At 32.3% G+C, this 122,207-nt stretch overlaps 6 protein-coding genes and 1 long non-coding RNA gene across 7 annotated transcripts; 3 read left to right on the forward strand and 4 right to left on the reverse strand.

Moving 5' to 3' along the window:
• Nucleotides 1-1,789: 1,789 nt before the first annotated feature.
• On the reverse strand, nucleotides 1,790-70,233 carry LOC140044420 (uncharacterized). Its single transcript, XM_072088917.1, has 6 exons — nucleotides 70,097-70,233; nucleotides 66,156-69,740; nucleotides 25,352-25,498; nucleotides 20,444-20,493; nucleotides 16,871-16,959; nucleotides 1,790-2,984 (listed from the first exon to the last, which is right to left on the reverse strand). The coding sequence occupies exons 2-6, from the start codon at nucleotides 69,550-69,552 to the stop codon at nucleotides 2,972-2,974; spliced, it is 3,696 nt and encodes a 1,231-aa protein (XP_071945018.1). The 5' UTR covers nucleotides 69,553-69,740; nucleotides 70,097-70,233; the 3' UTR covers nucleotides 1,790-2,971.
• Nucleotides 70,234-73,244: 3,011 nt separating this feature from the next.
• On the reverse strand, nucleotides 73,245-93,270 carry LOC140043433 (uncharacterized). The gene is made up of 21 exons (XM_072087945.1): nucleotides 93,239-93,270; nucleotides 92,760-92,884; nucleotides 92,115-92,253; nucleotides 91,559-91,752; nucleotides 90,452-90,625; nucleotides 89,977-90,207; nucleotides 89,157-89,829; nucleotides 88,865-89,032; nucleotides 88,609-88,778; nucleotides 88,033-88,150; nucleotides 85,133-85,236; nucleotides 84,719-84,766; nucleotides 81,967-82,012; nucleotides 80,802-81,016; nucleotides 79,744-79,923; nucleotides 78,949-79,188; nucleotides 77,617-78,286; nucleotides 77,232-77,399; nucleotides 74,590-74,759; nucleotides 74,103-74,226; nucleotides 73,245-73,583 (listed from the first exon to the last, which is right to left on the reverse strand). The coding sequence occupies exons 1-21, from the start codon at nucleotides 93,268-93,270 to the stop codon at nucleotides 73,439-73,441; spliced, it is 4,134 nt and encodes a 1,377-aa protein (XP_071944046.1). The 3' UTR covers nucleotides 73,245-73,438.
• A 1,844-nt stretch (nucleotides 93,271-95,114) lies between these two features.
• Nucleotides 95,115-98,623, reverse strand: LOC140043439 (peroxidasin homolog pxn-1-like; the record flags this gene model as incomplete). Its single annotated transcript, XM_072087952.1, has 6 exons — nucleotides 95,115-95,215; nucleotides 95,464-95,560; nucleotides 95,686-95,855; nucleotides 96,322-96,489; nucleotides 97,489-98,155; nucleotides 98,497-98,623. Coding segments are annotated over 6 exons (1,302 nt in total), but the record flags the coding sequence as incomplete, so codon positions are not given.
• A 2-nt stretch (nucleotides 98,624-98,625) lies between these two features.
• On the reverse strand, nucleotides 98,626-99,707 carry LOC140043310 (uncharacterized). Its single transcript, XR_011844295.1, has 3 exons — nucleotides 99,697-99,707; nucleotides 98,992-99,171; nucleotides 98,626-98,730 (listed from the first exon to the last, which is right to left on the reverse strand). It is a non-coding gene; the product is annotated as an uncharacterized lncRNA (long non-coding RNA).
• A 3,271-nt stretch (nucleotides 99,708-102,978) lies between these two features.
• On the forward strand, nucleotides 102,979-105,100 carry LOC140043444 (cytochrome P450 2U1-like). Its single transcript, XM_072087957.1, has 4 exons — nucleotides 102,979-103,327; nucleotides 103,531-104,304; nucleotides 104,604-104,801; nucleotides 104,919-105,100. Exons 1-4 carry the CDS (start codon nucleotides 102,979-102,981, stop codon nucleotides 105,098-105,100), a joined length of 1,503 nt encoding a protein of 500 aa, XP_071944058.1.
• A 5,969-nt stretch (nucleotides 105,101-111,069) lies between these two features.
• On the forward strand, nucleotides 111,070-116,329 carry LOC140043446 (cytochrome P450 2U1-like). Its single transcript, XM_072087958.1, has 6 exons — nucleotides 111,070-111,265; nucleotides 112,525-112,722; nucleotides 113,069-113,437; nucleotides 114,698-115,048; nucleotides 115,289-115,486; nucleotides 116,151-116,329. The coding sequence occupies exons 1-6, from the start codon at nucleotides 111,070-111,072 to the stop codon at nucleotides 116,300-116,302; spliced, it is 1,464 nt and encodes a 487-aa protein (XP_071944059.1). The 3' UTR covers nucleotides 116,303-116,329.
• A 2,081-nt stretch (nucleotides 116,330-118,410) lies between these two features.
• Nucleotides 118,411-121,590, forward strand: LOC140043311 (cytochrome P450 2U1-like). Its single transcript, XM_072087811.1, has 4 exons — nucleotides 118,411-118,490; nucleotides 118,699-119,472; nucleotides 119,772-119,969; nucleotides 120,088-121,590. Exons 1-4 carry the CDS (start codon nucleotides 118,412-118,414, stop codon nucleotides 120,267-120,269), a joined length of 1,233 nt encoding a protein of 410 aa, XP_071943912.1. The 5' UTR covers nucleotide 118,411; the 3' UTR covers nucleotides 120,270-121,590.
• The last annotated feature ends 617 nt before the right edge of the window (nucleotides 121,591-122,207 follow it).

Below are 122,207 nucleotides of genomic sequence, written 5' to 3' on the forward strand. Positions count from 1 at the left end.
AATAATAAAATAAACTACATTTTAAACTATGTTAAATTCATGCTTATGAAATGTTAGAGCAAAATTAGAAACAATATTTTATACGCTAGTCGTCGTGTAAGAAATCGCGCCTCTTGTGTAGGTTTATATTAAGAAAATCGTTAACAGATTCTAAGTAGTCTAGTCTGTAGTTTGGAGAAACTTTGTATTTTCGCATCCAAGATAAGCATTTGAAATAAAAACTCAGTAGCGCCCTCTATAAAACAGAAACGCGTTCCACTTTAAAACTCATTAACTTAATACTATATTGATTTGGGAAATTAAAAGCACCTAATAAATAATTGTTGATTCAAGTCGTGTAATGGGGTAGGCATAAAGCGGATGACATTAATTATTAAACTAGAACTTTAAAAAAAAATATTAATGAAAATCATTCATATTTTTTGACAAACTATTCTTGGAAATAAAGTACAATCGTTCACTTAAGAATAAATATATATTCCATTCAATGATTTTCATGTTGGCATGAAACCAATATAAGAGTCAGCAAAATTTTATATAAAAGACTGGAATACTGTTTGCAAGAAATGAACTATCTAGAATGTACTGATGAAACTGAACTATTAGTATCATTTCTGATGAATTGAAAACCTGAATAAAAAAAAAAAAAAAAAAATTGATCTAACAACCATGAAAAGAAGAATATAATTGCAGACAAGTTTACAATTTTGTGTAAAGTAGTTTCTTTTAGTGAAAGAATACATAGTTTTACTGCAAAGTCATGAATATAAACCTTTGTAATAGTCTCCAGATTTCAGTGAAGTTCTGAACAATCTAGTGCAACTTGTTTAACTACTAATACTTGCCTAACGTGTGATAGCACCATCCCGGGGGATTCACCCCTATCATGACTGGGAGGAACAAATGCACATGCTCTTTTTGTATTTACAAAACAAAATGAGTCTACAATTTAATTGGCAGCTGCTACTTGTTTAGACTATATAAATAGGACAAAAAATTAACTAATTTTAATTCAATTTTATGAGGAAAAGGAAACAAATATAATGGTGGAATAGACTGTGATTTTGATCTACAGGTCTCTGTCAAACTAAGCTGACTAATTTACGATTAGAGTAGGAATAGAGCAGAAAGTAGTATTTCCAATACAATATTGAAAATAAGCATTCTAGAATAGATAATGTGAAATAAAAGAAGTACTATTTTATATGGTGTTAGATCACTAATTTTCTACAGTACTCTGGCAAATGTAATCATTGTAAAAAAGAGAACTGGAACTCTCATAAAATAAAATCTAAAAGTAATTTACATTTTATGACACTTGAAACAAGTTTCACCATTACACATTTGTTATCGAAAAATGTTCTGGGTATGGGTACGGTACTGTAAAAAAAAGAAGCAGAAAACACCAAAGCTTGGTGCAATAATATTTTGGTTGTTCACACAATTGTGTCATGTTTGTGCCAAGAATTTACCAACAAGAAAAAAGGCAAATCAGGGAGCCACACATAGTCACGGAAGAGTCCACTTCCCAAGATAATGAAATCAGTTTGAAGTCAAAAGATTGATGAAATTCGTTACAGGTGTGGAACCTCATGACCTTTAGGCGGAAGAGTTTTTCCAGCTAGGCTGCGAAAAATGGAAAGAGATTATCATTAAAAAATTGCCCATTATCTTAGATGCAATTAAAGTGTTGATTTGAGTAAAAGAAATTTTAAAATATGGTAATAAAAAATCAAAAAAAAAAAATCAAACAAAATAAACATTTAAAGTTATAATAGAGGCACTCCTCTAAAGGTTACTGTTACTGTAGACCAAAATAAATTAAAGCAAATATTTTATTAAAAAAATACAATGTAGTTTGATGATTAATTTCAAATTAAAGTTCAAATGTAACTATTACTACACTTTGGCTAATTTAATATGATTTGTTAGGCGAGATAGTCTGATCCTGTATCCTTTAAACCACCTGTTTTTTTGGATCAATATGCCATTTTTGGTCATGTGATTTCTGGTCATCCATAATCTTAATGGTACTCATCCTATTGGCAGACACTCTAGGATATGTTAAATGTCAGGGTTTAGATCATTGTGATAAACGGTGCTTTAATCCTTATGACATATGCCTATTCCAGGATAATCAGTGATGATTCTAACAAATTTAGCCTATTTTCCCATTCTTGATGTCTAGGCCTATGTGGTGATGGTCACCCTAGACAACCAGCCATTCTTGATGTTAGCAGGTCTGTGTGGTGATGGTCTCCCTATATGTGTTCTCCAGATTGTTGCACAATTGGCCATTCTTGATGTCTAGGCCTGTGTGGTGATGGTCTCCCTATGTATTGTCCAGTCTCCCTATGTATTCTCCAGATTGTTGCACAATTGGCCATTCTTGATGTCCATGCCTGTGTGGTGATGGTCTCCCTATGTATTCTCCAGATTGTTGCACAATTGGCCATTCTTGATGTCCATGCCTGTGTGTTGATGGTCTCCCTAAGTATTTTCCAGATTGTTGCCCAATCAGCCATTCTTGATGATAGCAGGTCTGTGTGGTGATGGTCTCCCTATGTATTCTCCAGATTGTTGCACAATTAGCTATTCTTGATGTCTAGGCCTGTGTGATGATGCTTTCCTCTTAGAAATTCTCCAGATTGTACAATCTTGCATTCTTGATGTTAGCCATGTGTGTTGATGGTCTCTTCCTAGGGATTATCTAGATTGTACAATCTGGCATTCTTGATGATAGGCCTGATGGTCTCCCTAGGTATTCTCCAGAATGCACAATTGGCCACTCTTGATTTCTAGGCCTGTCTGGTGATGCAAAATTGGCCATTCAATCTTTCAAACCATTCATCTTGATGCTTAGGTCTTTCTGGGTGTAATGTCCTATTTGTCATTCTTACTGTAGGTCTGTGGCAATGGTCTCAGAATCCTCTACAGATTGCATTTTCTGTCACATCTCATATTCAATCTATCAATCCATGTTACTGTGGGGATAAAATTAAATTGAATGATGTCACTGGGTGTGGTCACTTTTTTCCGTATGGGGTTAATTTAAAAAGACGCACAATTCATTCACTTCATTTCCTTCTTTTTATACTATGAATAAGATATATAATATTATACAAGAAGTAGTATGACATGTGTTATGATAAAAACTGAATAATGATGAAAATATGTGTTTTTACAAATAAGTTTTACATTACAAAAAATACAATTACATCAAGGAAAATAATTTGATGAAAAAAAGAGTAAAAATATCAAATTTATAATTAATATATATGAAACAAAAAGATATGGAATTAACAGCAGTAAAAATATGTATTAAAAAACGACGAAAAAAATGCACAAATTCTTTAGAAACATTTATTAAATGTCACATCAATGAGATACTATCATTTTACAGTTTGTTAATTTAGAAGTGAAACAAAATAAAGGAAAATCTTTATGTTTCTGCAAGAAATACATAGTAGCGTAGTTAATGAATATCAAGGGAAGGTAAGGACCGAAATAAACGGTATACATCGCAGTGAGTCACTAGATAACGATATTCCCTATGACATATCAACCAACATCACAAACACTCTACTCAATTCTGTGCCTTGATAAAGATGGTATGCGTACATCGGACTAAATAATTGCATCATTGGTGTGAGTTGAAATAATACTGTGGATTAGGACAAAATTGCAAGATTTCTGTTGAAAATGAGGGAAATATTGAATATGAATAAAAAAACACATAAAAGGAAATGTAATTGCTAACATAATTGTGTGGTTGAGAATGTCTCAACGTCTCAGTAGTTGTTATGCTACATTCACTTTTAGGTTCCTGCCTACTCCCTTAGTTTCTGTGTTTTTGTTTGTTTGTATCTGGTTTTTGGCAATAAATAATAATAATAATTATAATTCATCTTTTGTCTTCAAGGTGTACCGCAAACTTAACTTTGCAAACCTGTAAACAATATTGTACCAGAATCTTGCAAACAACATGGGCAAGAAAAAGGAAACGAAACAATGAGATATAACAAGAAAAAAACTAAACAAAAACCTCAGCTGATGGAAATTAATCACACAGAGACATATTAATTAATATTCGGTATCTTCATTCATATATAAAAAACAATTTACATAAATACTTTTGCAGCATAAAACGATGAAATTGTAGTATTGTACAGTTTAGTTCATTTCATTGACTCTCACTGTATGTTACAGTATTGCCATTGACTCTCACTGTACGTTACAGTATTGTCATTGACTCTCACTGTACGTTACAGTATTGTCATTGACTCTCACTGTACGTTACAGTATTGTCATTGACTCACTGTATGTTACAGTATTGTCATTGACTCTCACTGTACGTTACAGTATTGTCATTGACTCTCACTGTACGTTACAGTATTGTCATTGACTCACTGTATGTTACAGTATTGTCATTGACTCTCACTGTATGTTACAGTATTGTCATTGACTCTCACTGTATGTTACAGTATTGTCATTGACTCTCACTGTATGTTACAGTATTGTCATTGACTCACTGTATGTTACAGTATTGTCATTGACTCTCACTGTATGTTACAGTATTGTCATTGACTCTCACTGTACGTTACAGTATTGTCATTGACTCTCACTGTATGTTACAGTATTGTCATTGACTCTCACTGTATGTTACAGTATTGTCATTGACTCTCACTGTATGTTACAGTATTGACTCTCACTGTATGTTACAGTATTGTCATATAACACATAGAACACTAATAAAACACAGAACAAAAACAAAATAAAAATATGTTAAAAAATAAAGTTAAAAGGATGAATAAATGTGGAAAATATGTGAAAGTGGGAAAAAAATAAATAAATTGTAAATGAAAAGAGTGAATGTACAATAAAAGGCTGTAGATTCTTGTCTGAGGAAAAGCAACTAAATATTGTTGGTTACCCTGGGGATGTGTTACAATGGGGATGTGTTACCATGGGGATGTGTCTCCCTCACAAATAAACATAAGTTACCTTACTCTGGAGAAAAGAAATATGAGAAAAAGACATTCCAATGTCATATGTGAGCAGTCGGGATCATAAATAACTGGAGTAAATTTATATAAATATCATTTCATGTTTTGATTTCCATGGCAGAAAAAGCACAAACATATTCAATTATGGTAAAAAACATAGGTGTGCTAGGATTTTTCAGGAGAATAAAAAAAACCAAATACATTTTTCGGTTGCACAAGCACAACAAGCACAATGCTAAAATATACCATTAATACTGTAAAGCTCTGTCTACACTATCAAACTAGTTTGACAAAAAAGTGTGATGTGCCCAAATATGGTTATGATGGTTAAATATGGTAGTGATATGACATCACCATGTCCATATATGAGCACATCACATTTTTTTGTCACATAAAGTTTGATAGTGTAGACAGAGCTTTAGTATGAAATTAGGTTGTGAAAGATACCAACTTACAACTTAATTAGTAATTAATTATTTCAAAATAACGGTTGATTGTGTCAAACTCTTTAGTAGCAGTCAACAAGTTTCGTTTGTAGGTTCCACGATGGAGAAGCTGTGCCAGGACCCAGTTACAGGAAATGTCTAATCTACTTTTGATATTCTTAAGTAAACAGTTCTGTAAATGACACACGTACCGACAAGCAACAAACTGCTAATTTCACCAGGATTATTTCCCGATGGGGTGGCGTGATGTCATTAGCATGGCGGCTCAGATTGTACTTATGTGTGTATGTGTTCTTAGTCATGTCAGCAGTGAAACTGGGTTCCTATCAATGTAAAATGTGTGTTGCTATCAAAGAGAGAGAAAATAGTGTCGAATTAAACCTTTAATTTAAATAGTCTAAACAAAGATTTAATAAAATTGGTGGGAATAATACACATCCTTCTGATTGGAACGAATCAGTTCAGCCTGTCCAGCTTTGTGTAATACATTTTCACACCTTATTTTATGAGGAATCATTTCTGCAAACATTAGAAACTTTAGTTCAATAAAAATGGTTCATACATTAAAATTGAACATTTTTTTAAAATAAAAAAAAGAGTTCATGACATCATGCCATTTAAAAACAATAGTATTGATTAATAAGATTTAATTTAAAAGAAAGAATTAAGCAGCAGTACCTACTTAGAATGTTGCTAAAGTTCTTTCTGAACTTTGCAACAGTTTCCCCCTGAACCCTACAAAAGCATCTTCTGAACCTTACAATGTGGTTATGTTGTCGGCTTCTTGTCTCTATCCCACGTAGGTCTAAAATATCTAAGCTATACAACTTTTTTTTAAAGAATGTTAGCAGTAAAATATATAGTGCAATCTATTCCCTAAGAGATCAGCAGTAAGGTAGAGGTGTAAAAAGTAGGTTGGTAAAAGAAATGTAAAACATTTAGCACCAAGTCGGCCCCTGGATCTTCAGGTAAATTTTGCAAAGACTAAAGAGATGAAGAGTGCAGCAACTGATTCAATAATTAATTAATTCATTTGAATGATTGCAAAATTTTACAAGAAGAGTAAGTTAGATGACTTGGTTAGACTATTTAAATAACAATGGAATAATGCTAATGTTTCTAAGCGCTTTACAGCAGAAAAGAGGGAAGTTATGAAATAATCAAAGAAATGAAGATGATTACAAACATGAAACAACTTTCACCGCTTTAGTTTTCAAATAGACATATTATGGTTCCAGCAGTTTGAAGCTTCCCTAAGAGAGCTAATTACTGGAATAGGGTGAAATGTTTAGGTGGAAATGTTTCCTAAAATTAATTTAACAATAACAATTTAAAAATATATAGAGCTGTACATGCAGAAGAAAAAACATTGCAAAAAAAAAAAATAAACACAAAAGTACTGTGTTTCAGATTTTGCAAAACTTTAAATATTTTCTTAAAATCTTTCATAATTCAGATAATTTTGTGAGACTTGTTTCCAAGGAAACAAATTTTGTAAGTGAAAGTTGGCAAGACCTTAAAGATAGGAACATGATATATGTAACTTCCCCTTAACGATAATGGAAGAGTCCAGTATAACTGTTAAGGAAAGGTGGGAACGAAGATATACAGAAAACTTGTGTAGGTAAGGAAGCAACTGAATCTAATATAAGGAAATAACCCTCACATGGTATGTTGTGATAGCAACGCAATCAACCCCAATAATACTGACTAAATAGTCCCACTGATGAATCAATAAATTTAAGGCGTAAAAAAACATCGGAAATAAAAATTATCAATTTTAACCGAATGAATAAACTTGTAAAGTACCTGGTAGATACAGAGGATTAGGAGATATTTCTACACTGAGATTCACACTGTTATAGGTTTAACGTTTTTAGTAATTAATAAAACGTTGCTTCTAAACCATAACTGTGTTTTCAATTAAATGACAAAGTTGCTTGAGGAATTAATTACATTATTAGATGAATTAGGACGTCCTTAATAAATTGGATGTGGGTAGAAAAGCACACGAGCAATGCAAAACACTTTTTCATATACCCTTTACCAAATATACTTTATAATTAAATTTGATTTTATTGATCATATAACAGTACTAATTATAAAGACATATTAATCATGCCCAAGATAGGGACATTGACAGCCATTATTTAAACAAGCATACCTTAAACACTTCCTACATTAACACAGTATATACTTTTTGTAATTATTATTACTATTATTATATTCAGGCAAGATACATTTTACAAAATATAATACAAATCAAAAAATTAAACAAACATGACGCAAAAAGATATAAATCGTAATCACTAGCTGCCGAAAGACCATGTATGACAATTAGCATTTACTAATTGTATGCAAAATTTCATACTACTATTAATTAACTACTGATGACCTTTTCATGCAACGATTTTGATGTAAATATATATTTTTTTAAATTAAAATGCAGCTTTGATTTAAAATGCTCTGACATGCACAGATCAAACATTCTAAAAATATATTTCAGTAAGAACTTAAAATTACTGTACAGTACTTAAATTAGAGACTTCCAAACAGGTTATTAAACTAAGTGATTACTAATTTATTTTACACAGTTACAAAGTACCTTCAGTAACTACAAATTACTTTTTTGCAAAAACTAAAAAAATTTAGTTGGTAAAATGTTTTATTTTAATTACATTTAATCACATTAGCGATATCACAAATAAGATAAATATTATTAACGAGAAAAAAATCAAATTTGTCTTCTTTTTTTAAAAAATAAATGTGTGGTTCTACCACCAGCATGCTCACCTTAATAAACTTCCAAAACAAGAGAAACTATTTTGTTTGTCTTTAAAATTTGATGTGTAAAGGAATAAAATACAGATTTATTGGGTAAAAATAGTTCATAAGCTAAAAAAGTATACTTTTAATTTAATTATTTATTGGAAAAAAAATTGAAAGAAATGAAAAAAATAATCAAATTATAATCACAAGTAACATGATATTATTAGATTATTAACTTCTGATGATTCAATTTTGAACAGTTACAGATGTTATATAGAAATCCTGAGGCAAAATAGACCACTCACGTGGCAACGTTTCAGGCCTTAACACATTTTAAATCTTCCCCTGGTACTCATTTTGCCTACTTTACTTTAACTTCATTGGTATGTTACTTAGTTGACATTTGACCCTGACCCAAATCTAGTCACCTTTCCCTGGTCTTAAAAATACTGCTCATCTTCTTACTGCAACAATAACACGTAATATACATAAAATTAATTTCTCTAAAATTATTTTGTTACTAAATGTTTAAGTTTTTCCTGTCATCCTTTGATACTTTTGTTGAGTTGTTAATTTTGCTCATTTTTTGTGGACTGAGCTTAAGCAGACACCTTTATTTGAGGAGACAAATCATGACCCAGCAAACCAAATTATATTGCTCTCTAAACATCTTAGTAACAATAGGTGTTTGAACTAATTTTGACCTATTGAGTCTGAGTTGGCAAAATCGTAAGATCACATATAACTTAACTTAGGAAAAAGCTGAATTAAAAGTCGAATTCTGCATTTTATTGAACATAAATATGTAAGTACTACCATTATGTTTACTGTGGAAGTTGGAGAAAACTTAATTACATTTATTAAAACCAGGATTATACTTTTAAATTCCAAATATTTATATATTTTTGTTGAACAATTCAATAAAAAAAAAGGATTAAACTGCATAGTACTAGAATGTATTTATATAGGTGTAGGCCACTGGATGAATGCGTGGAAAGGACAGGCTACCCTACAACATAATGCAGAGGCTTAGTACAATAAGCTCATTCCACTACGCTCAGAAATGGATATGAGACTTACCAGAATGTATTTCAAAAACATTTGTAAACAACGCTTAAAGAAAATAATATTTATCATTGTGAAAGTGTGCATACAAGTTTGTTATTTGAAGGGTTTGCTGCAAGACAAATTGCTATGATGAATTATTTATAAATGGTTTTATTCAGTTTTAATCTTCATTTAAATAATAATCTTGATTGTTAAATGGATATGTTAATAAAAGTAGATATGTCTTTATTCACATGATAAATTCTTGTCTATACCTTAGCTCTGTCTGGATGATGTCATACCACTACTATATTTGTGGATATCATTACCATATTTGGGCATATCACTACCATATTTGGGCACATCACACTTTTTTTGTCAAACTAATTTGATAGTGTAGAGTTTTATACATAATAATTTATTTCCAGTATTATTATTTAAAATATATTTCATAAACAAACAAAAATAATACAAACAATCTTGCCTATGAAATTAGCCATTAATAATTTTAAGATGTCTGACATGGCATCCGGTAGCAGACAAAATTAAAAAATGTTAGGCCACCCAAGATTCATGCAAAAACACAAGTAAACATCATTGCCGCCGCCGCACGCATCATACAGATGCCATGATAAAAGGCTTGGCTGAATCCTTGTACATTTTTGGCCTATTGGGTCTCCATATGTCACTTACAAATTAATATAATTTAAAAGTTTTTTCAACAACTTTCTATTCAGCAACCTGTTGGGAGGCATACCCACTACAGATAATATAATTTTTCATTCCACGTCTGTGAAATATCCAACAACTTAGTGTACATCCTAAACTTAATCATAAATTCAAAACGATTTCTTCCGCATTATTCTTTACGAATGAACAGTTATGCGCTTTTTACGTTTCTATTTTGAAGTAAAATTTTGTATTATTAATCGAGGGATTAGGTTATGTAAATATCTTATTATCTAAAATAAACATTCTGCCTAATAGCCTGTAGGCTTAATCAAATTGAGAAAAATATATCTAAATTCAAATGAATGGGATATTAAAGGAACACATCTGAAAATAACTAAATTATCATATTCAAAACAAACTTACACTAAAGTGTATTATAAATGAAATTAAAAAAGATATGAACTCCTTTTTTAGGTATTATGTTAAAATTATTCTACTGCAGTTACTGCAGTAACAACATTTTGTTTACTAACCTTTTCACAATTATTTTGTAGCAACCTTAGTACAGTATAATACACACTGTCTTTGCAGTGACTGGCTAGCAAACAAACTAAATCATACATTACTGCAGTAATCAAATATATTTATTGCAGTTGACTATTAGACGAGAGCTTTCTTCTTCATTTTAAACTGTAAATATGAAATACTGTAGGAGATCGAACCAAGAATTTCAAAACCACTACAGTACATTGGAAAATAATTTCCTCACTTTCTGGACACAAAATTCAAACTAATAATCAATCAATAAATTTATTCCATATAACTAAATATTTTATCAAAAAGTTATGGAAAAGGAAACTAAAAAGTTAAGTAATATTGCCCAGAATAAAATACAGTACATTAGTTGTCCAAAACAAAACACAGTAGGCCTATTTTGACTTAATATTATAATATCACTAGGTGAGGTCAGACATTGTATTTAACATTTTCACTTGTTTTCATAATTTCCCAGAGGTTGTTACATTTATAAGAGCTTAATTTTTCCAAAATTATTTAATAATTTCCACATTGCGAAACATGGATGAAATTACATTACCATGGTTTTAATATTATCATGTTCTATTTCTGTTTTAAGTCCCAATGCTGATACTTAGTCATCTCTCTCAACCTATGTTTGGTCTTTGTTGTAAAAACAACAACAAAGTGAAAAATCTCACAATTTACATGTGAATTGTTAAAAACTTGTCAATATAAAAACTATAAAACACAGGAAAGCGTCAACAACAACAGTGAATGAAGATAGACCTTTTTGTTGATCCAATAGATCGAAAGTACTGAAATGGTATTTAGAGTAATGTTTCGGAGTCTATCTATCTTCCATAATAATTAGGATCCAAATGAAATTATTTCAAGAAAAACAGTGATAACGGCTGTAATTATTGTACTACCAAATTTGTATTTAGTGTTCTTTAAACTTAGGGGCTCATTCATTCAAAAATCATATAGTAAAGTTTTACTTAAAATATTAACTACTAAGTACAGTAGTTACAATTATTAATTGGCAATTCAGAAAACGTGTCTACTGCCCTCAGTAAATAAAAAGAAACAAGCCACAAACTATGCTGTAGAACTTGCACCAATTGGAAAAAAAATTGAATAGAAAAAAAATATGATAGTAAATATTCAAGTTAAACTGCACTATTCTCAGTACACCTTTTTTCCTAATGTACATCGCATTTTTAGTTCGCAAAAACAAGAAAACTTTTGTTTCTTATTTTTATCATGTATTAATTGTAAACATTCTTGTTTTTTTTTTTTTGCTAAATGTCTAGTATTAAAGATTTTGAAAAAAAAAGTCTTTTTCAGATCAATATATTTTGTCAAAGTTTCCAGTTTTGGCATGTAAACTGTGGATTTACAAGAACGTAATGGTAATGTTATTACATATTGAGCAGCCTATTACCAACATGAGTAACGTACTAATATCAGTTCTAATTGCCTCACTGTCCTAGATTTAAATAAACTCTCAAACAACCAACGAAAAAGAAACATTTCATCTGCAAATAGCTGTCTCTTGTACAAACTCATCTGAAAAAATAAATGATTTTATTATGCTAGAAATCCTGTCCTATAAAAAGCAGAAAATGAACCCTAGTGACCAACAGGGAATTTGAAAATCTGTTTAGCCGATTTAAATTTCTCTGTGTTATACAGTAATTGATTTTAAGTTGGAAATAAATGACACTGATACTCTGTAAAGGTGACGGTATATGTAGGCCATAGCGGTTGTTGCTTGGGGAAATTGTTGATTTTGAAAAAGGAAGTAGTCTGTGACCATAAACTGACCCATTCTGCAGCTAAATGATTTAATTTACAACCTTTTTCCTGACCCACCATAGTGATCATCTTTAAAGGTCAATGACACAATCTTATTTTACTTTTAAGAGTCGCTGTCTTGCATTTCAAAGGTTTAGTTTACCTGAGAATTGGACATTTTAAAAATTATATTTCTAAATTTATCAATTACACTAGGATCAAAGTAGAACTTAAAGCTATTGTAGGTACAGTACACTATAAAATGATAGTCATAAGTTTCCTAACGTAACAAATGCACTGTATTATCACATTAAATAAGCCGAACAGGAATAAATTAAAAAAAGTGTGATATGCCCAAATATGGCAGTTATATGACATCATCATGTCCATATATATGCATCTTTGTGTCACATAAAGTTTGATAGTGTAGACAAGGCTTAAGCCTTTCATAGTCAGTGCAAGTGCAATATTATATATATTCATTGATTAATCAAACTTGTTAATTCAAATGACCCATGGTGGATAATCAGCATGACAGGTGGCCTGGCATCTAACTATCTAATTATTCAACAAATTAAAAACCATTAAACACATTCAAGAAATCTTTAGCTTCAAGAAATTAATGGAATCTAACAAACAAACAGATCCTCCGGTAATATAATTATACGATTTAGAAAAAGATGATTTCTGGGTTCGCTAGGAAATTAAAAATTTGAAAAGAACCTAAGGCATGCTGTATCGAAGGAAAGTAGTTGAGGAAAGCCTGCTGTAACCTGCTTTAGACTGCCAAGAACTCAGTGCTGAAATGCATACAAGCTACACAACACGGCCTACGGCATTTATGAATAACACTGTTTTCAACTTGCTAATAATGATATAAAAAGTGATCACTTTTTTTTGTTTGCATAAAAGACACTTTTTATTCTGACATTCAATATTAGAATGGGATTTAAAAAAAAGATTATTAGCATAAAGACAATTTTAATCTCAATTAATGGATTACAGTCACATGTTACTGTACATTAGCGTAATCTAAATTAAAACAAATTAAAAACGTTTTTGTATTTATATTACAAATTATTTATTATTAAAAATAAAACCAAATGTAATTTAAATAATTTGTAGGCCTACGCTGCCGAAATTAATTTGGGAAAAACATGACATATTCAACATTAGAATTTATCCACAGTTTTCCCAAATAATAAGTGTTTTTACATTGGACAACCCATTATTTCGATTCAAAGTTAACACCTTGTAATACTGGACAAAGTAGTATTAGTACCTAGACAAATATAACCTATTTATTAATGTTACTAATAATACCCCAAGACCTTTATTCATGTAAATGAAAAGGAAAAGTGAAAATATGTAATAGAAATAAGATAAACTCTTTCCAAATGTAGTATTTGAAATGACTTTTTGAAGATAATTTAATTTTCGTATGTTTTGTTTTTCTAACGTCATTCAAATGATGTTGAAAGATGGCTGAACATTGCCTTTCATCAGAGCACCTGACTAAGGTGTGAATTAGTCAATTAGGTCACAGAAAGTGAAATCATCCCCAAAACCCTATCGATCCTAATAGATTTATAGACGTTATGTCCCTTACCGGTCCCGAAGGACGCTAGTTTATGGCAAGGGGTGACACATGGCCCAAAACTACCCCTTATTCATTATTAATCCCTTTCAGTAAGATGTCTTGAGAAACAGGTGAATACGAGGGGTAATGCCCTACCGATTCTGACCTCTTTACTGGGGTTGTTAAATCAATGAGTGCTCTAATTAATGGCGCATAATGACGCTCGATTTATGAAATTTATTTATAATTCACATTTGGAATGTGTTAAAAATTAGGTTGTTAATGATCAAAACATCACACATACACTTCCGCATGCAAGGAAATGCAAGCAGTGCTTGCAATGAGAACGCTATCGTACTAAGTCGTACGTGGAGAGACCTACATAGATCTGTCAGTACCCAGCACCTGGCATGCAGCAGGCTAAGGATGACAACGACGTCCCCCTTTCCCAAACTAATCCCAGGAGAAGGAGCCAAATCAGGGACACTGTTCCATTATTTGCAGCTAATTTTGCGGATTAGTGTCTATCACTATGGCAACAACTGTAATTTAAGAAACTTGTGCCAGAAACCCATTTTTGAATGAGTGTCATTCTGCTCTACGTAAATATCCTTCAAAATGATGAGTTGACATAACACTACATTCATGTAGCAAAATAGCAAGTAAAATGAGGATACTGTTTTACTATGTAATATTAAACGTTTATTTATAAAATTATATAAGATATTATAAAAAGATAAAATACGTCCTGGTTAATAGATAAATATCATTATATAATCATAACAACCTTGTTTCAATGTAAAAACAATTAACAATACAATTTGATGAGAAAATTAAATTTGCTTTCCAGCTATCTTTACAGTATAATGTTAACTACAATATCACAGTGGCATATTTTGTCCCTTTTTAGGAAAATTCTCACTCTATAAATGTACTTGCGGTTCTTGGTGCTGTAGTGACATTGTAGCTATGGTGTCAGTACAAGACAGTACAAGAACTTTCTTGGCCAAAAAAACTTAATACTTTAGGATTTATTTGTCAATTGCAACAGACACTCTAAAGTTTAAAAAATATACAAAATAGACACAACCTGGTGTGGTACTGTCCTTGTAAAAATGTGGCTGACTCACTGATGATATGATAGATAAAACATCATATTGAACATGCTGATGTTGAAGGTTATGTCATATCATAGTCACCTCCTTCCCAATTTAAATATCATAACTTCAGTTATTAACACGTAATAACAAATATATAAAAACCCCAAAAAAGTAAACAGTGAATAGTAACCATTTGCATGTAGTTACTACTAACAGTGAAATAGTAACAGTGCGCATGTAGCAACAGTGAAATAGTAACAGTGCGCATGTAGTAACAGTGAAATAGTAACAGTGCGCATGTAGCAACAGTGAAATAGTAACAGTGCGCATGTAGTAACAGTGAAATAGTAACAGTGCGCATGTAGTAACAGTGAAATAGTAACAGTGCGCATGTAGTAACAGTGAAATAGTAACAGTGCGCATGTAGTAACAGTGAAATAGTAACAGTGCGCATGTAGCAACAGTGAAATAGTAACAGTGCGCATGTAGTAACAGTGAAATAGTAACAGTGCGCATGTAGCAACAGTGAAATAGTAACAGTGCGCATGTAGTAACAGTGAAATAGTAACAGTGCGCATGTAGTAACAGTGAAATAGTAACAGTGCGCATGTAGCAACAGTGAAATAGTAACAGTGCGCATGTAGTAACAGTGAAATAGTAACAGTGCGCATGTAGTAACAGTGAAATAGTAACAGTGCGCATGTAGTAACAGTGAAATAGTAACAGTGCGCATGTAGTAACAGTGAAATAGTAACAGTGCGCATGTAGTAACAGTGAAATAGTAACAGTGCGCATGTAGTAACAGTGAAATAGTATTGTGCGCATGTAGTAACAGTGAAATAGTAACAGTGCGCATGTAGTAACAGTGAAATAGTAACAGTGCACATGTAGTAACAGTAAAATAGTAACAGTGCGCATGTAGTAACAATGAAATAGTAACAGTGCGCATGTAGTAACAGTGAAATAGTAACAGTGCGCATGTAGTAACAGTGAAATAGTAACAGTGCGCATGTAGTAACAATGAAATAGTAACAGTGCGCATGTAGTAACAGTGAAATAGTAAAAGTGACAGGGCAATAGTAGGCTACAACAAACAGTGCAATAATTTAAAAAATTTAAGTTTATAGGGGAAATTGAAATAGTATCTTTATACACTTTTTTTTTATTTTACCATCATAATTTGGGTTAAGAAATCTACAAGATTTGAAAAATTGAAGTTATCAATCTTAAACCAGAATCTTTTTTGAAGAAAAATAGAAGTAGGAATACTCAAACCTCCTTTTTGTCCTGTAACTAAAATAAAGAGTTAAAATATTTTGTTTGCATTGTATCCTGAGGATCAAGAGAAAGCCTGTAACTAAAATAAAGAGGTAGAAAACTTTTTTTTGCAGCTTAGTAGGGAGACAGAAAGTCTTGTACTTGCGGCAGCTAAGCCACCCCCTTCTTTACTCAATTTAGAAGGAAGGGAGAAGGGTATAACATTATTAATCTGGCAATTTTAAGTCCTTTCTACTGATGAAACAGGTGTTAAGTACGACTCTTGACATCTAAGTCGCTAGTTTGACTCTCAAATGAGTAATACAATGACTGAACCATATCTCCCCTTTCTTGATCAAGTCGCCAACAATGTTGAGCCTCAGTGTTGAACGGTCAAGTATATAAACAACACACAAACCTATTGCATGATACAGTATTTCATTTCAGAATGAAAGCTAAAGCTCTGTCTACACTATCAAACTTCATGTGAGACAAAAAATGTCATGTGACCATATATGAACATGATGTCACATCACTACCATATTTTGGGTATCACTACCACATTTGGGAAAATCACACTTTTTTGTTTGATAGTGTATACAGAGCTCATGAAGATTGATAATGATGTATTGACATTTAATCTTTAATTGATAATGCAAGTGTAAATGTACAACATACCTTAAGATTTCATATTCCTGTTGGATTCTTGTGATGTTTTGTTCTAATTGTCTGTTCTTTGATTTCAGACACTCAAAGTTGTCAGCTTTCTGAAAATAAATGAATTAGGCCTATAAAAAATATTAATAGCCATTCAGCAAATAATTGTAAGATTTAATTAGATAAAACAGATATTTTGACTTGACTTCTTCTTTATTGTATCAAACAATCAATACAAAAGGTAGCCAAGATATAGCTGGAGCTAATCAAGCTTGGTACCTTTTAAAAACATCTTAATAACCTTTTAAAATATCTTAATAAATGCAGTAAGTAAATTCTAAAAAATATTTATTATATATACTGATATGATACATAAAAATAAAATTGTCCAATATCTTATACTATAAATAAATCAATAAAAGGAATGAATGTGTGATGTTCCGATTCAAATATACAATATCATACCAATCTATCTAATTTGTATTTTTGTATTTTTTTTTACATCAGGATGAAACTATAGATATAAATATAAAACACGCATATAAAAATAACAAAACGAAAAGCCTAAAAGTTAATGTAATCTAAAGACTGTACTATTCCATAATAATTTCTTCTTTCTTCAATAACTTCTTTGTTTTGCAATGTTTTTTTGGTCCAATTGTTGCCTAAATCCATTTTACACAATTTTTTTCCAATATTTTAAATTGAAATGATGTAAATTGAATTAATTGAATTGTATGTACTCTATGACACATGATGAAAACCATATCAATATATTTATGTTGTGTTATTTTAATTATTGTTTAAACTTCTGCAAATGGTTAATGTAAGTTTGTCATGACAAGTCAATTAATCGGCAATGCTAACCTTCTTAAAAATAACTCAATTATTAGCCTCCTCTACAATCAACACCCCGCAATACCTTACATCATGTTGTTACACGCCGCTACGGCACGTGCATCCTCTACAACATATGGAACTTGGATTCTGCGTAATATAGATAATAATATTACCGAAAGCCTAAATTGGTCCCAACAGGTACAATGCAACCCACACACACGTATCTTCGGAACGTGTGTCCTGTTTCTGATGACGAAGGCTTTATATAATTCTCTCTTCTTTACTTTGGCTTTACACTAAAGTTTACTAATAATATTAACTATTAACCAATTTCCTATTTCTCCCTGTGACTGTTTCGCATTTTATTCAGTATACAAATAAATTAAAAACATAATCAAATAGACCTGCACTCAAGAATATACTTATTTTAAGAATATACTTTAAATTTTAACTTTCGCTAACGAAAAACCAGATGGGAACAATTTGTTAATTTTTGCACAATAAATTAATTTAAAGCCTTCTAATTAGCCTTCTAATTTACTAAAAGTGAAGGCGCCTACAATGCATGTCAACGAATAGTCTATTGTCTTGTTAGGGAACTTTCAGTATTTTTTGACCTACTTTTATACATATAAATATATACCGATAATTTCAAGAAAAAAAAAAGATTTTTCAGGAATAAACAAGCAAATTTTATCACATTCTTTGTTAATAACAGCAAAAAATGTAAAAATGTCTGTCTATCTGCCTGTACATATTACAGCAAGGATATAATAATAGCACAATACTAACCAAAATTACTGTACCAAATGTAAAAAATATTACCATTACAGAATATTACCAAACCACATGCTATTTGACAAATCTAAAGTATTAATTGTTGAACAAGTTTGCTACACAGACGTACTTTTAATAGTCTATAAAATGTTGAAAGAAAGTTAAGTATTCTCGATAAGGACACCCTAAAAACATCAAATAAACTTGGAAAATAAGAATTTTTACAGCAATCTTATTAGTAGTATTGGCATCTTTTTTATGAGCTTTAGAGATTTTGTTTGGTTTCAATGTTTCAGAGTTTATGACATTGTTAGTACCAGGACATGTTGTAATCTATTTTTACTAGGTGGTCGGAAACGTTCATATCAAATTCAAATTGATGAAGTATTTTTCAATTGCTTCTTGCAATTGGTCGTTTATATCATTTGTACTACCAATAACACAGTAATTCTCTAACAATTATTTCTTCTGAATAATTTTTGAAAACTTGATCCAGATTGTTACAAACCAATCTAATTACTAATTTGAATACTAATTTAAATAATTTTAATTTGAATATTAGGCTAATTTGAATAGTAGTTTGAATATTAATTTAGATAATTTTAATTTTAATAGTAGCCCTAATTTAATAGTAATTTAATATTAATTTTAGTAATTTTAATAGTAGCCCTAATTTGAATAGTAATTTGAATATTATTTTTAATAATTTTAATTTGAATAGTAGGCCTAATTTGAATAGTAGTAATTTGAATATTACCTTGAAGCATGAAAAAAGATTTTTTAATCTTCACAGCTGACTGAGGCACAGATTGAAATTTGAAACTGTTAGAAAATAACTTCTTTATTGCAACAAACTTAAGTAAGTTTACTTCAGGGACTGTAAATGACACAAAAAGTCATGTACTAGAAGTACTAGTGTTTATGGATATATATTTGGCTGTTGACAGGACCTAGGCCCTTAGAGAGTGGTCAGAGAAAATGCTGTTAGCAAACAAATTGGTGATAATCAGTGACTGCTAGGTCACACATGAGCCATCTGGTTGGTTAAGTCCAGTGGGGGTTAGTTAGACTGAATATAGCAAGCAGTTTGCCATCTGCGCTACCATGTCCAGTGGGGGTAAACTGGCTAATACATGATTTGTGCAAAGATATTTGGCAGGCAGTGTGCCATCTGGTGTGGTACAGGTCCAGTGGGGTTTAGGCAGGATAATAGATGAATTTAGGAATATATAACAAAGGTAATTTACCATCTGCTTATTCCAAATGGGGTTAGCAATTACATGAGGGAAGACTTCATATAATAAAATCAACTGTTGGCAACAAGATAGTGGGAGGGGATGTCCACAAGGGGACGGACCTTTCCGTTCATGTGCGTGTCTCCTTATCTGTTTGTCTCCAATCGTTAGGTACTATCTAAGCATGGAACTCAAAGAGTGGTACTGATAGTAGTCTATATAAATTGAAGGAAACAGTTATCAATCAAAAAAGACTAGATTTAGTAACTTAGAAAGTATATTGGATTATTGTAATTTTTAAAAATGTTGATGATCTACAGCTTATTATGCAAAAAGCACATGGTGAGTAAATACTGTACACCATAAACAAATATTTTAAGTTGAGAATGTCTTGATATTTCTAAGTTATATTTAATATTTTTAAGTTACTGTATACTATCTTCTTTACATAACCAAAAAATTAATTCATTGTTAACTACCGGTATTACTTTTTGGAATAACATTGGTAAACCATGACACCTTTAAGTACTATTATGCATCACTATAACTATGACCAATAAATACTTAAGTGTAAAGTAAAGTTGAGAATGTCCCAAAGTATTCTGAAGTTATATAGTTTTCTTTACACAAAAACATGTACTGTAAACCTGACCTTCATAATAGGCCTACTATTATGTATCACTATCACATCAATTTGATTAAATTACTGTTAATAAGAAAATATAAAGACAATATCACTTACCAATTTCTGTCGATGTTGTTTATCAATCATATCAACGATAAAAGTTTGCGCTATATATAAGAAAAGAAGAAAAAAAAATCAAGTTGGAGAAAACTTTATTTACATTCAATAAAAGCTGAAATTAGATTTAATTTTCTACATAATTGTGCTACTAATCATTAATATTTTAATAAATTCATGAAATTTTTTTTTCTAATAATATTATATAAAAATATTCAATATATAAATAGAATTTATATAAAAGCAAAACTGAAAGTAGGCTGTAGCTTTCATTTGGGAAATTGTAAGTAATTTGATATTGACATAATTGAACACGTCATTTTAATTGATTTTATGTCTTAATTTGTAACCAGCTAGATTAAAAAAAACACAAGCCAAGGTTAAAGAAAGTATTGAGCATCCCTATAAATGAATGGTATAGTCCTATGAACCCCAGTGAGGTATTCACTCTCTCCCTGACATTTCTGTTTGGTTCACATGCCAATATGCATCGCCAGGAAAAACATTATAAATCTAACCGTCTACTCTAGTCTACATTATCAAACTTTAAGGGACGAAAAAAATGTGATGTGCTCAAATATGGAGATGATGATGTCATAACTACCATATTTGAGTATATCACTACCATATAAATATAAATCTATCTTCGGAATAGAAACATTTGAATTTATAATTTCAATGTTTCAGAATTTAAATGTTGATGTTGTATTAGGCAATTAATGTTGACATTGCGGACATTGGTTTCAAAATGATAAATAACAAATGGAGAATTCCTTGAACTAAGTTTCAATTTCTTTAATTCTTCATCATACACTTTTAATGCATCCAATTTTAAAGCGAAACAAACAACAATAATGATAACAAATGATAAAATTGCATTACTATAATAGTTACTAACAAGAAAATAAGTAATTCTTTTCAAAGCTTTCACAAACTAAAGCCAGGAATTTAGTCTAGAAATCACATTTCTAAACGACAAATATAAATAAAAATTGTCCAAACGTTATCAATACATTGTCGAATATTTCCTGATTTTCCAATAATCAACGGAAAAAGCGTGTTTTATTTTGCCGATTAAGCTAAAAATTTTGTCAAATTTTTTGTTCATCAGTCTTAATAAGCAAAGAATGGAGACTTATTTGTCTACGAGTCATAATAATTATCACATTGATGGCGTCGATGCAGTATATGTAAAATCTACAAATTCTCTATTCATTCTCCATCATTACGCTATTTAGCCAAATTAAGGACTTTCCAGCGAGTGTTCCACAATTTGTGTCTAAATGTTAAATATCTTTATCTTGCATAACTGCATTTGGAAAGTAGACGCTGATATTTGTAAAAGTGAAATAAGTTTTTATTTAGAAAAAAAAAATATAGGAAGCTATATTAATGCTTAAGTATTAATCTTAAAACACCCAAAATAATAAAAAAATATATGAAGTTGCCCAAAATGGACAAAGATTGACACTAAATAAATACCTCCTGTACTAGGAACAAGGCCTATAGACATGACAGAAAAAGTATATTATTTATGCATATTTTTGAAGGAAAACATATTTCAGATTTTTCTTTTGAGTCATATTTTGTAGTATACGAATTTGAAGATGGCTTAATGTTCACTTAAGTTTCTTTATCCGAGACTTAGTTTAGCTTAATTCATCAGGTAATTGAGAATTAAGAATTAGTGCTTTTTGAAAGGCACGAGATGAATAGCAGCATTTCACTATTACTGAAGAAAGGTCATTAAACTTCTAGGTTTACAAACGAAATTGATGTCAAACTTTAGATTCAGTATTGGTTATTAGTTTGCAGGTTTATGAGTGATACATAATGATTAAGGATAAAAAGCATGGGATGGAGAAAAGGTCACAGGATGAAAAAAAAATGAGGTAGTCCTTGGGAAGGAAGGAAAAGAGAGTAGATTTTGGGAAAGAGAATAGAAGGCATATGTTAGAAAAGAAAGGAGGGCAAATACTTTGTTGTGAGGTAAAATATTATAAATTAGGTTAAGAAAAAGTGACTAATGAACATTACGTTTACTAACGACTACTCTGCAAAATACTACAGTATTTATTTGAGCAACTTGAGAAAGACTGTCGAATAAATGTAAAATTATTTTCTAGTTTTCCTACACAAATTAAAACAGAAATGTTTCTATTTAACAGAAAATGAAAAGTTGTAGTTTAAATCTAGGTATCGATATAAATTGAGGTCAATCATCTGACACAAGGCACACGATAGCTGTCAATATTATGTGAAATCTAAAGCTATTTAAATATTTATGTGAATATTTTACCAAACAAATCATTATGCTTGATAGATTATTTGTGTCTACAGTACTATGCCATCACCACTAATTTACTGTTTGTTTTGGTTTAACACAAGCTTTGTATCTTAATTTAGATCATGACAGAAATATAATGTCAACATATAAGTGTTGTTTATTGTTAAAATGTGGTGAAATGTAGACAATGATAGAAAGATTATGTCATCAAAAAATGTTGTTTGTTGTTCAATGTGTTGAACATGTCAAAAACAGTGTACTGCCCTCACACCAGCATCAATGATTAACAATTATAATTTGTGAATAATGTGACATATAATTCTTTATTCTTTATTTAGTTAAAATTAAGAAGAGATTAAATTAATATCTATTCTGTATATTTTAAAGTTTTATTGATAGATATACTCTAGTTATCAGCAACAAAAGTTGATAATATACTTAGAAAACAAGAAACCAAGATTGCACTGCTGAAACGTTCAATTTAATATATAATTGCTGCAAATTTCATTTAATTTTTAAGAAACATTAAAAACAAGAGATAATCTAATTATTATTTTGCTTTTTTCATTTTATGATAGTTCTGAACAACAAAAGTTACTTTGAAAGAGAAGACATTGTTTTCTTCAAGTGAAGATATTATGAAAGTTTAAAAAACAGAGGAAATCTGAATATTAAGCTTATTTTATTTTAATAATTCTGGACAACAAAAGTTACTTGAAAAGACTTTGTTTTCTTCAAGTGAAGAAAACATCAATATTAAGAATTTCATGACAGTTATAATATAAGCTAGAAAATAGAAAAACAAACAACTCTGCAGCATCCTAGCAGGCTAGGCTGAAACTTTTGGCTGTGAATCAAATTGAGTATAATAACGGAGGCCAGCTGGAATTCCTAAGCAACTTGAGATGGACCTTCCCTAGCAAAAGCGTTGCCTCGAACTTCTCCTGACCCCGAATCTGATTGCCTTTCAGCTTGCTCCAGTTCGGTATCTGAGGCAGCTACGCAGAAGGTCAAAAAACCCATGCTTATAAATGTCACAAGATTGCATGCTAATTTTTATTCTGGGAAATTAAATTGGGCAACATATCCGAATGATTTTAATAGCTTTTTATTATATATTAAATATCTATTACTATTTTGAATATTGTTGATGATTGTTTAAATCTATAAACAAGTACAATCTTCTTAAACTAGGATGCCTAAGATGATGAAGCTATTTATAGACAGACATAAAAATTCTATTTTACCATGAAAAATACAGAACTTTGTTCAAAATCGAAAAGAAAGAAAAAAAGAAGAAAAAAATGACATGTATAGTAATTTTAAGCAAAATGAAACACTAAATTGATTATTTATTTATTTTAGATATTTACAATTTTATATTGATAAAATAATTAATATAATAAAAATGACAAAATAGTATTTGAATTGCAAAATTTTCAAACTAAATTTGACGTAAAAAGGCAGAATAATTACATGCAATGTTAATAGTAAACATGTTGAGATGTTTTATTCAAATAGAGAGAGGTAATTGATAACATACTCTGCAGGGGATAAAAGCTGAGATACGTATTAAAGGTGACAAGGTATGGCGTAAAACAAAGGACAGCAGATACGCAACAAAATATGCATTTCAGTTTTAAATATTCACGTAAAATTGGATAAAGAATGGAAATTTTAAAAATGCTGAAAACGGTCAATGATGAAAATGAAGATTAATATTATTAACATTTCTATCAATTATTCTAATCAATAACTTATTGATGGATCCAGGATTTTGAAATAGGGCCTAAAGCTCTGTCTACACTATCAAACTAGTTTGACAAAAAACGTGTGATGTGCCCAAATATAGTAGTGATATACCCGATATACCCAAATATGGTAGTGATATGACATCATGTCCACATTTTTTTGTCACATAAAGTTTGATAGTGTAGACAGAGTTTAAAAGTGGTGAAATAAAATGCCGAACTTAATTTGATGTCCTATCTTTTGCATTACAATTAAATCTACTTTTGTTACTATTAGGTATAACAATGATTTAAAACTTAACAATGAGGATGTCATTGCAGATGATAAACTGATTATATTGACAATGATGATTGATGTAACAATAATGATTATGAAGATTAATTATTTTGAAGATAAGATTAATGATTGATACTGATAACATAATATGATGATGATTCTGATAGTGAAGGTAGTAAGTAGTCAAGTTCAATCCATAGAAGTGAGCACATAGAATCTCTAAACCAATCGGACTGAAACACAATACCAAAGTCCCAGTGGGACGTCTGCATATGTCAAAAAGAAGATTCCAAGTAAGATTCTTCAGCTAGGATATTTCTTCAATCTCTCAGATTTTGTCAACTTGATCATTTCATATATTAATTGCTGGATGGTTTAGATTTTCCCTCTTTATGTTATTAAATAAAAATAATAAACTTTTGTAAAGCACTATTTACTGATCAACAAGAATTATTGAAAAGGTGAGATTTTAGAAGTGACTTGAATTGCTTAAGATTGAGTGGAAGCTGCTTTCAAACTAGTGGTGCAAAAATTACTATAGCTTCTATTTATCTCTTTTAATCATTTTTGTGAAAGTAATCAAGTAAGTTTACCTTTAAGTAAGACACTTTGTTGGTTTTGATCTGCTAAGTTTTGGCAATCTGGTACAACCTTCTTGAGATTTTCAAAAGAATTCTTGATAGTTTCTCGTCGTTTTTGCTCGGACAATTTATGTTGCGTCCGTCGGTCAACTTGTTCAACTATATTAAGATAAAAACAAAGAATATGTTAAAAAAATATAATGATGTTAACAGAAATAGAACAAATATTTTTAGGAGTGAGTTGTTATGTATAAAATGACATGTCATTGCGAAGGCTCTATCTACACTATCAAACTTTAAAAAAACGTGATTTGCTCATTAATGGACATGATGATGTCACTACTATATTTGGGCATATACCTAATATATTTGGGCATATGACACTTTGTGATATTTTGTGATTGTTTGTGATTACTTTTGTCAAACTAGTTTGATAGTGTAGACAGAGCTCGAAGTAATGTATTACATAATAATATGTGATAAGAGGCATACAGTATGCATTCACAAAGCAAATAGCAATGTTATTATTCTATGATTTCAATAATTAATGTGATCTTATTCCGCTCACATTTACAAAAGCACACGATGCACATATTAATGTAGTAGTATGTCTCAATACTTCTTAATAGAAATTAGAATTAGCATTTAATGTTACAAAAACATGTTAATGTGGTTTAAAACAAGGTTAGCTCTTTTAGATACATTTGATACAGTTTAGCTAACACAACCTTTAGGCTTTGCGGGGAGGGATTAAACACTTTTACGCTTTACTCTTCCAAATGCAGTCTGCCATTTCATTCAATATACAGTATTATATGTGTATTAATTACAGTTTATTTTAGGATTGTGAGGAAGGGGATATTTTAACTTCTTTACTACTGTATTTGTGAGTTGATATGTCAACTGTCTTCTCACAAATTCACACATTCTCATTGTATTCATAATACAGTAGTATGTATAAAAGCTCTATGTTTGGTGGGGATAATTTTAATTCTCTCTTCCTTGTGGGTTGATCTACAACTGCCTCCTAACACCATTTAGTCTGCCATTTCTTTACACAATAGTATGTAACTACTGGAAATGAAGGATTGTAGAAGGATAATATGAACTAAACTAAAACGTTAATCCCACAAAACATAAATTGAAGAAATGTTTTTGAATTTAAACTTAAATTTATTTATAGTACGAATAAACAATTTAAATTATTTTTCTCAGAAAATGAAAAGTATAAAAAGGTATTTTGTAGTGCACACAGGAAGACTGGCTCACAACTACCAATGCACAGACACACATCTCTAGTTGCAGAATTGCTGGAGGGATTCAAGTCTAAATTGGAGTTCTGTTAACATATTTTGGCATTTTTCATGCTTAAATGCAGATCTTTAAAATGACTTAATAGAGTATGATCCAGAACATGAACGCGGACAAAAACATGCAGAATGAGTTTTACAGTTAATTACACAAATTTGTAATCCTAAAGGGTGTTCGCATCCACCTCTAAGGTACTTAAAGGGTGTTCGCACCCATGTCTAAGGTACTTAAATCCTAAAGCGTGTTCACAATTATGTCTAAGGTACCTAATTTTAAAGGCTGTTCGCACTCATGTTTAAGGTACTAAAGGGTGTTCGCACTCATGTTTAAAGTACTTGAATGGGTTCAGCAGTGGTTCAAACTACATTTGTGCAGTTCAAAATATAGTGAAAACATGGAAGAAGGGCTCATGGGTGTTGTAGTATCTTTTTGCATATTTTGATGCCTCAAAGATGACAAGCTTAAATAAATAAATTTCTAGTATTTATAATCGGTTTGGATTTACATTTTTAAATTATTCATTAAACAAAATGATAGAAGTAACATCGTTACTTAACATGACATCCAATAAAATTGAAATATTGAATAATTGTTTTGTCAATTCTAAATTCGTCTTAAATTATTCAGGTAATTTGACTGATTTTGAGAGAATACTAAGAATAGAGACTTAGTGTGTAGTGCAACAGTCATTAAGCATGAGGATTTTCAGCTTAAAGGGAAGAGATCAAAGACCTTGTATTAAAGCCGTTCACTCACAAATTGACTATAAAAAGGGAAGATAAATTTTGCAATCACAAATGAATACAAATCTGACATATTTTATTTATTTCTATTTTTTTAAAAATGAAATAAGACCAAAATGATGAAACATATAGGGCATACATTACAACATATAGGGCATACATTACAACATATAGGGCATACATTACAACATATAGGGCATACATTACAACATATAGGGCATACATTACAACATATAGGGCATACATTACAACATATAGGGCATACATTACAACATATAGGGCATACATTACAACATATAGGGCATACATTACAACATATAGGGCATACATTACAACATATAGGGCATACATTACAACATATAGGGCATACATATAGGGCATACATATAGGGCATACATTACAACTGATAATGCAATAACAATAATAACAAATATAAAATAGGTATGGTCCTGACAATGTTTGACAGTCATACAATTAAATTTGTAATTAAAATTAATTAATTCATTCATTACATAAATTTATTCATGAACAGTTTAAGATAATTTTAACATAAATTGAAACCAAAAACAAACTATCTTCCTTTGCTTCCAAATTATATTAATTATTTAAAATTAAGAATAAATTATTACAAAATAACTGAATTTATTTTCACAAACCTATTGTATTCCTTAAAATAAAGTACTAATATGTTGAAAAGAAACTCTTGACACCAGTGTGTACAGAGAGTGGCATTTCTGGCAAATTGTATGTATATTCTTAAGAAAATGTGTTCATTTTAGCAACCCTTGGCTCGAACGAACACGTACGACATACATTCAAAAGCCCATGAGCTTTACTTAGAATTAATTACAGCATTACGTATTCAATTAATGTTAACGCAGTATTTCCACGTAGATAATAATATCATAAAAATGATTGTGGCAGTGAGAAGTATAAACAGCTGATGTTAAATTGTAAATTTAGAACTGTTTTATGAGTTCGGATTTGGAAGAATGGGAAAATTATTTTATTAAATATTAATTGAAAGCAGATGTAGGGAACATGAACATAGTTTAACATGCCTATATATTTTGCAACTTAAAAAATAATAATAATTTAAACTTGATAAAGTGTTTTATGAAGTCACAATGATCAGAAAAATATATATTTAAGCAAAATGTTTTTGGAAAGAAAATTAAGTTTTGTTCTTAGACATTTGACTGGATGCTTCGCTATACCATGGACCTGTAGTATTATTATATAATTTGTTTATATGTACAGTACACACTAATGTGAAGATAACGGTTGTTTTTGATCTAGCTAACTAACTTGCATCCGCACTAAACAACCAGTATCAGTAATCAACATAAATTTTAATATTTCAATACTAAATTAATGATGTATTTTGATAAAACAATAGATCATTTTATATATATATATATATATAGAATCATCATTATTTCACAATCAAAATCAATATCAAGTTGTACAAAATAATACTAATTATGATAAAATGTTAATTATTTTATAATATGTTTCATTCTACAATAGGATACAATTTCATATTTGGTAATAAACAAACGTGAGATCAATTACTGTGTTCAAAACCTGACAGATCAAGTGTAACTACCAGATAATAGGTTTTGAATTTTGTGCTAATTTGAATTCATCATAGTAAGCTTAATGTTGACTACTTTAGCCAATTACAATTAAGAAAGAAGACAAATGAACCATACATGTAGGTAAATATTTTTCATATAGTAATTTTTCCTATAGTAAGAATGTAATAAATAACTATCTGTAGTATTATTTAAGTAACTCTACAAAAGAATATTTTAGTACACAGGGAATAATTTTGACAGTGCAAAAAGCTACTACTTTTTACACATTTATAAAAAACTGAATAGCAAAAACTGTAATACAAAACTATGTTTTATCTCAAAATGTTTCAGATTGTTTTATTACCAATATTGAAACTTAAGGGAAATGCAAAGTTGTTCAGTAGGTGTTTCTATTAGTTGACAAAAACTGAAAAATTTAGCGTTAAATGTCATTCAAATCATAAATTTCTCATTTTCAAATGTTTTTGATCTGCACCAATAAGTATAGATAATCTACAGTAACGTTGTTTTTTGAAAGAGTATTATTAAGTTAGTTGTAAAAAATAAATGAAGGTTGAAAATTATTTTAAACCAAAATTAATTTGTATATTATCTATCAATCATCGCAAAAAGAAATCGCACAAACATATTCTAAGAATTGTATCATTTGAATATCTATAACATCAAACTCTATGTGTCGTAACCAACTCGGTCAAAATACATAATTTTCAATAATCGTCAAATTATGACTAATCACTGTAAATTTCAATAAAACACATTTTACACCAATTCTGACAGTTTTTGTAGAACATTCTATATCAATTTATTATTTTAAAAGGAAGTTGATGACTTGGGTTTTTATAATTTAAAAAAACTTCTAAAATGAAAAATAATATAGATATTATTTTTACAATATTTTAAATACGAGACATAAATTTAATAAATTCTTTTCTTTATTTAAAAGTTATGTAAAATAAATTTTATTTTGCAGTTTAACATTTGTGCATAAATAGTTGTTTGTATTTTGTTATTTTGGAAAATAATGTTTCATCAAAACAATTGACATGTTCTTGTGCATCGTAAAAAAACAAACACAAATTCTTTATCACTTTATTAAACAATTTCATTTTAGTACAAACATTATGAATAATAATATTTCGACATATGATATCCACTTGAACTTTGACCAATCAAAGTACTTGCCAAAAATGCTGTGGTATCCAAAAGAAATAATGGCACGCATACTGTAGGAAGATAGAAAAGTAGCAGGAGGCCATTGAGAAGCTTTGAACGTTTACTGATGAAACTCATCCAGCTCCTATTCTACTACCTACCACAAGAAATTGTTTGTATCTAAAGTTAATACCAACATCGGACACTCTTGGATTTGCCTATATGCCCAGTTTTCTCAAAAGTCTGATATTCTGAATTTGTTTTTAATGCTTAAAAAAGAATTTGGGAGCTTTTGGACCTGACAAACACTTTATAATTCAGTATAAAGTAAACCAAAAATTGAAATATTTAGCTGGTAGTACCATGCATATGTTGCTTTTGTTCTGTAATCGTTAGACGCAACGGTATAGAAATTAAATACACTAAAATAAAAATTGAACTTTATTAGTTCTCAAAAATATATGTATATATTGTAAATTTAGATCCATTAACATTTAAATATAATTTGGTTCCCATGATAAACATATTTAAGTAATAATTAAGTTCAACATTTATTGTTTAGTTTGAAACTCTCACATTCTACCAATCTGGATCATCTTACAAAGTTCAAGACTATTTGTACAAAATTTACCTCAACTTCAACCCAATGCATGTCCTTAATTGAATTTAAGTATAAACTTAATGCTTGGTGGTAGAACTTCATCAGTGGAATAAAGAAACACATAAAATTAAATTAAGTCAGTCAGATTATCTTTCAAAGTAGATATTTTAGTTAAAGTATTTCAAGTGGAATTCTTTTATTATGGTGTAATGTCGTGGACCTTGTAATAATTTGATTACATTTTCCTAAATCTTTAAGTAAAGTTGCATTGCTTTACAAATTAAACATGGGTCTATGACCACTAGTGCCCTAACACTAAACAAATAAAATGGAAATTGGAAAATCAACCAAATGCATAAAAAGTTCTAAAAGCATCGTAAAAAAAAACAACTACCAGTTTAGTCATCATTTCAAACTGGTCAAACATCTTTTCAATAAATGTTTATTTTTTATTTTATAAATATCATCAAATAAATACTGTCATCTCAAAAACTATAAAAGTAAATTAAAGATTTTGAAATTTTGTAATAACTTATATAAATTGCATTTGTATTGTTTTAAATTTAATAAAAAATAATATTATCTTTAAATAAAATAAAATTGATTGAAGATTTATTAATATTAAACAGAGTAAATATTATATATAAATATATAATATATACAGTATACCGTAATATTAATTTTCCTGTCTTCATAGAGTTAGATAATAATCTGTCCTCGCACTTAGCGAATGATGGTACTTACTTTATGAGTGACTATAGCTTACAAAGAGTTAAATACTTTACCATTTCAATTTACAAATATTAAGAATCTTCCATTACACTAACAAGAATAAAATAGCTTAAAGGGATAAAAACCAAAAAAAATATTTTAATATCAAAATGAGCCCGAGACAGAAAAATTAAACCAAGAAGATAGAAAATAAGCGTTTAAATGATGTCTAAATTATCCATAATTCACACAACATTTACTTCAAAGTTTGCAGTTGGGTAATTGAAAGCAATAGAAATCACATAAATGCACACAAATCATTAGAAATAATAAAGACATCCATTAAAGACAAAGACTGACAGCTACACATGGAAGCGATGACGATCAATGCACGGACCAATCAGAAACAAGCGTACACACAGGTATGTCTGGAAGAATGCCTCGTTGATTAATACCAATGAATGTGATGACAGGAGAACATGAACTCACAACATTCATCATTGACAAACACAGTTGTGAGTTATGATGGAATTGATTGTGAACATTGATAGTGTAGGCCTTATAGGCCAGTTAATGTAGGGCACTAAGAATGGCTTCTAGGTCTAGGGCAGTTTCTTACTGTAAATAACAGGTGCATTTATGATATCAATTTAGTGGATGTTTAACATTCATAAGGCTGCATATCATTTCAGTATAGTCAAGGTCAGACTGGCAATAATATAGTGATGTCATAAATCTGAAGAACAGATCATCATAATTTTATTATTCACATAAACAATAAGCATGTTTTGTATATGTAGCAACATTTATTTTAATAACAACATTTATGTAAAAACATACCTGGAAGACATAACATCATTTATTTTTGAAGAAGGAAGTTTCATATGTTGTTGATACGTTTTCATTTCTACCGCAAGCAATTTTAAAAGTCGATAAACATTATATTCACAAAATGACAAAAGCCTTAAGGTCAAAATATTCATGTTTGAACAAGCATTCTTTTGTATCTTATTCTTTATACATTTTTAATTGATTTGAAATGCTTTAAGAAGGTTATAGTTGTCAACTAGTATGGATGAGCAAATTACATCTGCTATTTTTATTTGTGTATTTCCACTTGTTTGCAATTCTTCTACTATCATATTGTTCTCTCATTGAGGAGTGAAGGGCTAATGTCGGTTTATCCATGTAACCTGGGCACATAATAGGCTTACAAAACAACAATGGTGTTTAGCTTTACCTAGATAAACTGACATTAGCCCTATCCAGAGGGAGAAATACAAAAATAAGGATTTGTGTGAAAAAAGTAAAATAAGTTTCAGATAGATAGATTTGTAAAAAAGTTCACATTGTTAAAAATTCCAACCCTTCTAATCTGCAATATTAATTTTTACAAGATAGTAAAATATAATGATATTGACCCATTTTAAGGCAGCCTAGTTTTCCAGTTAATTGCAAAGAAACAAGATTATATTACCATGTTTCCATCACATATTTTACCGCTATATCAACATAAACTAAAAACTACAGATACGTTTACACCGGTGCGGCTTGCATGTTTACCCACGATGCATTTGCATCAGGCAGCAAAAGACCGCACATGAGGCAGAAGATATGTACATTGTCATGATAAATAGAAAGGTATCCTCTATAAAAACCTACTACTGTTTTAACTGCATGTGTTTAATAAGACGAAGTATTGAATAGGACGAACAATGTTGATAATCTGCCACTCAAGTTGATTGACTGGTAGAATCAATTGGATTGTTTACATTACATAGGTAACCAGTGAGGCTTGAAGTAGGCTTAGATTAACCCTAAATAAACTTAAGCTGATACCATTAACAAAAGCAACCAATGGCTTAAATTGTTCTAAAAAGCCTCAAGGAGGGCTAATAGTTACTACTGATTATCTTGTGTTTTAAGTCCTTCCTATTAGGGTGCAAATAAGCCATAATTTGGCCAATAAATGTCACCTTTCGTTATATTTTTAACCACACAGTCTCAGATGAGCTTGAAGTCTAGCCGAGGATTTGTTCAAATCACCTTTAATTAATACCGCTTAGTCAGCACTATTGGTATATTTTAAAGATTGGGTTGCAAATTAGTTCTATAGTTATACAGTATACTTAAAGAACAATTTTAATAACCAAATAATTTACCAAAACCATATTAGTGCAGTATTTCAAAATTAATCCAATTCATCTATTCAGTGGAAAATTACTTTTTTCCTTTCAAAGTCTATTTCAAAATTAACTTAGTAAAACAAATTTAGCTATCTGTGTATGATATTTAGACAACAACAGAATTTTTATACACATACATTCATTACAATAGTATAGTAGTATCTAATTATTTTATATCGCATTCTAAAATTATAATATCAAATCATTTTAGTATTTTCAAAGATCATCACCATTTTATTAAATGTTCCCAAAACACTTATTTATATAATCACCAAGGATAGTTACCATGACGATGAAATCCTCAAGATTTCCTCCTCCTAAATAAAGACATTACGATATGATGGCGTTACTCTGTGCTTGGGTTTTAAGCACTTTGTGTAAGCACACAAGTGCCAACTAAGTCTGATGGAATTACACTAAATTTGTTCGGAGAAGAGAAGGATCTGTCCTAATTACATAATTTATAATTAGATTCTACAGTAATGCTGTAAATAATGATGAAACTAATAATGAAAATAATGATGAAACTAATGATGAAATTAATGATAAAATTAATGATGAAAACAATGATGAAAAATAAGACTGAAATATAATGAAGAAATATAAGAAATATAATGAAGAAAAATAATGATAACAATAATGATGAAAATAATGAAATTAATGATGAAAATAATGATGACATTTATGATGAAATTAATGATGAAACATTAATTATGAAAAAAATGATGAAAACAATATGATGAAAATGATGAAAAATAATGATGAAAATAAATAATAAACATAATGATGAAAATAATGATAAAAATAATGAATAAAATAAATAAATGATCAAGTTACCATGTAGATAAATAGTTATAGCAATGTGAATGCTGAATTGATAAAACCGAGAAACTAATTAGCACGATGCTTTTACCCTTAATGAAGAAAAGTCGGCCAAAAGGCAATACATCGTTCACTATCTGCCTGACAAGGCGCGCTGGTTATACGGCCATTTACTTGATTGCTCTCGCAAATAGAAATAGGACAAGTTTCCACAAGAAAAATTAAATTCTCTAAAGATAATAATTTCAAAATGATTCATCTGAAAGGCTTATATCCTGAAATTAGTAAGAAACTCACAAGTAAATCTACAGAATTGATTAAAATGAAATAATTTTATTAAGGTTTAGAGAAAATTGTTAGATATCTTAATTAATAAGATATAGCGCATAAGAAAATGAAACAACATTTTGACAGTTCAAGAGACAGAAATACTTAAAATGGAAATGTGATAGAAATGGGATTTAGTTATTTAAAACATTAAATTAAAAATTCAAATTGACAGAGCATTTAGGTCTACAGTACTATAAATGTTGTTGAAGAAAATTACTTTAGTTAATAACATTACCTACAAATTATACAATGAAGAAGTGATTGACATTCTTCCAAAAAGCAACCACTTTTCCAAATCAAGGATTTTAGAAAAAGTGGGCAAAAATCATGGAAAATGTTATCATAGTTGTAAAACCAACTGATAATTGGTATAGTTTATAATTGATTTTTACTCTATTTAATGTTTATCTGGGCTGCTTAAGTCTTGCCTCAGGCAGGGTATGTACATATGACAATTAGGATGAACTAATATTTGATCAAAAACAACTTATTGGCTGCCTTCCTAAGTAAATACAATGCACTGTGTACTTATTACATTGATTTCTACTGTTGGTATGACTTATGTCATGTATGTGTACTCATTTGAAGGGGCTCTAACAGAGCACTTTTAAGAGTAAGACCTATGAAGAAAATGAACTAAGAATTTGAAATAATTAGGAACTAAACTTTTTACTGTTCCTTTGCAAACAAAAGAATATAAAACCAATGTCGCACTAAAACTGGATCCAATGTGTGTGTATCTAATAATTGTCATCATTAGAGTGCATTTCACTTTCTCCCTGCTCGATTTCCTCCCAATATTTTATTGCTGAGACAATTTTCTGTCACAAGTTTTATCATCATTTTCATGATGATGATGATGCCATGATAAACAATTTAAAGGGATTCATTGTAACCTTGTAACCTTGATACGGATTTCATAAACATCAAGATGATCAATGTCAGCTCATTAGAGTCAATAACAACAAACCAAACAATTAATAATTGGAAATATCAAAACAAATTGTTAAGTTCTGTCTACACCATCAAACTAGTTTGATAAAAATGTATGATATACCCAAACATGGTAATAATATGACATCATCATGTCCATATATGGGCACATACAATTTTTTGTCACATAAAGTTTGATAGTGTAGACAGAGTTTAACATTTGTGTAACATGTAAAACAATATGTGTCTCTCCATTCACCCCAACCCCCTCCCCTCTCTTGCTCTCTTTTTATAGATTATTAGTTGCTAAATATATGCAAAACGATGGGTCATAGCTCAAATTGAAATTTCCAATTGAATTCTGACAAAATATATATACCATCAGTTGTCGAATTCAAGTATTATGATTTCGTTATTATTTTGACACAAGTATGGTCACATGACATTAGAAAGTAGGGTCATCTAATTTGTTTTATGTCTTAAGGGTAAATGTGGCCCAATAGCCTCATTTTAAAATCATGAATATTCATTAAAACAAATATGATACTCCCATTAAAACTAAATTTGGTCAAAATATTCATTTAAATTTGAAGAATGTAATTTGATAATCCTCATTCTATTTTAAATAGTTCATCAAAAACAAAATAAAAATAAAAAAGTATCACTCCCAAACTTATTTCTTTAAAAGAAATTAAATATTTACTGTACTTATTCCGAACCTTCAAACAATAAATACCTTTCTATTTTCTTCTTAAAACAGATATTTATTTTGATGTAACAGAATAAGACAACAAACTAAGTAAATATATCACACAAGTGACTACAATCCTTTGTAAACTCTAGTAGATAAAGAGAAAAATCTCAGAATGGGACAAACTCCTTCACTGTGACGTAAACGGCGCCACAATTATTCACCATTAGACAAATATAGTTCAGATACGCTTTTTTTCCCTTCTTCGCTGAATTTTTTAAACACATATTTTCAGAAGAAACTTAGCAATATAAGTAATTACCACTACACAATTGAAATGCCCTTTCTCTAAGACGGAAACAAGTCGCAATCCAAAACAGAATCAACGATGCTTATCACAATTTTACCTAATATTGATCAGTTTTCTTAGATTTGTTTGCCGCTTATTTGTCGCGATAGCAACACGATCTCCATCGTCGTGACATTTGGCACTGTTACCATCGCTAATACTTCGTCTGATTTACTTCGTTCTATACCTTAGATGATTTGCAATCGCCTTAGTATCTTAATTCATCACCAACCCCCATTTAAACGGTAAAACCTGCTTTACGTTCTTGTCAAAAAACTCTTACTAAAATTACTTTTCAGACAGGTAAATGATGGAGCAAGTCTGTGTGACTACTTTATCCTCAAATCAAATTCTAGTTCATGTGTGTTATTTTGCTTATGATGTTTTCAATCTCACTGAGAGAAGTAAAATATAGCGGCTCACACTGATTATGTCCTTATGGAGTAAAAATCAAAATTGTAATTAAATACTGTTCATTATTTAAATGACTATCAATTATGGTTTATTTATCCAAATAATGAGAAAAAAACTTTTATTTGGATGACTGCCTAAACAAAATGAAATCTAAATCATAGATAAAAACAATAATATACTTTTAATTTAAGATATAAACCATATCAACTGTGTAACTGTCTGTTTTGGGGGTTCGTCCCACTTTATTGTTTAAAAATTACAATATTTTTTCTCAGGGCACTGAACCAAATCCTGGCGCGATGTGAACGCAGCTTAAATCAATAATTAATAGTAGAAAGGTATTAGAAGATAAAACAATAATTTTAGGCTAGTAATACCTTATAATGAGTACAGGTTGGTTAATTCATAATTAAATAACACATTCAAATTGCAGGCCACATCTTTCTTGGTTAATCTAAGGCTTTTGTGAACTTAGATGCAAAGTAATCGTATTATGTGCAATAAATTAGTAACATTCTTTTGCTTATTATTACCAGCCATCATTTGATATTTAATTCAAACATTTGTAATGGGAATTTGAGCCTGAAATAAGCCCTCTTAAGTGCACAACGTTAAGATCTTACTTATGTATCATATTTTGTGGTTTGTCACATGATTTTTACTGTGCATCTTTTCCATCAATTAATGAGATCACATTTAGTTGTGTTGTAGTAACTAGTATTCATTAGGATCTGATGAATGATACTAAAGGTTACACGTATTGTTTACAATCAAAGGTATTTAAAAGAAGATAACAAATAAATGAATAAACCAGAAAATGCAAGATGTAAACAGAAAACATGTTTTTTTTTTGTTCTTTAAAATGTGCAGAATTTAAAATCATCTTATCTTATTAATAGTAATAAAAACTATGATTGAATAGAAACAACTTGATTACAGTTTACCATTGAATTATAGCTTTATGACCAAAATAATCTTTCAATCAAATTTGAGAAAATACATGTTTGTTGTTGTGTTTACTAATATTCATTGTCATTATTCTTTTCAGTATCTATTCAATACAAAGGAAATAATTCAACAGATATGAGTTTTAGAATTTAGTTTTTCAGTTGTGATATCCAATCAGATACATCTTTATTTATATTTATTTATCATCAATAAGATGGACATGCCTCACACGGCGAGCCTAAGAGTCGGGCAAATTGTTGGTTTGCAAAAAATACATTTAACAAAAATATTAATTACTATCGCTCTTTAACAGCTTTCAAAGTATCATTGTTTGTCAGCTGTTATGATGGTATCTAAAAGTAATAGATATTTAACATTTACTTACAAGATATTGTAGGTACTCCAATGCAATGGCTTGATATTACACAGATGAAAAAAACATAATTAGTATGGCTACATCATTGCCAGATAGTAGCGTAATTTTGCCCAAGGGTACTATTAATATTTAAAAAAAAATTGCCATAGGCAGTTTTTAAAAGGTATTAATGGCTGTAGGTCAGATTAAATTATCAGTGTGGTGAACTCACAACACAAAAGGTTAACAACAAGTTAATCAAAGCATGTACTTATACCATCCAAGTCCAGTCTGACAAAAACTGGAGGAACATTTAGATTTTTAAAAATAAATTAGTAAATTAACAATCATGTGATTAACTAAAAAGGAAATAATGTTTAATAATTATTGAGAAGCTGCAACTGTATAATGAATAATACAAAATAAAAACGTCTTCTGGATCAGTTACTGTGAAAATGTTACTTAACTACACTACTGCAGTGAAAATTATTAATAATTATTGATAATTAGACATTTTAAAAATTCCGTAAAAGTGTTGGATACAATGATTCATTGAACAGAATCTTTAAACAAGTTTGGTAATTGTGATCTCTAGAGAATAATGCAGATCCTGAAAAACTCTACAACTACCGTAAATCATTTTAATTAATTTGTTCCCCAACTTTTAAATTGTACTTGGCTGCAATGTTCTTTTATCGTTTTTCTGTTATTTTTATATGGGTTGTATTGCTAAAATAAAGTTTTACAAGTATTTGTTTTAATATCCTTAGATATATAGTCAAGCATAAAAGTTTTATTAAACCTGTTTAGTACCATTTCTCCAACCATGCATTCAGAAAACAAGGGACTACTAACAATTACTTGGATGTGGTCCAACATTCACTCATACCCATTATCATCTTAAAGAGTCTTACTCCTAGGTTAAGCATCAACAGGTTAAGTTAATTGTTTTTAAGTATTAAAATTATCAAAGGGTTGGTGGTGGTATACACACATCTTGTCAATACAGTGCTTTAGTAGAAAATCTAGTTATACTTCATGAAAATGTGTGTCTAATTATGATGTTTGTAGGTCTGAAATAAGATTAGCTACTTTAAAAAGTAGATAAAGAGAAACAGCTTTAAGAAATAGGAGCTGGCTTTACCCAACTGTATTCAGGAGTTCCTGTTAGGTTAGGTGATTGTAGGAGCTGGCTTTACCCCACTGTATTCAGGAGTTCGTGTTAGGTTAGGTGATTGTTGTGAACTATTGTAAACATATGAAAGAAAAAAAAGGTAGTAAGGAAAAAAAAATCAGTATGTGTGAACGAGGCTCTAAGCTTCTGTCACCCATTTTACCACCCCACCCCCTTAATTTTCCTCATAATATTTTAGTATTTTTTAAGATACTGTAGTAGGCCTATGGCAGTCTTCAACAGATAACTACTGTACTACCATCTTAATGAGGCTAACTCCAATTTGCAAGACACTGACAATCAACTAAGGGGAATGGTTAAGGGGAAGGTGGGAAGGCCTACTGTATGATGACATAAGTTGACCAGCTTAAGGAGACACAGGTTATACTGAGATCTTGAAAAGACACATTTGGAGGACCATCGTTGGTATGTCACATAACGCTGGAGTATAGTAGAGCAGTAAATAGGCCTATTGTTTTGTTTTACATATTCTGAGTAGTAGAAAGTCATCGAATATTAAGAAAAAAAATATGTAAAAATTTTTAAACTAACTTAATTCATATCAGACTTTTGTCACTGTGTTCAAATCATATCAACAAATCATCAATAACCCTTTTTTATTTATCAATTTGTTACATGTGTTCTGACACGTCTTATTCATTTAATCATTGTATGACTCAACTCAGATTGAACCTGAAACAGATGACCGTTAGGCATGGCACTTCATACATTTAACCATCAGTCAATTGATTAAGAGGCCGTCTAAATCATTCAGTCACTGTATACTTGTATTCATGTGGTAATCAATCAGTAGTAGCAATGATTCAATTAGTAATGAATAAATGTAAAGTTAAGGTGATGTTGACACATGACAATCAATCAATCCATCAATATGCTATCATTCAACAATTATGAATAATTTATGAAATGTATATAAAAACACACACAAAATAAGAAGCAACCAATTGATTGACTGATTTATGTTGAAGTACGATACTTAAACTCCAAATATAAGTAATAATAGTAATCATAATAATAAAAATATTAATGAGCGTTCTTTACCTAGAAGGTCTCACAACGCTTGAGAAAGAATAAAAAAAGGCAAGTTTAGTAATGTTTTGGGTTTTAGTTTGTGATAATTACCAAAAATTAAGTACTAACTTAACAAGAAAATAGTTTGCTTAGAAAATGTAAAAGTGTGAGAAAAAAATTAACCAAATCTTATTTTCTTTCTCTTATTCAACTTGTTTTCTTTATAATAATTTATTCATTAACAGGCGTTTTAGTTCAGAAGTTATAAAACATTATATATAGTCCAAGGCTGGTCCTTATCATTTGCTTTTCTTAAGTCAAGATAGTAAGAAGTGCTTAAGTAAAAAAAACATTAATGTGTTAGTCCAGTTCTTTTTATCTTATAGATTGTCATCAATCATAAGATAAAAAGAACTGGATTAACACATTAATGTTTTTTTTACTTAAGCACTATAAGAAAACAATATGTAAAAATATTTGAAAACTAACTTACAGCAAAATCTGCAAAAATTAAGATGATTTTGTTGCTAAGTACATTTACTAAATCTGACCCCAATGTAATTGAGCATCAGGTCTCAGGTACTTAAACCAACGAGTTCATGCTATATCTACCTAACATGGATTCATAGTAAATCTTGAATTTCCTGGTGAAAATCCTTATAAAGCTGTAATAATTGTCGCCACAAAGCCTTTTGATTAACAACAATTATCCAGCTAGTGAAGCTTGCTCTCCCTAGATGAAATCATAAAACAATATCTCATGGGACTTGTTCAATAACTTTTTATGGATTAGATAAAGCACAATTTAGTAATAGATTAATGCAATCCTTCTGTTGGTGAAATAAGAAATAACATTTGATTTATAATCAAATACAGGAATCTATTTCATTGTCATTAAACGTTTGCAATAGGCCTAATTAACTATAAACAATAATTTTAGAAAGAACAGTATTTGTTGTACAACATTGGATTGTACGCATCAGCCCAGTCCTTGCTGTACTCTGCAATAACACAGGAAGAAATATGTCAATGTATAGACTATTGGATGATAATACACGAATATTTCTAAATAATCATCATTTAGAAATCTTAATACCGGTTATTATCTACAGTACTAGCCTAGATAGTGTAGCTAATCAAATTAGGCATTTAAAAAACAAATTATGTTTAAAGGAAAATATCTTCAGATTATTAATAAAATGAAACTTTTTAAAACCATGTATCGTAGCCAATGCCTTAGTCACAGCATGCCCTACTTTCAATTTAACCTATAAATAGCAAACACATCTAGCTTCTACTTGTTTGTATAGTCCACAGTGGGGCTCGCAAGCTACATGATGTTGGCACTACGTCACTACAAAACAGTAGAACATGCAGAGCTCGACGCATTTGGTAAAGGAAGTGCGTTGCAATTGGCCAATTTTGCGCAGGAATCTTTACTGAACTTTACCAACTGACTTGTAAGTTTGCGGAGAACTCTTTACTTATGACTTAAAGTATCAATGCCATTTATCAACACTCTGCTTCTGAAACTACAATAATCATGGTTTATACCACAAATCAACAAGATCATACATATATTATTATTATAACTACTTTATTTTTATGATTAAGAAAATGATAGGAACAACAGAACTAGCAAGTTTAGGACAAAATATGGGGAAAATGAAATAACATAGCGTTTTCAGCCTATTTTCTGAAGACAAGTTACTCCGTTAATTCGTAACTCCTCAACGGACAGCCGTATGGACAAAATTTTTACTGTAAAATGTTCTTTAAAGATTAGCCTACATACGGTAACTGTGTGATTGAAAAAAATGAGAAAATTTGTTTTCACTTCTTAAAGGCCATCAAAAAAAAAACCACAGTGTATAAGCATAGGCGCCGCATGGTGTCCTGAAATCCCCTGATTATGTAATTTCTGTTGGTTACGCTTCGTTGCACGGCATTGTTTGTCATCGATCGAAGATGTCTTCCGTTTCGTGAAAAAGGCGTATACATCTTCACCAATTTAATTTCAATGAAGAATTCCCGTTCATCAGCAATAAGTTTTGTAAACTTTCTGAAGTGTAAATGGGGTCTAAGGCCCTGTTTCTGCTGCCAACTAAATACCGTATATTATACGGTATTGTTTGAATACCGTATATATACGGTATATTTTTGGCAGCAGAAACTGCGCTCATAAAAAATATACCGTATTTTGTATACCGTATTTTTCCCACAAAATTTGTGGATAAAATACGGTATTTACAAATTTATACCGTATTTTTTGTACCCGTTTCTGCTGCCAATAAAAAATACCGTATTTTTTTTTTACATGACAAAAGGTGAACATTAGTGTTTTTATTTTCTTTCGCTGTCAGCTGCTTTAGCCTACACACGTGTATAGATATATTCGGCAAAAATGTGGAGCGAAGACGTCACAGTTTTACTAAATAAATGTGTGTGGGGAAGCTAAAATGTCTGGCCAACTAAAAGGTAATAAAAGGGACAACCACATTTATAAAGACATTTCTAAAAAAATAAAGCAGGAGTATGGAATAGACTTGTCTCCAAAGCAAGTAAACTGAAAGCTGAAGAGCCTGCGAAAGCAGTACAACATTGCAAAATACAATAACTCGGGGAGGGAACGAATTATTGTCCCCATTACGATGTTTTCTGTGCTCTCACAACATCTCTATCACTAGGGCTAGGCTGTTGAAAGTGAGACGTAAAACTTCCTTTATTGCGACTTTTAATTATCGATCAAATAAATGAATGGCAATTTGGGTAAAAAAGATTAAATTTAACACGACCACCCAAGAAGTATTGTTAGCAGAAACGGGGTACTAAAAAATACGGTATTTTTATACCGTATTTTGAGCAGCTCCAGCAGAAACAGGCCCATAGTGATCCTGCATATCTACTTTTTTTATTTCACTTTGTAGTATGTACAATGTATGTTTTTTATACAAAAAAAAATTTGTTTGTAACTGTTCTGTATATACCTTTCAAATTAGACCTACTGTATGGATGCTATTTTTTTGTACATTACTGTTATGTTATAATTTTCCTTTATTTTTAAACCTTTTAACTGGACCATTTTGAAAAGCACTATGTTTACTGAAAATGTAATCCAGTTTATTAAAAATAAATAAATAGCAATGTGTATAAAACGAGATGAGCATTAAGGGAAGCTTGCAAAAATGAGCCTTACATCATAACGAGAAGGGGGTCAACATGTTTGATAGACAATGAGTCGTGGAATCAGGAGAAGGGGTAAAGAATTATCCTAATCTTACCACATAGGCGTCTCAGGAAGGGGGTTGTCAATTACCATGCCAATAGAGAAATAAAAAAGCTACACTCATCATTTTTTTGATTTGTAAATACCACCTGTCATAAATATCAGTTTATTTGCCAATTCATCTCTTAACTCATAACATAATAACTGAAATAATCACTCCTCTCAGTCTCTACAACTTTTTATTACGTTGTCGCAGAATAAACCATTATTTATAAATCCATCATATCTCTATTATAATTTGCAAATTGCAATGTTTTATAATCACATATCAAATGCAGCTATATGAACATTAATAATACACAATTTGTTCTAAGTATTGTGTAACCTTGACATTTTAACTTGTGTTGAAGGTAACGTGAAAACGCTGGAACATTTATGCTTTTAACGAGTCATTACAATTGGATCTAGTACAAAACCTTTATTGATAGTTGCAAGGTCTGTACAATTCACTACAGTATACAAGCAAACATAATTCTTATTGTATATATTCTTCAATTATAATTTGTTTTCTTTTCTTAAACAACTGTTTTTATTATTTAATTTATTTGAAGTCTAAACGAAGGTGGTAGTAATTCCTAATATCCACATTAAACTGTCGGCTGTATTATAAATTTTAATCCAATTTCTAGAGGATATTAATTGACATATTATTATGATTATTCTAATAATTTATTAATCCTAATAACCTACAAGTAATAAATATTAATGCTGATATCTCCTTTAATAGCCGTACTCTAAATAAAAGCTATGGAATTCTGTATCTTGTCCATCAGCTATATGTTCGTTAACTTCATTTTATCTTTATATAATTGAAATGATAAATGTTTATTTGAATTTATTATTTTCTGCTTTCCCTTTTTCATAAATCTACTGATGTAATCTAAAGCTCCATCTACACTATCTGTAGTTTGACAAAACAAAATGTGGTAGTGATAACATGGTGGTAGTGATATGACATCATTTTGTCCACATTTTGTTGCCACAAAAAGTTTGATAGTGTGGACAGAGCTTAAGAAATCATTCTGATCGATTGACATGTTAAGAATTATTCCCAAAATATTGTTGTGGTCAAGAAAGGTAGAAACTGCAATTTATATAAAACATGATTTCTTGAACCTAAGAACTTTCAATGATTATAGCTATAATTAAGATAAACTTATACAGATAAATTGCAGTATTTATCTTGTAGGGTTATCTCTCATTGTATGGGCATTTTCTAGCCTAGAAAGTCTAGACACAGCTCCAAGATAAATCAAATGCTGTGGGTTGGTTGTAACTCCTGTCTGTATTAATCAAAACATGGATAGCTTCTTAGTAAATTTATTGGAGTTCAGATGTTCTTACAATCCAATGGTAGAAATATGAAAGATGATCAATCTTAAATCATAGAGATGTTTTCGTAGTAAATCAACATTAGGGTCTCCATAAAAATTACATTATGGTTATGTATCATACAGAAGACTGCACTGTAGAAAGGATATTTTACCTAACGTCAAGAAACATGACATATCTGAATGGCCAACAGCGCCACCAACATATTTTAAGTCCCACTACACCATTCATGACTTCTTAATACTAATGAAAATATTCAAATATAAGTTATTAAGATAAGATCTTTAAATATTTTGTTGGATGTTGGATGTACAGCAATACCAATTTATATTTAACTAAATCAATTAACAAATAATGACAAAAAGTGTGAAAAGTATACACACATTTTTAAAAAGACTACATTTTAATTTAATTATTAAAGAAATAAATTAAAAGGTTCAGGTTTTATATTAAAATCATAAAGTAAAAATACAGAAGTTTTTTTTTACCCAGCTTATAAAAAAATGTGTTTATAACTAGGTTGTATGATGTAATGACCTCTATCATTGATGTTCTCTCATCTTCCAATTTATTTTAATAAGTTCATGATCTGTAGATAGTTGATCTGTTAATGGGTAGGATTAATACCCCTCTTTTAAACATGACATCATCATATTGGGGAAAACAATTTAATAGGTGCAATCACAACCTATGATATAAAAATACAGGTGTTTTTGTCAAACGTTAAGCTCTAAAATATGCGAAGTGTCGTCAGATAATGATTAGTATGGTAAAAAAATTATAAACGAGTGTTCAGATATAATTATTAATGTTATTACGGTATATTTTATGGATACTTGCTTGAAAAGCATGAATGCTTTTGGATATTATTATAGTAATATTTTTTTAACAAACAACAGCTTTTTTTATATCAAAAGTTTTTACCTATTTATGTAAAAATAACTTAATTAACCTACCTCCTAATATCTTTTGACAGATCAAATTAGACTATGTAAATTTAAACTTAAAACTTTCAAATTCATGACACCTTTGGCAAAAGTTGAAATAGTAATTGCTAATTTGTTGTGTACCTGTTAATATTTTGTGACCGAAGACAGATAAACACAATTTCTGTTAAGTTTACTCTAGTGGCTTAGGTTTATTTTCTGGAAGTCTAGTACTGGAAGACTATTTATAATATTATTTTGTCCTACATTTCATAGGAAAACAACCAAATTAGTACATTTCTAATGTGGCAATAAAAGGAAACGGAGAACAGACGTATACAAGTTTTCTTAATAAACAAGTTTTGTGTTTAAACATTTCTAAAAAATTTCTAATAAAATATTTTATATAAACAACAAATAAACATTGTGTAATGCCAACAAATTCTGATTTTGTTTGATATTACCACCAATCAGGTATTGAACAAACAATTCAAGCTTGCCGGAAGCAGACGACAGAAAAATAGATATTTCTGAATGTTGCTGCTATTGTTAGTGAGTGGTGAGATTCAGTCAATGAAGTTTACTTGGGAGAAGTTGTGTCAATATTGACAGCATTTCTGGAGATCTCCTGGGATTAACTTGTGCTAAACTCTCTGCCAGCAAACTACTGGCAATCGACCTGATGGGAATAAATTGGAGTTAGACAAAATGAAGAACTTGCTAAAACTTGTGTAAGATACACAACCAATATTTAAGAGCTGTTAACTCTTGAGTAAACTCCAATATTTATTTAAATAAAGGAAACGCAGTTGAGCAAAAACTATATCATCTGATTTAGGAAGGAAAGAATCTTATTCTTTAAAAACATTACAACTGTTTAGTTTTGGTTTTGGAAAACAGTTTCATAGTTTCTAACATTAATGCATCTCGTTGAGAACAGAATATTACAATTATTATATTGTTTTTGTTTTATTACATTTTTATGATCATACTCTGGTGAGACGAGCATAAAGAAACCCCTTAACACAAAATAGTATAAAACTCAGTCTACACTATTAAACTTTATGTGACAAAAAAATGTGCTGTGCCCAGTGTATATGGACATGATGATGTCATATCACTACCATATTTGAGCATATCACTACCATTAAAGGCACATCACACTTTTTTTGTCAAACTAGTTTGATATTGTAGACAGAGCACAAAAGTTTATGAGTAGATAAGAAACAAAATGGATAGAAACATTACTACATATTTGGAAGTTGTATTATATCTCTGGGTTCGATGTCGTCGGTATGTATAAAGAAAGGGTAAATAATGTAGATATTGAAAAAGGAACAATGAACTCTTATTGTCTGCGGGTGGTATCAGCTGAGCCACCAACTTCTTACAGTACACACCATTAGAAAAAGCAGTCAGGAGACAAACCCAAAGTAGAAAGTATTTAGCACAAAGTGTTAAACTTTTGACTGCTCTGGTTTCTCAAGTGCCCCAGAGGAACAAGGTAGTAGAGGATGGTAAATCAAACACAGAGCCAGTGACAAGCAAAGTAAATCAGTGATAATAGAATGGTAGGAGTGTATAAAGGCAGAGATCCACTAGGGAGGCAGGCAAGTGTCAAAGCCTAACCAAACACCACTTGGCGTTAATACCTAGCTATTGGTCTGGGAATATATAACATGGAAGTACTGGACTGTAGTAATACAGTTTTTTACAAAAATGTTGCTACTGTTCTCGGTGCATTCGGAGAGCCAAGAAAATTATGAATAAGAAAGTGATTATCTTATTAAAAAGTATAATAGATATAAGCACATTATACAAATTCTTAAAGCAAATGAAATTCAACAACTGTAAATTACCTATCAATTAATGTATTTAAAATATTGATTTTACATGGAAGTTTCCTCGCGTGTTGCGATATAGCAATCATATTTCATAGGGAACATCCGCTATCGATCTTATCGTACAGAATGAGGAAAGGAAGGGATCTGGCAAAGGAAGGAAGGCTGGTATCAATATACACAATCTTGTAAAGCTATATAAGATAATATAAAGATATATATAAGATATGAGGTCGTTCAACTTTTGACATATATAATTTAACCTTAACGTCCTTAAAAGGTGAATCAGTCATGGAAGCAAGGACTTCTATTGTATTTTTCAAAATTTGTAACAAAAATACAAATACTGTCAAAATATCTGAGGAAACCAGGCTTACCGAATGTTACTAATATTAACGATATCACAATATAACTGCAAAATCTCCGTCTGGAAATTTTATCCACATTGTAATGTCCTCACATGTGATTCAAGACTTGTGTTTGGAGCCAAAATCTTGAATAAAAAAACTATCTACGAAACCTTGAAACAAAACATCATGTTTGCACACAAACTCACTTTATAGATGATACAATTGAATTGGCTATACATTCATATTCTGTATGACATGCAAATAAATTCCACTACAATATGTAGTGGCATGTAAAAAAGGATCCCTTGGTACTCCATACTTTTTGGATTCTATTGAGGTGTTGAATTACCTGTACAAGACCAGGTAGATTAATATTAATGGCATGATTAACCATGTTGGAATTTGTGGAACACCTTTTAAAGGGCAATAGAGAGACTTTTACTTGTCCAAATATCTGTGGTAATCAGACCACAAGTTCATTATTATTCATGATTAAATTCTTTATTTTTAGTTTATTTAAAAAAATACATTTTTGTACCTTTTGTTAAAAAGCAATAAAATTAATTTCCATTAGGAGTTTTTATTACACTATGCAGTACCACTACCACGACACACAAAGTGTATAAAAGAATCTGAATTTGCTTGCAAAAGTTGGATAAAAAATTTGAGATCTTCTGTCTCTACCCGATATTTTACAGAAGATCAGATCTAAATGCAGATTCTATCAGTATAGCTACCTTTAAGATGAGATGTGTATTAATGCAAATAATCTTTTAATTCAAGATGAAAATAACTTCTGTATACATTACTCATTACTGAGTCATCTTATCTTCTTTTTTAAAACATACTCTAAAAATTAACAAACAATGATGAATGAATTTTCTCCCAAAGGATCTACTTAACAAGAGTATTTTTCCATTTGTATCTTTCTATTTTCTTGTGTTGTGATTGAACATGTCTGGCTACTAGTCTCCTAGCTGTAATTCCAAGATGATAAAGAGCTCATGAAACATAATTTATCAATAGCAAGAATATTAAAGAACATTACACTATCTACTATACAACTTAAAGAGACTCTTTAACAATTATTTTGTGTATCTTTTTTTGTAAAAATGGGATTACAATACATGCTACAAAGATGATAAAAGGTAGCGGAAAAATGTAGCTTTAAATAATGTTTATGTCAAAACAAGTTTGGTGAAATTGTCTAGAGATCACATATCACCTACTGTGACATTTACAGTAGGCTTACTTACAGTAACATAAGTCCTCTTTTAAATTCTGGACTCACACCACCCAGTACTTTAAACTATATTGTTGAACTACAGTACAACTCACTGTAAACTAAAGTTTCTCTTTATAACCATAATATTCACAAGTTTAAAAAAACCCATTTTATTTGAAATTCTTTATGTGCACTGCCAAAGTTTTACACTATATAAGAAGAATATTGCTGATATTTTTAACAACTAGTATATAATCTTACAAACATTATAGTGGTTTGGAATTTATGAAGACTTTTTTATTTTATTTTTTTATTTTATTCGGTCAAAACCAACAGCGATAAATACCGCCACTAACAGGTTTGAAACATAAAACAATACAACATCAAAAACGGTTAACAATAAAATACAGATAAAATATATATATATATATAACAAAGATCGGCATGCCATAAACAATTTCAATTAATCAAACAGGTTATGCAGACTGTTCAAGAAGTGAACACATAATCGTCCTCTTAAAATAACCAAGTCTATCATTAAAAATATCGATATGATTGCTATTTAGATTATTAAATGTATATGGTAGTCTATGAAAAAGTCCCCTCTTAGTACAGTCGACACGGCTGAAAGGAATATGCAATAAATGTCTATTTCGTGTACGACCAGGGATATTTAAACTAAATAGTGAAATTAATGAACAGTCAAATTTAGAATTTAAAATATTATATAGAAAAACCATATCAGATATCGTTCGACGATTGCTGACAGAATCAATGGAAAAGGCAAAATTAACACAGTTATAAGACAGGAATCGTACAAACTTCCGTTGAACAGTGTCGATTCGATGGGCCTGACATGGAGAAATTGAATTGAAAATTACGGAACAATATTCAAGGTGAGGACGTATAATAGATTTGTTGTAGTAAAACCATGCATAATGCTTGTATGCATTGTGGAGAAGGCAGGCTGGATGAGAACTTTACAGAAACAAAGACCAGAAATAATACCATAATATACTTTTATAATGTTTATAATTCAGTTAGTATAAATGGCATACAAACATGTGTTACTCAATTCTATGCTAAACAAACTAATTTGCTCTCTATTTGTAGTAAAGTACTTGCTCATGAATTCACCAATTTACTATACAAGTTGTTTTAATTATTTGGCAATAAAATAGTAACTTAGTAAATTGTGAACTACAATGGATAGGCTAGTAAGAGAGAACAGCTGAGTTTAAAGGAAGTGAATTATAGAGATTGTTATTGAAAAAAATAATACAAATTTTGAAAATTTATAAAAAAAAAATCCCTTTCAGTTGCCCTTCTTTTTCTTAGCATAGAAAATTCATAGCATCGATTACAATCAGCGATCTAAGCATCAGTCAATGACAATCACCATTACCGAGTTTCCTAAGGAAGCTAACTTGACAGTGTAAATAAGAAAAAAGAAGAACAAATGTGTTCAAAATGTTTGGGATTAAGGTTGTTTCTGGGTTAAAAAGTGAAAGTTTTGAAACCGTGGAGACCGCCTAGAAAGATCTGTTGCTTCCCTCAACAAATGCACACTGACTTTGAACCACATGGGGGCAGTGTTGCCATGGTGACTAGCTTCAGATGAGACAAGCCACGAACCTACTGTCCCTTTTGAAAGTTGTTAATGTTTAAAAGTATGTTTAAATAACTTAAATCATTTCCCTGGAGGTAATAATAATACAGCATGAATATGTACCGTAATTTATGCAGACTGAGTCAGCTATTCTGTTGGCACATTCTAAACAGTTTAACTTTATGAATGAAAGATAGGATGTATTGTACATGGTCTACTAAAATTGACCAACATCATAAAACTTGACTTCCTGTCTATTTGAAGAGACTTGTTTGAAGGTTAGATATTACAAATGCCAATATTTACAGTTGACTTTACTTGCTGCAAAAATTACTATAGAGTACTTTATAGTTTGAATTAAAGTGAATTTTGTCATTGAGATTATGGTACAGTTATCCATTTGACTACTGTACTACTAAATAATAATTGGTAGTCTTATATAGCACTGACTAATACAATGTTTTTAAGTGCTTTACACACAAAAATTAAAATATCCTAAAATAACCCCCAAAAAATAAGAAAAACAGAGGAACCATTTACACCATAAGAGAGCTCGCCGAGACATCTGTCTATCCTATCCCACCAAAATGAGATTTTCGTTGTTGAAAAACTATGCAAAAGTTAATAATTTACCATTTTCCCCAGCGTCAGTCTACCACTCCCTGACAAGATATGCTCGCTTCCGACATGTACAACAACCAACAAATGATTGACATGTTCATTTCCGACTTTGGCCTTTTTTTAATAATTTTTAACTAAGATTTTCTACCGAGAAATCACGGAAAGGAAATAGTAAAAGTGCTGAGTTACTCAAGTAGTTGAACTTTAATATTTAGTATTAATCATATTTGGAATTAAAATCTGATAAATAAACATTAAAAAATTAGGAATTAGTTTATAGATACCATACTACATGTTGTTTGCAGTGTTCATTTCATACTTTTACAGGAGACATCAACTTAAGACTGCAAAGTTAACAATAATCAATACCTCATTCAGAATTTGTTTTCATTTTTCATGTATTGCAAAAAAACTAAGATTACTGGTAATTAATAATTTATTGTTTGAAGTGGATTTTAGAAGAGAACAATTCCAACATCTTGTCTCATCTTCTATTAATCAGTAGGGTGAATATTTCCATTTCCCAAAACATTCCAAAAATGTAGGTCAAAGTCTTCCCAATGGGAGAGAGTCTTACCATTGGTTAATCAATGGCCCCTATTAACTTTAACTCAACAGAAATAGCAGGACTATTACGATTATTCTATATCTAACTATAGTAAACCCAATGATAAAACTTACCAGTTGTTATGTATAGAACTACAAACAACTGTTCAATTATATCACTTTGACAACAATTGATAAAGTCTGTAATTTAAAAAAAAAAAAAAAAATATTAAACATTGAATATGCTTTTAACAATTCATAACTATTACGGAGACATTTAATTGTTTAGGTAACTTTAAATAATAATTGATCATTTTATACCTTTGGTAGATTTAACAAAAAAATAATAGATCAAAAGCCTGGGAATTAAATTTGTCTAATTTCTGTTTTTGTGAATCATGTAACTCAACCTGTTCCACCCTGCGGCCTAAATTTAGCCTACATATGAGAATGAATCATATAAACTCATTTTATAGGCCTAGATACTCATTTTTATAACTTTAAAAAGGGACAGGAAAGTATGATTGAAAGTGGACATTCTGCCAAAAGACAGTTGGAACTCACAACTTTTTCATAATGTATTTTTAAACTAAATTAATAATATTATTGTATTACTGTAACTGTTTTAAGGTTGTTTAACATCATTAGTTTGTTTGTGTCATCAACCACATACAAGCTTTTAGCTGTTTATTGATGGATTTTGCATCTTTGTATTTTATTTTATTTCTAATGAATTTTGTTATCACTCTGGATGAATAAATTAATGAAATGAAATATTGCATCATATTAAATTTGAAAAATATGAAAAATAACACATAGAAAAAACAATCCCTATTATTTATGAATTTGCCAGTCAGCATCAGATACAATCTTGTGTTAAACATTGCTAACAATATAATTATTAGTAAGCAAGTCTCATGTTTGAAACATCTGTTAAAATACTTAAGTTGTACAAATATATTAAGAAAAAATAAACATTTTGAGGTTGAAACCAGCAAAAAAGATTTTTAAAAATAGAAATAAATTAAGAGATAAAAATCTTTAAAAATTAGCAGGTTCTAGATACAAAAAAATGGGTAATTTCATATTTGCACTGAAAGATTATAAATAATTCTTGATTTGATTGGATTTAATTAAAAATACATATTATGTACAGTAGGCTTTTCTTCAGGTTTTACAGTAACACTTCAGAAGATATAACAACCAAACAAGTGCACAAAAAAAGACATCTTCTTAATATCCTCAATGAGATTTTTTAATTATTCACTAAACATAAAAAGCAAATATATATTTCCAAAGGCTAATGTCAAATAGACATTAAATTTGTTATCTGTAGAAGAAGTCTAACCTAGAAATTAACAGATGACAAAATTTAAATGTTACGGAACGAACAGCTAAAGAAAACAACTCAATTCAAAAACAATACAAGAAATAAATACAAAAGGATATGATGAATGGTGTTGAAAAAAATCACAATGTGACTCAATCAATTACAAAAATGGAGGGACATCCACACAAAGCGTAGATCTACAACACCTGGTACGGGTCACAAGGTGCATCCTACCAGCAAACAAACAGTAGAATTATCAATTGCGCACTCCATTCTTAGTGACATTTTTCAATATCAATTTATCTTTAACAATTACATGAAATTATTACATTCACAATAGGATGGCAACTGAATAGAACAGTAGATATACAGTACACATGTACACTCAGTTAGTACTTAAGTCTCTAATATATAATTTATATATGTCTTTATTAGAAACTTGTAATGCATAAACCAGTATACAGTAGTCTACGTTCTAATGACAATTCAGATTAGATATAAAAAACAGCATAATTTCAAAGTATGATAATTCACAATCAATGTTTTTAGCATTAAATATCAATTAAAAATGTTCCTTCTTTTGAGCCTAATTCAATCCACACCAAAACATGAGCATCCATTCCAAGTGAGTAACACAGCAGGAGTTAAGAGAGTTGTCAGGGTCAGACACCAAATGATGTCCTGTCAATCAAATTGATTGACAGCTAGATCTACTGTAATAGGTGTGGATTTTGTACACATTACTGATAAGTGATAAAGAGATAATTACCCTGTAATGAAGTGTTTATGAACTACTAAATAAAACAACCTACTAAAGCCAGACTGTCCTTTGGACTGGACATCAAGTAGTGTAACACTACCCTAAACATGTAGCCATTAATGAGGATTAATTAACCTCCCTATTGATAGTAAATAATGGTACAGTCCACCAGTCAATCAATCAGATTGTGACAGAAGTATTAACAGCTTGTATTGTTGGTCCTAGCAGTGCTCCACCCAATCACAAATTGGTTTGTAATTATTACCTTGGCGTGAATATCACAATCAAAACATAATTTTGTACTGACTAATTGATTCCTGTTTGCCTATGGGTAATTTGTTTATAGGAAGGAATTTGTTGGAAGGCTTGAAATCTAAAATCACTAAAGCTTCATGCCTTTAACTTTACCCAGGCATACTAATTGCCAATTGCATCATACCTTTCTCTTTGATGATTGGACGTTTTGTGATATGTAGTTGCATACCATAATTCTGTATTTCGATTGTCAGTTTGTTAATTGATAATCATGTTAATAAAATATGTTATTTGTTTTATGAATAAATTATCAAAATATTTACAATGATCAGTATACCTTGACCAATTTGTTTTGATTTGGAACATACAACGTTTATAAACACACTATGATATAGTAAATTAAAATGTACAATACCATTTATTAGCAAATGTCATGATAAATCAACATATTCTTGTATTTGGTAATTTCATTTTTGAATAAGAATTTTGATTAAATTTATGTCAGCCAGTCAACAAAATAACTTAATGATAAAGTAGTTTTAAATTTACAATAAAATTCATTTCAAAGTAGAATTGTAATTTGCAACATACCCTTCGTCATGGAGATAAACGACAATCAATATTCTATTGTGAATAAATTCTTATCAAGAGAATCAACAATAAAAGAGAGTATGACAGCATTCATAATTAAAGATTTACAAAATCATTCTGAAAAATATTTCTTTACAGTGTGTGAACAATCATATAGAAATCTTCTCCTTGAGGCCAAGCCAGCAAACTAGGATCAAATTGCCAGCTACTCTGACCTTCTAGTAAGCTAAGCAGCACTGAAATTTGAGAACTAATGCCAATAATAGCAAAGATACAGGCCTATCTTTAAATAAAACAGGCCTATGAACAAGCCTATTTTCCAATCAAGCAGGTATATTTCACAAACAAGCCTCTTTTAAAAACAAAAATATAAAATTAAACGCTATTCAACATACCATTTTGGACTTTTTAAAACTATTTTATATTTTCATTTTGATCATATTCATAACAAACGGTTGTACGTACAGTACTGTAGTATTTAGTAAAAAACCAGCCTAAACAAGCAAGTGAAAGTTATTTACTAAACTTTCTCATCTTCACTGCTTTATCTACTGGTACATAATTTATTTTCGGAATATTCACCGAGTGTATACCTTTAACATAAAGTTTACGTAAACATACATCTAAAAACAAGTTATATAACTTAATTCAAAGAAATGTTTAGTTAGTAGAGACTCATAAAATAGAATGCAGTAGAATATGATTGGAATTCTAATTCTGTTCAACCCTCAGCCTTGAAAAATGTTGTCTTTTTGACAGGTACTGTATTCATTTATGGATTTTTAAAACAATGAAAAAAATCTATGTACAGTAAAATGTCTACCATTCCTTTTTATTCTAAATCCTAGATGAGAGTGTAACTAAATGTGTAAAATTTTATTTGAACTATAATATTAATATGGTACATCGTTAACGCTAGGCCTTTTACCAGACAGATTGAAAATTATTATTCTTTGTTCTTCATAGATAGAAGTGTAGAGAAATTGTAAATTTTCAGCGAAAAAAGGTCAGCTTTACTATTAGTATTATTAGGAAGAAATTTAGGACAAATGATTTGGTGCTTTCAAGAGACGTCAGTGTATAGAATTAACAAGATGAGAGCATATCAATTTGATCTCTGTTGCACATAATGCACATCAAGAAAGTGTTTAAAAGAGTCACTATCTAATCGGATTTGAACCTACTATGTGGTCTAATGGACGACCGCATATCGAGCAGAAGATTCCAGGATTGAATCTCTGTTGTTATTTCCAGTATACGATGATTTTAATAAATATACTATTATAAATGAATACCATCGCGCAATTTTGAGTTTCTCTATGTCTTTCAAATACAATATACCAAAACACATAACTTTTTTTTTAGTTTGAGTTGAGTATAATTAGCTGTGGGATTATATTGAACACTGAACTATGTTCTGTCTAACATGGTAGTAATTTTGATAATACCAGCAAGTCGTACCATTAGGCTTCTGTTCAACAACTACGACTTTATTTTCAATTAAAGCAATTTAATTACATATAGAGTTTCAATTTTCTCCTCTCCATTTCCAGAATGGTAAAAATGAATGTTGGTGGTAACAAATTTATTTGCAAAATCTTGTTTTTTTAATATTATTATCACAAATAAGCATGTAATACTGATGGGCAAACAAAATTGGAAGATGCTACAGTACTTGTCCAAGACAACCAGGACCTCCTGGAATCTACTATTCAGAAAAAATTAATCAGAATTTAGATTACAATTTAAATTTTTGCGTGAGAATAAACATGATTTGACCATAGAAATGGTAATCTCTAGTTTTGCAAGAATTTTACAGTCATTAAAAACTTGTTCTAGACATAATGATTGAGTTATCTTAGGAAAAGGTTTAGAAATGCATCCCTTTGCCATAAACTTCAAAGCTGCAAATAAATCCAGAGTAGACTGTGGACCTTGTATTAGTATGCAATGCACATTCTGTTTGAAATGGTGCTTAACAAGATATGACAACGTTAAGACAATTGTACGTTACATTCCCGTTTGAACCATTTGATAAAATCATTCTCAAAATGGTATTTTCAAACACATTTTGTATCACATTTATGTAGACACAATGATAGAAAGAGTGTGTGAAATACAGCTTTGTGTGCTTTTTGTGTATGGGCATTTTAAATCCATCCCATGCATTAATAATACCGATAAATTATTTCTTATTTCACAATAATCTTGGAAGTTGAAGAAGTTACAGATTTGAATAATGGAGTATTTCCATATTACATTAATGTATACATGTGTAATTACAGGTTAATGTTCTTCATTTGTCAACTCATCATCTTCTCTCAACATAAGTACTCATACTAAATACTTAAGAACTTTAAGTGTTCAACATAGGAATGCGCTTAAAACAAGACCTTCCAACAGTACGGTAAGTATTCATACTAAAAAATGAGGGCGATATATTCAACAAAAGAAAAAGTGCTTCCACCGTATACAGACGAGCAGAAATGGTTAACGGAAAACAAATAGAATCTATGTTATTTCTTACAAGACTACATTGACAGAAAACATGGAGTGGATGGGCAGTTGAGTGGAAACCAGCTCAGGATAGATACAGATTCTGTTGGACAAGCCACAGTTTTCAGGTTACCATTACCGCTTGTCTCAGGATAGATACAGATTCTGTTGGACAAGCCACAGTTTTCAGGTTACCATTACCGCTTGTCTCAGATATAAATTAGCCTTTTGTCTACTCTTAGTAAAGAAATATGGAAACAGATACTATAAAATGATTTACAATATCATTATCAGAGAGGAATGAAGTAACAATTTGGGAAATATATAAGCTTTTAATGGTAAGAAGATAATTCTGTTTGCTTTCTGACGTTAAGAAGTCAATGCAATACATTACAGGCCTACAGTATTATTTCTATGGATATTCCTGATAGAGGCTTATTTTTTAACAACAGGAAATACACATTCTACAATTCCTGTACTAAAGGAGATACTCTAGCATGTAAACGGCTGGTGAATGACCTCATGCTTGTTTGTGGTCATGTTTGTGGCGCAGGCATTGTGATGATTTTCACTTTAGTAGTTGTTCTAAAACCACCCTGTAGCTTATTGGAAAACATGCATAAACACTTATTTTTTGAAGATTACAAAAATGCTGTATTCAGTATATAGAGTAGTTAGTCATTTAAGCTAAAAATTCTACAGAAAATATTGTTCTTACACTTAATAAAGTAGCATAGACTTGGTTTAGTTTTAATTTTAATTTATCATTCATAAATAAGATTTTTATAGGGGGAATTTCCCTAACAAAAATAAATATTCTTTAATATCAGCATGGCATGTAATGTCAAAGGTCAATAAGACTACACCCATCCCCAAATTGTAGTCTGTGTACATTTAGTTAATGATAGCTACTATTTACTCAAGGCGATATTTACATTACTTAATACATGGACCTATAAGCTAAGTACTTTACATAAGCACTTTTATAGCTATTTAATGCATTAAAAATTGGTATCAGTTTTCAATCTATAACCATCAAGTGGACTTTGAATGTTTGATGTTAAACAAAGATTAGATCAGACACTGAGTAAACTGTAAATGTCCTCACCATTTATCTTTGATCTTTACTTCTGTAATAATCTACCAAGTACAGTAAAATGAAGGCTAAGGGAGTGTGTCTACGAATTGTGGTTCGAGGGTCGGTTCTTTATTAGAGAGGAAATAAACATATCATACACTACTATTTTTGACAAACTACTAATATTATTTCTCAGTGATCCCCATTTAAAAAATGATTGATCCGCCTCTGGTTTCTGATTTCTTCCACACTTTATGATTTCTTTTTTCTTACATGATAAGCACCTACTAAATCAATCACCGTACTAAAAGTATAAATCATTTTTTGCTCCAAATGCAGTAATGCACCTCCATTACTGCAGTAAATAGCTATACAAAACTATAAACTCAAAATCTAGTCAATTAGTTAGTCTGAGCTTTCCATCCAATAAATTAAAAATGCTAAATGCTATTTAATTAGTGATTATGTACAAGTAATTATTCAAGGTTTTCTTGTATTTAAGAATGAAAACAAGTATGAAATAGTTATTAGCATTCTGTGATGAGATAATGGTGGTACGTTATGTAATGAATCAACAATAATCAATAATAGAAAACAATTTAGTTCTATAACTGGCAAATATGTCATATGACAATATACTGTGATGTGGATGTATACACATGATACAATTAATACAGTCAACTATCCAATACTGGACACCTTTGAGCTGTCCTGAAATGCCAGGTTTTTTCCAGGAATTATGGTTTTCTGAATACGCATTTGAATAATATTTAAATACTGTATGAATGTTTTTTAGGGAGTTTCCATTTTTTTTATAGAAAATGCTGAGATATTTGGTAAGAAGAAACAAATAAACTGTGAGGGGTGAAATATCAGAAAAACCTCTATTTTTTAGGCTAATAATGTATGCATATTCTTTGCATGTTCTTGTTGCTTGTTTCCATTGGTTGCTTCAAACCTGACCCATCCATGCCTATTAGTATGTTCTGCTGCATTCCACCAGTCTTTTGTCCTACTGCCTCAGGGCTAAGCTGACAAAACACAAAAGAATGAACGCTTTACAAGTCAATGTAGCTTCCTACAATAACCAAAATAAAGCACTTTTGTGTTAATTCTACTACAATAACTCGATAGAATAAGCTCCAGTTTGTAGACTATTTTCAGTGGAATCTGATTCCACTTGAAATTCCATGCTTCATACTTTAAATATCAGTTTTAGTGACTAGCTCCTTCTTATTATCAGTCAATATTACAGTGTATCCATCATACACTCAATTAAAAAGCTATTAAGTTTTGACAACTTTGAAGAAAGAAACACCTTTATTTCTATTGAGGAATCAGTAAAATTAAATGGTTTTATAATTACGATCATCAAGATCAAGTTAATCTCAATAAAATATATGGGATTTTTAAGCCAAAAATGCGAATCAATCACCAACTTTAAATTCTACCAGTATCTATTTTGTTTATATAATTCTTACATAAAAAAAACTTACTTACTTTAGGCCAAACTGCATACAAAAACTAAATAAGGTCTAACAAGACAAGAAAAATTATTTACAGTTTTATTTGCAACTCACATATTATTTTGTATTTATCTTGACTGTATATTACCGTAAATAAATTGTGCTGTCGCACAACGAATCAGAAAATATAAATGGAGTACTGTAACTTCCCTGTGCTTAAGGGTTGCTTATAGATTAATTTTGTAAAGACTTGGACAAACAAATTATATAAATGCCACTAGTACTATGGTGCATTTATGTGCAGTATTCTATTAGTAGTTTTCTAACATTTAAGGATTTAATAGACACTATATAAACCTGCTTACACATAGTTATAATCATTTAACTCCAGACTTAAGAAAGTAAAAACAAAAATCAAGCGGAAATCACACTAAAAATGACTGGTAGAAATAACAGGTTTTTAAAATAAAATATTGATGGTTGTCTATTGTGTTTTTACTAAGCAGCAGATGAAGAGATGCATATACATTCAACTCTCAAGTCCCTCAGGGTATGTGTGGCCAAATCAGCTATAAATTATATACTAGAAATATGAAAGATTAATAACCATACATAATTTGATTGAATTGATTTCAAACTCAATTAGTTTTATATAATATTAATAATGACGTCTAAATTTATGTCTATGGTAAATGGATTGGAATGCACTTAAAAGCTGGACTTTAAAATAGTAGAAAGATTTTTTCTTGGGTAAAAAAGACACAGTTTTAAAATTAGGTTACTAGGCCCTTAATTAAGCATCAACAAAATAACCGATTGTTGTTGTCATAACAACCTAGTTTACAGTATTTAAATCCGATGTGTATCATCCATCAAAATAGAATGTAATAACTTTTTTGATTTTAAACAATTATTTATACATCAATGTCTTGGACAAAAGATTCCACTCCATGGATTGTTAGCTTCTAAATAAAAATAATTTTTGTTGGGAAATTTGATAATTTCTTCCAGAAACATAGTTCTACGAAAAATAAGTCATTGGTTAAGCGCCAGAGACATAATTCTGGATGAGCACTGTACCTGTTTTCCTTAAATTGAGAAGTTAGTTTCAAGAACTCGGACAAGACATTGGCGGGTTAAACAAGACATTGGCGGGTTAAACAAGAATAGCAAATGTTGGAAAGAAACTTTGGGAAAGAGACATCCGAGAAAGTATGATCTACTGGTCAATCTGATATACTAGTCAATGTGATATCTGGTGATGAAATATTTACAAAGTGCTGCAAAGCGACAACGCATGTCAAATACTACAGCAATAATAGCACCATTGTAGTTTTGTTTTTAATTTTTTTTTTAGCTCTACTTGCTCACTGAATTGTTTTGCTTTTCTGCAGGCATACATACATGTACAAATCGATAAAAGAAAAAGCCAAGCAGACAACGGCATCGATCACTTTCAAAAACTGAGAACATTAGAGGATACAAAAGACAAAACAAGGGCTAGGAGGCGATATCCCCAAGAAACAATTATTGAAATGATTACGGCAGACATGGATATTTTTGAAATGTATAAGTATGTCCGTTCGAAGATTGTTTATTGTCTGCGTAGCCAAGAATGTAAATGTTTTCTGAACAGTAGGGTTGAGTATGTAGTGTGTAGGAAGGCTAGCCTTAAGGCAAGCATTGATCGATGGTATGCCGAAAGAAGCCTAGGTTGTACGAAGCATTCACCAGCTTAAAACGTTCTACATTCAACATAAACTCATCGGCGATCTTCTCCATCAAAACTTAGCAAGAAAAAAAATCAGCTGCATAGCTTGCGTTCGAGCGATTACGTCGCTTTGAAATCCATTCTACAAACTTCCTGTGTTAGTCTACACAATAGTTTTATATTTTCTTACGTGAATACATATACAGGTGTATCCTATACACCCCAAAGGTTACTTAGTGCCTAAAGCATTCTTTCACAAGGATTTAATCATGCTGTACATATTAATATCCTTAATACGCCAGAAAATTACTCTTCATATAATTATGATGTTTTCATAGAAAAGTAAGTAGATGGTGTCACAAAGTAAATTAAGTACACACATAAGTACTGTGTTACTTAAGATTGAAATCACAGAACAATCAAGATCTTTACAGTAGTGTACAAATAAAATATAGTAGGCCAAATATACAAAATAAATTTTGAAGTTTAAAATTTTGGAGCTGCATAATTTTTTTACTACAGTTGCTTTAAATAAAATTTAAAAATCACAATTGTCGTGTGTTGTGAGGTGTACACAGTAGATGACAACTGAACTCTGTTTGGTGTACAACACAATAGCTAACAGAAAAGCCACTCAACAAAAAAACTGTAGAAAGAATCCATGTTCCATAAATCCAAAAATGTCTTCAAATCATTGAATAAGATTAAACTTAATTCAGCAATTACCTTTTAATTTGTCAATTTGTATTTGTAATATTTGTGTTGTTGATTTCTAAAAAATAAATAATTATTTATAACTTTAGTAGTACTTTAATATTAGGATTTAAAGTTATTGCAATATAGAAGATAAATGATGTGTTTTATTGCAAGCAAACGTCTGTCTACAAATACACAAAATAAATCCGCCTCTTATTATGTAAATCCTTTCTTTATATGGTCTAATATCTAAAATCTCAGATGGGATAAAAGGGATGAACAAATAATCCCCTAATCATGCATGGATTAGTGCATGGTGATTAGTTGCCAATACACCTTTAACAGTTTACATGGCAATATGTTTAATATGAGTAATACTGTAATCATAGCTGACACAAAGATTTAATCACAGTGTATCTAAGATATGAATCTATCTATTTCATGCTTCATTAGCAGTCGGATAAAAACATAATAGTCGACAATCAATTGGTTTAATTTTGGCTTAATAAAATAATAGTGATGTATTATCCAGACTGCAGCAGGTATAAAATACAAGCACAGCTTAGTTTGAACATCATTTTTCTTTTATCAATTGAATTCAAATTCAGTTTCAGACAAACTGTATTTCAGACAAACTGTCCATACGATACATATATAATGGAGAGAGGACCATGAATTATCTGGTTTTTTTTCTTCGGATAATCATATTTGAAATTGTGTGTAACATAGTATTGTTATGTACAGGTACAGTAATTATTATATTAAGTTAAGCATTTATGCCGTTCAAGGTATTATAACTAAAATGATCAACAAATCCTTATGTACAGTAAAGTATATTGTACAGTATGCTGCGATACTGAAGAACTCAGCTACTTGTACTGTATGTACATTGGAAACTCAAGTATTTTGAGCAAGTATCTAATATAGTTTAATACAGACGTAATTTGCGCTTAGTTTCTTATCATACATATCCTAAGTTTAAACATTAGGGGGTCTTTTTAAAAACACAAAATTCTTACCCAGAAATTTAGAGGTGAACGTCCTTTACTACTACTGTAATTAGAATTGAACAATGCAAGTTAAAGTATGCAGTTTCCTTTTGGCAACCACTGAATATTTTGCTAGCTCTGGGCAACCACTGAATAATTTGCTAGCCCCTGGGCAACCACTGAATAATCTGTTATTAGCTGGTTGTTAGTGTGCGAGAGTAGGATTGTCCAGAGACAATCTAATCATTGCGTTAACACAGTATTACCAATGATTACATTTGGCAGCATTTATCAAAATACAATAATTAAACTGGGTTCGATGATGATGATGACATTGATGAAATACTTTAAAATAAAAATGTTTATCTTCTGTTAAAAGTAAGTCTTCTTGGAGAAAATCTATGGTTTTATGGGGTTTTCAGAGTTTTTCTTGTTAACAAAAATAATGTATATTTACCTATAACTTGGAAAACAAATTAATCACACCAAAAATGGTATGAACTATGAGATAGTCCGGTGCTTTTGAGGCTCACTAGCCAATCATAAACATATAAAAACAGGAAGACATTTCTAAATCAACTTCATATATTTTATTTTAAAAGTATTTTATATTAATATTCACATCCTTGGAACAAACTAAAATAGTTATGATACTATAGCAACAACCTTTGAACCTTATAAACAGCTGACTGCTACACCAGAGCAAAGTTAACATTTATTTACATACAGTACTACTGCAACTGGGTTTATAAAATTAATTTTTAAATCTGTTTTTGAAACAGTTCTGGATATTTTTAACAATCTTTTTTTTAAGAAAAAGTTCAAATAGCCAGTCATCCAATACCATTTTGGTAAAGACAATGACAACCTGAAAACATGAGTGTTACTATAATTTATCATTGATGTTGAAGAAATTTAACAAAACTGTACTGTACATGGAATTAACATTTCCGTAAAATCTGAAATCTGGGACCACGAAGAATGGGTAAAAACAGGTAAATGTAAAATGTTCAAATCTCTCAGATACAGTGATAGTGTGTACAATGTTTTTAATAAAGCCACAGTGCTGTATGTCTGAATTAAGTGGAGTTTGAAATAATCATTAAAATCTCCAGAAAGTAGAATTGATTTTTAAACATTATCCATATTTATCTGTATACAGCATTAATTACTTGATTTTTTATTCACCTACAGTATATAGGTTTCCATACATTATAATACTGTATAATATTTAACGTTAAGGAGATATGATAAGCCAAAACTGTTATCATATTTTATTATGTTTTTTATATGAGACAATTTTCGAGTGCTTGACGAAATAAAATAATTGAATCCTGTGATGTATAGAGTACGATAGAATTTCCAAAATAGTCATTATACAGTTTGGTAATAATAGTGAAAAGGCAAATCTGAAATGCCTGTACTGCACACACAATTGCCCTTGGCATTGAACCAGTAACAATTCAACCAGTTCAGAACAATCGCACATCACAAGGGTTGTAAAAAATCTTAAAACAATGAAAACAATATCTCATTAGATTTTGTTTACTTTCCACAATTATACAGAACACGGTGTAAATGACTAAATTTAAATTGCTTGACTGTACAAACAGCTAGTCCATATTGTAGTATTTGAAAGTTTTTTTATAGCAATGTAATTTGTAGACCTACACACCCTACTCTCTCAATAACCGGATGAACATAAAACTGGAATTAATCTTTAGCTCTAAAAAAACATGCTTCCTGGAACAACATAGTTTCAGTGGAAACCAAGAAAAAAAACTTTTTTTTTTATTTCCAGGGAAAAAAGTACTTAAAATGTTGTGAATGATTATTTTATGAAAAATATATATGATAATCTTTTTCATTTCATAATATTCAGGAAATAGAAAGTATAAATTAGTTGCCGTTTTACAGAAAGTCAATCCATTTTAAATCCAGGCTATTCTGACAATAAAGAGACAAGGTATGAAAGCAGTTCTAGTGGCTTCCTTTTCCAAATTTGGTAATCACTTTCTTAAATTAGAAACCAAGGACATTTATTTCAGATTAGTAATAAAAATCCATGTACAGTTTCTCCAACAAATGTAAATGGTTACAACTTTCAAATCAGTTTTGGCTGACAATCAAAATTCATAATTAGATAAATTGTCCATACGTTTACAGTATATTCAGTTATATCCTTAAGGATACTGTTTTTCAGCAAGAACTGATTTCACACAACATTGTCTAAAAAAAAAATTCATATTCAATTTTGGTTCACAGTAATCCATTGTTTTAAATTTATGTTTTTTTTAAATTCCATGAATTGAGTTTCTGTTCAGGAAATACACATAAGACTTTGAAGCCGCCTACCTTTCGTTGGTATGGTAGAGGGCGCTTTCTTCGAGTCCTCCCACGGTAACAAAACTTCATCTTTCTTTGAATCGTTTGTCATATACCAAGCAGAGTTTTTGTCCGTAATCAAAGCATCAACACTAATGTCGGATGAACGGTTGATGTTGTTGCACGATGAGGTTGTAACGGTCGATGAGTCTTTACCAATAGATCGTGTATCGCCAAGATTGAACTGTTGTCGCTGTATCTGAATTTGTTGTTGGAGAATTTCAAGGGGATGCGCACTGTCCTTACCAGCTTCTTGCATTACATTTTCAGCAGGTACCTGGGATACATTAAACTCACTGCTTGTGGAGGTCGGAAGGCTATTTGGTTGCGAGTTGAAATGTGACCCTGACTTGGGACTGACAATTGGAAGACTTGCATTTGAATAATTCGAGCTTGGTCGATTCGGGGTTGACGGTTTAGAAGAATTTAACGACGTGTTCACATTCAGTCCACAATTTGTTCCATCATCAGATTCTTGAGGTAAACTTTGTGCAGTGGTATCTGGAGAAAATACACTTTCAAAGTTATCAAAATTTCCCGATAAACCATCTTGGCACGGTGACGGTTTAGAGTTCACACAATTTGGACTTGGCGTATGCGAATTTAAAGACCCAAATGACATTGATTGCATGGGTGTGTTACAAGTTCCAGTGTTTGTAAGTTCATCTAAAAAATTATCACTTAAAGCAGGGGTTGCGCAATTATCCGTGGACTGCGGGGTGCCGATAGAATCTACGCTTGGTGGATTTTGCGACTTTTTTGTAGATCGCCGCCGTTTTTGTCCAGTTGTATTTGAAATTTGATCGGACATATCCTCCGAAACTTTCCTTCTGCGTGTACGCTTTGGTTTTTCATCCGGTCTTTTATGTGTCATTTGCATGGGTAGCGACTGTTCAAGAAAGTCGTGATATTGCATTTGAAAATCTACTCCCATATAATGGTTCGTTCCACCAAAAGAATAATCCGTGTTCATATTAAACTGATTATTGTTAAACGAATTCATATTAGCGTTATTATTAGCCATACTGTTTTGGGTCATTCCAATCTGATTACTCGGATAACTCGGCGTTGGATTGTTAGTAGTGGTAAGTGTTTCAAAACTTGGGAGAGAACTGCTAACTTGTCCTTGAGTTGGTGTCTTCTGCTTAGGCATTGAACTATCCATAACAGCAATCATATTACGACATGCAGCCGATAAAGCTGCAATACAATTTTGACTGCTGCCCTCTGTGTTTCCTTCAGCGTTACCATGGGAGATATAATCACCCTGTTGATTTTTTGAGTCAGATTGTTTGTCTTTCATAGTATGCGACGTCAGTCTTTGCAAGTGTTTATTTTGACGTTTTTCAGCATCCACTTTTGTATCTGTAAATTCGGAAGATTGCAACCCTCCAGAATCGTTATTTGTAAACGTATTTGAAACCGGCGTGTTATTAGCTGGTGAAGACGAGACTGGGATATCGGTTGTAGTTGCTTGATTACTAGGCGTAGACGGTCCCGAAAAAGGCGTGGTGGGTAAACTCTGCATTTGTTTGGTGGGTTTACGGTTCATTTGCGTGTTCTGCATGAACGTGTCACTTTCAGGTATCTGCGAAGGCTGAGGTAGTGGCTCGGGTTGAAACTCGGGCGAAATTGCTGTCTTTGGGAAACTGTTTGGAGATGGTACTGTTTCGGTGGGTCCTGGAAAAGTGTTTATTTGCGGATTCATCGTTGAATCGATCGGCGGAACAATCGGAGAAGCAGTAAATGGTTCGGACATTGGATTACGAGAAAGTTTTGCTAGTTTTTCTAATTCCTGGCTAAAAATACGATCAGTACGTGCAAGCTGTCTGCGGGTAGCTTGTTGTTGGAATTGCATAGGATTGGAAGAGTTCATTTTACCCATTGACATATGATTAATGTTCGGGTCGTAAGAACCAATCATGTCGGTTCCGTTCATGTTAGGTAATCCTGATCCGTAACCGTCTGATTTATTCTGATATCGTTGAGTTCGTGGAATGTTGAAATTTTCATTGTTTGGGAATCCAGAGTTCATATATCCAGAGTTTGCGGTCTGATTTACCAAACCCATACTATCCATATTCATGTTAGTTGTACCAGACGGACTCATATTCTGAATCGTGTTTGTCATGCCAGTGTCAAAGGTTGATGGGTTAGAGTTCAAAGGTTGTGTTGACTGCATAGGGTTGAAATTTGTATTTGGAAAACTAGAATCCATTCCTTGAACATTTGAGAAATCCATACCCTGGTTAGCAGGGGGTGGACCATAATGTCTTAAACGTTGCGTTGATAAACGATTCATTTGATCAAGAGATCCTTGATTGGCTAATGGTTGACCCATTGAATCCATTAAAGGAACTCTCTCTTTCATTTGCACATTTCCAAATTCAGTTCCATTCATAAATCCTCTGTTTAACTCAAAGCTGGCACTCGGTAGTAACTGACCACTACCGCCACTCGGCAACAACTGACCACCACTCGCAGCCATTCTATCGTCAACTCTACCCGTAGAAAAACTTCGCTGTATGGTAGAACGAGATGTCGTACGAGTCATTGCCGTTGATGCGCCACCTGGGTAAACTCCGGTTCGTGTCATGCTGTAGTTACCTTTTTGAGCCCGTATTCCCATACTCGAGTTTGAATAAGACGACGGATATTTTTGATAGTTTTGTAAATTACCTCCACTACTAATTGGGAGTTCATTAGAACTGTACATATTATTAGATTGATGCATGCCATATTGTTCACTTGGATAGTTCCTATGTGTCAGAGAATGTACCATTTGGTGGTCTTGTGTAAAACCAGTGTTCATATCGGAACCAGGAAATGTCATATCCTGCTGTGTAAAAGCACTACTTCTTTGCTGGAAATTTCGCTGAGCTGATCCTGCTGGAGCTGACACACGTCTACTCCCAATAGGCCCAGAGCCCATAGGATATCCCAAGTTCTTTCCTGGAATTCCTGCACCATATCCTGCTGTTGGTTTTGTCTGATCGAAAGTGTCATTATTAGCAGAAGAATTAATGGAAAATGAACGGTTTTGTGTGGCAACACTGTCTGGAATAGCCATACCATATCCAGAATTAGCATACGAAGAATAATTTTGCGATTGTAAGTTATCAACATTATTAAAAATGCCAGCTTGATTATTCATTCCCGATACACCACCATCATTATCTGTACTACTAGCTAAAAAATGATCATTTCCAACATTTCCAGGATATTGTTTCACATGTGTCGGATTATTTTGATATCCATCGTACATGTTTGCCATATAATGTCCATAATTTTGGCCCATGCTAGATTGGTCTGGACCTATCGCAAAGTTTCCTCCACAATTTCTAGTTTGATTGTGTGTGTTAAACATTTTTTCTCAGTTCTGCTACAATTAATTCTTCTTAAGTTTTGACCAAATTGAATCCACTTCTTTTAATTTTATCATATCCTAGAAATAGTCCAGACGATATAGTTCCAGTCCATTGTTGATGAAAAGTGGGTCTTCAATTAAATAAACCACTGTTGCGTTACGTCTCGAAAAAACAGCACGCCAAAAACCTGAAAAAGAAAATACCATCATTTAAAATGTTGGTTTGAATTTAAATAATAAAACAGTGTTCCACAAACAATGTAACGTGACGTTAAGATCACTAACTAATAAAATTCTCTAACTGAGAGAGAGGAGATATGACGATGTCTACGTGATAAAGCAGAAAGAAACATTAATAGCTTTCGAAAGGTGGAGACACCTGCCTGGGCAACCCTCCTCATCAGAATTTCGTGAGCCTGTCACTCACTCACGAAAAAAGTCAAGAACCTCGTTACGCATGGCTAAGCAGCTCATTGGTCTAACATTTTTTAAAAAGGACCAGAGATGACAATAACAGTAAAATGTAGTCGTAGATTCTACTAACCTTACTTGTGTTTTTCCTTCACTCCGTACCGTTAATGATTCTCTCACTACTACACCATAAAACCTTTCATTAGATTATTCTTTCCACAGACAGACTAAACGAAAATTGGTTCGTTGAAGCGGTATAACAACATTCCTTCGGTGTTCAACTGTGTACACCGACATTTCATTTCTACGCATGTCAGAAATTATAATTTAGACTATTCCAAATTACTAAGAGGGGTTTTAAAAGTTTATAATTTTCTCTCGTTATTCTAAAATTTTTATTATTACAAAAAAATTATTCTAATTTCACATAAATAATTAATTTATTACACATAATATAATTAATTATGTTAATTGTAAGATAATGAACCTATTTTGTTTTTATAGGAATAATCTATACCTATGATAGTTTTGAAGAACCCGTAGCCCTGGAAAAGAGGTCACAAGTTCACACATCAGAGAATTTGGATTGTATTCGCTCGATGAGGATAAGGCACTAATTACCTTTGAAAATACTCAATGAAAAGAAGTGGGCGGGAAATTTTCTCACCCTGCGGGACAAAATCTTTTAATTGTTCACACAGGAAGAGATTATGTCTATTGAGCATTATAACGTTATGCAAATTGTTTAAATTGATTGACATGGGCTATAAAACTGGCTACACGCGTGTCGTCGACACAAATCATACTACACCACTCAATTAAGCTCCGCCCATTTGTTGTTACGGTACAGTTTATCTTTCTGTTAAATCTTTTGAATTGAAATCCTCATTATGTGATTGAGTGAAACGTGAGCTGGCGTTTCATAGAGAGTGTAGCGTAATCACATTATTATAACAGCTCTCAGTTTATACATTATTAAATTAATTTTGCACCTATTAATAATATTATTTTGCATACATATGACCACCTTACAGTACCTGGGTAACTACATTTACATTTATGTATTTACCAAAATGAGCAAGAATCCACTGTTACGTTTAGTACGTCACTCATTTTAAACAAAAAAATCTGTAAATTTATGTACTAATGACTAATTTCTTGTTTTCTTTCTTTTGTTTTGTTATTGTTTCTCTTAAGACTAAGTACAGACTTACTGTAATTAGTTACTGTGATTCGTGAATCGCCTTTTATAAATAGATACCAACTATAATTACAAACACATGTTACTTTTTTGTATTTTTATAACAAATAAAATGTTTGAATCCTTTTAGTGTTAGAATAAAATTCTGTTTTCTTCTATGCTAATAATATTCGCGTATAATACTGAAATATATAGAGGGCGCTCATCTATTTGTTTGCGCTAGTAAATATTTTATAATTTTATATGAAAGAATGACACTGTGAAACTTGCCCCAAGTCTGTATAATTGTCTTTATTTATTTTTTATATTTCGATTTTTGTCTGAAATATCCAAGCTCAAGTAGTATACGTATGAAATGCCATATGTGCAAAAATATTAAGACAAAACTCCGTCTGGAACTCGACTAGATACTGTATAATTACAAGAATAAAAAGTAAAATAGCCAAGTCAACAAAAAATTAACTAAGATAAAAAAGACGAGATATAGCACAACATAATAACTGCGCATGTTAATTGCTTTACATTCACAATATACAGAGCCTTGCAAATGCCCCCAAATGTAAGTTATACTTACCACTAGAGGGCGCATACCTTTCTTGTAATGTCGAAAATGTATTATTTCAAATCATGGAGGAATTATCAAATATTATTCTATATTTTGCTTACTTCTATTACAACATTTAGATAAATGTTTATCTTTTTAATTTTAGATATATATCATTGTATCTTAGCGGTGAAAATTCATCTATATTTCATTCATTTCATCTTTTATTTTGGAAAAAAGAATACAGAGTACAAAATTATCCATAGCTCAAGAACAAATTGGTGGTTATCAAGTAATTATGTGTTCTGATTTGATAATTGTATCTTATTTTGTTCTTTTTTCTGAGTAAGCTAGGGGGTTGGTTTTGAGAAGAAATAATACGATCAATAGGTTAAAAGATTATTGTATTAAACAAATTGATTCAAAAAACTGAGGAAAGATGAATGATAAAATAAAGAGGGCGCATACGTTTTAAAACAATATATTATAATAAAACCTTAACATTGATTGATTCAAACTATAAACATTTTCCTTAAAAAATGTAGGCCTATATATGAGGTAGTAGTCTAAGTACTTCAAAATGAAACTATATTTTGGCATACACGGCGTGTCATAATAATACTTAAGACGGAATAAAAATTAAAGCATAACGTAAAAAGAAGCTTTAGTCCAGTCAATCTACGGTGTAAACCCCCAAAAGTAGACAAAATTGCAACAAAAGATTTTTTTTATTCAATTTAAAGTTAATTTTACGATAAAAAACATACAAAAAGTCTACCAAAATCGGACAACTGGAAAGTTGATAAAAAGACAATAAATCATAGCACTATTTCATTAAAATATGTTCGTATTCGGCGTAGTAATATTGTCATAAATTGTTGTCTCTGATTTGTCGAATAAGTTTTGTGCTGTGTTGTTGTTACGACGGAAATCAGATATTCCCCAACAAGTAATGACTTTAAATCTTGTAATCAGGTAATTTATCTTTTTTTTTCATAATTCATAATTTTAAAAGCAACATTTAATCTTTCATTAACTATTTAAACGAATGCGACAATGTAAATTAGTCTTAGTAGATACGTAAAGAGGGACATAGCATAGGGAGCGGGGATCTACTTGCGATGTTGTTGAAAAACGTTACGTCACACTAATTTGCGTGTACTGATGTAGGCCTCCGCTTGTCGTACCACCTACAGACACGTGAGACAAACGGAGGTGGTGGGCCGGTGGCACCCCGTCCGTGTAGCTAAAAGAAGACCGCCGATGTAGGGGATGATACTAAAAACGATCTTAAATTTACTGTCATTTCAGCCTACTCTGACTAGGCGTGAAAAGATAAAATTCGGATATTATTACTTGGTTTCCCGCGACCTTGACCAACGTAAGCGCGCCGCAAGCAAAAATCAGTACGCGATGAATCATCCAAACTGTCGCTTGTGATTGGTCAACTTATTGTGTCCATGCCGTTGCATGTGAGTGGGAACCAATCTTTAGAAGTTTGGTGGCAAGTCTTAGGAGATAGGCCTACAGTATAATAATAATAAGTTAATACGTTTCTTTTATCAATGTTATTAATTCAATTAAAACCATAGCCGACAGAAATTATTGTATTGGCACACAGTCGTTTTAAATTCACCACTTTTAAATTTAGACATTTTTTAATAATATAAAAAAAGAAAACAATAAAAATGATGGAAACTGTTTATCCAGAAAATAAATGTTCGGTTCATTTAGTATTCCTTCCACTCTTTGAGGTTAAGTCTTGGTATCTTGCCAGTATTGGAGCATGATACTCTTTTGTTGGCGGGTTCTGGTTTAGGAGGTCTTGGAAAGAACGGTCCAAAGTAGTGGAATTGTGGTGCTTCAGTTGGTTCTCTACAAAAAGAAGAAACATTTTGGAATTTGTTTAATGATCAGTTTTTGTCGGAAATCTCTACGTTTTTGCCTACGTAAAGCTCTGTCTGCACTATCAAACTAGTTAGACAAAAAATGTGTGATTTGCCCAAATATGGTTGTGATGTGCCCAAATAAGAGATATGACATCATCATGTCCATGTTTTTGTCACAATAAGTTTGATAGTGTAGACAGAGTTTTACTCTAGAGCGCGATTCCCACTAGCAATGTAAGACGTAACCACCGCACCACAAGTAGGCCTACAATCACTGTTAAGATTGGTCAATTAACTTGCGTTTTGCACCTACGTCGTTGCGTTCCGTCCGAATCAAGTTTATGTCTCCTCCTACCATGAATCGTGAGTTCTGATTCGTACAGTTCCGATTCGTACAGTTCGTGTAATTTTGAATAATCTCTGCATTACACGCACCCTCCGCTATATAATCTGACATCTATGTCTCCTAATAGGTCCCCTCTATATACTGATTTTGTACACTTACCTTATATGGCCAACAAATCCTTCATCAGGCTCTACTAATACTTTTGGTTGGATGCGGGCGACGTTATCTAAATTGTCACAGATGATTCGGGCTAAAGATGCCTTTCGTATCTCATCGACTTGATCTGTGTAACCAAATAATGCAAATAATTTTTTTAGTGTTATAATCACAAGGAAGATACAATGAATGAGTACGGGGCGCCGTCCGACACACTACCTACAAACCATGATTTGTAAAAGACTGTGGGTTGTAAAAGGAAACCATGGTCAGTTGTCTTTACAAACAAACATACAAGCAATGGTTAGTCTTTTACAAACCATGGTTCGTAGGACAGAATAGGTAGCGTTTCGGACGGCGCCCAGTAGGTTGAAGTGCGTTTATTTTCGCGGACATTTCAAGAAACAGTTAGTGTTGAAGCGGTTACCTTGTGAGGCAACATACATAAACCGACTATAAGTGAAAAAGGCTAAAATGAAAATACACTAACCTATTGTAAATGCTCCAACTGTTCCTTTATTTTCAAACCAGAATCGGTCGCCATGTTTTAACTTGTTAAACTGTACACCAATGATACACGCAAGTGTACGGCCGACAGTTGCTCCAGACTGGGGAGTTTCAGCCGTTCCACCAATAAACAGGTCGATGTCATGAACATTCCTGCAAAATTAATATTGTGTTTCAATAGTTCGGCCTAATATTAGCAAAAAGAAAACATTTTGGCACACATGGCGTGTCTTACCTATACCAACAGAAATACAAACGCCCGCTGGTGGCGCTCGTATAGAGGAACAATTAACAATGTATCACAAAAAACTAGATAGGCCAACTGCTTACAACCAAACATAGAGGATGCTATCATTAAACAAGAAATATTTCTTACAAAAAACGCTGCTCGCTTATTGAAAAATATTTTTTATTTCAAATGTTTTTGAATGTGTCATTTTATTGTCACATAATAGATACGGTAGTTATTTTACCTGAAAAAATGTAATTTAAAGCAACAAATACTTAAATTGTCTGTCAGACAATGGTTTTTGGGTTTCTTTTCATTTTTTACTGTATATGTGAATAAATATTACTTTTTTGTTACAGAAGTGAATACTCAATTTCTGTCACTTTAGTTAATTTTATTGCTAAGGTTAAATCTGGGGGTCACTTCATCACCCTAGATATTTCAATTGTGAAGTATCCTATTACAAACACAAACTTTAATGGACTGTTTCGATAATAATTCAATGAATATCTGACACTGACAGTGAATATAGGGATTTGTAATTTTAGCATGACATGTCCTAATAGACTCTTTCCCAGCCGTTTTTTGGGTCTACTGTAGCAGCTGGAATCAATAAATCATAGTGGAGTTTCCATTTTCACAAAACTGTCTGTCCTTAGAACTATAACTGCTGCTTGCTTTAGCTTCTGATTGAGTAGTCCTAATGGGACGTAGCGGGCTAGAGCAGCAGCGTGAAAAAAAAACATCTACTGTATATGTGTATAGTGCTATTTAAACAAAAATCGGTCGTTTCGAAAAAAAAGTGGGTCATTTTGAAGAAAATTTAGTTGAACAAAAAATCGGAAATACCATGGAGTTACTCCATGGAAATACAGACGTTTTTTTGTTAAAAAAATAACTTATAATGCAACCCGCTTGTTTGGCTACTCTGTATGTATAATCATAACACTTCCTCGCGATCTATATGAAAATATGGAACGCCTCCTCTGCCTTCAGTTCACATTTGTCATGCAGTACACACCAATGGTCATGCAATACACACCAATCGTCATGCAGTACACACCAAACATCATGCAGTACACACCAATCGTCATGCAGTACACACCAATCGTCATGCAGTACACACCAATGGTCATGCAGTACACACCAATGGTCATGCAGTACACACCAATCGTCATGCAGTACACACCAATCGTCATGCAGTACACACCAATCGTCATGAAGTACACACCAATCGGCATGCAGTCAAATATTGCGTAATTTATACCGCCACCTATCGACAAAATCGAATATCACGTGACGTTTATTAGACGGCTGTAAAACTAGGCTATTCAAACATTATACTACAGCAACCCACGCTGTCTACTACTACACCGCACGTGCTTTATGACTAAAATGGCTGGAAAAACTATTAAATAAATCTGGGAATCTATAGGACGTAAAGCACGTGCGGTGTAGTAGTAGACAGCGTGAGTTGCTGTAGTATAAAGTTTGTATATAGCCTTAGTTTTACAGCCGTCTAATAAAAGTCACGTGATATTCGATTTTGTCGATAGGTGGCGGTATAAATTACGCAATATTGGACTGCATGACGATTGGTGTGTACTGCATGACGATTGGTGTGTACTGCATGACGATTGGTGTGTACTGCATGACCATTGGTGTGTACTGCATGACCATTGGTGTGTACTGCATGATGTTTGGTGTGTACTGCATGACGATTGGTGTGTACTGCATGATGTTTGGTGTGTACTGCATGACGATTGGTGTGTACTGCATGACGATTGGTGTGTACTGCATGACCATTGGTGTGTACTGCATGACCATTGGTGTGTACTGCATGACCATTGGTGTGTACTGCATGATAAATGTGAACTGAAGGCAGAGGAGGCGTTCCATATAATGCATACTCGTGTTTTGAAATCTTTGTTTACTTTCGCTGGCAGCGATTTTCCAGGAAATTTAATCAAAATAATTTACCTGTTAATTACGTAAACTTGTTGTTTTTGGCTCAAATTTTCGACTTAAAGTGAATAACTTTATTATTACTTTGATATGGCCAATTTAAATTTAGAATATTTTGACCCTCATTTTTTGTGCTTCAAGGGACAATACATCTTTAACATATTTATTGTTAAAACTATGTTAACAAAATGAATGTGTTAAGAAAGAATACGTTAATAAAAATGAATACGTTAAGAAAAATACGCTAAGATATGAATACGCTAAGAAATGAACATTTTAATGAATATGGTAAGTTATGAATCATTAGGAAATGTCATTATGAAATGAATATATTTTTGTAATAAAAGAAAAAATAATTAACAAGAATGATATGCCGATGTGTGTTGTTTTATTTATTCATTCATTCAATAAGTATTAATTAGTATGCTTACGTGTATAACTGTTGCAGTTGACCTATAAGCTCGTCGTCTATTTCAGGTCCAAGATCTTGGAAATTGCGAATCTGTTTCCCGAAGCATTTAAACACAAGAGCGGTATAACTTGGGATGCCATGATCTCTACCACGTTGGATGTTTATCGATATCAAGTCGTTACCAGGTCTGATGAAAAAAACCTCAGATTTTTATACTTTTCAAGATCGGCAAGAATTTTCACGAACTTCAGTAATTTTAGTCTTCTGGTAAACTAGTTTAGAAAGCAACGCAAGGACGCAAGTAATTTGACCAATAAAGACGCGATTGATCATCCATACTGCGCGGATGTCATTGGTCATTGCGTTGCACCAAGCTGCAGACTCTAATCTAAATATGTACTTACCCACCGGCGGGTTCGGCAAACAAATGGTTTGAGACATGCTGTGTAAAGAAGTTGTCAACTTTCATGACTGGTGAGGCAGTCAACCCAAGAGTTATGGAATCCATTCCACCTTGTGCAAAGTTGAATAAATGCGTAGCATTGAAGAAAACGTCACTGAGTTCCAATGAATCGTACGCTTCGTTAAACTGTTCGTCGACACGGATGAATGAGGGCGGTATCATACTGTGGCCCATACGGAAAGCAGCTGTCGAAAACTCATTTAGGATTGTGACGTCTTCGGTTCGATCATAGTGATTAAGCGAGCTTCCATGTGCAAGTGGATACAAGTTGTAACTACTTGACATTTTTGAGCCAATGATTAAATGTATATATTCATTGTAAACTATAAATTGCCACATTGCAATCAATATTCGTCTTGTTTCTTGATACAGGCGTTCTGAATCCCAGTGAGGGTTTATTGTGGATAATTCTGTCGCAATCCGGTTGTGCTCACGAAGGAACATAGTATGTAGTGATGTCAGGCCAACCTGCTCGGGTGCTCGGAAGTCACCAGCTAGGCCACATTTAATATCGCCATCTTCAAAGCACATGGAGTTATCATGGTCAAATGGAAGATAATCTTTTCTTGCGGGATATTGTGGGTTTGGTGCAGTACGCAAAAGTCCTATATCTACATGCGAAATAAAATAATAATGTTTAGTCTTTCTTTGCTTTTTGTATACAAGTGCACAGAATAGCTTCAAATCGTATTTCCAATCGTTTTATACAATTTTGAGCATTTTGCTAAAACTGTTCTTATTGAAATATAAAAGTGCCCCAAATAGCAACAAATCGCATTTGGCAACGTTTACATTTTGGTTGGACCATCAATTCAAATTTGTTGAGCTTAACCTTTACTGTTGCTGCAACTAGGCTACTAATAATATAATAATTTTTCAATAGGCCTATTTGTATAGTTACATTGAAAAGTTTAACAATGTTTTATAAGCATTGTTTAAGCATAGATATAGCTTTGTATATAATGTACTATAGGATTATTGTAAAGATAAGCTAAAAGAATAGCAACACATCGCATTTGGCGTTTACAATTTGGTTGGACCAACAATTCAAATTTGTTAACCTTTACTGCAACTAGGCTACTAACATAATCATTCTTCAGTAGGCCTGTTGTATAGTTAAAAACTTTAACAATGTTTTATAAGCAGTGATATGCCTTTGTATATAATGTACTACAGGATTATTGTAAACTTAAAGATAAGCTAAAAATCTACTATAAATAATTTAGATATAGGCCTAAAATAATTTAAGATATTTTAGAGAAGAATACTCAACCAGAATGTTGGTCTCTAACAGCATTGATGATGTCATCAGAAGTTCCATACACCATGGAGAGGTCAATGTAGGAAGATATGATGTTCTGTTGTTCCTCGGGATGTTCTTTACAATCGGCGCGCTTTACTCGTCGGGATCTTGTAAAATGCAGACATTTCTTATTTCGGAAGTAGTAGTCGTCTTTAAGGATAGGAATCGGGAAACATTCACCATGTGTTTTACAGCTCGTGCAAACAGTTACTAAAATATTGACACAGATCATTAATTATACAAATAAATTTCAGAGATAATTCTCACTTACTCTATCAATGTTATGCGCGCACGTGCGTCAAATTGCATGTCTTTTTAAACCTTTGTTCCCACCTCGTAAAAATTGTTGAAATACATAAATAAAATAAATAAATGTAGGCGCAACGTACATGAGTTGACCAATCTAAAGCGACAGTTCGCATGATTCATCACGTCGTCAACTTACTTACGGCGCGCATACGTTTTTGCGTTGTGTCCTTGTGGGAAACAAGTTTACGGCGCCCATCCCATACGTCGTTTTTGCGTTGTGTCCTAGTGGGAACCAAGTTTACGGCGCGCATCCCATACGTCGTTTTTGCGTTGTGTCCTAGTGGGAACCAAGTTAACGGCACGCATCCCATACGTCGTTCTTACGTTGAGATTAAAGATTATTGGGATTCTGCCATGGAGATAAAGTTTAAGGAGATGAAGTTTAAGAAAATAAAGTCCAACATTACACCAAGGCAGATAAGGATACGTTTGAAATTAAGGCGCCGCTTGACTTACATTTTTCTGGAGACAGGGCAAAATCGTGATCCAGAAACTGTCCAAATGACATCAAAAGTGCTGTATGTTTCTTGCTAGCGGGACTTTTTTTCACAGTTATTGTTGAGGTTATTTTTCTTGCATTGGGGAGTTCTGAACCATCAGTGGCCCGTCGTGGTGCATTAATATTCTTACTACTACCTTGCAAAGCAAAAAAACAAAAAATAAATAAATAAAATGACAATGACAACTTTTTTTATTTTCTTTGTAAATAAAGTAGATAAATAAACGACAAAATTAACATTTATAATTACGAAAAATTGATTTAAACAAAGAAAAGCGGAAAATTCTTGAAGCAGATGCTTATAAAAGAAAAAACCTCATTTAAATATAAAATTCATTAATAAATCTAAATCAGCTCAAAATTATAATTTCATAGAAGTTTTCAAATAAAATACTGCATTTAAACTAAGCAAACAAACAAACAATTTAATTTTTATTTTGATCTATAAAAGAAGAATGGGTTTACGAATTACTTTCTGAAATCAAATGCATAAGAATGGGTTTACTAATTACTTTATCATATTATATAATTTTCTAATAGATGTTTTTTATACAGTTTTCTAAATACATGAACATTTGTGGAGTTTTTAAATTCAACGGAGAGTTTATTCCATATTGATTGATTGATTGATTTTATTCGATATTCATACATAAAAGTTAAATATACAATGTATAAAAGAGAATACCTGGATAACCCATTAAGTCGACAAAAAAGTAAACTTATTTCCAATGGGGTCCAATCCGTAATGACTGAAAAGTGAGTGGTTGGGCCTAGTACAATTATCATTAAGTATGACTCAGTTTGTTTGTTTCAACGCAGTTTTCCTTAAATTGGTATTAAAATGTTCATAGATAAATAAATTGTTATGTATTTAATTCTTTTTTTTTTAAATCTTGAAATGCTTCATAGTAAAAAATACAGATTTGTAGGCCTATTAATTACCAAATTTAAATACAAGAAACAGGAGTTAAAAGAAGTTTTGAATTTCCAACGTTCGTAGGCCTACTGTACTCACCATCTCCATAAGCTGGAGGCAATAACCTAGCCAAAGGGCCAATTGCTTTCCCCCAATTTGGGTGAAGTAGATTATTACAAGAACCATCGAAACTACGATATGTTTGGTCTCCTAAACAATCATCGGGTGTCTTGTCATACCCATTCTCTGGACATAGGCCAGGAATGGACGGAACGAGGTTTGGATCGACTGGTTCAAATCCAGGTGGATGCTGTCTTAATGTAAAAGAATTAAATACATGTGTTAATGTCAAAACTTATTTATTTTTTTATTTATTTACTTATTTATTTACTTATTTATTTGTACAGTTATCTCTATTAATGTTTTTATGGGGTCACTGCTTTAAGTCGATTTTCAGACTTATTTTGACCACAATTAATCCACATTTACTATGAGAATGTATATTAAATGTGGAAAACAGTAACAAACAAACAAATAAACAAGTATCAACGATTTCAACAAAAAAGGTAAACAATATTAACAGTATCCTTGAATTTAATAATATTAATTTCTTTCTACTTTCTCGCAAATTTGACACAACAACAAATTCTTGCCTGAAAAACAAGAATATTCAGTTCTGATTTAAAGTGGCCAGAAGTTTTTTGATTTGTTTTAGGAAACACAGAATATGAAAGAGTAATTTACGTATGGCGTGCCCATTTTCAGGATTTCATGTCCATATGGTATAAAGCTATAAGTGTCAAACTTAAGACCCAATTTACGTTGCCATTGGTATTCATAAAAATCTAATTCCGGGTGTTCATTTTGTTATTTAATCAACTAAATATTTTAAGTGGTTTATGCATGATTATGAAAATATGACCCAATTTTCAAAATCACCTTCATGGGTTCATCAATTTCGTCATAAAAAGAACAAAAATAAGTGAATTCATTCACGGGAATCCAAAACGTTGACTAATGCGCATGCGTATTAATACTGTTTCATCTACATTTTGTGACGTGAAAAATGCGTAACTAATCAGAAGTGCAGAATATTTGATTCCCGCGAATAACACCGAAAACAGGCGCGCGTTAGGATGAAACAAAAGAAGCAAGCATACAATGTAACAGATAGACCTAATTACAGTTTTGAATGCATCATTATTAAATGTCTAATGTCAAATATCTGTACAATGTAATGAGAAGATCTCAAGTTAAAACATACCTCTTATTTTGTCCTAAATCTGCTTCTATTCTGTTGATTTCTTCAACTAAGAAAAAAAGTAATTAAAAGTTAGATTTTACTATGAACAGAGTTTTATAAAACGAGTATAGTGGCTAAAGAATATAACAATCCTGAGGACATATTGAAAAGGATTTGATTCACATTAGTGTTTGATTATTTTTCCATTTTATTCAGTGGAACTTTTGATCAAATCAATAAGGTACACAATGTTAGATAATAATAAAGAATTTAAGTTCTAATAAATAACTGTTGAGAAACTCAACAGTTCCTTTCAGAATTAAATATACGTGGTGTACCGCAAACTTATATCAACATTGATATCGACATGCAAACCTTATTATTGTCATTATATTACATAAAAATCACGATTACATTCGTTATGTTTCTTATTTAACCTGTTTTACAACTCAGTTTATTAAACAATCTGGTCGGGCCTCGTCGTCTGAGTTGGTCTTAATGCATACCCTCAGAAAACACAGCTGACGGTGGTTGATGCAATATTTCGAAATGTATTATCGGATGACGGCATACCGTAATAAATTGCGAAACATCAAACAATGGGTTAAATCTCTTATATTGATATAAAGTTTGCGGTCCACCATTTGATTTGGTATCAACATTTGATTTGGTATCAACATTTGATTTGGTATCAACATTTGATTTGGTATCAACATTTGATTTGGTATCAACATTTGATTTGGTATCAACATTTGATTTGGTATCAACATTTGATTTGGTATCAACATTTGATTTGGTATCAACATTTGATTTGGTATCAACATTTGATTTGGTATCAACATTTGATTTGGTATCAACATTTGATTTGGTATCAACATTTGATTTGGTATCAACATTTGATTTGGTATCAACATTTGATTTGGTATCAACATTTGATTTGGTATCAACATTTGATTTGGTATCAACATTTGATTTGGTATCAACATTTGATTTGGTATCAACATTTGATTTGGTATCAACATTTGATTTGGTATCAACATTTGATTTGGTATCAACATTTGATTTGGTATCAACATTTGATTTGGTATCAACATTTGATTTGGTATCAACATTTGATTTGGTATCAACATTTGATTTGGTATCAAAATTTGATTTGGTATCAACATTTGATTTCGCCATGCAAACCTTCAAACAATATATTCTCATCTTATATTGTTGTACATGTATTATGTGGCTTGTGTATAATAGAAAGGTTGATCTTAATTACTGTATAGAAGATAATAATTAATGGTTAACATTAACTTACCTGTTATTGAGGACTCAAACGTATCGCTACTACTTAAAATTTGTGAAGTTGAAGATGCAATTAAACTACTATAAACAAAAAGATATTAAGAATATGTTAATTTAACAATAATTTTTGAAAACATACATTTGATGTTAACATTTCTTTATAAACCGATACTGGTATTTTATTTTTTAATTTATGGAATATTTAAATTTTCTATCTAAATCTAATATTTTGTACTCACCAAAGTAAGATTGGAATTAAGCCAACTATACCGATTGCTGCCATATTGTTTGCTTTCCGCTTTCTTACCGAGGATAATAAATAATTATTTTTAATAAATTCGGCTTATATACTATCCACACCACACCTCTTTTAACTCGAGATGAATAACTTACGACGGATGCTAAGTGATCAATGATACTTATGGTTGAGATAAGTACAAGTACTCAATATAATCCTCTTAATCTACTAGAAATCTCAAAAACACAAACGAAGGTGAAATAGATGAATGACATTATCATCATAAAAGTGAAGAGAATAGGAGAAATGGTTTGAAAAATGGTTGGAGAAAAGGGGTGGAGAAAAGGGGTGGAGAAAAGAGTTGGAGGAAAGAGGGAGAACACAATGATAAGATTGGGGGAAGCTAACAGTCATTTGAAAGAAACTTTTTTGCACTTTTACATTAAACATAAGTAGCTAGTAACTTTTGGGCGAAATAAGACAATGCATTCTAATGTGTATGGTATTGTATAATTTATTCAAAATAAGATATCACGTGAACAGGACGTAATAAATATTTCAAAATATTCCCGAAATTATCACACAATTTGAATTCCGGAAATGTTACCTCAAGTGTGAATTTTAATCTTTATTATTAACAGACAGTTAATTGACTACTAATAACAGGTATTAATTATACATAATTCTCAAGTAGGGACTACTGGAGAATACTTCTCAGATCACATAAGTCGTAAGTTTCTTACTTAGAAACCACATAGATACATTATAAGTTATATCTTATAAGCCGTCAAACATCTAGTACGGCGCGTTTTTGTAAGATCAACATTACGCGCGTATAATTATAATTAACATACGTTATATCATTAAAAATCATTAATATATAGAAACCTATAAAATCAATCAATAAATGTTATTTAAATTCTTAAACAAATAATATTAAATATCTTGACCCAACAATGATGCTTTTGCAAATGGTAAAAGTATGATTCTTATTTTAAAGCTCCGTCTACACTATCAGACTTTATGTGACAAAAAAATGTGACGTGCCCAAATATACAGTTTGTCAAACTAGTTTGATAGTGTAGACAGATCTTTAGAATCGAACATTCAATAATCCACCATCGAAAATGTTTGGAAATTTAACAACCGAATATAATAGTTTGTCACGATTTTCATCTGAAATAAGAATCTTATTCCACGAGTCAATTTAACTCATAGTTCTATTAATGTATTATTTCTGACCGCCTCTCTGAAGGTCAACAGCTTTGTAATCGAGTTCAACCAAAGGTTCTAGAAAACAAAAATTGAGGAAAATAAATTATTAATGTACCAAGTGTATTTCTAGTTATTTTTTAAAGTTTGATAACAATTAAGCTCAGTTCCCACTAGGGGACGCAACGCAATGACGTAGACGCAACAAGCGAGTTGACCAATGACAAACGCAGTTCGAATAATTCATCGCTTGTGATTGGTCAAATCCTTTACGTTGCGTTGCGTCTCTAGTGGAAACCAAGCATTTGTGCGAGCTTAGGCCTACCGATTTTCAATGGCAATCGGAAGTATCGTGTGTTAAAGTATTTTCAGTATAGACTGTACTTAAAAATAAGTAAGTAACTTTTGTGTGTAAGAAAATCATTTAAAAGAATTATTGATTACCTTCGTACTCAATCCAATGTTGTAGTCTAATGGTAGGAATAGTAGCGTAGTCTCCACACGACACACGTTTATTTTCACCATGAGTGACGTACCCCGTGCTTTCACTGCAACATAATGACGTCATTACAATTATTTTTTTTTTTAAGCAAATCAAATGCTTATCTTACAGCACGTTTTATATTTTTTATATGTTTTATGTTGTGTTTTCAAAGTACGGAAATAGCAGTGGAGTTTACTCATCTACGCACAATGTGCATCAAAGTAAGGCAATAGCAGTGGAGTTTACTCATCTACGCACAATGTGCATCAAAGTACGGAAATAGCAGTGGAGTTTACTCATCTACGCACAATGTGCATCAAAGTAAGGAAATAGCAGTGGAGTTTACTCATCTACGCACAATGTTCATCGAAGTACGGAAATAGTAGTGGAGTTTACTCATCTACGCACAATGTGCATCAAAGTAAGGCAATAGCAGTGGAGTTTACTCATCTACGCACAATGTGCATCAAAGTAAAGAAATAGCAGTGGAGTTTACTCATCTACGCACAATGTGCATCAAAGTAAGGCAATAGCAGTGGAGTTTACTCATCTACGCACAATGTGCATCAAAGTAAGGCAATAGCAGTGGAGTTTACTCATCTACGTACAATGTGCATCAAAGTAAGGCAATAGCAGTGGAGTTTACTCATCTACGCACAATGTTCATCGAAGTACGGAAATAGTAGTGGAGTTTACTCATCTACGCACAATGTGCATCAAAGTAAGGAAATAGCAGTGGAGTTTACTCATCTACGCACAATGTGCATCAAAGTACGGAAATAGCAGTGGAGTTTACTCATCTACGCACAATGTGCATCAAAGTAAGGCAATAGCAGTGGAGTTTACTCATCTACGCACAATGTGCATCAAAGTAAGGAAATAGCAGTGGAGTTTACTCATCTACGTACAATGTGCATCAAAGTAAGGCAATAGCAGTGGAGTTTACTCATCTACGCACAATGTGCATCAAAGTAAGGCAATAGCAGTGGAGTTTACTCATCTACGTACAATGTTCATCGAAGTAAGGAAATAGCAGTGGAGTTTACTCATCTACGCACAATGTTCATCGAAGTAAGGCAATAGCAGTGGAGTTTACTCATCTACGCACAATGTGCATCAAAGTAAAACAATAGCAGTGGAGTTTACTCATCTACGTACAATGTGCATCAAAGTAAGGAAATAGCAGTGGAGTTTACTCATCTACGCACAATGTGCATCAAAGTAAGGAAATAGCAGTGGAGTTTACTCATCTACGCACAATGTGCATCAAAGTAAGGAAATAGCAGTGGAGTTTACTCATCTACGCACAATGTGCATCAAAGTAAGGAAATAGCAGTGGAGTTTACTCATCTACGTACAATGTGCATCAAAGTAAGGAAATAGCAGTGGAGTTTACTCATCTACGCACAATGTGCATCAAAGTAAGGAAATAGCAGTGGAGTTTACTCATCTACGCACAATGTGCATCAAAGTAAAACAATAGCAGTGGAGTTTACTCATCTACGCACAATGTGCATCAAAGTAAGGAAATAGCAGTGGAGTTTACTCATCTACGCACAATGTGCATCAAAGTAAGGCAATAGCAGTGGAGTTTACTCATCTACGCACAATGTTCATCGAAGTACGGAAATAGTAGTGGAGTTTACTCATCTACGCACAATGTGCATCAAAGTAAGGAAATAGCAGTGGAGTTTACTCATCTACGCACAATGTGCATCAAAGTAAAACAATAGCAGTGGAGTTTACTCATCTACGTACAATGTGCATCAAAGTAAGGAAATAGCAGTGGAGTTTACTCATCTACGCACAATGTGCATCAAAGTAAGGAAATAGCAGTGGAGTTTACTCATCTACGCACAATGTGCATCAAAGTAAGGCAATAGCAGTGGAGTTTACTCATCTACGCACAATGTTCATCGAAGTACGGAAATAGTAGTGGAGTTTACTCATCTACGCACAATGTGCATCAAAGTAAGGCAATAGCAGTGGAGTTTACTCATCTACGCACAATGTGCATCAAAGTAAGGAAATAGCAGTGGAGTTTACTCATCTACGCACAATGTGCATCAAAGTAAGGCAATGGCAGTGGAGTTTACTCATCTACGCACAATGTGCATCAAAGTAAGGCAATAGCAGTGGAGTTTACTCATCTACGCACAATGTGCATCGAAGTAAGAAAATAGCAGTGGAGTTTACTCATCTACGTACAATGTGCATCAAAGTAAGGCAATAGCAGTGGAGTTTACTCATCTACGCACAATGTTCATCAAAGTAAGGAAATAGCAGTGGAGTTTACTCATCTACGCACAATGTGCATCAAAGTAAGGCAATAGCAGTGGAGTTTACTCATCTACGCACAATGTGCATCAAAGTAAGGCAATAGCAGTGGAGTTTACTCATCTACGCACAATGTGCATCAAAGTAAGGAAATAGCAGTGGAGTTTACTCATCTACGCACAATGTGCATCAAAGTAAGGAAATAGCAGTGGAGTTTACTCATCTACGCACAATGTCCATCAAGAGGAGGATGATGGCTTCTGAATCATATCGGTTACCAGCGCCACGCCACGTAATATAGATAGTCATACTTGCCATAACTGATCAGCTGCATACAATATTTAGATTACTAATTTTTAGATAACGATATAATTACCGAATATCTCAATAATTATCACGAGAACGCCAGAGCACAAAAGGACATTAAACAACATTTTCTGTTTGTTTTTTTTAAAGATTCCACATTGGCCAAGCCTTCACGGGATTACCATAAAAAAACAAAATCCTTGAGATTAGTATGGTTTATATTTAATAAATTAAATGTATAGCTATTATATCAGTTACCAGATCTGGTTAAACTTACGTAGATGTTTTGTCTTCATCGGCCACTTCAAACGCTCGAGGTTGGACGCTTTCTATTTCATTCAAATTTTCACATAAAACACGTGCCATTGTCATTTTTCTAATCTCATTTAATTGTTCTGTATACATAAAAATAATAAAACACAAATGTTTTGGATATTGATTTTCACTGATAAAATTCGTAATTTATTCTTTGGCCGTCATATGGTTTATATTGCTTTTTAGGCACACATTATTTATTCTTCTGGACACGTACGTAATCACAAGTTGACGTAATCAGGAATGTTTGATTTATAGCGGGTTTTTTTTCAAGTTATTTATTTACAACTGAGAAGAGAAGAAGGCCGGAATAAACAAACGCACACAAGAATAACAAAATTTAATAAATGAGACATTATTTTAAAAATATGTGAAAGATGAACAGAACAGATTATAGAAAGAAAACGTTTGAAGAAGAAATTTAAAACTGGTAGGCTTAACTGATAGAAGGTTCTTAAACTGGTAGGCTTAACTGATAGAAGGTTCTTAAATATATTTTATAAAAAAAAGACAAAACTCTTCTTTAACTGTAGCTTACCGATAGTAAAAGCTTGTTTTCCATTTCCATTTTCGTGCCAAAAACGATCCCCAAACTTGAAGTTTCTAAATTGTTTGGCAATTATGCAACCGAGGGTCTTGCCAACAAGTGCACCGTGTACGGCTGTCTCGGATATAAAACCAATAAATGCATCAATGTCATCAACTGACCTGAAAAAAAAAGTAATATTGTTACTTGTCAGCAGCAACACACTACTAATACAATATTTTATAGTTTAGTTAAATTGGTTACTTACTCGTAAACCTTCTGTAAATTCCTGATGTTAGACGCGCTCATTTCACTTCTCAGATCGTCGAAGTTTTTGGCTTTGGGAAGTTCACAAAAATAGCGCCATTCATTATAGGCTGGCAGTCCATGATCACGCCCTCTTTGTATATTTAGAGCCACGAGATCTAAACCAATTCTGAAATGTTGATATAGCTTATTAGACCTCTTAATATACACCAATAGAAGCAATTTTAATAAATAATAACATTTCAACAATTATTTTAAAATTCCAACAAGACCCATTGTGGTTGAAAACTTACCCTCCAGCTGGAACTGCAAATAAATGCTTGGTGACGTCATCATCGATATTTGTGTCCACCTTTGAGAGAGAGTCTGACAACATGCCCAGTACAATAGAGTCCAAGCCTCCGTTTTCATGATCAAACAAAAAGCTTGCATTAAAGAACGCCTCTCTTAGGGTAACTCGGGGGTAAACCTCTTCAAACTTGTGGTTAACACGTTTTAGATCTGAAGGTATCAGACTATGACCAAATCTGAAGGCAGCATGAGAGAAAACATTAACAGCTGATGGGTCTACTTTTGCACTGTAACCAAGGAAAAACCCATCATTTAATACTGTCAAGTCGTATTTTAACATTGCTTCTCGTCCAATTATAATTGGTAAAAATTCGTTATATATTATTCTTTGCCAAATAGCATAGTTGATTTTTCTTGCTTCTTCAAATACCACGTCACCCTTCCATTGAGGATTGATGTCATAAAGTATTTTAGCAAAAGCGTTATGTTGGCGCATGAATATGGTGTGCATAGCAACCAAGCCTGGTTGTTCAGATGTTCGTAAATCGCCCCCTTTTACACATCTCTCGTCTTCTGATATTCCTACGCATTGTTCCAATTCTTCATCGACTGGAAGGTACGGTTTGTATGGCTCTCCAAGAGGATTTTCTTGCACTTTTAAATAGGCTTTATCATCTGAAATTATAGGAAACGGTTTGTAAAATTCACCCCATGATATAAGAAAAGTCCAATATTAGAAAATAAATTATACAATTATTGCAAATTCAATTTTGTGTCGGAAATTCATCTATGTAGTATAGTTATAGTTGATTAGAAAAATACCTTGGTTACGAAGAGCAGCGGATACGTTATCGTGCGAGCCGTAAACAGAAGATAAGTCTAAAAAGGATGTAATCTGATTGAGTTGCTGACGGGGTCCAGGTTTGCAATCAAGTCCAGGAACTGGCGACGAACGGAGAAATTCAATACAAGATGAAGAATTGAAAAACGGATCATTATCAGGAATCTTGATTGGTAAGCATCTGTCGTTGGTCGTGCAGTGACACTCCTCGTCTGTGGAAATCAAGAATCGAGTTATTAAAAACAGTTATGCTTGGTTCCCACTTGAAAGCAACGCAAGTAATTTGACCAACCACGACGTCGCTTGTGATTGAGCAACTCACTTGCTCACAGCGTTGTGTTGCGTCCAAAAATGGTAACCAACTTTCTGCGCCTATAACTACACGCGGACCATTCACGTAAAGTATACTTAAAACTACAAATTGGCAAGATTTAAAAAAGAAATGATCTTTCTTACCTCCTACTTCTTCTGGTGAATGTCCAATATCATGGTCAAGATACTGCCCTGTATGCATCACCAATGTGTTAAACTGTTTTGCTAAGTTTACAACCTCATGGACAACAGTGGATGAAACAAGACGAGGACTTGGAAGGAATCTTGGTGATGGCGCTTCACGAGGATCATTAACACCTATAAAAAAGAATTTGTTTAAATGTACTCAAAATACAAAGATCTACAGCATAAAGGACAATTTACACAGACTAACAGTAATAAAAATATAGAATCTATGTTATCCTTTATGACCATTTAAACCGCTGAGCGGAGGGGCGGCTTCCGTTCAAGGTAGAACGGGATAAGATGGGACAAGCTACGCGGGTTTCCGCTCACCCTTGTCGCTCACCCTTGTCGCTCACCCTTGTCGCTCACCCTTGTCGCTCACCCTTGTCGCTCACCCTTGTCGCTCACCCTTGTCGCTCACCCTTGTCGCTCACCCTTGTCGCTCACCCTTGTCGCTCACCCTTGTCGCTCACCCTTGTCGCTCACCCTTGTCGCTCACCCTTGTCGCTCACCCTTGTCGCTCACCCTTGTCGCTCACCCTTGTCGCTCACCCTTGTCGCTCACCCTTGTCGCTCACCCTTGTCGCTCACCCTTGTCGCTCACCCTTGTCGCTCACCCTTGTCGCTCACCCTTGTCGCTCACCCTTGTCGCTCACCCTTGTCGCTCACCCTTGTCGCTCACCCTTGTCGCTCACCCTTGTCGCTCACCCTTGTCGCTCACCCTTGTCGCTCACCCTTGTCGCTCACCCTTGTCGCTCACCCTTGTCGCTCACCCTTGTCGCTCACCCTTGTCGCTCACCCTTGTCGCTCACCCTTGTCGCTCACCCTTGTCGCTCACCCTTGTCGCTCACCCTTGTCGCTCACCCTTGTCGCTCACCCTCGTCTGGGTATATTTGCTTTATTGATGATATATCTCCTATTTTGTGGCAGAGTAGATTTTTTTTTCAAATAATAATGATATCGCAAGGGGTTTGTTGCTTTCATTTTGAAAGGAAAGTTAACGAACGATCTAGTAAATAAATGAAAGACAGTCTGTTGCCTTGATAAATGCTAATGATTGTCTTACCGTCTGCATAATCTGGTGCCAAAAACCGTGGCATTGGTGTAAGTGCCGCACCCCAATGCACATTATCTAGGTTATTACACGTTCCATTGATTGTTCTATATTTTTTTAATTTGCTGCAGTTTGTCTGATAGAACCCAAATCCTATCTCTTCACATAACGCTTCCAATGTTGGGGTGTATTGCGAAACAAGATTCCTGTTAAAATAATTATAGCATTTTTTGAAATTATTGTATTATAACATAAGCCTACTTTAAAAAATGCAAACAAATAGATGGACAGTTATTGTGCTCTAGTGGCTGAAAATAAAGTAAAAGGACCACCAAGACAACCAAATGAAAACTGGATAAACGAAATAAAAATAGATTTAAAATGAAAAAATAGTAGACTTTAGCACAGTAACAAACCATCCTGGCCAAAACAGAAAAATATGGAAACAAATTGTGGAAAGCATGTCAGAATTACGGAAACAGAAAGGAGAGAGATAGAGAGAGTGAGAGAGCGACTACATGACATGACTACATGTAACGTAAATCTAGCTGTAAATAATGTAACAAACCTCCTTTCAATTTCAACATGCCTTTCCATCAGTACGGCTATTCTTGCTAATGCCCCGACGTCACCGGATGACGTTTTACTAAATAAATGTTTAAGTGACTGAGTCGATCGTTCAGTTTTTCTATAACTTGTATCTGAAACTGAATGAAAGAAAAGAATTATAAATAAAAACAGTGAACTGGTATTGTTTTTTTCTTTGGGATACATGAAGCTGTGTCTACACTATCAAACTAGTTTGACAAAAAAGTGTGATGTGTCCAAATATGGTAGTAATTATCACATCACATCACATATTTTGTCACACAAAGTCTAATAGTGTAGAAAGAGCGTTAAGACTACAAACATAATAGCGCTATTTGAGTTCTGTTTATTCAGTGAGTTCTGATGTTTACATATCTCTTTATTGTCAAAATGTAAAATAATATTATATAATAATAATTACATAATTTGACAAAAAGACCAAATAAAAAGGCTTTCGCTTGTCTGGATTTGGCCTTTAAATGAAATATAAATTAACTATTTAACACACGCTAGATAGTTATTAAATGAAAATAGCATATTTATAAATAAATACAAATAATAATAATAGTACGTATTGTGTGGTTGGGAGCGCTTTCCACTGTTTAATATATTTTTCAGTTCTTACCTTCTGGGTAGAGCCATGTGTGTACATTGGCCAAAGCGTCCTCTGTCTCTTCATATAAAGCCCTCTTAAACTGCTCATCTTCTACTGCAACTTCATCTGATAATGTGATTGTAACGCCTAACAAACTAAAAATAAATCGCACTTTATTAGTAATTTTAATAAAGAGAGAATTATCATAAAAGTCAAATAATTTACAAAAACTATAGTACCAAAGTCAAACAACTTATTGAATACGACATGCCTTCCTGTTTTAAAGAGTCTGATGAGGACACAATTTTACAAGCCGGCGCATATTAGTATTATAGGAACCACCGAAACATTAGTTAAATTTGGTAAATGTTGGTTTTACCACTAAATATGTGCCACATAGACAACTTAGGCTTAGGCTGACATACAAGTAGGCTGGCCTAACCGTGTCTATGCTTGTTAATATAAACGCAATGCAACTGAGCCTAAGAATAATCACATAACACACTAACCTTAAAAGAACATACACGAATATGTACTGCATTTTGCAACCGTACTTGCAAAACAGTAACTTACCGAGTTGATACTTAAAAAGATTTGCTTCAAATGCCCCAAAACTGCAACCTAGCTTCTTTATAATCGTGTCCTAGGTACTTGAGAGAGCCCAATCCCCGTATGGCATTCCTAGTGAAGTACGCACTCCATAAGGGATATAAAGGGCCGTACGTTCTATGTTAATTGGGAATTAGCATGGCATGTTTTGATATACCGTTGCCTATTTACTATACTCTTTAAACCAACATAAGATACTGTGCTAAGTGCTAAGATGTCCATAATGCTTATTAATATGTTTGTATACTGTTAATTATTTTTAATCAAATCACTGATATATTATAGCAATCAATCAATTTAATTTATTTCACATGAAAACCCATACAGTTGATATGTAACAAAAGTTTGTGATTGAAAAAACAAGCACGAATGTGCAATACTCGGGGTACAGCGAAAGAAGCTGTAATGACGTCATAAGACCGGAGGTAACGTCACATACACATACGGCTATACGGTACCATCTTCGAGACGTGATATGGCGGCATCCAGTTTGAAATTAAAAAATCCGGCTCTATAGCTTTGAGGACATGTCCCTGTAGTATATTCATGCTAAATCCGAGCTCAATACTACAACGAATAAGGGAGGAGTAGTACTTTATAAATCGCACTTTTTGCTCAATAGTGTCTGGATGGTAGAAGAAGAGGAAAAGATGAGAGAGTCCTAGACTCAGGTACCCCGAGTAATACAACGAGATATACTCTATATCATATTACGTATACAGTATATTTCACCATAAAGTTAAAGAAAAATAGGTTTCGCCAGGGCTCGAACAACCGGGACCTTCTGCGTGTTGTTAAGCAGACTTGACAACCACTACACTAAAACCGAAACCTCTTGCACTAAAAATGTGGGTTACACAAAGTTTTTTAATCCATTTACATTACAGAATAAATATGGTAATAAGCACAAAGCAAAAGAAACATGTGTAAAAGTGATAATTACCGATTACACAAAATAGTTATTTAAAAAAATTAAAAGTAAATAAAAAGCAGCAACACAATAACTATAACAATACAAATTAAATTGTTTTATTCGAATATTTAAAACAGTGAGCCAAGATTAGATCGACAAAATCAATACATTTTTACTGTACAACAAGATAAATAATGTAGGCCTGTGCATTTTAAATCAGAACACTACTGTATATAGATAGCAGGGCACTCTTCTATTGTTAATTAAATAAGTTAAATCAACTGAGATTCGACAAAATCAATAAAATTAATATAATTCATAATAAACAATAGGATAGGCACGTGCACTATTACATATCAATTGTCGTATTCGAGTGTACCGTTGAGTAGTTTTTCCGTTGAGTACTTCTTTAACGGAGTATTTTGAGCGTTGAGATTATTGTTCTTAACGAAAAAGCTTTCGTTGTGTCAACGTTTTCTATTCGAATGACTTTCTGTTGAGCACAAATTTACAATTCGAATACAAAAAGTACTCAACGAATCTTTACGTTGACAACGGAAGTTCCCAATCGAATACGACAAATGCACCTTTAAATAGCAGAGTACTATAAATAGTAGAGTACTATAAATAATAGAGTACTATAAATAGCAGAGTACTATACATAGTAGAGTACTATAAATAACAGAGTACTATAAATAGTAGAGTACTATAAATAGTAGAGTACTATAAATAGTAGAGTACTATAAATAGCAGAGTACTATAAATAGTAGAGTACTATAAATAGCAGAGTACTATAAATAGTAGAGTAGGCCTACTATAAATAACAGAGTACTATAAATAGTAGAGTACTATAAATAGTAGAGTACTATATTAAAAAATAAGTTAAAATGGTTAAGGTTCGTTCCACAGGTTTAGATTCAAGTTTGGTAAATCATCGCAAGTAACTCGACTGTTCTTGTACGATCTAAACAAAACAAAAATTCACAAAATGGTTAAATTTAGCTTTCTTTTGGCTGAATATTGTAATTTCTATGCTTCTTAAATCTTTATTTGTATGCGTCATTTCTAGATTTCATGACTAATTTCATGTGGTTTGCAAATGGCTGTAACCTCACCTCAAACATTAAGCCACACTACATCATAAAGAACAAACATAATACAAAAGAAAAAAAAACACCTTTGATGCAAACAAAATGTGGTACAGTAACTTACGGGAGGCGGAATACGTCAGGCTGAATACGCCAAACATCTTGTAGAGTGTCACAAAAGACTCGGGCCATTGTGACCTTACGGATTTCTTGCAATTGTTCTGTGAATAACAAAGAATCATAAAAAAGAGATGACTAACTAAGGAAAGTCTACAACAACCACTTAAGGGTCTATGACGTAAGACAAATTTCAAACCAATTATAAACCAAACTTCAACAAACATACCGTAAGTGAAGCTACTTTGAATATTACTCCGCTCGTGCCAAAAGTAATCACCAATTTTCAGCTTTAGAAATTGCAGACCGATGATGCAGGAAAATGTAGGTCCAATTGATCCGCCTCTCACTGGTGTTTCACATATTCCACCAGCATACAAATCTATATCATCAACGTGCCTAAAAGAAATCATCTTCTGTTTATTATTTTACCCGCTAAGATGGAATTTGTAAATACTTTCTAAGTTATCAAAGAAAAACGAAGTCAACTTAGAAATAGTATACACGAGAAACAACTTAAATCTCCGATTTTACAGTAGTTGTCCGAACAAGATTTTTCATTTTTGTTAATGATGCATGATCTGAAATAGTATCTCCATGGCTATATCTTATATCTTTAGTATTTGTATTTTCTTTTCATGTTATCTATTATCTAGCTATTTTCGGTCACAATAAGTAAGTTGCACTGCAGTGCCGTATGGAACGCCTCCTCTGCCTTCAGTTCACAATGGTCATGCAGTACACACCAATCGTCATGCAGTACACACCAATGGTAAATGTGAACTGAAGGCAGAGGAGGCGTTCCATAGTGCCGTACTAAATCCTTTAAAGTTTACAATGTTGTGATAACGAGTGTATAACTTACTTATATATTGATTTAAGCTTCTCTATCGTAGATGATCTAATACTATCCAACAAGTCATCAAAGTTATGAGCTAGTTTTAAGCCGCAAGCTTCACGAAGTTTGTTGTAAGATGCAAGTCCGTGATCACGACCACGTTGGATGTTGATCGCAAATAGATCTCTTCCAGGCCTGTATACAACGATAATATAATTATCAATTTCATTCATAACTTATATAACCATCCTAGCAACCATACATGCTTAGGTCAATTAACAATTTTATTATTCCATTTTGTTTTTTCCCTCCTTGTATCGTATAATACATATACATGTATTGTTATTTTACTGTTTTATTAGCAAGTGTTAAACAGTTTTTGTATGCATGTTTTTAACCTTTTATTTTCTAAAACAGGTATGTAAAACAGGTTCTACTATTTCGGATATGTTTTTATATTGTTTAAATAAATAAATAAATATAGGAACTAAATTATTGTCAATAATTATGTTTATTTTATCTACTAATTTAGATGACGTCATGACAAACTTTACGATATTGACTAACTGAAACTGATTGTACTATAACGTAAACCGTTCAGTAAAGCTTGGTTCCCACTAGAACGTAACGCAAGGACGTAAACGGAACGCAAGCGTTTTAACCAATGACAAGCGAAGTTATAGACAGTTAGAAATCACAAGCGAATAAGCCATCGCTTGTGATTGGTCAATTCACTTGCGTTGCGTTACGTCCTTGTGTTGCGTCGCTAGTGGGAACCACGCTTTAAGGAATTAGTATTTACCCTTTGGTTGATTTTTTGTACACTGTGTTTTTCTTATTCTGTTTGATATGATTGTTAGTAACTGATTTTGTAAGCATTTTATTCATGATACAAACAATTATGTTATGTAAATTTATATCAAAAAGAGTTTTTTGACCACAAATTACAAGATATATATTGTCTCTTTTGGAAATACAAAAGTAAAATTCGCGTGTAACATTTTATCGTGTTTTAAATATAAATGTATAGATTTTTTGTTGTATTAACTGTTTAGTTTTATTTTAGCCTTTCTGTTGGCTGTTCATTAAATAACATACAAAATAGTTACGTATAAATATTTTTTTTCATAATTATGTATTTTGAATTGATTTTTGTAGTATGCCTATAATAATATTACCTGTCAATATCCTTACCCATCGATTGGTCGTGGTACAAGATGTTCAGTGATTTCCTCACTCAGCGACTCGTCTGTTTGACTCAAAGGCGTGACCATCTGGCCTAGCAGAATCCCATCAATACCTCCATTATCATCATCATACACAATACTCGCATTGTGAAAAGCAAACCTAAGTAGAATTGGCTGGTATGGTTCATAGTACCTATTCACACGGGTGATACTTGATGGTACTTGGCTATGTCCGAATCTAAACGCAGCAGACGAGAATTCATTTAGCACTGACGGGTTAACGAACGGACTATAATACGCGCCATTTCTTCCACTATCTTCTAATTCCAAACCGTAAAGTCTGCGTGTTGATGCGTCCAGTATCGCTGGTAAATACTCACTGTACGTTATTCTTTGAAAAATCGCGCCTAATATTCTTCTAGTTTCTTCATACAAACGGTCGTTTAACCAATTTTGGTTGATCTCAGACAAAGAGGTAGCGATTTGGTTATGATATCTTAGGAATACAGTATGTAAAGCTGTCAGACCTGGCTGTTCGGACGTTCGATTATCACCGGATAGACCACACTTTAATTTGACATCTATGGCGCAGTTTGTAATGTAAGGATCATTCGGTAAATACATCTGTGTGGACGAACTGTTTGGCTTAAGTGTGTACTTTAGTAAGCCCTTACCTGAAAGTATTAAAGTAGCAATCGTGAGTAGCAACTTAAGCAAAGTAAATGTGAATTATGTAACGATTTGTTAAGATGTCTTAAATTCAAATTTTGTTAGGTAGTAGTTCCCGGGAGTTGGATTATTGAAAGTAAATTAATATGTTAATAGTTAATCACTTTGGAGAAGACTATTGGTAAGCAATTATTTCCTGTATTTGTGAAATATTTTTTAAGCCTCAACTATGTATGTGACTGACTACATACACACACGGAGTTTACTGTTTGGAAACAACTTTGATACTAAATAAAGTTTATTTAGGCTCACATCAAAATTATAATATAAAATGTATGAATGATACCTTGTGATATGTCTCTAAGTTGGTTGGCTCTAACGTCATTATTACCATACACAAGAGACATGTCAAGAAATGACGTTATAGAGTTCAATTGTTGCCATGGATTCTCTTTGCAATCTTTTGAAGGAACGTGTTGTGATCGTCTGAGTCGAATACAGTTTGAAAAACTCGGGTCGTCGTCTGCAACCTGTATAGGCAGACAGGTGTCATTGGTTGAGCAGTTGCCACACAAATCTCCTAAACATGAATGGTTTACATATTTTAGATAATGAAAAAGCAAAATCTGTGAAGTCGAGTAACTCCCCTGGTTTTGCAGTCTTAAGGGGCCCTCCAATGTTTAAGAATTACATTGGGCTGCTCGTGCTCTGGGGCTCCTTACGCTCTTGAGCCCATGGGTTAAGCTAGTGAGCGCTCTTAGCCGTTACGTCACTGGTAAATCCTCCACAAGTGCGAAAGAGATCGGTACTTAATTTATGTAAGTTTTTCCAAAAGTCTTACCTTCTACTGGTGAATGGCTTATATCATGAATCAAAAATTGTCCAAAATCCATCACAAACGAAGCAAAATCTTTATCAGGCATATGGTACCTGACTTCGTCTTCTGCTGTCATCATTAAGCTGATTTCTCGTGGGTTAGGAAGAGGAGAGCAATTGTGTGACAGACGTGGAAGCGACCGACCTGATGAGAATAACAATTGTAACTTACGTTCATTAAGCATTTTCTACACTATTAAACTTTATGTGTCAAAAAAATGTGATGAGCCCATATATTGTAGTGCTGGCAGTGATATGGGCACATCACAATGTTTGATACATAATGTTTGATAGTGTAGACAGAGCTTTATACAGCGTCACATGCTAGTCACATATCACTATCATAAGAATTGATTTTAAGATTAAACAATATCACAATTGAAACTTTATTCGAAAATTTGTATGCTTTATTGGATGATAAGTTGTGTTTTTTAATATGTTATTTTATTGATATTTGTCTACCACGACCACACGAATTTCTCATTTGGAATAATAAAGTTTTATAGAATTGAATTAAAGATGCTATATACATTATATGTGCATAGATGCCAATCTAAAGAAGTGAGAGGCATCTTTAAATGTAAGTGTAAGTTAAATAACTATATCTAGGGACGTAGGCTGGGGATGCTGAGGTGCAAAGAAGCTTCATTTTTCATTAATAAAATCCTACCATCTGAATAGTTAGCCGGTCTTATCCTCTCCAATGGGGTGCCAGCCTTCCCCCAGTTTACCTTGAAGTCATTATTACAGGAACCATCAATCGTTCTATACCGCTTCGATGGCGGGCAATCATTGTATACTTTATTGATACCGGCAGCAGGACATACGGGTCTATGGAAATCATGGACAAAATAACACAAGGACTTGAATCAGTCTGTGATATAACGTTCCTTGTTTCTTGCCGTTAAGCTGGCATCCATCCGTCTACCTAATGCTTGGTTCCCACTAGAACGCAACGCAAGGACGTGTAGACGCAACGCAATCGAGTTGACCACTGACAAGCTACAGTTAAAAAAATCCATCGCTTGTGATTGGTCAAATCACTTACTATGCACTTACTTCTGCGTTGCGTCCTAGTGGGAAAACGATTGCAAGTTGGACAGTTAGGCCTACTGACGTAAGATTATTTTTATTTTTAACAATAACATTTTCTAATAATAATAAAGATAAATGGTGCCTACATATACAGATACAATAACAGTATTAATTCGTACCTCCAATACCACCTGTCCTGCTGAAGTAAATTCGAAATCTTAGAATCTGCTTATAAAAGAGATTACAATCATATTTATAAAATTCATATTTGACCTTTAGCTTTAATTTTAATGTTTTAACCATTGCAAACAAAATGGTCATACCTCCGTAACGTCGAAGCTCTGTCTACATCAAAATAGTTTGACAAAAAAAGTGGGATGTGCCCAAATATGGTCACGATATGCCCAAATATGGTAGTGATACGACATCGTTATGTCCATATATTTTTTGTCACACACAATTTGATAGTGTAGACAGAGCTTTAGATTAAATGAAATAATTTTACACATGTATTATATGTTTAACGCCATATGTGCCAAAATATCTTTTTACTAATATTACTCTTAGACTGTAGTTAGTAATAATAATTCGTTTTATATAGCGCCGATAAACACACGTTCTGTAGCCCTACATTAATTATAGATAATTCATGGTACTCACCAACAACGGGTAACAATGTCATAAATATATATATACAGTTACTGAAACAAAATATTAAAATACATAGTTCAATGATATTGTATAGGTTCTTTTAAAAGTTTATTTTGAAAAAAAAACCAGTTCATCGGATTAACAAATTGGGCCTACAAAAAATACTCAACATTAGACACTACATGATTATTAAAGTAATACTAAAAACAAACAATTGTTATATTAATCAATCAATCAATCAATCAATCAATCAATCAAAGTAACATTTATTTCTCTAAATTCATAATAAATAAAAATTAATCGTACAGGACAAAAACTGTAATGAAGAGTTTTAGTTTCAGAGTACCAACAAATGCTAAATATAAAAACTACAATAAGTGAAAGGCTATATACACATAACTGAGGTGTCCTTTCAATTTAAAAGAAAAACTCTTTGATAAACAAAGCACTTTTGATAGGAACTGGTACGTTTTCCTAAAGTTTTGAACCAGTGAACTTAATGCTTTGTTTAAAAGGTGTAGGACAAAAAAATAATGGTCTACTTCGGATATAACCTGTATGCACACATTGCCGTCATATATTATGAGGCAGTATTAATTTAGTACAAACCCTGAAAAATAATAATTATTAATTGAAGGAAAGCAGCTTACCTGATAGCGTATACGATTCGCATTATGCCTGGTTTCTGTGGAATTTGGTGCCGAAAGATCAGTAAAAAAAAACAACCTTGCGACTATAACATATTATTACTTTAAATGCAAGGTTCAAAAATTGATATAATTAATCCACTGAATTACAGTTTTGGTTTGAATAACTGTTTTTTTATACATTGAAATCCCGTTGATCCTAGTAACTAATCCGATTGGATATTTCTACAGCGCGTCACAGCACCATGGTTACTTAACATCAGAAAATCGCGCAAAACAAGTTTTAAGTGATTGATGCACATATAAAATAAGGTTATACTGTAATGCGGATATTGACAGACGATTACTGTGAATGGACTATTCATTTTTATGAATAATTTTTTTTCTAAAACAATAACTTTTAGTCAATGGCCGCAAAAACATTGTTGACGATACGCGCGTCAATAACTTTTACTACACGCCCGTTAAGCTTGGTTCCCACTAGAACGTAACGCAAGGACGTAAACGCAACGTAAGCGTGTTGACCAATGACAAGCGAAGTTATAGACAGTTAGCAATCACAAGCGAATAAGCCATCGCTTGTGATTGGTCAATTCACTTGCGTTGCGTTACGTCCTTGCGTTGCGTCGCTAGTGGGAACCACGCTTTAATAACGGTTACGACACGTGCGTCAATAACCGTTACGGCACGCGCCTAAATAACGTTGCGACACGCGCGTCAATAACCGTTACGACACGTAACTCAATCTTACTCCACCGAGTGAAGGCATAATGTTGTGAAATAAAAAAATAAATGAATGCGCAATTGTTAGTTCTTAATCATGAACAATCACGTTTACTTCACTTCAGATTTGTTACTTACTTGATACTTACGACGAAAATACGTGTATTTAAACGCTAATTATAAAGCACTAAGGCCTACTTTTATTTATGAGTTCTACGCACTAGCGTGTTTTGACTTACTAATAGTAGACCTAAGATAATAATTTATAAATGTGGCACAACATTTTTTTCTTCAGATTACAGTTATATCCATAGTGATATTGAGAATCTTTTATAATTCAGCTTTGCGAACGTCATCACAACAATTGTTTAACAAATGAAATAAAAAGAATAAACTTCATTAAATTAATTTGTGTTGCCATCAATCAAAAAAGGCGGGAGGTGGTCTAGGCAATTCATGGAAACACAAACAAACTGTTTAAAGAAATACCTGCAATAAATGTGATGATAATGAGAAGACCAAATATGAAATAATTACTACCAAATTATACTCATTGTTTATAAGTAAATATGTATTTAAATTGTAAAATAAGAGTTATACACAATTAGACACACAGATCAAAATTTATAACAATAATATTCTTAAAGAAAATTATATGATTAAAGTTAAAATGACCCTTGGAAGCAAAATTTTAATAATGCACTAAGCGAATCGCTTTTGCTATAACCTTTGATTTGTATTTTAAAAATATGTGATACGAAAGTAACCAATCAAATGGCAATAAAAAGTATTATAAAATAAACGAATGCCATGAATCGTACACAGACACATACTCCATAGCGGCTAAGTTAAGTGTTATCTTCACTCACTGTTTATCACTGTTACGTCTAACAAACATGGAGTTTCAGTACGACTTGTTTTATAGAATCAACTTCCAAACGTGTATTCTTGGTATTTTGCTGTTCCTTTTGTACATTACAAGGGATCTACGTCGTAATCTGCTACCGGGACCATGGGGGGTTCCTGGCCTTGGTATAATGCCGTTTTTGGGAAGCCAACCACAAAAGACACTGATGAGATATTCTCGCAAGTATGGTCCAGTGTTTTCAGGATATCTTGGCAGCAGACTGGTGGTTTTCGTCAATGATTACAAGACAATTAGGCAAATGTTTGCTAAATCGGGAGATATATTTAATGATCGTTCGAAACAACTTCTTTTGATGGACGAAATAGGTCACGGAAAAGGTAACTAATAACAGAGATCATGCTTTAATTGGTATTTTGTTTTTTTAAAGCTGTTTCATGTATTTGTTTTGTGATGTTAGTCGCCTTGCTAAAAGCGACATAGATTTTATTAAGCATAAGGTCATGTAATATCAGATTATCATCCTTAAATTTGTTTTTGCCCAAAAACGAACTAATAATCTCATAATTTGTATTTACTTTAGGATTGGTAAATGGGTATTTGCATCTCCAATTAAAAGAAAAAAGAAGATTTCTCATAAAAACATTTCGAAGTTTCGGGATGGGTAAATCAACTTTTGAAAATACAATTGTACATGAACTAGAATACCTGAAAAGTAAACTGATAGAAGTAGCTGATACGTCAGTTGCCTACGACCCTAAACATATCATTGCAAACGCCGTTTCAAACATCACATGTGGAATAGTTTTCGGAAATCGTTACAAGTACGACGATCCAAAGTTTAAACGATTTCTAAGGAAAATGGACGCACTTCTTGAAGCGCTAAGCCTGTCAACTGGTCTGAACTTTCTACCAATCTTAAGATATATTCCCGAGAGCGGTTGGAAAACGGCAATAAAAAACATTGATACGATTATGAATGAATTAATTAAAGTTGAATTGAAAGAGCATGCAGAAACCATTGACTTCAACAATCCACGTGACTTCATCGATGAGTTTTTAAAAGCAAAATCTGAACTTGAAAACGCTGACGAGAATACTGACGCATTTGACAATGAATCGGCCGAACAGATTGTTCTGGAACTTTTTATCGCTGGAACTGAAACAACCGCATCAACTTTAAAATGGGCAATTCTGTACTTAGCTCTTAATCGTGACATCCAGGCTAAGGTGTATGACGAAATTGAATCAGTGTGCGGACAGACCAATCCTCCAACTTTGAAAGACCGACCGAAACTTGTGTACACTGAGGCAGTGATGATGGAAGTGACCCGTATCCGACCCGTTGCTCCATTAGGTAAATAATAATCGTTTTGTATTGTACCTGAACATTTATTCTTATTAATTGGGTATCAGTACCACAGTATATTTAAGGTCAACATTAGATATTTCATATCATGCATGTTTTAATGTAAACGTTGAAATAAATATATAAATACTTTATTGCAATTTATAGTACAAAAATTGAAATACGAATTGAAGTTGAACAATTCAGCAAATTAGGAAAAATTAAGAATAATAATAAGAATAATAATAATTATAAACATGGGAAATAATAATAATAAATAAATTTACACACACTGTTTTTATATTCAGGTGTTCCACATGCTGTTCTACACGATACGTACTATGAGGGGCATTTTATACCAAAAGGTACAACCGTTATACCAAATATATGGGCAGTGATGCATGACCAAACCACATGGCATGAACCAGAGAAATTTAAACCAGAACGATTTATTGATGAAAAAAGTAATCTAATCAAAATTGAACAGTTAATCCCATTCTCAGTTGGTAGGTTATTTCTTTTCAGTACCTAAAATGTGTAAGCCTAGTTTTAGAACTATAATAGAAGAAATCTCTTTTATTAGTCTGCTGCAGAAAAGTATAACTAATATGATTTTTTTATAGGTCGCCGTTCATGCCCAGGAGAGCAATTAGCACGTATAAATCTGTATTTGTTCTTCACACACTTAGTTCATCAGTTCAAGTTTGAATTACCTCCAGACAAGCCGAGACCAACAACAGAACCACATGTTGGAGCAACCTTATCTCCCAAGCCATATCAACTGATAATCACCAAAAGAAATTAAATCAAGATTAAGCAACTGAAATTATAACCCACCTGAGTAGATTCTTTTCATTTGATTGGAATGACGTTATCACCCAAGCCATATCAACTGATAATCACAAATCGAAATTAGATTGTAATAATAATAATAATAATATTAATAATAATATTCTAACTAGCAGTGACCTTAATATGTAGTTTTAAACTAATTCTCATGGGATGAGTAAGTAAAAACTGGTGTAGGCTATTATCTATATATAAATTTACGTAAGGGTAAAATTCGGTAAATCGCGCGTTATTTTTAGAATGTTTACTCGATGGTATATATAAAGTTGGTTAGAATCTCGGTACTGATTTTAACCATCTGATGTAACTATGTTTACTAATTAAATTGAGTTAGATAATTAGTTATTGACGATTAAAACTAATTTAGGTTCAACGATTTGCCCCAAATAGGGGTGTTTCGTGGTCGTGATATGCACTGTCTAATGGATATCCAACTTGAAAAATACCCACAGACAATAATGCGAGGATGCTTCGCATTTTCCTATCTCCTCCTACGATAATTGTTTTTAATAGCTGAAAACCGGTTGAACAGCTCGAGTACAGTATCATAATGTTGAAGACAGGCCGATTTAAAAAAAAAAAAACTATTTTGATAGATTTAATATACGTTTATACAAATGTATTGATTTGCGATGAAGGAAACATTCCAATCCCTCAGACTCCCAGTTTGTAGGTAAATTTATGAGCCCTTGGTTAAACACAAGTAGGTAAATTTGGAGAATAGGCTAAACTTAAAACTGAGATGCAATACTTTGACAATATTGTAAATACGTATTAACCATGTTTGGTCGCCATTTGAATCGAAATTGTCTTACTGTGAATGTGGTTACTGTTAGATATATAAACACATATACAAAGAACATTTATTACTGTGACTGTGGGTAGGCTCTACTGCTGGATATATAAACACATAATATACAATTAAAAACTTTATTACTGGCAGTTGCTTCTCAACGTTTGTATTAATTAATAATTACAAAAAATCTAAACGTCGTAGTGGTGTATCGTTACATGTACACTATTTCAATCGACTATAACAGGGACAGCTTTAAAAAAGTATTAAATCGTAAATGTTTACTGTGTTTAGTGGTATATTATTGATAGGCATAAAACATTTAAAACAATATTTCGATAGATAGATCGATAGGGAATACATTTAAAAATTGTTCTTCCCATCTTCTTCCCCATCCCTCAACTATAATGTTATATACAAAACACAAATTGGGTTTGTTTAAATGAGTTCAAATAAAACATTTGGACTCATTTTTTTCAAGTTTCTCCTTCGGAAGTAGGCCTAATTCTCAGGGTGCTAATTTTAGTTGATTACATAAATCATCGTGTCTATTTATTCGTTTCTGTAAACGACAATGTACTATAGTCCTGCGGTACGTACATTTGAAATCGCCAGTTTTTTTTACGCTGAAATTACTGTGTATTCGAGAACCATCTGTGGACACTACCTAGATGTAGAGATCTAGTTTATAGAATAAATAAATAAATCGAATAGTAATTGTGATGGTAAGTTGTTTTTTATTTTGATTTTTTTGCTTTAAGTGGTGAAACCTATTATTTCCACATTTCGAAAATGTTCAATGTAAAATCACCAGAAGAATTCAAATAAAAAATAGTATCATTAGCAATATGGGATGGAATATATTTAATTCTTTGAATAGAATATATATTTATCAAACAATAGATGTAAAAATAAATCATTAAAAACACCTTATTGTAAATATAATTATAATATAAAATTAATTACTAAAATGACAACATATGGAAGGATAACAAAAACAAAATCACAATTTTATTAATAAGCGACTTCGATAATTCTAGAGGGCGCCTTTTTAGTCCAGCGCGACGATGTATTATAATCATCGCGCTGGCCTAGAGAGGCCTAGATGGATCGCGACGATGTAAATTTATATCATCGCGCTTGCCTAGAGAGGCCTAGATGGATCGCGACGATGTAAATTTATATCATTGCGCTGGCCTAGAGAGGCCTAGATGGATCGCGACGATTCATGTAAATTTATATCATCGCGCTGGCCTAGAGAGGCCTAGATGGATCGCGACGACTCATGTAAATTTATATCATCGCACTGGGGTGTCACGAAACCTAAGACCACGAAAGCTAAGACCCCCTAAGACCTAAGATCACGAAAGCTAAGACCCAAGACCTAAGATTACAAATATTTATCTTTCGCACCTGCCTTGTATTTTAACTCCCAACATTTATTCTGAATACCACACCTTAGAATTGGCACTTTTATGAAAAAGAATCACATAAAAAGTAACAAATACATTTTTAAATTGATGATTTTACAGACGTTTTTCTCGCACACAAACTGTTTGCAAATTTCGCATGACTAGCCTACAGTACAGTAGGCCTACCCCTAAGAAAGGCAGGTGCGTAAGAAAAACATCCTCTGAACCAACACAATGGAGTAAATATATACTAACAAACAACCCGTCAAGTTTGTTTGTTGTAAAGAAAAAAATATACATTTACTCAACGGGCGAAAATAATGTGAGTTTATCTATGTTTTGCAGTAGTATTTAATTATATTTATGGTAATAAATGAAACCTACTGTGTTTAAAATTATGTATGGATAAACAAGTATTGTTTTTAAGCTGTAATATATCTTAGAATTTGTAATCTTAGGTCTTGGGTCTTAGCTTTCGTGATCTTAGGTCTTAGGGGGTCTTAGCTTTCGTGGTCTTAGGTTTCGTGACACCCCATCGCTGCGATGATAAGTTAATGCGTCATAGAACCTTTATAAATATAAATCAACTAAATGACATAGTGAATGTCCATGGAGGACCGGCCTTTGGGTTAATTTGGGCATAAAGTCCCTTAATTACCGAAGGTGGTGCACAGGGAGATTTATTCTATAGACATATATTATGAACCCACATGTTCACCCCACGTACTATTTACAATACAGTAGGTCTATTGTAGCCCCAACATAGAGAACCCAAACAATCGACCCTTGGGTTCATTTGGGCAAATCCATAATATAAATGTTCTTCAAAGATCAAGGGTGCACATTTAGTTTCATTCCATATGGTTAAATCTGTTTACCCCATTCTAATTTCTAATACAGGGCCTTATGTAGCGGACCACATAGAGATCCCAAAAGGGTCCTTATAGGGTTCATATTTGGGTAAGTCCCTATGGGTTATTATAGAATTCTGTGTGTACAGGAAACTTTTTTCTGTATGGGCCAGCCTATTGGGACCAAATGTTTGACCGATTTCGATTACAGAGCCGGTATGACCCATAGAGAACAGAAAAGATCTGATCCTATATAAGGATCCCATGTGAGATTATTCGGAAAAACTTTATAGGTTTTTTCATGAAGAGAAGGTATCCTTTCCCCACCCCTACCACTTTGAATTAAAATCCATAAATAGGCTCCTTGTACAGTATTTAAAAGGTCAATACACACAAAAGTTATTTTTCAAACATTATAATCCATTAGAGTGAATGTAAGTATCTATTATTATTATAAACAACAATGTTCGCCTAGTATCAACTATTTTTTAAAATTTAGATGAAAGTGTGTCAAATGTTAATACACACAGAATACATGTTCCAGTCATTTTTTGAAAACATTTTTAATTATGACAAGTATAAACATATACATTGCGAACAATTTGACACCAAAACTGGCTCCCTCTACGACAAATATTTATTATTTATATTATCAAAGAAAATTAATTTATTTCAAAGGTCAATAACCCCACTTCTGGTCATTTTCAAGTAAGATCCTCTTTTAAACTGAATATAAACATATATCTTGGGAACAATTTGCACCTAGTTTTAATTCTCTCCGACCTGCCGTTACTTAGATATGACGAAGAGAGATCAAAGGTCAAAATTGCTAAAAATGGGGTTTCCGGTCAATTTTACATTCTGTTAGAGCTAATATAACCATATACATTGTGAACAATTTGACACCAATATTAACTCAATATGTCTAGTAATTCCAGAGATATAGCATGTTTGCATGAAAATAGCGGCCATTTTGTTTATGCTAATTACGCAAATTGCTCAATGCAATGCAGTAAAAAAATTCTTCATTCTGATGATATCGAGAATCAAAATCCATAAAAAAAAACTATAAAAAACATTGCAAGGTTAAACCCCTTGGCTGACTGGTTCTTGGGAAGCTCTCGCCTCGTACATCCTGGCGTTCTAAATTGCCATTTATCTGCCAATGCATATGTTGCTGAATGTGAAAGGCTTCGCAGTATCCGTCACCAACAGAGTAGTTAAAAACCTAATTGCAGATGCTGAATACAAATATTTTAACAAATAAATGAACCCAACAGACTCATCCGTAGCAGAGAAGTACTTAGCTTAACTAAATAATATTTTGGACCTGGGGGGTTATCGTCTGCCATGACGGGATTGGGCCATATAGTAGATATTAATTGTGTTTTATTTTTTCATATTTAGAGAGCATATTTATTTGAATATACATGTTACCACATTACACCCAAACAATATATGCCTCCCCGAATAAACTCCTCCTCCTATACATGGAATCCAGGGATGTGATACTACATCCCACCTATCCGGTATAGGAGGGGTGCTTACAATGGAAAAGGTGTGCTTCTGTTAAACAAACTTCTCCTAAAAGGAAATTTGCATTGGTAGCTATATACTGTATAAAGGGAACTATGGAGACTTTGGACAATCTAAATTTTTGAAGGTTCTGTGAGAAATTAGCAAAAAGCAAAATTAATATAATAAATAAAATATATTCACCAACAACTAATGCTGCAACTATTTCCTTGATACAGCAGTGGATACTCTTTAATGACGTGATATTTTTTTAATTTTTTTTATTTTATTCGGTATATAAAAATATATTACAAAACGACAGTCAAGGACTGAAATGAAATGTATTACAAATGACAAATGCTGATATGTGTCCACTGACGACGACACTACCACTGTTTGTGAAGAATGTCACGGCATCAGCACATGCTCAATTTCTATCTATAGACAGAGGATGATAACCTGAAAATGAAAGTGAATGGATAAATAGATGGCAAGATTGTAGTTTATTGTTGTCACAGACTACAATGTAAATGAACTAAGTTTTAGTAGAGACAGTGGTCATATGCATTATAATGCATATGACTATGTTGTCTATTATTATAACTGTTCTGATATTTTGATACTTAAATTAATATGTATATTGCAGTTGAAATGTTTTAAACTAAGAAATATAAAAGGCACTGTAAAAAAAAAATCAGGTGGTAGTGGTGTTTATTATCAGTCCGGTTGTATATGTATTATGTTACTCTGTATTTTGCTATATTATCTGTGGAAATAAATGTTATTATTATTCGCCAACCAACAAAACGGACTGAATTCTGCTTTCGGGCACGCTCTCCAGACTGACCCCATATAAAAAATCTACGATCACTGCTTGATCCTTGCCGAAAAGGAGCCGCCCCCCGACCCCACCCTCCCTCCCTGCAAAATTCTAGGCTTTCGTGTTACATATTCATTCTGTATTTTCACGTGCTAGCTCATTCGTCTAATAACACGTGTACGTATTTAGTACGTCCTTATGCTAAAGGTTAATATGTAAAATGGAAATAGAAAGGAAATACATCTTGGTTTGTAAATTACGGTATATGAATAGAGTATCCTGATCAGGCGTTTATTGTATGCGTAGACGTCACGTGCTCCGTATTGCAAATTCTGACTATCTGTGTCACTTGGTCACATTCATTTCTTGGGGTTACGTCAATATGAACTTTCTCTTTTCATTTTGTGGAATCAACTTCCAAACTTGTATTATTGGAATTACAATTTTGTTGTTTCTTTTGTACATTACAAGGGATCTGCGTCGTAACCTGCTGCCAGGACCATGGGGATTCCCGGCCTTTGTATCATTTTATTCATGGGTAGTCAACCACAAAAGACACTGACACGTTATTCTAAGAAGTACCGTACAGTGTTTTCGGGTTATTTTAGAATCAGACTAGTGGTTTTCGTCAATGATTTCAAGTCCATGAAGCAGATGTTTGTTAAATCGGGAGACACTTTCAATAATCGTTCGAAACTTCTTGTCGTTGACGAAGCGTCTCACGGAAAAGGTAACGTATTGACTGTGCTTATCTTTATACAAAACAACAACTAAAAAGTTAAATGATCACCTTTACTATTGGCCTCACATTTTCTTAGACCACCATATTTTGGAAACTCATGTATTCTACTTTGACTCAAGGCGAGAAGCATACAGTATTCCTTCTTTGACTTGTGTATTTACCCAGCCGAAACAATATAATAATCTCATCATTATGATTACTTTTTAAGGACTAGCAAGTGGCTATTTGCATCTTCAGTTAAAAGAGAAAAGAAGGTTTACCATGAAAATATTTCGGAGTTTGGGAATAGGTAAATCAGAATTTGAAACTACTATTGTACACGAACTAGAATACCTGAAAAGTAAACTGTTAGAAGTTGCTGACACGTCAGTTGAATACGATCCTAAACATATCATCGAGAACGCCGTTTCAAACATCATATGTGGAATAGTTTTTGGAAAACGTTACAAGTACGACGATCCAAAATTCAAACGATTTATCAGTTTAATGTACGACAATTTTGAATTATTATCCCAGTCTGCAGTTCTGAACTTTCTACCGGTTTTCAAATTATATTCCTAGGAGCGGTTGGAAAACGGTATTGACAAACTTTTATACGATTATGAATGAATTCATTAAAGTTGAATTGAAAGAGCATGCAGAAACCATTGACGTCAACAATCCACGTGACTTCATTGATGAGTTTTTAAAAGCAAAATCTGAACTTGAGAGTGCTGGTGAGAATACTGATGCATTTGACGATGAATCGGCCGAACAAGTTGTTGTTGATCTTCTTTTCGCGGGAAGTGAACAACCGCAACATCTTTAAAATGGGCAATTCTTTACTTAGCTCTCTATCCAGAGATTCAGGCGAAGGTGTATGACGAAATTGAATTAATGTGCGGACAGACCAATCCTCCAACTTTGAAGGACCGATTGAAACTTGTGTACACTGAGGCCGAAGTGATGATGGAGGTGAGGTGATCCGTATTCGACCCGTTGCTCCATTAGGTAAATCATCGTCCAATTATGATCGGCGCATCCATAGGCTACTGTATGTGTCTAAATCTAGTAATAGTAAACAAAACAGTAATGACCAATTTCACAATTTATACCGGTGGTTTTAATTCATCATTAATAACAAGGCCACATACATGGCTGCAGTCGAGTGTGAATATTTGAGTTGTGTTTACCGACCGACAGACAAAGTGAGCTATAGATTTTCTATGTGTATTGACACTTTTTTACATTAATATTTCCTTGCACAGGTGTGCCACATGCTGTTCTGCACGATACGTACTACGAGGGGCATTTTATACCAAAAGGTACAACCGTTATACAAAATATTTGGGCAGTGATGCATGACCAAACCACTTGGCAGGAACCAGACAAATTTAAACCAGAAAGATTTATCGATGAAAAATGTAATCTCATTAAAAGTGAGGAGTTAATTCCATTTTCTATTGGTAGGTATTGAACATAAAGATTACCAAGGCCTAATGATACATGATAAAATTGATAATCAAACATTTATATAGAGCCAATTAAACAAAAAAATGATCAAAAATAAACATATGATAATTGATGATATATGATACTGATAATGATACATGATAATAATAATAAAGATTTCTAATCCTTCTCTAACGCACCCAAAAGTACCCAAGACGCTTTTTATACCGCCACATGACGGAGCTTACTCAATCCAATTTCCAATCTAAATGTTTTCGATGCCGTAAATTAGTGTAAAGTGTATCAATTATTATTTAAATTTTATATTATTCTGTCTTTTGCATTTTTATTTCCTAATAGGTCGTCGTGCCTGTCCAGGGGAACAATTAGCAGGCAAGGAACTATATTTGTTTTTCTCACATTTAGTGAAAATATTTCGGAGTTTGGGAATAGGTAAATCAGAATTTAAAACTACTATTGTACACGAACTAGAATACCTGAAAAGTAAACTGATAGAAGTAGCTTATACGTCAGTTGCATACGACCCTAAACATATCATTGAAAACGCCGTTTCAAACATCACATGTGGAATCGTCTTTGGAAAACGTTACAAGTACGACGATCCAAAATTCAAACGATTTCTCAGTTTAATGTACGAAAATTTTGAATTATTATCCCAGTCTGCAGTTATGAACTTTCTACCGGTTTTCAAATATATTCCTAGGAGCGGTTGGAAAACGGTATTGACAAACTTTTATACGACTAGATGGTACGCTCGCTTCGCTCGCGTACCATCTAGGTCGTGCCCACAGATGGTTCTCGAATACACAGTAATTTCAGCGTTAAAAAACTGGCGATTTCAAATGTACAATAATGCAGGACAATAATATATGTCGTTTACAGGAACGATTAAATAGACACTGTGATTTATGTACTCAACTAAAATTAGCACACTGGGAATTACTTCCGAAAGAGAAAGTTGTCACAAAATGAGACCAATTGTTTAAGTCAAATTTAAACAAACTTAATTTGTGTTTTGTATGTAACATTATGGTTGAGAGATGGGGAAGAGGATGGGTGCAAAGAGGAACAATTTTAAAATATATTCTTTATTTTGTAACGAAATATTAATTAACATGTTTTACAAATAATATACCACTAAACACAGTAAAACATTGCGATGTAATACTTTGTTGAAACTATCACCGTTGTAGTCGATTGAAATAGTACAGTACATACACTACGACGTATGTTTATATATAATGTTAAACAATTTGTGAAAACCACCTCTATTCGGGGCAAATCATAAATTCGATTTAATCGGTAATAAATATTAAATTACGGCGACTGAAAACGCTAGCTCATTATCCGTTTAAAAAAAAATTATATCCAACCTCTGCAGCACAGATTGAAAAAAAAAATGGATCGAATTTCTGTTATGAGTATACAGTACTTTCCTTTACGACGCCTGAGGGAATAGAGACTTGTGGAACGACACAGAGATTGGACTGTTCCATTCATCGCAAATCAATACATTTGTATAAACGTATATTAAATCTATCAAAATAGTATTTTTTTAAGAAAATCGGCCTGTCTTCAACATTATGATGCTGTACTCGAGCTGTTCAATCGGTTTTCAGCTATTAAAAACAATTATCGTAGGAGGAGATAGGAAAATGCGAAGCATCCTCGCATTATTGTCTGTGGGTATTTTTCAAGTTGGATATCCATTAGACAGTGCATACCACGACCACGAAACACCCCTATTTGGGGCAAATCGTTGAACCTAAATTCGTTTTAATCGTCAATAACTAATTATCTAACTCAATTTAATTAGTAAACATAGTTACATCAGATGGTTAAAATCAGTACCGAAAGTACGAACCAACATTATATACCATCGAGTAAAAATTATAGAAATAAACCGCGATTTATCGAATTTTGCCCTTACGTAAATTTATATATAGATTATGAATGAATTTATTAAAGTTGAATTGAAAGAGCATACAGAAACCATTGACGTCCACAATCCACGTGATTTCATCGATGAGTTTTTAAAAGCAAAATCTGAACTGGAAAACGCTGGTGAGAATACTGATGCATTTGACGATGAATCGGCCGAACAAGTTGTTGTTGATCTTTTTTTCGCAGGAACTGAAACAACCGCAACATCTTTAAAATGGGCAATTCTGTACTTAGCTCTCTATCCAGAGATTCAGGCGAAGGTGATGTCAGTATGTGGACAGACCGACCCTCTAACATATAAAGACCGACCGAAACTTGTTTACACTGAGGCAGTGATGATGGAAGTGACCCGTATCCGACCCGTTACTCAATTAGGTAAATCATCGTCTGATTATCTGCGCATCCATAGGCTATACTGTAATGTTTCTGAGTCTAGTAATAGTAAAAAAAAAATAACATGACCAATTGGACAATTTATATACCTGTTATTTTCATTCATCGTTCATAAAAAATATAAAGTCTAGAAATTAATTACAGCCTAGTCTTAAATTATCGTTTTGAAATACTATTATTTTTAATGTGTATTGACATTTTTTACATTAATGTTTCCAACAGGTGTACCGCATGCTGTTCTGCACGATACGTACTACGAGGGGCATTTTATACCAAAAGGTACAACCGTTATACAAAATATTTGGGCAGTGATGCATGACCAAACCACTTGGCAAGAACCAGACAAATTTAAACCAGAAAGATTTATCGATGAAAAATGTAATCTCATTAAAAGTGAGGAGTTAATTCCATTTTCTATTGGTAGGTATTCAACATCAAGTTTATCAAAAGTAGGCCTAATGGTACATGATACATGATAAAGATGTATTGTCTCCCTGTAAAATAATGTTTACAATTTTTGTTGTTGAATATACCATTTTAATGTTACGTAACTATCCACTTTGACAAAAAATTTGATCTAAACAAAACTTATTTACCTGAAAAAACTGTAATTTAAAGCAAAACAAAATGGCCAAATTGGCTGCCAGCCAATGGATTGGTTGAATTTAACCATTTATTATGTTATTTTATAAATATAAACATTATTTTTTTGTTTTTTTTTCTATGGAAGTGATTAACTTTATTAAAACTACAAAAATAACCTACTAACGTCTGATTTAATAACCTGATCTAATAATTCATTTTAGAGGACAATAGATCTTTAATAATCAAACATTCATATAGCGCCAATTAAAAAAATGATAAAAAAAAGATGTTAATCAAAAATGATAATTCATGATGATACATGACACTAATAATGATACATGATAATAATAAAGATGTCTAATCTAAAATTACCCAAGGCGATTTTAATAGCTCCACATGACGAAGCTTACTCAATCCAATTCCAATCTAATTTAACAGTGTATCAATCATTATTTAAATTGTATATTATTCTGTCTTTTGCATTTTTATTTCCTAATAGGTCGCCGTGCCTGTCCAGGGGAGCAATTAGCCCGCATGGAAATGTATCTGTTTTTCACACATTTAATTTATCAGTTCAAGTTTGAATTACCTCCAAACAAGCCGAAACCAACAACAAAACCACATGTTGGATTAACGTTATCTGATAACTGATAATCACCAACAGAAATTAAATTTTAATAATTGATAATCAGCAAAATATGATCATTTAGGTTACAGTTGAAAAATTGTTATACTTTATAAGTACACTATACACTATACGATATAGTATACTATACACTATACGATATAGTGATAATAAAGTTATCGGTTATGTTCTATAACATATATATCAGGATGTAGTATATCAGGATGTAGTAAATTAGTTCTTTACATTTATATATTTCTCCGTCATGTGAATTTACTAGACTCAACAATAATGTACTTAATTTTCCATAGATGAAATCTAGGTCAAGAGAAATGACGACATCTATAAACAAAGTGGACATTGGTTGTCTCCATTAAAATGTCTTTGGTCACTGATGTCGATACCAACTCTATCCCGAAATTCCCTCAATCAAAATAATACAGGTGCAAATGAATCGATGGTCGTCTCCAATGAACTGTCTTTCGTCTGCGTAAAATGGTTCGATACCAGCTCTATTATTCCTAATCAAAATAGGCCTAATATAGGAAGATGGAAACCATCGCATCTTTGTACGCATTTGTGATTATAGATACAAATACAATTTTATTCAACTACTTTATTTGAACATTTTTATTTCCGTTTAATCAATTTGTATTAAAATATCAACTTTTCAATCTAGAGATCATGCTAAAGTTGTTTGCAAAATTGAGAGAGTAGACCACCAGTGCATTAAATTTCCTAAAACATTGTTTCGCATTGTCAGTTTTAAGTAACTAGTTCTTAATATATGTTTCAATAACTTGTTAGGAGTTCGAAACAAGAGCTTGTATACTTTTTGACTATAACTATTATTGTTGTAACGCTTATTATAAAACACGTTTTTTATCACTTCTCTCCAACAAAAAATGTGAGTACTTTGACGTTCATTTACACACGCTCAAAGTTTGCAAGTCGGATTGTTTTACACATACTGGAGTTGACTAACACTAGGGGACTTGTTGTTGCCCGAATACCATCACGTGTGTTGTTGATGACTTGATAGCTATTCGGGTAATAGTTTTATATGGGTATTATAAGTTTATATATATACTGCGTTTGTACTTCGATAACCAAAGAATAAGGGGACACGATATTGATAATTAATGTGATACCCAGACAAACATCTTTTTTTTGTTGTAATGTCAACATATGTTCATACCCTATATGTACATACCCTCTCATGGAGTTAAATAAACTTTTGTACTTTGTAGCTCAATATCACACCCCTTGAACATTATCATTGTTTCTCCAACTCGAGTTGATAAACCCGGATCGAGGACTCGAGTTCGGCGCCCTGGTGTGTTTTGACTTCTCTAAAATTTAACTCGGTGTTTGGATGTGATAGAGTAAAAAGGTAATAGTACGAATTGCTTTGAAACAGCATAGCGCTCCGATTATGGGACGCAGAGTAGAACAGTTAGGTTCTATACTGCATTTCGACTTAATATTTTTTAAACAATTTTGGCACACATAGCGTTTCATAGGTATAATCTTGAGCTCGAAATACAATTTATTTGTTATTTTTAGGGATCTTACGACACAAATATTTCTACTTCTAATTTGATTCATAAATTCTTTTTCATTTCTGTTTAAAGACTTTCTTTTTTTAAATATGTTGAAGAATTAATATATATCGCCAATAAATATCATAGTTTATGATACGAAATCAACCAATCAAATTTCACGGATACACTCAGAGAAGTGTTATATAAAACACATACGTCACATCCTCCGCATTGCTAAGTTGTTGATTGTTGACTTCATTCACTGTTATCACTTGTTACAGCATTCAGCATTTCTAGGGGGTTACGTCAAACATGCAGTTTCATTACGACGACTTATTTTCTAGAATCAACTTCCAAACATGTATTATTGGAATTACAATGTTGTTGTTTCTTGTGTATATTACAAGGGATCTACGTCGTAATCTGCTACCGGGACCATGGGGGGTTCCCGTCCTTGGTATAATGCCGTTTTTGGGAAGCCAACCACAAAAGACACTGATGAGATATTCTCGCAAGTATGGTCCAGTGTTTTCAGGATATCTTGGCAGCAGACTGGTGGTTTTCGTCAATGATTACAAGACAATTAGGCAAATGTTTGCTAAATCGGGAGATATATTTAATGATCGTTCGAAACAACTTCTTTTGATGGACGAAATAGGTCACGGAAAAGGTAACTAATAACAGAGATCATGCTTTAATTGGTATTTTGTTTTTTTAAAGCTGTTTTATGTATTTGTTTTGTGATGTTAGTCGCCTTGCTAAAAGCGACATAGATTTTATTAAGCATAAGGTCATGTAATATCAGATTATCATCCTTAAATTTGTTTTGTTTTTGCCCAAAAACGAACTAATAATCTCATAATTTGTATTTACTTTAGGATTGGTAAATGGGTATTTGCATCTCCAATTAAAAGAAAAAAGAAGATTTCTCATAAAAACATTTCGAAGTTTCGGGATGGGTAAATCAACTTTTGAAAATACAATTGTACACGAACTAGAATACCTGAAAAGTAAACTGATAGAAGTAGCTGATACGTCAGTTGCCTACGACCCTAAACATATCATTGCAAACGCCGTTTCAAACATCACATGTGGAATAGTTTTCGGAAATCGTTACAAGTACGACGATCCAAAGTTCAAACGATTTCTAAGGAAAATGGACGCACTTTTTGAAGCGATAAGCCTGTCAACTGGTCTGAACTTTCTACCAATCTTAAGATATATTCCCGTGAGCGGTTGGAAAACGGCAATAAAAAACATTGATACGATTATGAATGAATTAATTAAAGTTGAATTGAAAGAGCATACAGAAACCATTGACTTCAACAATCCACGTGACTTCATCGATGAGTTTTTAAAAGCAAAATCTGAACTTGAAAACGCTGACGAGAATACTGACGCATTTGACAATGAATCGGCCGAACAGATTGTTCTGGAACTTTTTATCGGTGGAACTGAAACAACCGCATCAACTTTAAAATGGGCAATTCTGTACTTAGCTCTTAATCCTGACATCCAGGCTAAGGTGTATGACGAAATTGAATCAGTGTGCGGACAGACCAATCCTCCAACTTTGAAAGACCGACCGAAACTTGTGTACACTGAGGCAGTGATGATGGAAGTGACCCGTATCCGACCCGTTGCTCCATTAGGTAAATAATAATCGTTTTGTATTGTACCTGAACATTTATTCTTATTAATTGGGTATCAGTACCACAGTATATTTAAGGTCAACATTAGATATTTCATATCATGCATGTTTTAATGTAAACGTTGAAATTAATATATAAATACTTTATTGCAATTTATAGAACAAAAATGTGAAATACGAATTGAAGTTGAACAATTCAGCAAATTAGGAAAAATTAAGAATAATAATAAGAATAATATAAGTTATAAACATGGGAAATAATAATAATAAATAAATTTACACACACTGTTTTATATACAGGTCTCCCCCATGCTGTTCTACACGATACGTACTATGAGGGGCATTTTATACCAAAAGGTACAACCGTTATACAAAATTTATGGGCAGTGATGCATGACCAAACCACATGGCATGAACCAGAGAAATTTAAACCAGAACGATTTATTGATGAAAAAAGTAATCTAATCAAAATTGAACAGTTAATCCCATTCTCAGTTGGTAGGTTATTTCTTTTCAGTACCTAAAATGTGTAAGCCTAGTTTTAGAACTATAATAGAAGAAATCTCTTTTATTAGTCTGCTGCAGACAAGTATAACTAATATGATTTTTGTTATAGGTCGCCGTTCATGCCCAGGAGAGCAATTAGCACGTATAAATCTGTATTTGTTCTTCACACACTTAGTTCATCAGTTCAAGTTTGAATTACCTCCAGACAAGCCGAGACCAACAACAGAACCACATGTTGGAGCAACCTTATCTCCCAAGCCATATCAACTGATAATCACCAACAGAAATTAAATCAAGATTAAGCAACTGAAATTATAACCCACCTGAGTAGATTCTTTTCATTTGATTGGAATGACGTTATCACCCAAGCCATATCAACTGATAATCACAAATCAAAATTAGATTGTAATAATAATAATAATAATAATAATATTCCAACTAGCAGTGACCTTAATATGTAGTTTTAAACTAATTCTCATGGGATGAGTAAGTAAAAACTGGTGTATTATCTATATATAAATTTACGTAAGGGTAAAATTCGGTAAATCGCGCGTTATTTTTAGAATGTTTACTCGATGGTATATATAAAGTTGGTTAGAATCTCGGTAAAACGAATTTTAATTATTTAGGTTCAACGATTTGCCCCAAATAGGTGTATTTTCCGATCGTGGTATACACTGTCTAATAGATGGCCTCTTGAAAAATACCTGTACACAATAATACGAGGATGCTTCGCATTTTCCTATCTCCTCTTACGATAATTGTTTTCAATAGCTGAAAACCGGTTGAACAGCTCGAGTACAGTATCATAATGTTGAAGACAGGCCGATTTTCTTTAAAAAATACTATTTTGATAGATTTAATATACGTTTATACAAATGTATTGATTTGCGATGAATGAAACATTCAAATCCCTCAGACTCCCAGTTTGTAGGTAAATTTATGAGCCCTTGGTTTAACACAAGTAGTTAAATTTGGAGAATAAACTTAAAACTGAGATGCAATACTTTGACAATATTGTAAATACGTATTAACCATTTTTGGTCGCCATTTGAATCGAAATTTTCTTAATGTGAATGTGGTTACTGTTAGAAATATAAACACATACAAAGAACATTTATTACTGTGATTGTGGGTAGGCTCTACTGCTGGATATATAAACACATAATATACAAATAAAAACTGTATTACTGACAGCTGCTTCTCAACGTTTGTATTAATTAATAATTATAAAAAAATCTAAACGTCGTAGTGGTGTCTCGTTACATGTACTTTACTATTTCAATCGACTATAACAGGGACAGTTTTAAAAAAGTATTAAATCGTAAATGTTTACTATGTTTAGTGGTATATTATTGATAGGCCTATAAAACATTTAAAACAATATTTCGTTACTGAGTGGATAGAGAATATATTTAAAAATTGTTCTTCCCATCTTCTTCCCCATCCCTCAACTCTAATGTTATATACAAAACACAAATTGGGTTTGTTTAAATGAGACTCATTTTTAAGACAAATTTCTCCTTCGGAAAACGACAATGTACTATAGTCCTGCGGTACGTACATTTGAAATCGCCAGTTTTTTTACGCTGAAATTACTGTGTATTCGAAAACCATCTGTGGACACTACCTAGATGTAGAGATCTAGTTTATAGAATAAATAAATAAATCGAATAGTAATTGTGATGGTAAGTTGTTTTTTATTTTGATTTTTTTGCTTTAAGCGGTGAAACCTATTATTTCCACATTTCGAAAATGTTCAATGTAAAAACACCAGAAGAATTCAAATAAAAAATAGTATCATTAGCAATATGGAATGGAATATATTTAATTCTTTGAATAGAATATATATTTATCAAACAATAGATGTAAAAATAAATCATTAAAAACACCTTATTGTAAATATAATTATAATATAAAATTAATTACTAAAATGACAACATATGGAAGGATAACAAAAACAAAATCACAATTTTATTAATAAGCGACTTCGATAACTCTAGAGGGCGCCTTTTTAGTCCAGCGCGACGATGTAAATTTATAATCATCGCGCTGGCCTAGAGAGGCCTAGATGGATCGCGACGACTCATGTAAATTTATATCATCGCGCTGGCCTGCGATGATAAGTTAATGCGTCATAGAACCTTTATAAATATAAATCAACTAAATGACATAGTGAATGTCCATGGAGGACCGGCCTTTGGGTTAATTTGGGCATTGAATGTCCCT

This window comes from Antedon mediterranea, chromosome 3 (genome assembly GCF_964355755.1).
Source record: "Antedon mediterranea chromosome 3, ecAntMedi1.1, whole genome shotgun sequence".
In the NCBI taxonomy this organism is placed as follows: domain Eukaryota; kingdom Metazoa; phylum Echinodermata; class Crinoidea; order Comatulida; family Antedonidae; genus Antedon; species Antedon mediterranea.

Coding starts and splice junctions, on each gene's coding strand:
- LOC140043446 (XM_072087958.1), top strand. CDS start 111,070: ATGGGTAGTCAACCACAAAAGACACTGACACGTTATTCTAAGAAGTAC. Junction 112,723..113,068: donor GTTAATTCCATTTTCTATTG/GTAGGTATTGAA, acceptor ATTTCCTAATAG/GTCGTCGTGCCTGTCCAGGG. Junction 113,438..114,697: donor CAAATATATTCCTAGGAGCG/GTTGGAAAACGG, acceptor AATTTATTAAAG/TTGAATTGAAAGAGCATACA.
- LOC140043444 (XM_072087957.1), top strand. CDS start 102,979: ATGGAGTTTCAGTACGACTTGTTTTATAGAATCAACTTCCAAACGTGT. Junction 104,305..104,603: donor CCGACCCGTTGCTCCATTAG/GTAAATAATAAT, acceptor TTTTATATTCAG/GTGTTCCACATGCTGTTCTA. Junction 104,802..104,918: donor GTTAATCCCATTCTCAGTTG/GTAGGTTATTTC, acceptor ATTTTTTTATAG/GTCGCCGTTCATGCCCAGGA.
- LOC140044420 (XM_072088917.1), bottom strand. CDS start 69,552: ATGTTTAACACACACAATCAAACTAGAAATTGTGGAGGAAACTTTGCG. Junction 25,499..66,155: donor CTCTACCATACCAACGAAAG/GTAGGCGGCTTC, acceptor ATCTTAATATAG/TTGAACAAGTTGACCGACGG. Junction 20,494..25,351: donor ACAAAGTGTCTTACTTAAAG/GTAAACTTACTT, acceptor TCTTATATATAG/CGCAAACTTTTATCGTTGAT.
- LOC140043433 (XM_072087945.1), bottom strand. CDS start 93,270: ATGCAGTACATATTCGTGTATGTTCTTTTAAG. Junction 92,885..93,238: donor TTCGTGTATGTTCTTTTAAG/GTTAGTGTGTTA, acceptor ATTTATTTTTAG/TTTGTTAGGCGTTACAATCA. Junction 79,189..79,743: donor TGCCCTGTCTCCAGAAAAAT/GTAAGTCAAGCG, acceptor TCAATATTTTAG/TAACTGTTTGCACGAGCTGT.
- LOC140043311 (XM_072087811.1), top strand. CDS start 118,412: ATGTTTGCTAAATCGGGAGATATATTTAATGATCGTTCGAAACAACTT. Junction 119,473..119,771: donor CCGACCCGTTGCTCCATTAG/GTAAATAATAAT, acceptor TTTTATATACAG/GTCTCCCCCATGCTGTTCTA. Junction 119,970..120,087: donor GTTAATCCCATTCTCAGTTG/GTAGGTTATTTC, acceptor TTTTTGTTATAG/GTCGCCGTTCATGCCCAGGA.